The sequence below is a fragment of the Akebia trifoliata genome, chromosome 2 (genome assembly GCF_017979445.1).
Source record: "Akebia trifoliata isolate Shusen 1 chromosome 2, ASM1797944v1, whole genome shotgun sequence".
Classification (NCBI taxonomy): domain Eukaryota; kingdom Viridiplantae; phylum Streptophyta; class Magnoliopsida; order Ranunculales; family Lardizabalaceae; genus Akebia; species Akebia trifoliata.
In genome coordinates, this window is record NC_141376.1 from 14,165,201 (window position 1) to 14,309,379 (window position 144,179).

General features: G+C 34.5%; 6 protein-coding genes and 1 pseudogene across 7 annotated transcripts; 3 read left to right on the forward strand and 4 right to left on the reverse strand.

Annotated features, from left to right (window-relative positions):
- Window positions 1-9,548: 9,548 nt before the first annotated feature.
- LOC147409704 (polyadenylate-binding protein 2-like) lies at window positions 9,549-14,164 on the reverse strand. Its single transcript, XM_086431685.1, has 6 exons — window positions 13,716-14,164; window positions 12,040-12,803; window positions 11,873-11,950; window positions 11,703-11,792; window positions 10,655-11,014; window positions 9,549-10,558 (listed from the first exon to the last, which is right to left on the reverse strand). The coding sequence occupies exons 1-6, from the start codon at window positions 13,969-13,971 to the stop codon at window positions 10,400-10,402; spliced, it is 1,707 nt and encodes a 568-aa protein (XP_086287811.1). The 5' UTR covers window positions 13,972-14,164; the 3' UTR covers window positions 9,549-10,399.
- Window positions 14,165-15,730: 1,566 nt separating this feature from the next.
- Window positions 15,731-18,906, forward strand: LOC147409705 (protein FAR1-RELATED SEQUENCE 9-like; annotated as a pseudogene).
- Window positions 18,907-31,000: 12,094 nt separating this feature from the next.
- LOC147409706 (Leucine-rich receptor-like protein kinase family protein) lies at window positions 31,001-36,053 on the reverse strand. The gene is made up of 2 exons (XM_086431693.1): window positions 32,595-36,053; window positions 31,001-31,584 (listed from the first exon to the last, which is right to left on the reverse strand). Exons 1-2 carry the CDS (start codon window positions 35,437-35,439, stop codon window positions 31,202-31,204), a joined length of 3,228 nt encoding a protein of 1,075 aa, XP_086287819.1. The 5' UTR covers window positions 35,440-36,053; the 3' UTR covers window positions 31,001-31,201.
- A 15,723-nt stretch (window positions 36,054-51,776) lies between these two features.
- LOC147409707 (uncharacterized) lies at window positions 51,777-57,501 on the forward strand. Its single transcript, XM_086431704.1, has 4 exons — window positions 51,777-52,694; window positions 53,596-53,733; window positions 56,900-57,139; window positions 57,236-57,501. Exons 1-4 carry the CDS (start codon window positions 51,819-51,821, stop codon window positions 57,323-57,325), a joined length of 1,344 nt encoding a protein of 447 aa, XP_086287830.1. The 5' UTR covers window positions 51,777-51,818; the 3' UTR covers window positions 57,326-57,501.
- A 2,702-nt stretch (window positions 57,502-60,203) lies between these two features.
- NF-YC13 (nuclear factor Y, subunit C13) lies at window positions 60,204-60,867 on the forward strand. The gene has a single exon (XM_086459622.1). It carries the CDS (start codon window positions 60,234-60,236, stop codon window positions 60,642-60,644), a length of 411 nt encoding a protein of 136 aa, XP_086315748.1. The 5' UTR covers window positions 60,204-60,233; the 3' UTR covers window positions 60,645-60,867.
- Window positions 60,868-64,507: 3,640 nt separating this feature from the next.
- On the reverse strand, window positions 64,508-78,523 carry LOC147409709 (tRNA(His) guanylyltransferase 1-like). Of its 2 annotated transcripts, XM_086431719.1 has the most exons (8): window positions 78,457-78,523; window positions 70,471-70,608; window positions 68,876-69,006; window positions 68,702-68,746; window positions 67,591-67,760; window positions 67,358-67,443; window positions 66,567-66,674; window positions 65,028-65,827 (listed from the first exon to the last, which is right to left on the reverse strand). In XM_086431719.1, exons 3-8 carry the CDS (start codon window positions 68,950-68,952, stop codon window positions 65,777-65,779), a joined length of 537 nt encoding a protein of 178 aa, XP_086287845.1. In that variant the 5' UTR covers window positions 68,953-69,006; window positions 70,471-70,608; window positions 78,457-78,523; the 3' UTR covers window positions 65,028-65,776. The 2 variants fall into 2 exon arrangements, with proteins under 2 accessions (XP_086287841.1, XP_086287845.1); XM_086431715.1 differs by lacking the exons at window positions 65,028-65,827; window positions 78,457-78,523 and adding an exon at window positions 64,508-64,965 and having other exon boundaries at window positions 70,471-71,494.
- Window positions 78,524-78,985: 462 nt separating this feature from the next.
- On the reverse strand, window positions 78,986-119,959 carry SOL1 (carboxypeptidase D). Its single transcript, XM_086431712.1, is given in 16 exon segments — window positions 78,986-79,408; window positions 95,803-95,866; window positions 96,717-96,800; window positions 97,860-97,922; window positions 99,362-99,464; window positions 99,709-99,834; window positions 108,723-108,769; window positions 111,261-111,292; window positions 111,295-111,364; window positions 111,544-111,666; window positions 112,455-112,550; window positions 118,040-118,096; window positions 118,200-118,230; window positions 118,353-118,448; window positions 118,547-118,616; window positions 119,625-119,959. Coding segments are annotated over 16 exon segments (1,500 nt in total). The 5' UTR covers window positions 119,734-119,959; the 3' UTR covers window positions 78,986-79,079.
- Between the last annotated feature and the right edge of the window lie 24,220 nt (window positions 119,960-144,179).

A 144,179-nucleotide genomic window follows, 5' to 3' on the forward strand; every position in this document is an offset into this window, starting at 1 on the left:
AAAAAGAATCCAAAAATTTGATTGAAAAAGAACCCAAAAATTACGAAGTATTTAGTTCTGTTGGCAGATGCCGTCGATCCCACCGACACCTGCCGATGAGCATTCTATCGGTTCCAACGATAGAATCAACCTTCTGCCACCGACAAAATTCTTCTGTCGGCAGTAACCATTGGGTCCACCTACAGAACAACCTTCTATCGCCGACAATATTTTTTTTTAGTCAAAAATCAGACTCTGACTTTTGCATTGGCCTCCTCATTGCCTATACTGGATTTTTCCACCCTTCATTTCATTAAAAACATTTTTCAAAAGTTAATACCTTTCACATCACTTTGAATTAGATTACAAAAACTATATAGTGTCGAATCTCGTGATCGAGACTTTCATTTCCAAAAACTCATTTCTAATTTTGAGAACTTTGAAAATTTGAGTTTCCTACACTTAGCCAAATTTTCACTAGCTTTTCTTGTTTTTAACAACTTTGGTCTGGTGCATTGCCAGGACCTCATTTTGAATAAACCTTGATGGTTTTCAATGGAAATATCAAAAATAACTTTGAAATATTGAAATGAATGGTTTGATTTGAAAAGACGAAAAGTGAGAATGTCGAGAGAATGGAAAATGGGATGAATGGTAAAATGTCAGAATCATACCCGAGGGGTGATGTCTGCAGTTTACATTGTATGTTGTGTGTAGGTTGGTGAAGGGATATCCAGGTTATTAATGAAAGGGTTGCATGTTTATTTAAGATTATATTAGCACGTGCGTTGAGTACTATTATTTATTTTAGGCCGGAGGGCCACAATTGCATAGTAGGAACTGGATATCCATTATCAATCCTGTTCTGTTAATTTCTTTTTGTTTTAAATGAAAAACAATATATATATATATATATATATGTAGTTATTTTGTGAGCTGTTAAAGGGTCTGTGAATGCCTGAAGGGATAGTGCGTCACATCCGGAGGTGTGCACTATCCTGGGATGTACGGTAGGGACCACCAAGCTCATACGTGGTATGGGACGCGTATGAGAGTGGAGTCACAACTGGAATCTGGGTCAATTCCTCTCTTATCTTTACTAGTAAACGTGTATTGTAAAGGTGGTCGTATACGAGTGGAATATTATTTTGGGAATCACATGCACGCCTGATAGGCATAGACGAAAATGATTAGTCAGTGATCACTAACAATCTAGTAGTAGTCGAACTTTTTTACACATCGAAAAGAGACCCATTGCTTACTGTCAAGTCAAATGGCCCGCCTAAGTCGGATAAATGGTCACTAGTGTGGTAAACGTGGTGATCAGCCACAAAATCAGGAACTAAAAGCCAGATGTATGTTGTAACATCATGTCCCGACTGAGAGCGATCCAGTCGTGAATCCCAACGCTCAAATTCCATTACTCCACCACTTGTACTATGTATCTGTTGTTATATTTAGAATTATAAACTGCAAAGCATGTCTATTATTTCAATGTTGTCAACTGTATTTGCATAAAATGAAAAATGTATAATGAATATGGACGATTGATGCTATGTATAACTTTTAAACTATTTAGTTGCTCATCCTGACTATATGTACCAGTTAATCGTAGTTTCAATTGTAAAACTTGCATGTTTTGAAATGATGCAGTATGATTATTCGATCACGCTAGGTGAGGTTATTAGTAGGAATTGTTTATGGACCTATTGGGTAACCATTGTTACTCACCCTTTCCTTCCATTTTTTTTAGTTGTAGAGCCTGTGCTTGGGGAGGCGAGTGTTGAGCCATCAGTCGAGGAACATCTGGTTGGTCAGATCGACGACCAGTGTCCATTACCCGGTGAGCATTGGGATTATTTCCCTTAGGAGTTTGGTCATCCTAGAAGTGTATATAGTGTTTTGGACCGAGTGATAGAGCTATGTTAGAGTGAGGATAAACTATTGTAATCCTATATATCTTTATCCCTTTTTACGCAACTCTGACATCGTTTTATGTTGTTCGTAAATTTTTCGTCTTCCGCTTCTTATTTATTGTTGGTATGTTGCTTTATACAAGATTGTGTGGATTTGATTTATTAGGTTTTGAGTTCCGTGAAACGCTAACATAAATAGAGGAGACCATGCCGAAATTTCGAGACGCCACCTAGTGCCTCGAGGTGGCCTTGGGATTTGTATTAGCGTTTGACAGGGCGCCACAATCATCATCATCATCTATGTGAGTTAAAAATCACTAGTTTTGGGAAGAAAAAATAAGGAAATTTGTTTTGCATTTAGATTTTTTTTTTTTTTTCATATACAATTATATAGGGGTTGACCATAGTCAAGGGATATGTCATTAATTTTAAAACATAGGATTAGAAATAAACACATTTCTTTCAACCTCAAAATTCGTTGAAAGGGTAAGTACGGTATTTTCTCTCTAGAAATCCTTTTTAGACTAATATTTGATCAAATGAGTACTAAAGAGTCCATTTTTTTTTTCAGAAGGGGCTTTTTGGTACATATTTAAAAATATATATGTCTTTGGGGAAATTGTCCCTTAAAAAAACTTCCCCACAAAATATATATATATCTCAAAAAGTCCACAAATATCTCATTTTATTGGCAGTAAAATTTTGTTCTCTATGAAAATCTATTTCATAAACAATGGAAGCACTTAAGGGGGAGATTTGGGGCAAATACTCTTATCAATGTTTGTAAGTATTTCCACCATGCTTGTTTTATTTATTTAGTTTTTAAAAATTAGATTTTTATTAGCACACCAAATGTTATTTATAATAAATGAGACTACATATTACTTACCAAATATGGTTAAAAAGACACTAAGGCCAATCTTCTAGGATACTTTGAAATTTTAAGAAAAGAAATGAGAGAGAAAGAAAGAAAGATGGGACCGAGCCAATATTTTGTGGTCAGGGGGGACCTATAGGTTATGGTAAGGTTGAAGAGATGGTTAGTTTTGTGGTGAAAATTTAAGGGTCTTTTTTCCAGGAAATTGAGAAAAAAAAGGCTTTTACATCATTTTCCATTTGTCAATGAGAGAAGATCCAAATCAAGGGGCAATGTCATCAGTTTTTGAAAAATAGGTATTCCAATATTAATCAATTTGATAGGGGGGTGTCTAAATCACCCAAAACAAAAAAGGTCAAAGTAGGTATGTCAGTATAGTGAAAACAAGTCGGGTACTTTACAAAAACATATGGGGAGAGGGCAAAAAGGTTAAAGTGGGTGGTTTGAAAACAAAAAGAGTACTCCAAGTATTCACAAAAACATAGTTAAGGGGGCATAATGACTTGAAAATTTTAATGCACATCTCGAAGAAATAATTGTAGATTTTGACGCTGATTTAGAAGTATGGATTCTTAATTTCAAATATTTGAGGTAAACTATATTTACCAATTGATTTAAAAGGATCGAAAAACATACTTTAGTCTATAAGTATGTTTTAATTCGAAGTTGAATAAAAAAGTTGTTGAATACTCGAGTTTCGTGTCAATTTTTACGCAATAGGTAAAAGTTTAATTTTGAGACATAATTGGAGGAATTCAATCATACCTTTAGGTTCGTGTCGAAAAATCACCCAAAATAGAATATAAGAATGTCTGAATCGACAGTTGACAAGAAAATTTTCGAAATGACGCTTACGTCCTCACTTAAGTATAAATATCAGAAACCTAAAGAAAAATCTGATTTTTCTTATTCTTCTCTCCAAACGAAACTTAGCCCTACTTTTTTTTTACATTTGCAACTCAGATCTCTGTCAAACTAAAATAATTCGAGCTTTGCCGCAAGAAGGAAAATCGTACACGTCGTCGAGGACTACGTTTGGACATAAAGATTTTCGATTTTCATCGGAGGAAAAATTCTGAGTTTGGTCGGAGGCGATCTTAAACTCCGTTCAACCATCGAAAATAGTCCGAGGTAGGATGCATTCCCTTCTACCCTCTAGTTATATGAAATGTTCCATAAAAAATAATCTAAATCTTTGATATTATTTTCATTTTACCATTTATCAATAAATCGACGAAACTCATATATGTTTGATTTGATTTAAGCGTAGTTCTAAACTCTCTATCGAGTAGATTTCATTCCATTGCAATTATCGTGAAGTTTTAAGTGGTTAGAGCTTTAATTATTCCTTAGTTTTCAATGATTTACCAAATAAATAAGAAATTTTAACTCCCACGGTGAATACAGCAAAATCACGAATAAATTTGCAATTTCCACCTTGTTGTTGGTCCCATCGGCCCAAGGTAATGTTCCCACCAGGTCGTACCGGCCCCACTGATCTTGGCAAAAAGTTGTCAGAGATGAATTTTTATATTTTTCTCCTATTTTGTGAAGGTGGTTACATAGAAAAATCATATTTATTTCATTAAAAACATTTAAGTAAATGTCCATTTACTTTAAGTTCTTTAATGAAATTAAGATTTTACCCTCATTTGAAAATTTTAGGAATGGATTTAAGATCCAAAACTCATCATATCAAAATGTGATTTTTTGTTTAAAAAACAAAGCGTAAATTTCAACGTTTTTACCCGATTTTCAAAATTCGATATCTTTATCGTTACTTTGAATTAAGCTATAAAAATTACATGGTGTTTCTCATGTTATCAAAGGCTTCCATTTAAAAAAAGTCATTTTTAATTTCGACAATTATGAAAAATCAAATTTTCCAACACTTTGCCAAATTTTCACATTTTTTCAACTTTTACGTCTTATGGTTAAATCGTGTTTTTCAAGTCTTTTTACTCAACTAAAACCATCGAATGGAATTGGTTGACATTCTATGAATCTTGAATAACTTTAAAAGTAAAATTACTTTGATAAATATGTATGAAGTTAAACGATAAATTGATCGATTTATTGATTGATGGATAGAGAAAATGTATGCTCTCGACTGATTGATGAGACAGTGCTTCTAGTTTTATGCAGTGGCCATGCCACATAAGACTTGATAGATAGATAGATGGATGGATGGATGGAGGAATGAAATTATAGATGGATTTCATTGGAGAACACTACCAAATCTTGCTTGTATTTTCAAGAAAAAGAAATTAGTATATAGTATACAAAATAAACTATTTTGTTTACCAGTAAAGGTTAATAGAAAACTCATAAAAAGTGACGTATTGCTGTGTATCCAGAAGTGGCGAATCAATCTAGGATAGTCCTAAATGTCATATGCTCTTCAGTAGTATGGAATATCTTAGACTATATTACAACTTATAAGATCTGAAAATTTCTCCTACTTATTTCCTGGGGAATCTTGTATGTAAAGACAGTCTTTATAGTTTAGAGGTATACGGGATTCACATGAATTGCCTCTTGATAGGCTTCGACGTGAGGGGTCTCTTGGACTAATTAGTGATCATTATTAATTTGTAGTCATCAAACGGTCGACCTCACTGTTAGTTGAACTCAGTATTAGGTTCTTGGTTAACAGCTGGTTCGAGCTAGATAAATGGTCATCCAACCGTGGTATCTTAGACCGACTACAATATCAAATTATAACGATGGGATTCCACGTCGGATTGTCAGTCTGGAATATCGTATTGTCATAGTCGAGACGGTTATATCGACTTGTCATTTACTCTCTTATCGACTATACCACCATGTTTGTATTATGTATCTTTTCTTTATTGTATAATACTGTAATATTGATAGATGTTTTCCATTTAAAAGTTATATGTATTATTAAATGCTATAAATAATAGACTGATGTTTATTATAACTATTTATTGATTATACTTAGACATTTATTGTATGTTTCATTATAAAAATCTACATTATTTAACTATTTAGATGCTTACTCGTACATGTATAACTCGTTGTTAGAACAGCGTTCACCCTGCTGAGTAACATTTCCCTGTTACTTACCCTATCCTTCACCCTTTCAGATTATTCAGCTTTTGAGAAGTCTTTCCTTGAAGACTCATTTGAGGAAGTCCCTGAGGAAATCAACAACGATTGATTAGACTGTTCTACCTAATAATAAAAAACTATTATACCTAATAAGGAAATCAACACAATTGAAGGGCCACATCACATAGAGATCAAAAATATCATAGGAACACATATCAAAGATACCAAGGATAAAGATGAAATAAAAAAAAAATAGAAATATTTGAAATAATGGCAAACCTTGTGGGATCTGCTGATTTGTAGAATATGATCTTTCTATCTTTGTAGGAGATGGTTCATAACCTCTCCAAGATTTCAGCCCTCTACATATATTAGAAGATGGACAATTCTATTTTTAGCCTATGTGTCTACTTCTTTAGTCTTTACTAACTACAACTGAATAGTTACACGTTATTAATGTTAGTAATTATGTTAAAAATTAAAGATCTGTTTTCGGAAAAAAAAAAAAAAAAAAAAAAGGAACAAGAAGGAAAATGCCATACCAACCTACGGGATCAGTGTTTTTGGATGGGTTTCAAGAGTACTCTTTCTTGGACTTCGTTAATAGCCACACTTTTATAACTTTCATTCCAAAAAAAAGGGGAAGAAGAAATAGGTCTCCTATCTGCTTGGTGGATAGCTTCTACGCAAATCAAGCTATAGTCTTTTCTTTGAGGCTTAAATAAGTATTGGGTTTTGTGGTCCCCGTTGCTTTTGTGAGGAGCAGGGGGGGGGGGGGGGATTGTGTGCTGTTAGAAAAATCGATTTGAAAATTTAATTTCAACGGAAGCATCGATAAATCCGAATCGTTTTAATACCGTCATTTAACGTTAATTAACACTAAATTTAATTTTAGGTAAAAAAAAAAATACATCTTGGAGTATCCGATGATGATGAAGAAAAGATCCAAGTTGAATAATCTCCAGAACTCAGTGAATCCGCTCCTCGTCAGAGATTTATCCTTTCCCGATTTCCTCTGGATTTGAACTTGTATCCCTCAAGCTCTCTAAACCATCTCTTATATGTAAAACCCAAAGAATATATATATTTGTGTTGTGTGTTTTTTGTTAGAGTCATCCTCCCCTATTTAAAGATTTTTAATAAAATTTGAATTTTGAAAAAAAATCTAAGGACTAGGCACAATCCATGAGGATTTCTCCTAAGATATCTTAAATCCTTATTATTTAAAACCAATTTTTGAATTAAAATTTTTTTTTGTTAAATTAGGAGAGGATGAATTTAACAAATCCTTTAAAATTCTTTATTTGGTCAAAGAGAATTCACGTATGAATCTCTTACAATAAATCATTCTTTTAAGGATTTAATTTTATCCAAATAAAATACTTTAAAAAATGTCCAAAATGCCCTTAACCTTTAAGGGTCTTTAAAAAGACATTAAATAATGGACTTTGGGCCTTAGTTAAGGAGCATACACACGAGAAAAAAGGAATAACTAATTTGATTTGACCACAGACTCACATTGCTTTGGGATATCATATTCCAAGTTAAAATTATACCAATCGAGCATACACATATGAGAAAAAAAGAATAAATAATTTGATTTGAAGACAGACTCAGATTGCTTTGGGATATCATATTCCAAGTTAAAATTATACCAATCGATTGACCTTAAATCAAATAGGTACAAAAAAATCTTAAGTGACACAAGATACGTATATTACAATTGAACCCTTAGAATTTAATATTTAACCAATAGGTCCCTTCCCATAAATCTCTAAATTAGATAAATCCCTCTATAATAAACAATATTCCATCCAAAGACCTTTGAGAATAACTTTCTACTATCTAACCCTTAGTTTCTATGCACGGCATTGGGACTTTAAGATGATCAATGGATAATTTAGAAAAAAAATACTTTTCAAAAATATATTACAAATAATATGTATTTTATCGAATATATATATATATATATATATTCGATTAAAAATAATGATTAAAATTCCACCTAATCAGGATTTTCTATTAATGATCATCATTTTCCTAATCTTGGATATTCTCCAAATTAATGATTGTAGATTCCTTGTTGGATTCTTATCATCCTCTAAATAGTTCACCAATTACCCAATTAATGTCATTTTGTAATTCATCAATGTGAATTACAATTAACAAAATTAAAGTAAATAGATTCTCATTCAATGATGAATAAGGTTCTCAGGTCTAAGGAATTTCTAGGCTTGATTTATATTATAAATTAATTATATTCCGATAGTAGGTTTTAAAAAGAATTAATTTATGTGCAATCAGTCAATATACTAATAAATACTCATTTGTTAAGTGCGTGATCAACATCATTATACCTTGAGAATATGATATTATGCATCAAATGTGTACACTCTAACAATATATATGCTAGCCATATAAATGAAGTATCCAATTTCATCCATAGTTGTGACAATTTTAGATATAAGGAACTATGTAATTAATTCTCCCGTATCAACTCTAAGTTGATCATTTAGTTATATTACAATTTATTTGAGGATCTTATGGTATCTCATACCTCATCAATCATCTTATGATTGACGAAAATTGATCATATATCCTTGTTTGATGATAATAAATTGAAGGATAAATAATCATAAAAATTATTAACAAATTAATAAAAATGATTTTTCTGGGGTATATTTCCAACATGTGCAAGGTTGGTGTGGAGAAAGTGTATGAGCATGTTAACAAGGAGATCTTTTGGTGTATTTTGCAAATGATGTATTATTGGTGTATTTTTCAATGGAACGAAACTGGAGATACTAAACCCAAAACTAGTACCTCCCAGAAGTAGATTTTATCCCCCACTCAACTCTAAAAGTAACTATATTATGAAATTGCTAATCCTTTTACACACTCCCACAACCATGCACTGATTTAATTGCCCCACTCACTTAGATCTCATCAAGGACAAATATGGCGTGAGTCATTACATAACCACTTTCCTCAACTGTCAATTTGCGATTTTCTTATCATTCTATAAAATGTTCCTCATCAATTTCTCTAATCTTTATCAACATTTGAAAAAATGAGAAAGGAAATAAATTGGGATGATACTCATTACATAAAAAGTCACAGATTAATTTTTATAATCTTTGTTCGACATTTCTTGGTCTGAAAAGTAAGCCTAGTCTTTTCCCTGTTATTTCAACAGTCCAAATCGAACACTTTAATATATTACTTCCAACAAAAGTCCCAGATAAGAAGTCGGAAAGGATTGTACTTGGCACCCCAACCACCCCACTTTAAATCAATATTGGACTCCGCATATTAATAGTCATCCTACAAGTAGTTTTCTTAAGAATGTATCGTAGGTCAATAGATTTAGTAATTGGTAGATTACCATATGCCATACCATAATATAGATTGGAACCCGGACACGTGAGAGCCCAGATGCATACCATAATATAGATTGGACCCCCAGCCAGGGAGGAATGAATGGTTCCCTAGTGCTTCATAGGACGGACGTTCATAGCCCCCCTCCCTTTGAATCATATTGATGTAGTTAGGGTCTCTTTGTCATAACATTTGGTCTTAGAGCCAACCCCACGTCTAAAGGTTTAAGTCGAGGGGGGGGGGGGGACATAGCCACTGTGATTAGTCTGGGACAGGGCGACTTATGGAAAAAGTGAAAGAGGTGTCTGCACTTGGAAAGAATGCCACGGGGCTGGGGGGCTCGTCGTAAAGTGGGCCAACGAGGGCATCAGCATTAACTTAACCTTTTTCAAATGAATGTTTTCTTCGTGGCTTTTGCTTGGCTGGGGGATGATAATAAGGTGAAGAAAATCGATGATTTATCTTGAACTTCTTGCATACGCCACTTTCTTGCCCTTGAAATTAGGGCCGTTATTGGGGAAGCTGGCAGGTGACTAACATGTATCCAACTCCCTAATTCAGATCCCACTCCCACTTTCATCTTTGGTCATAGGGAATGTTAACTTGTTCAATGGACTCAATGACTGATATGTGATGAGATCTTCAATAAGCTATTGAACATGAAACAATGCCATCCAAGCGTTTGGGAACAAGTTAAACAATTTATTCAATATGATGTTAATTGCATGTGGTTGATGAAAAATGACCAATTAGTTTGAGCCAGCCAAATGGGTTCTCATTTGAGGCCTTCTGTAAGAAAAACACAAAAGAGGGAGAGATGACAGAAGATAAACAAGTTTTTTACGGTTTGTCCTGCTCACTTGCACTAATGTTTCATAAAATCAATATATTCCCCCCACCCCCCATTAAACAAAAACTAATTTTCGACAAAATAAATAAATAAACCCCACAAATAATTTAATCATTCAGTGACACAAATGAACCAAGTTGATCTGCAGAATCAGACCATCACTTTTCTTCTCCCAGCATCTGTCGTCATTTTGGCACACCATACCATGAAACTTTGGAGATTACAATCTTAGAACTCTCTCTATTAACCATCAATGTTTATGTTGTGAGCCCAAAAGCATTATAACCAACATACCAGATGTTGACGATCAGAGCTTGCAGAAGCTTAGAGCAGAGGGGCAAGTGATTGGGCATCATCAATTGAAGTTACGGGCATCATCCCAGGAACAACATTAACAGACAATGGCATCATTGAATCCACCATAAACCTCTGAGGTAACATAGAAAGTTCCACCACCCCATTCCGTGCGTTTGGTATCATCAACTGAAATAAAACCAAACATCCAATTATCAGAGGTCGGTCATGACAAGAGGACTAACTTTACAGCGTGTTATAAGAGTGAGAAGACGAATGCAGGACCTGCTGCTGTTGTTGCATTGGTTGTGGGGTGGTGGTGGTTCCACCTACTATTCTTCTCACACCCATCCTCTTCTGTCCACGATGTCCTTGCCTCTGAAGGTGTTGGTATGGGCTTGGCATTATAACGTTTGGGGCAACATCCGGCCAAAACCCAGGCAAAAGCTTCTGCTGCTGGTTGTGTGAGCCATAACCAGCAGGTTGAGGTTGAGGTTGAGGTGGAATAATAAAGCCATGAGGAGGAGCACCTTGACTGAAATAAAGCTGTTGCTGAGGAGCCACCCCAACCCCAGGGTAGTATAATACAGGAGGCATACCTCCTCCTGCTGAGGGCACAGGTGCTTGAATTTTAGCAATTTGTGCCTGTAAAATAAAATAACAATATATTATCAATGTCAACTGGCATCAGAGTTATATTATAGCAGGACATAAAAAGTACGCTCCCAATGAAACAACTTCTAAGATCATTGGTAAACAACAAAAGAAGATACAATGGAGACTATTATTGGTATCCCATAGGTTGCCTTACAAAAGGCTACAACTTCAGTGATCAACCAATTATTAAACGCGATGTTAGGATTTTACATGTTAATCGGTTCAGAGGGGAAAATCTCTTACCCTGTGTTTGGACTGAGAGAAATGGAGGGAAGAGAAGAGAAAATAAATGAGTTTCTCTCCATTTCTCTTGTTTGGATTGTTAAGTGGGGAGAGAAGAGAAAAGAATTGGAGAGGAGAGAAAAAAAGGTGAGTTCCCCTAAAGTGGAGAGAAGAGGAGAGAAACTATAAAAATATTTTTATAATTCCAACTCTTCCCCTGGATCTCTTTTAAGATATTTTAAAATTCCAAAGTTGTCCCAAGTTCTCTCCAATCAATCCACACATGGTGGAGAGAAATTGAGTTTCTCTTCTTTTCTCTTAATGAGTTTCTCTTCTCTCCACTTCTCTCAATTCATACATAGCCTTGGTGTACTACTATACTATATACAAACCCATGTCACCAAAGATCAGTAATAGATATGCAAGTAAATATTTTCTCACTAAGGAAGATCACCTGCAGCATTGCCTTTCTTTCTTCTTTTCGCTGGGCCACGGCCACATACAGAGGTTTCTGTCCAATCATCTTCCCATTCATTCCATTTACCTAAACAAAATGTGAAGATGAACATTTCACTCATAGGGAAAAATAAAAAATTATGGAATAGAAATATACTAGCAACTTACGGCTCTACTAGCTTCATCCGGGGTAGAAAATGCAACAAAACCTGAACCCTTGCTCTGCCCTTGTGAATCAACCATAATCTGAAAGAAAAAAACCAACACATTTATATACTTCTCAATATTTCAGAAGGATCAACCCAAAAAAACGCTGCAAGAGTAACACATAATACCTTGCAAGATGTTATAATGCCAAATTCGGAAAATAACTCCTTCAATTTTTCTTCATCAATACTATCATCAATATTTTTTAGATATAAATTTTCCAATCTACCATTTCTTTCCTTTTCAAATTTGGCTTTCAACTCAGCTTCTCTTTCAGATTTCTTCTGAGCCTTCCCAACATACCAAACCTTATCAATGTTAAAATAAGTTCCATTCAATTTCTCAACTGCAGATGCAGCATCATCTGGGTTCTGAAAATTGACAAAACCAAAACCTCGAGAATTTCCATTAGCATCTCTCATAATAACTGCATTTTTGATGGGACCATAATTGCCAAAAACTTTCTTTAGGTCCTCATCAGTAGTTGTCTCAGAAAAATTCTTTACATATAAATTAGTGAACTTTTGTGAACCATTTTCTCGATCTCTTTCTTGTTTCGGAAGAAAAAAGCCAACATGGACTTGTTTATCATTTATTAACATTCCATTTAGACTTTTAATGGCATTTTGTGCGGCTTTCTCCTGTTCAAAATGTACAAACCCATATCCTTTTGATTGACCGATGTCATTGGTGGCCACCTTGCAAGAAAGAATGGTACCAAAGGTGGCAAAAATATCATGCAAGGCATTGTTATCTATGGATGTATCCAAATTCTTTATAAAAACATTCGAACGTCCACTTCTTCGCATACTAGGATCTCGACATGATAACATAATCCTAATAGGTTTCCCATTTAAGGGTGTAAAGTTCAAAATCTTCATCGCTCTATTAGCTGCAATTTATAAGTCAAAATAATCACAATAAGTAAGATAAGAAAAATAATCAATTAAAAGTAATATATGTCAAACAGGATTTCTAAACAGGTCTCGTTACTGAGGCAGTTAAATATACAGATAATCAAACCGTCTTAGTCTTGAAAATAGGACCCACATGGAGATCATGTTAGACAATCGAACAACACAACGAGTTGGCCATTACCATAAATCAATCCGTTCTAACATGGCTTGAAATTGAAAAATTCGGGCCATCCAATTAAAATTTTACTTCAGTTGAATTTTAATTTGCTACAAATGTCTGAATGGATTAATTTTTTGGTGAGAATAACCCACATTCTAGGGCCAACTCGCTTGTGTGGTTGGGTATTCCTGAATCATCTCCACACATCCTCATGGGAATAAGCATAGTGACAAAATCGGGATTCAGGAATAATTTAGCAAGATAAAGCTTTAGAAAAAGTCGATAAAACGTTGATTAATCGTGCTTTTTAGAAAAGAATCGTGCTGGAGTGACCTCAGCGGGGGACACCTTGACGTGGTGGCGCGCATATCCGTAGATGCATTTTACGCGTATCTCAGAGAAAGTGCGCATGCGTGCTCCACCACGTTAAGATGTCCCCCACTTAGGTCACTCCAGTATAAATCTTTTGGAAAAATCAGAGATTTTTTCAAAAACTTGGCAATTTTTTGAAAAATTGTGATTCAACAGACAACTATTAAAATCATAATTCAATCACCATTTTTTAAAGAATGGCAGATTTTTGTCATTATGGGAGTAAGAAACAGGTATAGATTTAACCAAAATCAATAGAAATAATTCACCATAAACCCTAATAAATCTAACAATAACAAATGGATAGAATGACTAATCTATCTCTAGTAACAATAATGTATCCAGTGATTCTAACCGTCTTGAGCGTTGTTGAAATTTATATAAGCGTAACCAAGTGAGGCCCTACTGATCTTGTCTCTGCAAACCCTAACCGATACGATTGGGACAACATGGCTGAAGAGATCGTAGAGTTGGCCATCGGTGACAGACTTATCGAGATCTCCAACGTACAGAGAAGCGTTGATTAACGCTCTTAGAGCCTGCATTTGCGTCTGATTCTGTGTTTGTTGTTGTTGGATTGCTTGAGATGGTGGTGATGAAGTATTCGCCATTAAAGTTACAGAGATTGAATTGAAATATCAAATATCAAACAGATATCAAAATCGGTACAAACACACACAAACACAATCACAAAAAGATAGCGATGAAGATTGGGTTAGGGTTTGTAAGTTTTCTTTCTCCTATATATATAATATATAATATATATAGAGAAAGAGAGAGAGAGCTTCGAACAGAAGCAATGCTTCATACTTCATAGTTCGTCTTTCGACGAAGAGTCGTGATCATATGACTCGCCAGGTGGAACGGTAGATCTGTACGCCTTCCCCAATAAATGTGTATCCCGAGGCGTACAGATCTACGGTTTTTAAACTTATCCACATCAGGGGGTCGAGTGAGTATGCCACCTGTGAAGTCATATTAGCACGACTCTTCAATGAAACGACACGTGTAATTGAGGACGTGGCAATATTTTAAGACATTCCCAAGTTGACGCGCCTTTCTGGGATTTGCTGACGAGGCAATGCACCTCGTGTTTCAAACTGATGAATACTATTGACGATTTTTTATGAGACTAATGTAACGTAAAATGACCTAAATGCCCCTTACTTCTATCTCTTGATTTTTTCTCATCTTCCATCTTTAATGAAAAAATGTTTTTTTAATCTATTTATCATGGTCTTGAATCCAATTATTATTATTTTTTTTTTTTTTCAAAATCGCAGAGAGAACCCATATTTTTTTCGTTCAAAATTGTATTCTTTTGTTTTTTCTCAAAAACCCTATCTCATTCTTGAGGATGAAGAAGAGGGTAATTTAAGTAATTTAATTAGCCACTCAAAGATGCTAGGTCAAGGGTCTGGTTATCTTTAACCAAAACTTTCAGGGTCATGGTGTTAAATTATTTTTTCTATAATTACTAAAACACCATGGTGAGGATTTTTAATCATTTGTATAATCTCTCAAACAGTACCCAGGTCAACGGTTACGGGGGGGCATCTCAATATTGACCAAAACATTGCGGAGCATGTTTAAATCACCCTTTTGTATAATTACTAAAATACCCTTACTATTGTTAAACATGTAAAAAGAATATGCTTTTAGCATCTAATGTGTTTATTTTCTTTTTTGAATTAGTAAGACTGTTTTTAATGAGTTCAATAACTTGATACTGACATGATATGAACCCACGTCTCTGGTATCATTACCCAAAAACTTTACCAACTAAACTAGTTGGTACCTGCATTTTTTTTAGCATCCATTGTTGTTTTGACAATATGTAGGACACCAAAATTCTAAATTCCAAAATTTTCTCAATAATACATTTAGAATTACTAATAATTATGGTCATTTTTGTCCAAAAAAATAAATTTGTGTAACCAAGTTAGTTAGTGCTATAAATTGCAAACTATCTTTTTATATTATGCTACCAACTAAATCACTTTAATTAATATTTAAGTTACAAAATTGTCTTTTTTACAATATAAAATTCCAATCCTAAGATAACATACAATGTGTTAGTTAATTTTCTAAAATTACAACAAATTCTTTTATTACACTTGTTGATCAATACAAGGGATAACTTGATTCTTCCCCTCTTTGAAAGGGGAAAAAAGTTTCAAGATATGTCCAATGTTCTCTCCAAATGGGAAAGAAGTCCATGGGAATTGATTTATGTTCTTTCAAAACTGAACAAGCCATTTAAATGATTTTGTTACTATAAATAATGTAAATATTCCTAAACACGAATCGTGTATTACATAGTGTTTCACCCAATGATTTTTTGCTCACACCCCAATGTGTGTTTTACATATGGCAAATGTAACATCATCAAATAAAGAGAGGATATTTCTCACTCTTGCCGGCGGGTAAATTAATACCCCACGATTTTGGAAAAAAAAACCCTTCTCTCCCTCCCCTCATTCTCTTCCCATGTGATTCTTCCCTCTTTCTCTCTCCTCTTTCCCTCTATGAACTGCAACAAAGAAACCCTTGAAATTTCGCCAAAAACCCTAATCTGATTTTTTGAGATGCTAATTTATTTCGTTTGCTAAAATTTGCAATTATCATGAGGGTATTAATTTTTATTTAAAATCATCTTAAAAATTGGAGACAAAGAAAGATTAAAATGGAAGAACCAAAGAAATCCTAAAATCCATTTCAAAAAATTTCTATAATTCTTTTCTCAAAGAAGAAATCATCTATAGAAGAGGATCAAAGAGGAAAGCTGAAACCATCCATAAAGGTGATTTTTTTCTCTCTCTCTCTCTTTCCAATTTTCTTAGTTAGATTAATCTATTTTGAATTTTGGTAGGTTGTTTGGGATTAGGGAGGAACAAAAAAGATTTAGTATTTTTCCTTAGACTTCAGTCGGCTCTGCCCCTAGTCGAATTTTCATAATTAAAATCATATGGTAAAATTAAGTAAGCTATTTGACATAATGGATGGACTATTGAAATGTAATCTGACATGCTTTGTTCTTTTATGCTTTTATAATAAATCAATAGTTGCAACAAAGCTTTAAAATAGAGAGCTGTTGTTAGCACCCTAACTTTTACTTATTACACCCCAAATAAAGATTAAAATACATTGTTCAAACATTATCAAGGATAGGTTCAAATTATAATCTCAACATTATAACACCTGTTCAAACAATTTGAGTAGTTGTTTACAATTATGATTAGGTTCATATAATTAACATCCTAAATCCTAAATTAAAAATAAAAATAATCTAACAAAAAAAAAAAAAATAGAGATTCTATTGGCACCCCAACCTTTACTTATTTTCAATCATTCTCTTATGTTCTTTATTTTTAATTGGGTTATAATTAACAAGTAGTAGTTGGGGTGCCAATAGTAGTTATCTTAAAATAAACTTTGTATTATTTTAAATAGAATTTTATAGGATATTTTACCTAAAAATGATACAAACATATATGATATTTTAAATTATTTCTCATGGGAAGAATGGGATAATATTTTAAAATATAAGAAAAAACTTTTTTTTTTAAGTAATATAATGATTTTTTTTTTTTAAATAGAGATATTGGAATATAATAACTCTGTAAAATTTATAAAAAAAAAATGTTAAAATATTTAATTATTAAAATTAATATATAAAAAATTTATTCTTTCATAAATTTTCACATATTGAGATTTTTCTTTTAATTAAAGACTTCGACCTCCATTTAGATACTAACAACTTCTATTTTTAGATGAGGATTGAAGATGGTGAAAGTGTGAAAAAAATTAAATGATGAGTTAAGGATAGAGGAAAAATCGAAAAAGATTGAACATATTCCTCGAGTTGGGATGTTATTCAATGCAAATGATGAAGCATATCATTTTTATAATGCTTATGTAATGAAGGTCGGTTTCAACATTCGAAAAAAAATCAAGTACAGGACGAAAGGGATAGAACAAAGAAGAAATTTACGTTGTTCTTTAGAAGGAACATACTTAAAGAAATTGACCCCAACAAAAAAGAGGATGAACGCAGATCTGGTTGCATGACATCACCAACATTAAAGTTTCAAACATAATCAAATAAGTATATGGTGACTGACTTTTTAGAAGAACACAATCACGTGCTTGAGAAATCAAAAAATACACATTTAAAATTCCTAAGATCTCATCGACATATAGAGGTGGCTTAGGCTGATCTCATACAAAATATGAGATCATCAAGAATCAAGATAACGGATATATATTCTTATTTAAGCACAGAAGTGGGTGGGACCGAGAATCTAAATTTTACACAATTTGATTGTTATAATCTCATCTCTAAGAAACGTAATAAGTTTTTAAGTAAAGGAGATTCACAGTGTCTTATATAATATTTAACAAACAAGTTTTTTTTTAACAAGCTTCGAACTGATGAGGAAAATCAAATTTGTAGTTGTTTTATTGTTGATCCTAAGTAAATGTGTGATTACAAAAATTTTAGAGATGTTGTATGTTTCGACACTACATACAAAACAAACAACTATAATATAATTTATGCTCCAATTACCATGGGCAAATAATTTTATTTAGTTGTGGTTTACTTGACTATGAGACGACAAAGTCATTTGTGTGGTTGTTCCAAACTTTTTTAAGGGTTATGGGTGGAAAATAACCTAAGATGATTTTTACTAATCAAGCTGCAATGATTGTCAATGCCATCAACCAAATGTTTCCTGAAACTCACCATCAATTATGTTTGTGACATATATATCAAAATGCAACAAAACATCTACCAAGTGTGTTCAATCAATTTAAGATGTTCGCAAGAGATCTAATAATATGTATATATGATCCGAGGACCATCGAAGAGTTTGAAAAGAGTTGGGAATTGTTACTTTCAACTTATGAGTTACATAATAATGAATGGCTTCAAAATTTATATTTATTGAAGGAAAAATTGACAGAAGTCTATGATCGAGTTCATTTCTGTATAAGCATGACAACCACCTAAAGAAGTGACAACATTAACAAATTTTTGAAAAAAAAAATTCATGAGAATTCACATTCTAAGAAAGTTTGTATCTCAATTTGAAAAGGCATTAGCTGATCATCGTCTCAAGGAAGAAATCATGGTTATGAATACGAGACCATAAGCCCTGTTTTGTTAACTAAATAGGGGGTTGAACGTGAAGCGTCAATCAAATACACTAGGAAGATATTTCAAAGTTTTCAAGGTGAATTAAAGAAACTTCTTGTTTTAAAGTTGATATCGTGTAGTGATGATGGAACAACACGTTGTTATACTATAAGAAAATTTTTGAAAACCAAATGTTAGAATTCGCTCACTTACATATGTACCTTCAAAACAATTAATAAGTTGTAGTTGCAAGGAAATTGAATTTCAAGGGATATTATGCGCACATATTTTAAAGTTATTTAATGAACTTGAGATATCAAGTATTCCTTCACAATATTACTTATCAAGATGGACCATGTATTTTACGACCCAACTCGTATATGATTCTCGTGGAGAAGTAATCTAGTCTGGCTTGGATCCATTATTCACTAAGAGGTATAGTGAATTATCCCACTTTACTCAAACTTAGATGGCAAAAGCATCTGCTTCAAAAAAAAAAAAGTATACTTTAGTTAAATATGAAATATTGAATATGATAACGAAAGTGGATTCTTTTGAAGATACTAAGAAACATGGTACAACATTTATCAATGTTCGAGTTGAATATAATGATTCATGTCAGTCAGATTTAGATGAGACATTACAGAATCTCATAAGTAAAAAACATGTTGGTCAACCTAGGTCGAATAAAGAATGCGTTGAAAAAAAAGAGGAAGAAAAAGAAAGATCGTGTTTCAACAAAAGTAGAATCTATATTCGGTAAGTGTATATTACTTGTAGATACATGTTTCAAAACCTTTGGGGTTTTCAATTCATCTACATGGATTTAGGAGTCGTCATTATTCAATTAAGGCATGAATAAGCATCATAAAAAGAATGTTTTAAAATTTATGTTTTTATTTAGCTTGTAGTGACTATCATATCCAAAGTATAGGGAAAAGTCTTCCTAAAGATTCTTTAGTAAGGAAGTTCGGTTGAGAGACAAGGAAGGTGTTAGACATCTTGTCTCTCCCATCCTAAGATGGTTACCATTAATTGACTAAAGGTGGGATTAGAAACTCATTTTTTTTTTTAATTTTAAAAATAGAGGAAGTTTTAAAAAAATTGACTATAGTTTATTTCTCAAAAACAATTAAATTAAAGTAATGAGCAAACCCCTATTAAAAGTAGGTGCTTGCTAGATTTTTTTGTAGGAATTAAGACTACATACATGAGATTTTGTTTATTTTTGAACTATTTTTGTTAGCTTTAAAGATTGGATATAAACTTATGAAAACCTACATCCTAACTTGTAACCACTTTATAGGTGAGTGTATGCATGGGGTAGACTTAACAAGAGAATATTACCTCCTAAGAAGGATTACTCTCTAACTCTATTGCCACCAAGGAAAAAAAGAAAATACACATGTAGTCTAAGAAATTAAATTTGTAACAAAATTAGATGGAATGTAAAACAACTATGCTATAAAATTTAAATTGCATGAAAGTAAATAAAAGTAAAGCATCTTGATCTAATATTCTCAAAGAGCTTATTGATGACTTAATAAGGGAGATCACCAATAGGAGAGATTACTCTCCACCCCCAAACCTCTTACTAAGAATTTAAAGAACTACACTGAGTAAATAAAGTAAAATTGCTTGAAACTAAAGAAAGGGGATAATATAAAATGGGGGATTAGAGTGGGGGTTTTGAACTAGAACTTCTCTCACTTTGGTTTTCTTCTTGGATTTTTCTTCTATGAATTTTGAGAGAGGTTTAAGAGAATAAGAAGGTTAAAAAGGTTTGGGAGAGATTTCGGCAGAATTTTAAATCACAAAATGAGTTCTTCATTTTTTTTCCTTGGAAAGGTCTCCTATTTTTAGGATTTTAGGATACTCTTAGGAATAAATTAATCATAAATCTTCAAGTTCCTAATAATTTCACAAAAACTTTCATGAAAAATCACAATTACTCCTCAGCTCCTTCGTCTTAATGGTCTTTCACTCACGTATAAGTTTTACCAATCATGATGATTAAGGGATAGGTTAGTAAAAGTCAATAGTTTCTAGGGAATTCTTCAGGAGGGGTAGAGTGGTTCTAAGACTTTGGCTTTGAGTCAATTATAAGGGAACCAAGTAAAATGACATGTAATTAGATGATAAATTTTTTGCCTATTTAGTCACTTTCCTTGATATAATCTCCAATAAACTATAAATTAAAAAGTCATTAAGTGCAAATTCTAGAGAATTCTCTAAGGAGGACAAAGTAGTCATGGTTTTAAAATATAGTTAATTTACATTGAATGCCATGGAAACTCTTTGAACTTTGAAGAAGGGTAGAAGAGGGATTTGCTTTTAATGAGTCCCAACAAATCAAAGTTAAAAAAGGTAATTGACCTTAAGTGAAGACCAAGCAAGACTTTGAGTTAAGATTAGGAGAATAAGTGATTAACTAAAAAACCCTAGATGGAAGAAATTATGAGGGTTTTCGCATGGGTAGAAGTAAAATTAGAAAAAGATTAAAAAATAATTTTTCTAGTGAAAATTCGAGCATACTTGGGATTTGGATGTACACTAGGTACAGCCAAGGCAAATTAAACCTGAACATCACCAAAGTAAATGTTAGAACAAAAAATGGCTTGGCCATATGTACCAAACCGCCATGCTATCTCTATGCTTGGTGGTTTGGTAGGTACTACCAAGTAAAAACCAATTTTTTTTATTAAATCTAATTTTCTTGATTGATTTGAGTTGGATCCACATGATTGATCGAAATTCTCTTGATTTGACCCACAATACTATATTCGAATGAGCTCTTGGGTTTGTTCGATCAAATTGAGGTGTCTATATTACTAAGGATGAATTATTTTTTAATCATTTAACATTGATTAAGAATAAGCATAATTAAATTTTTTACTAATCATTAAGTATGTCAGGGGAACAACGCAACGAGCAAGATCATTTGGTTGAACCGGTCATAAATACACAATCCAATCATGTAAACATTCAACTATTTTATATGATTTGATATTTTTTCTTCTAGACGTACTAATATTTTTTGGAGCTTGGTGTTATGACGCTAAATACAGGCCTATGTAGAGTTACCACAACATAAAATAAACTTTGGGCCAGTTTTAAATCAGATGAACCAACCAGTTGTGAGTAAAATATTATCTTCAATTATATATATATAGATATATGGGAAATGTTCAGCACCCAACATTTTGCCCAACATGTTTTGTTTTACATGGGTTAGAAGTTTTGGGATGGGATGATTTTTGGCGAATCAGCCCATTCCAAAACTTCTAATCACATGTTTACAAGTTGAAAATCGTGGACCGTCCATTTTTTGTAAACCATTTGTGATAGGGTTAGAAGTTTTGGAATGGGCTGATTTTTGGTGAGGATGATCTCCTCACCATAAAGATCATCTTCACCAAAAATCACCCTATTCCAAAACTTCTAACCCATGTAGGACAAAACATGTTGGGCAAAATGTTGGGTGTCGAACGGGATATATATATATTACTTAAGGTTTAGTTTTTGTTAGTTTGAAGTTAACACAATTCACTTTATTTTCTAGCGTTTTAGAGCCTTATTACAAAGCACTCACTTTAATTCCAATATATTTGGGTATCCAAACAATCCTTTCATTCAAGGTGATCCATATCATCAGCATAGACCCATCAACCAACCATTGGTGTCATGTGAAGGCCCATTTTTATATTCACAAGTTTGTTAAATATGCATTTTCGATTAATTCAATGAAAATATACAGTGGATTGAATATCTTTATCTATTTTTTTTACAAACAAGTGATAGACCATGAAATAAATCGATGCCATCAACCAAAATATTGGACTTTGGAGAGTCTTCCCGAAATCCAATTGTATATAGTTATTTTTGTACTAACTTATTATTATTAATAGATTAAATTTGGTTTAATAAATATTATCAGATTTATCACTTTCCTTTGTTCTATTTTTACAGGCTTATACAAATGAGTAGCAATTGGACATCGAACACTTGTGTGGTAGTCCAAATTACAAGATTACTAGTTCTTCAATTATTATTATTATTATTATTTTGTTGATATTGATGAGTTTATGAAAATTTCAAGGTTAAATTATGGAAACATCTAATTCCTTCTAATCACAAATTAAGTTTAAATTGTCCCAAACTTTTAAATATGAACTGCTGGGATCATGGTTTATGATGTAGGTTTATATGAGATTCTTGGTTTATGTTTCATAATTTGTTTATTTTTTTTCTTTAAATATTTTTTTCTTCTTGTTTTTCATTATTAAATGTATTTAACTTAAATGTGTTTTTATAAGCAATTCTCTTGACAAGTCTATGATAAGTTTATTTTTTTTTAAATTCAAATATATTTTATTTATGACACATTATTTTTGAGTTGCACACAATATTTTCTTTTCCATATAATTTTCATGATAGTTTCATTTATAATTCATTTCATTTTTCTTTTTATTATATATTTTATTTCTGAGTTCATATTCAATTAATTTATTAAGAATAAATTTTTTTTTGGTAAATATGAGATATTAGAAGAAACTAAAATTCTTCCCTATATTCATAGTTCCTAACCCAAAGATTAGGGAAGGTAGCTTCCAAGGATTCATTTTGAGATAATAATAAAAAAATTTATAAAAACTTGGTTTCTATTGGCAACCCATCCATTACTTATTCTCAACTATTTTCTTAATTCTAATTGGGATGTGTTCTATCATCTTTGGACAAAACAAACAATTCAAAGTGATCTAGCTAAGAGGTTGAAGCAAATGGCAAAAGTATTCGGCCTATTAAAAAAGAAAGAAAAATGAGGCTTAACATAACGTTTTACCATCAATTAAGGGTTCTACTGAATCTGAATCATAAATACTAACCAAAAAATATTAAATAGATTACACATAAAAATTATTCAAACTTCTCTAATCCTAATGAAATTAGAAATTAAGAATAGCAACCATGCAAAGGCTGAAAGCATGCTACTATCCAATTCTTCCCAGGAGAAAAAATTTTAAATATCATATATATTTGTATTAGTTTTAGATAAAATATCTTATAAAATTATATTTAAATAATGCCAAGTTTATTTTAAGAGAGCTACTATTGGCTTCCCAACTATTATTTATTAATTATATCCCAATTAAAAATAAAGAAAATAAGGGAATGATTGAAAATAAGTAAAAATTGGGATTCCAATAGAATCTCTATTGTTTTTTTTATTTTCCTGAGAAATAATTTAAAATATCATATATGTTTGTATTATTTTTAGGTAAAATATCCTATAAAATTCTATTTAGAATACTACAGGTTATTGTAATTAAGAGAATTATTATTGGCCCCACAACTATTACTTATTAATTATACTTCAATTAAAATTAAAGAAAATAAGGGGAATGATTGAAAATAAGTAAAAGTTGGAGTGCCAATAGAATGTTTATTGTGTATTTTTTGCTATATTTTTTTTTTCTTCTTTTTTTCTTTTTAATATATTTAGGATGTTATACGAACCTAATCATGCATAATTGTAAATTATTCAAATTGTTTGAACGGCTGTCATGGAAAAGGAAGATTTCGTATAGAAAGTAAACTAGAGAGAGAAGATTTCTTTCAAAAATCGTGGGGGTATCAATTTATCCGTGGGCAAGAGAGAGAAATATCCTCTCTTTATTTGATGGCCTCATATGTAAAACACACGTTGAGCTGTGAGTAAAAATTCAGATCTTATATCTAAATTTTTAGGTGTTTAATTAAAGAGTCGCACTCCAAAACGGTGTCTTGCTCCTATAACAATAAAAGATGTCTACATGTCCAAAAGGCCGATCAATTTGAAAGGAGGAGAACTATGAATATATGAGGGTCATGGGGTTTAATTGGAGTATGGATGAAAATACACACTCAACATTTTGGTTAGAGATTAAATACATTGGACTTCGCAACGTAAAAAATGACTTGTTTAGGGGGTCAGATGTGTTTTAAACTTCAATCAAAACATGTCATGTACAACCTGATCATGATTCTTAACCAAAAAGATGAGTATTTTGCAAAAATTACAGTGCCAGTCATATATAATTTTATGTTGATGAAAATATTCATGTTCATATATAATAGGTTTTATAATTATTTACTTCTACCAAAATGGTATATAATGCATACTATCATATTACCTATTTACATATTTACTGTGATCCTACATTCAAGTATTCAACCATACATCCAATAACAATTTTTGTAAAAATGAAATTACAAAATCGGGTATAAGACTGTTTTCATAAATATTAAACAACATGGCTGATTCAATAATTTTGACAAAATACATAACTGTTTTAGTAATTTCCTCAAAAAGTACCCCAATCCTCCCTTCCTGTCACAACATCAATGTTTACTTAGTAACCAAACCAACAACATTTTTGCACAAATCCATGACAGAGAGCTTGCATTCTCTCATGACTGCAAGGAGAGAGAAACACTAGAAATGCCCGAAGAAGTAATAATTTGTCCGGCTGAGTCGTAAACGATTACACCAGAATAGTCCGGAAGCTGGCATTTCTTGCCCATAAGTATGTTCTTCTGCCAAACAGAACCTTTTCCTCCAACTTGTTCTCCTTCAATGACGCCTTCTTTGTTGTCACCCCATTGAATCTGATAAACCTTTGTGGTTCTTAGTAGGTTTGCTTCTGTATCGAGTTGAATGACTGGTTCAGATGAGAATGAGGAGCCATAACAGCCACACCAATGACGCCATCCCCTTGAACGTGAACGGAACGCACGCATAATTAGTGCAACGAGGCGAAGAGAAGGGTTGCGATACCTAATATAGGTTGGCCTGAGCTGTGCTTGTGATGGGGTGCACCTAGAGAAGCTGGTGTGCTTGTGTCTATGGGTGCAATTGGGCTTATGTAGATGTAGTTAGTGCTTGCTGCATGGAGTGGTTAGGGTTAGTGGATTAAGATTGACTTTGGTTCCTACTTCCAAGTTGAAAGATAAGGTGGTTTTGGTAGTTCCAAACTAAACCCTCTTCACTAAAGATTGGATATATATTAGGACTCTCAATGGATCGGATTGTTATCGTTAGGAAATTTATTAGACCCAGATCGGCTTGATATAATTATGTGTTGTTCGGGATCTAATTCGATCTTATCTAAAAAATCAATATTTCCTGGTTAGACTTAATCCGATTCAATTTGACAAAGTATATACCCAATATAATGTTTATCAGAAGAGTTGACATGCACAATTTCATAGAATTTTTAGATAGAAACACTTCTCTCCATAGTTTCAAAACTCGGTTTTACGTCTGGTCTCGTCCATGGGCGAGACTGAGTTGTCTCGGACGAGACAATCCATTTAAGTCAGTTTATAATGATTGATTTACATATATTTAAATTTAAATAATTATAACTTTTTAATAAAATAAGCTAAATTAGAAAATGTTTAATCATAAAATCATGTTTTAATCACATCATAATTATTTAAATTCTAAAAAGAAATTAATTATTTTAATAAAAATCCCAGTTGACTCATCAGAGTTTTACTGACTCGACCGAGATTTTCAAAATATTAAGAAAGCAACTTGATCCAGTTTGAACTGAGAACCGAATCAAACCGATAGCTTTGGGGTGGTTTGTCTTGGTTTGGTTTAGAACAAGTTGCGGTTCGATTCTGGATTATGAAAATGGAGAACCGATCAATTTGGTTCGGTTCTTGGATCGAGTTTTTATAGAACCAAACCCTTATACAATAAATAAATAAATATATATATATATATATATATATATATATATATATATATATATATAATAATTATTATGAATTATTTTAGGAGTTGGGACATAAATTAATGATTTTTTAGATTAGTGATTTATTGTATGAAATTTTTTGTTTATTATATGTTTGTATTTTCATTAAAAACTGTTACTTACAATTTATATAATATTAGCAACTCATATGACCAAACCAAACCAAACCGACTTTAGTTCGGTTTGGGTTGGTTCCAATGGAATTTGGTTCGGTTTGGTTCTGGTTCTTATTTGGTGGAACTGGCCTATGTCAGTTCAATTCCAATTTGACCTCTCAAATTGAACTAAGTTGCACTCTTAAAAAATATCGTCCAATGCAAGACATCTTGTTTATCTCAGGAGATGATGTGAACGTTGAGACACAGTGTATATATCTGTATTATTGCTAAATGAGATCGAGATGACTCGGCGATCTCGGACGAGATGTAAAACCATGCTTCTCTCTCTTAATCCATAAACTAATAAAGTGTAAACTCTTCCTCTAAAATCAGTACAGAATTTTTCTTTCTTTGTAAGTTTACTTGGATGGAATTTTAATTCTTTCTATGTAGTGACCATTTTACACTATAATACCCGTCTCAAGCATTGGGTGAAAAGCCCTCATGTGATAATAGCAAACATTGGCCTAACAAGTAGAATCGTAGAACAATTTTTTTGTACATAGAAAAATCAATTTCAGATTTTATAGAATTCTAAATTAACCAATCGCAGGATGTCGTATGTATTCAGATTGACTTTTCTACGAGCAAAAGAACAAACCACCATGTTACTATCTTTCAACACTTAAATCCAACCAGAATAATATTCTCCCATCCCTTCTTGATGCACAAACACCTGTCTTATGAAGGCTGGCTGACAAGTCATAATTTTGGATTGAGTGGAATCGATGAACAAGATTCATTTAGCCAACCCCAATTCTTTGGGATAAAGCTTTGTTGTTGTACTTAAATGTAACTTTCCAATGTATAACCCACTTTCTAGAGTAAACACTTGGGAACTATCCAATTCAACATTGGCTCAAATTAAGAGCTGCAGGGGCATAGCTTAGAGAAGCGTCCACATTGGCTGGATCAATGGGTTAAAACAAGAAAGACCCATATTGTGAGTGGAATTCAGTTGGGCTAAACCTGTTTTTCATGTGAGCCCAATGCATGTCTTAATGGGCCTAATGCATGTCTTAGGACTTGGAATAATTATATTGAAAGCAAAAAAAAAAACTTAGAATAATTCATAATTTTTTCTTAATTCATAATTTTTTCTTTTTTTTATATCTCTAATGTATGGTTGTTGTATCATGTATATGAATATTGATTAGGGCCATTAGCCTATGCGATCTCCAAGTGAGGACCATAGGACGGTGGTCCAACCTCGACTGGACATAGAAAGGATTGACAAAACTGGGAGAAGAAGTTAAGATCAGCAAGCATTAATGTAGTTTTGTTCACTTTCATCATTTTCTCTGTTAGTCAAAATAGTGGTCTGAAACCAATATCTTGGGTCCCCTGAGAATATTTCCAAAAAATGGGTCTAAATTCATGGTATCTGTTTTAATTTCCCTTCTTTTTTTTTTTTCCTGATGCCAAGACATTCTCAAGGCCCCTCAAGAGATGTAGTTCGAAAAGGATGGATAAACAGGCCACGTTCACTTCACAATCCTGTCCCCTTCCCCATTCTCCCCTATCAACCACATTCTCCTTCTCAATTCTCTCTTCATATATTCTTCAGTTTCCCATGTTGTAATGAAGCAGCCACGAGTGCTCATGTAAATATTTCTTCGAGACTAAATGAAGTTCTCAATGTGTGGCCATAGTCACTAAGTTGGGGTTCGGGCAAAAAAATAAAAAGGGTAAATTTGAGATGTTCAAGAAAAAATTGGATTATGACCAGCATTGTGTAATTGTTCCTACTAAGTTGCATTCTTGTAATTGGACTATGACAATGGTTGGTCCCACTCCAGCTATAGTTATGGGGTATAAATGTCTCACTGTAGCTGCAGTCAAATAAAGTCTACACTACCCTACTTTATTACCTTTCATCTTCACCCCCTTTGACTTTATTATCTTTCTTCTCCTCCCCTCCTCCCCCCTTGTCAATAATATCCTTTCAATTTTACTATCTTTCCTCTTTTATCCCATTTTTCAATAATATCATTCTAATTTTACTATCTTTCCTCTTCTACCCTAGAGAGATTGCCCGTGTCATAAGCTAAGGCAAACTCTAGTATAATAACAAATCACTAAATCCCATAAGAGTACCTATCAAGAATTTCTTTCTCTTCTTCATCTAATTTTTAGATAATTGTTATTCTTATTCCTATTTTGAATGAAGAATTAAAATTAAAAACTTGTTAGGATTTTTTTTCTTCCAAAGTTTTAAAAAGTTAAGAATAAAGGCAAATATTAGGATGTTTTCATCTTCTTTGAGAGAGAAGTTCACTAGGATTTTTCTATTTTATTCATCCTTCCAATGAACTTACATTCAACTCGAGGGCATAAAGGTAAATTCATCAAATTATTTGCAATCAAATACGTATTTCTTAAATAAATTAACGAGAGATTTACATAACCATCCTATCTACTGCATTTTTATTAAAAAAACACCCTTATTTTACCGAAGTTTTCTTCTTCTTTTTTTCTTTCTTTTTTTTGGCTTTTTAAAGAGGTAGAGGATTATTTATGTATTAAACACGAAAAAAAATTAAAAATAGATTTTTTTATTATTTTGATTTGAGATACTTTTATTTCTTTGATCTCAACCCCTATAAGTTTTTTAATGAGAGTGTGCAGTACTTAATAGTGGAAACAATTTCTTATATTAGAGTTTGCCCATGCCTATAACACAATCATCATCGGGTTAAGGAGTAAAATCAGAAAAATAATAAAATTAAAAGGGTATTATTAAAAAAAGAGTAGAAGGGTAAGGTGTTTTTATTGTGAAAGTATTGTTGGAAAAGGGGGAAAAGAGGAAAGAAAATAAAGTTGGAGTGATATTATTAAAAGGGAGTTGACAAGAAAATATAATAAAATTGAAGGGCTATTCTTAAGAGAGAAGAGAAAAGACAACACCATTGAAATTGTTCCTTAAGTGCGCACAAAATTGAATCTGAACCATTCTTTCTGAGGGGATAAACAAGGGGCATTCCCTGACTTGGTGACTACCACTTAACCAAAAGGAGAAAGACAAAAAAAAATGTGTTATTGGATTGTCATGGTATCTACTTAGTTTGAGAATTGAGAATCCATTTTTTTGTTTTTTTGGGTGCGTCTAGATCCTTATTTGATGTGCATCTAATTTCATTAATTATTCTAGTAATTATAAGTTGTACCCTAACTTTTAAGAGACATTGGTCATTATTTGGTTGTTTAGACTGCAAAGTAAATTGGAGACTTCAAAATTGGTCTCTTATTCTCTCTATAGAGGTAGCAAATGAAATAGATGGAAAAAATTGAATTTGTATCTTCTTGTGGCAGGCACTTGTTGTGGGTGAAAAAGGAGAGTTATGGGCCATAGTGAAGAATGGTTTTGAGAGAAAGAGACAAGTCATAGTCTAACCATGCTTTGCATGCATGTGGAGGGGAGGGGAGTTGAAGCATGGTCTGTTCTTCTATGTCTCCCTTTAGCCTGTTTTGTAGGGCCTACAAATCAGATATATGTGGTGAGTTGATTTCTCTCTTTCTAGGCTCCCAAAACAAAACATGAGATTACATACCTGTGGTAACTGTATAGTCCTATCAAGGGCCTACAAGTAAAAGAGTCATTTTTTTCTGGGTAATTTTGAGGGTACCCTCTAGGTTATGGTGAAAAATTAGAGATAACCCAGGTTGTAAAACTTAAGAAATAGTGCCCCCTGACTTTGGTCTTCCATAATAAACTTAAAAACAGTTATACCAAAATGCCCTCATTTTGGAAAACCTATCATATTCAACCTCTAGAGTCCAATCCTCAAAGTTGAAGAACAAAATAGCATTTTGAAGAATGTTGAAGATAATGGCTTTTTGATAAGAAAAATCAAGGGTTATTGGCAAGAGGTTGAAATGATTATTTTATAATTTTTCTTATTGGAGAACAGATTCTTAGAAGAAGAAAAAAAAATCAAGGATTTTGACAACAAATTAAAGACAAGGATATATACATAATTTACTATTAATCTCTCATGAAAGATCACAATCGATGGGGATAAATCGTGGGGTTTAAAACAAGGGACCGGATCCTCTATTTTACTATTTTACTATAGTTCCCTGTAGTATTGGAGAGGTCATGCCAAAAAAATAAAAATAAGACCTAACGCATCAATCATGTACAGATCAAGACTTAGATCAGATTTGGAAAAAAAAAATCTTTTTAAGCTTTGATCAAATGGATTGTAAAAGAGCGGTCACTAAACTCCATGGTGCTCTCTCAACTGTCCAACTGATCGATGAGGAACAACAGGAAAATAGTACCACAGAGGATAGGCTTCCTTAAAACAATGGGTGGCATTTCAACTTTTCACCCCAACTTGGCGGGGCACCAGGCACATGAAAGTACCCTTGTGTTCATAACAAGACATGGCACTACATGTGTTCCCAACCAATATGAAAGGACGGACCTCCCTTAGAACTCAAATGCCCAGTGTCAAGTCCCTCTCAAAGAACACCAACCACATAATCAACAAGAAGGAAATTAATAAGAGAAATTAAAAAAAAAAACTAAAAATATGAAAATAAAGTAAATCAAATCACCTAATTGTTTTGAACTGTACAACAAACCAACACCACCATCAATACCAAACAACACAACCCAAAGCCCCCATCACCCATTTCCCTTTATAACAGCTCTCTCTTTTTCTCTTGGGAAAGAAAGAAAATCCTTCATTGAGACATAATTCCTAGAAATTAAAACTAAGAAAAGAATCATTCAGCTTTGGTTTGATGACTGCTTTATGAGAGGTTGAGAAGTCTTCCCCCATTCTTCAGGTGGGCTCTTCACCTCCACTAACAATGCCACCACTTCCTTCATAGTGGGTCGCTCCGATGGGGCCGAGTTCACACAAAACATAGCAATTCCTAGTGTTTGGAGCATTTCTTGCACCATCTGATCGGGTAGACCACGTAGCTTTGAATCTAATACGGTTATAGCAGGCTCAAAGCTCCCCATTTTCTTCTTCACCCATTCAACTATGTGGAGCCCATCACCAATTTGGGGCTCAACAGCACTTCGACCACTGAGAATCTCCAACAAGACCACCCCATAGCTATAGACATCGCTCTTCTCTGTTATGTTCATAGTATACCCATACTCTGTAAAGACAATAGAATTGAAATTACACCAAATATTTAAGAAATTCAATCAATTATGAATTACTACATTGCCAAAAGAGAAAATTAAACAGGTCAAGTAATGGGTAATTGGGAATATATATATATATATATATTAATTATATATATATAAGGTGTACTCTCTAAAAGAGCATAGTTGTTATTGTTAACCAATCAACTACCCCAAAAGACCGATCTGTTGGAGATGGGGAGCACTATGAATATAAGAGAGTCACGGGGCTTAACTGGGGTATATATATATATATATATTAATTATATATATATAAGGTGTACTCTCTAAAAGAGCATAGTTGTTATTGTTAACCAATCAACTACCCCAAAAGACCGATCTGTTGGAGATGGGGAGCACTCTGAATATAAGAGAGTCACGGGGCTTAACTGGGGTATGAGACACCCGAGAGTGGAGGAAAATATACACTCAAATACTCCCCCTCACCCATAAGGGTGGAAAGAATCAAACCCATGACCTATACGAACCTAATGCTCTGATACCATATTAACCAACCAACTACTCCAAAAGATCGATCTATTGGAGAGGGGGAGAACTACGAATATAAGAGGGTCACGGAGCTTAACTGGGGTATGATACACCCGAGAGTGGAGGAAAATACACTCGATAGTTTTAAGTTATAGCTTATAAGCATTGGTGAGACCACCATTTTCTGTTATGAAGTCATTGGACACATTGGGTAATATAGTTTTCTGACCAAGAAAATCAAAACTGCAGACAGCCGCAAATCTATGCAGCAAAATAAGAAAAGAGACACCAATGTTGAGATTAGAACAATCGAGAAGATAATGTGCACCAAATCTATCCTATAAATTTTCAAAGTCTAGCACTAAAGTAACACAAAAAGAATTGAAAGAGTTCATATTTTTAAGAAAAACGAAAGTTTTGCCAACAATGTGCATAAGCATTTAAAATAGAAATCAATGTAAAGAAATGGAAGATCGGGTAAGCTTGAGCTTACCTGGTGCAATATACCCATAAGACCCAGCAACTCTGGACATGACAAGGTGATAATTCGGAGAGTTCATAAGCTTTGCCAGTCCGAAATCCGCCAAATAAGCCTCGAACTTGGAATCCAAAAGTATATTGTTGCACTTAACATCCCTATGAAGAATCGCTGGCACACAATCATGATGAAGATAAGAGAGGCCCTGCGCGGACCCAACAGCAATCTTGTACCTGGTTTCCCAATCCAGGTTTCGATTCCCCTCCAACAGTTGTTGTAGGTTTCCATTCGAGATATAGTTATAGAGAAGAAGCTTAATGCACTTATTCGAACAGTAACCCAAGAGTTTCACAATGTTCCGATGACGAATGTGTCCAAGAATTTGAATTTCTGAGGCAAAAGCATCCACGGGTTCTTCTTCCCTCTTTGTTTTCCAAAGTTTCTTAACTGCAATCAATTCCCCGTTAGGCATCTCGGCCTTATAGACAATCCCCGAACACCCTTTCCCAATCACATTCTCGTCTTTCAAGCAATCCAATATGTTCTCAATTGTGAAATTGAGCTTCTGAAATGGGGTGAATGTCCATGGATACGAGAAATCTTCGGCCCCTGACAAGGAAATCAATGAACCCGAGGAATTCTCCGCCATGTACCTTCTGTTCCGAGCAATAAGAATCCAAGATGCAAGAACCGCCATTGTTAAGGACGTAACAGTCACGGAGATTAAAGCTACCGTTTTGGCGGATTTTAGTCCGCTTTTTTGAATTATACCCGAAGAACAAGTAAACCCATCAAGGGATTCGCAGAGTTTTGGATTCTGGAGGTAAGAATTTGAACTTAGACTCCTGAAAAACCGAGTTATCGGGATAGGACCCGAGAAGTTGTTGTAGGAGATATTCAGGGAAGTTAGACTTGTTAATAGACCCAAAACTTCAATGCCTCCATAAAGCATATTACGAGAAAGATCAAGCGATTGTAACTGTGCCAAACCCGACATTGCTTCGGGAATTTCACCTGTGAAAGAATTGGAGCTTAAGTCCAAACTAATCGTCAAGCTCGTAAGATATCCGATTTCAGGAGGGATTTCACCGGAGAAACCGTTGAAACTCAAATCAAGTAGAGTTAACTTCTGCAAATTCCGAATCGATACTGGAATGGACCCCGTAAGTAAATTATTGTTAAGAATGAGCTTGTTCAAGTAACTGAAATTCTCGAAACTCCGAGGAATTTCACCCGTGAAGCCATTTCTGCTAAGATCGAGCTGCTCTAAATTAACAAGCTCCCCTAACTGAGATGGGATTTCTCCAGTTATGTGGTTGTTGTGCACGTCCAAAAGCTCGAGAACTGTAATGTTAGCTATCTCGGCGGGGAGATTATCACTGAAGTGATTTGTGTACAAGTCAAGGAACACGAGGTTCTGCAATTCGCCTATCTCCTTTGGAATCTGTCCAGATAACTGATTCTCTCCAAGCCTTAATCGGACTAGAGATTGACATTTTGAAATGTTCCTAGGCAACTCACCTGATAACGAATTCCCGAGAAGAAGAAGCTTACTTAGCTTATTCAAATTGAAAATTTCTTCGGGGATTGAACCTGTAAGTTTGTTTCTTGAAAGATCGAGAGCGTAAAGTTCGGATATGTTACCAAATGAAGACGGTATGGTTCCCGATACCAAATTACCCCACAAGAAGAAACTTTGCAAGAATTTCAAATCACCAAGCTGTGATGGAATCGGACCCGATAACTGATTCTTATCTAGCTGAAGAGCAGTTAGACTCGTACAATTGCTCAATTCCCATGGAATCGAACCCGTGAGAGAATTATCGGACAGATGAAGCTGTTCTAGACCCAATAGTTTCCCCAAGTCACCAGGGATTTCACCCGAAATGTCGTTAGCCGAGGCATCGAGAACAACCAACGACGAACAATTTGAAATATTGGCGGGTATAGGTCCCGTAATCAAATTTCCCCATAAAAGCAAGCTTGTAAGCTTCTCCAACTTACCTAATTCAGGCGGGATTGAACCCGTAATCTTGTTCATGTGCAAATACAAATTTCTGAGCTCTGAACATAAACCCAACTCAGGCGGAATCAAACCCGATACTTCAGTATCGTAAAGTGCCAATGTTTGAAGATTAATTAGATTTCCAAATGTAGGTGGAATCACACCAGAGAGGGAAGTAGCCGCCGCGCCGAATGTGGTGAGATTGGTAAGTAATCCTAATTGGGATGGAATCTCACCAATCACATATGGGTTCCCCCCAATTCTGAACTCTTGTAAAGAAACCAAAGAGCCCAATTGAGACGGAATCGACCCATTCAGGAGATTATCTTGAAGACAGAGGACTTGAAGCACTGAGAGGTTAGCGAGTTGTTGCGGAATTCGACCCGATAGACGATTTGAATTCAAGAAGAGAAATTGAAGTGATGTGAGTGTGCCAAACTGCGGTGGAATAGGACCTGAGAGAGAATTAGACGATAAGTCGAGAAGGTGAAGATGGGTTAATAGGCCAAAAGATGAAGGTATGGGACCTGAGATATTGGTGGTGGAGAGATTGAGAAGTTGTAGAGATGAGAGTGAAGAGAGCTGTGGAGGGATTGAAGAGAGGTTAAGAAATGCGTTTGGGAGAGAGAGTGAGATAACTCTGTCTTGGGGAGAACATGTTACGCCTTGCCATGAACATGGGGTTGAGTGTGATGGGTTCCATGAAGAGAGAATAGATGAAGATGAAGTTGAAGATGGATCAGTAGATGTTAGAAGAGAGAGAAGGGCTTGTCCATCTGGAGAGAGTGAGGAGACTAAAGAGGTGACGAAGTTCAAGAAAAAGAAGAAAAGCAAGAAATGGGTTGTGTTCTCCATTTGAGAGCTTGTTGTGGATGTGTTAGTGAAGAGTAGTTAACAAATGTGGTCGATGTGGTGGTGATGGTGGTTAAGATGTCAAAAGTCTTCTCTAAGGGACAACACCCATGTGAGAGAAATATGAATATATGGGTATTTGGTAGTGGTGGCGGTGCTTAAAGTTCACACAAGTGTTGAAACATACATGTGAGCATAAAGTGTTTGTGAAGATATATGGGTTTGAAGAAGATAGTAGTGAAAATGGTCACCTTTATTACCTCAAGAGTTTTTGCTAGTGTGATAGCAGTGGTGATGATGGTGGTTGTGGTGAAGCCTTAGACCCAAGTTGTTCTTATTAGTGGTGAAGATAGGTTCAAATTTTCACCAAAAAATTTGGTTTAGGATTTGCATTCTAAGAGGATGAAGTGGTGGTGCTGGTGCTGGTGGAGCTTTACACCCAAGTTCTTAAGATGGTTTACTCCACAAATAGTGGTGAAGATGGGTTCAAATGTTCACCAAAAAATTAGGGTTAGGGTTTCCATTCTAAGAGGAGGAGAAGGTGATGGTGTGGGTTTTGAGCTCTTTGGTTCAAACTTTCAAGCTTACTCTGTTCTTTCATGAAGATCATTTGTAAGTTTGTAACACTTAAATACCAGAGTATGAACAGTTCAGTGACAATCAGTATGGTAGGACTGATGTTAAAGAACATGCATTTATTTTGTCTGTCATACACGTGTCAAAGATCTAAAGGAATGGGTACCCACAACACCTCCATCTTACTAAGTAGATTTAAATAATAAAGAATTATTTGTAATGTAAAATATTTTGCATGAACTACTCAAATATTCTCTTTCAATAATTCCAAATGATCAAGATTTGTCAAGAGAATTACCACTAACACCAATTTTCACTTTAAAAACACCAGACTATATGAAAAAAGAGCTGATATTGACACACCAACTTTTGCTAATGCCACACCAATTCCTAGGTAAATCAGCTCTCATATGAAAATAACCATAAAAATCAGGGTGCCAATAGAATCTCTCATTTTCAATCAAGTTTAATTAAAGGAATTTTATAGGTATAAATTTTTCACTAGAATCTCTTATATCTCAATTGTTTCCTTGATGTGGGGTTGAGCTTAGTTTTTCCATGGAAAACTCATTAAACCCTCGATTGAGATGATGAGAATTTCTAAGCAAAATGAATCCCTAGAAATTACAAAAAAGTTAGGAAATCGATATTTTTGTTCACATCTAAACCGTGTTTGAAGGTGAGCCTCAACCCTAAGTTGGGGCTGGAAAGGATTTTTTTTTTTTTTTTTAATTAATTATAAAATTTCTAGTTTAAAGATCAACCAAATAATTATAATTTTTGGGGTATTTTAGAATCATACCCTCCTAAAATTGGTGGTATTAGGTTTACCCCCTTGCAAAATCCAAGACTAGGCTTACCCCCTTGACCGGAAGTCAACATTGTGTTTTCTTATCGATTTGACACTGAATTTAGATTTTTTTTTAATTTTTTAAATGCTTTATAAATACTTAAATTATTAAATTAAATTTTGAAAAAATATCAAAATTTTATTGTTAAATCATCAAGAAAAAATAATGTTGACTTACTATCAATTTCGAGCAAATGTGATAAACTGATTCATAATCAAACTTTCTAAAGTTGGTGGACTTTTTCAAAATTTCCATAAGTAGGACTGATTGGCTAATAAGTTGAAATCAATTCACTTGGAGATCACCGAGTCCAAGATGACCGCTTGAGTCAACTCAACTCGTCCGATTTTTAAAACCATGCTCATGTGTAGGATCCACAAAATATACTTAGGTAAAAGATATGATAGCTTCCCACCATTCTCAGATCTTATCTTCTCAAATGAGGTTTTAGTTCATCTAGAGTATAAAAAGACTAAATTCTCCCTCATCCACCTCTTATTTGATGCAATCTTAACCTCTACCAGAAGTCCAGAAGGGCAATTTAGTAACTGAACTCATGTAGGTCAGACTTTCAGGCATGACCAATGTCAAGTGGGTCAGATTCCGGGAAGTGGGTCATATAATATCCAAATTAAAGATTCTGAAGGGTGGAGAGATGGCAGAGAGGTGCATAGGGAATTGGAGATTTTGATGATATGGGAGTGAGGCAACTTAGGAGAATGTGAAAGTAAAAGGGTTGGAGTAGGCAACCACTTCAATGTCTTTTCTTTGTATTATACACATTAATACATAAACTAATATATGTTATAACGTGATCTCACAATTAATAAAAGGATTAGGGCTTGGAAGGGTAAAATGGGAAAATTAAAAAAGATTAGTTTTTTTTTTTTTTTACTATGTGAGGTGATTTGGGTTACCGAGGAAGAAATAGTGGGTGTGTTTTGGGAGTAGGGAAGGAAATATAAATAGAGTGGAAATATTGTTAAGGGCACAGTTTACAATTAGGGTTTTGATGAGAGGGTTTCATTTAGGGTTTTAGGTTTTGACTGTATTCTACTCATACACACACATAGACTTGTTTGTTAATATATACCTTGGAATTTGAAAATCAACTAGATAGGATCAAACCCTTTATTAATGGTTTTTAAAATTCTCTCTATATGGGTTTTTATTGGGCCCATACATTCAAAATATACCTAAAATATGGCCCAATAAAATTCTTATTGGTTTATTTGAATGTGTTTTTCTTCTTTGGATTCCACATTAGGGTTTCTTATAGTACAATTTGTTGCGGTTCGAAATCCCAATTATTGGTGGTTTAACGATTTGTGTGAGTGTGAATAAGGTTAAATGCATTGGAGTTTGGATTGGTCAAGTTGATTTAGGACCAATCCAATGAGGATCAGAACCATCCTCGAACTCGAACCAATACGATCGATTCAGATCATGTTCTTGTTCATGTCAGATTGGTTTTGCATAAAACTTGAATATTTGGATCTAAACCCAATATGATAGCAATAGGATGAGGTTTGAATTGTATCAAATCTGGTTTGATATTATATATACAAAATATAAATAAAATCATATATTTAACAAATATATCAAATTTTACATATTTTTATTGGATTGAGTTCTATCAAATCATCCAAAAACAATTCTATACATAATAAAATGGATCCTCATCGGAACCAAAATCCTCTATTTAGATCGGATATAGAGTCTGATCCAATCCATTGGCAACACTAATAGCATGTATGGACTATGGATACACTTAAATTGAGTTACATGATGTGACTTTGATTTCTATCTAAAATGCATAGACTTAATTGAGTTAATAAAGTGATTTCGACTTCTATCTAAACCAAGTCAACAGCCATTTAGTCATAAATAAATAAAAAAGGTCAATAACTATTTTAATTAACATTACATTGACAATGGACAACATGATCAACTAGTGACCGGTCAATTGGTCGATCATATTTATTTGATCATCAAGATTAAATGCATATCCTGGTCCTCATTAGGTTTAGAGGTGGTCGGTATTATTAAGAAGAACCGTACTAGCCTTACTAACTTAGTAAGCTTTTAATCCTTACTAAGGATTGTTGAGCTCACCTTTTGACATCGATGGATACATCATTCGATGACCCAAGGCTGTGAGGACAAAATCCTATGGGGAAAAAAATCAAAAGAAAGTGAACTTTCATCGTTGAAATTTAATTCTAAATTTGGGAGTTTCGAGAAAGTTTGGTAACTATTTATTTTCAAAACCTTGGATCAAGTTCAAATATATATATGACAACTTTCTAGACAACGTTTTGTCTTATATGGTTAAAAAGTTTCGGAATGGGCTGATTTTTTTAGAGGATGATCTCTAGGTGAGGAAATCATTCTCACAAAAAATCAGTTGATTCTAAAATTGCTAACCCTATGAAAAATGGTTACAAAGTAATGGTAAAAATGAACAGTCCACGATTCTTTGTAAATTGGGACTAGCAATTGGGCTGATTTTTTGTAAGGATGGTCCCCTCATTATAAAGATTGCCTCACAAAAAATTAGCCCATTGTGAAACTTTTTGCCCATATAAGACAAAACATGTTGTCTAGAATGTTCTCTACGGAACCTGACCCATATATATATTATGAGTTTTTCCATGAAATCTAGAGGATTGTGATGTTGGATTGTCAATGTGGTAATCCATTTGAGCTCAACGACCCTTAGTAAGATTTGAAATCTTACTAAATAAAGAAAGTGTTTTTCTATTAAGAACAATGCACCTCAGTTTGTCTTCACGTTTCTCCATCACATAATGAGAATTGAAGTAAATTCTAAGTTGAGTAATTTCTATAGGCAAAGGATTTTTATTTCAACTAATATGAGAATAAAACGAAGAAAAAAAAAGGGGAAGGGGGGGGGGGGGGGTTTTGCAAAAAAGCAACATATGAGTTGTTTTGACTATGATTTGAATTAATCATAGACTTTAATGAGTTTCATATGTCTCAGGTAGATTAGTTAATATTGGACCACAAAAACTTTAATGAGTGACATATGTCCATTGATACATGTGATAATATGTTATATCATATATATGAAAAAGGTTATCTGAATTGAAGGAACCTATATTGCCTATACATGGACTAAGATCATCATTCACAGGGGTGGAGTAAGGAATTTTTTGTTGTGAGGGCAAACTATAGTTAATGGTACACTTGAAGAGCTTGAAGATGAAATTGTTTTGGAGAGAAATTTGAAAGTTTTTTTTTATTAGAAGTTGAAGAAAATGATATTAAGATTATTTCCAATTAGTTTATGAGAGAAGGTTCAATCAAGAGGCAATTTCATCTTCAAAAAATTGAAGGGGGGATTGGAGGGAGGTGAGTAGGTGGGGGCAAAAAAGGAGGGAGATGGGGGAGTGAGGGAAAATAAGGTGCCTAATTAGTTGAAAATAAGGGGTATCTCAAAGTTTTGTGGCGGCAAGTGCCCTACAACCTCCTTACTAGCTCCGCCCCTGATCATTTAGACCACATGGAGTGCAACGTTGACCCAAAGAGACCTCATACTTCTAGGGTACGTACTTTAGATTAGATGTTAAAATATATATATATATATATATATATATATATATATATATAACGTCCACTTAATTCCAGATCATGTAGAGTGCAACGTTGGTCTAATAAGTCCTCATATCTTTAGGGTATATGGTTTAGATTAGATGTTTTAAAAAAATTCTTTTGCCTAGTTAAAAGACTTTGAAAATTAACGTTTAGTTAATTCCCAAATTTTAATATGTGTGTGAGTGTGTGTTATGGGGAGTGGGAGGTAATTTCTTTGAGAGCCTTCTACCTTGTCCTAAGTAGTTTCTTGAGGATGTCGGTTGATTTCCTATAAATACATTCTAAAACTCAAAAGACTTTTAAAACTAACGTCCACTTAATTCCAGATCATGTAGAGTGCAATGTAGGTCAAATAAGTCCTCATATCTTTAGGGTATATGGTTTAGATTAGATGTTTTAAAAAAAATTCTTTTGCCTAGTTAAAGGACTTTGAAAATTAACGTTTACTTAATTCCCAAATTTAAATATGTGTGTGAGTGTGTGTTATGAGGGGTGGGAGGTAATTTCTTTGAGAGCCTTCTACTTTGCCCTAAGTAGTTTCTTAAGGATGTCGGTTGATTTCCTATAAATACATTCTAAAACTCAAATCAGTAAGAAATTTGATAGAGTAGCAATGAAACTTTGCAAAAAAAATGTATACCTTGTGTAGACATGGGATTTTTGTTTTCGAATATCACTACTATTTGAATTTGGAGTCAACACCATTTTGTTTTAAAATAAAGTATAAATAGGCACCCGAAAGATAGTTTTGAAAAATCATTTTTATTTGTAGAGACTCTCGTACGGATAAGAGACATTGATCTACCTAAGATCTAGATGATGGGGTTCATATTAACCATATTCCTTTCACCATAGGTGATAACCTTTAAAAATAACCATTTTTCATTTTTATAAATTTTAAGAAAAAAATGGATAGAAAAAAAAAATTTGTACCCTCAAACTTAGAGAGATTTTGTTTTGAGCCTAAATCATGAGGGTCACCTCATTATGAGAGGGACCTTATTACCGTCTTGGCCTCAAACACTTACATTTTTATGGAGGTAAATTTTAAAAAAATTAAAAATTAAAAATTAAAAAATAAATAAGTGAAAGGGGGAGATTAGGAGAGGGTTGGAGAGGGGGAAGAGGGGGAAATTATTTCCTACACTCACCTTGAAGTTTGGACTTATCTTTCTTTTTCTTCTTTTCTTTTTCTTAAGTTCTTGATAAAAATATTTATGTCAATTCCTTTTTTTTTTTTTTTTTAAGAAGAAAGTGAGAGAAATTAAGTATGAAGATAAGTAGAGACATGAGTAGAGCTTTAAATTTTTTAGGGGTTGAAACTTGAAAGAAGAGGTTCAAGCATTGGTGGATTTGTGAGCGGCATGGGTTTTTATAGATCTTTTAAAGATTTTTTTAGGGGTAGAATGGGGGTGAAAATAGTAAATGATGGTAAATGACTTGGGATTTGTGAATGAGATGTAGGAAATTTGTGGTAATGAAAGGTAAACTTGGTAAAAGGATTTGAAATGGATTACTTGACCCATATGGGTTGGATCTCTCAACCCACATGAGTTGAGTGTTACGTGAGGTTAAAGAGTGTGCATATTTGTTAGAAGAATGATTATATAAGGAGGGTATGTATTTTGATTTTGGGAGGATGAATAATATGGTGACACATGGCAAAAGGGTATGGAGGTGTATGGGTTAAGTGAGTTGATTAAAGAGAAGGGGTAGTATGAAAATGATTTGTAGAGTGTTTTGAAGAGAATGTGATGAGATTAGGTGGTTGCATGTAGTATGATGTGAGAATAGTGATGGGGTAATGAAAGAAATTTATTTTGGGAAGTTGGTTGTGAGGGTAACATGTGTCTCTCTTAATGATCATTGATTTTTTGTGATAATTAATTAAGATTGTGGATATAAGTATGATTTTGAGTCTTAGTAGAGGTTTGATTTAGGGTGAGCCTTTTTTATATGTCGGACTTAGGATTTGTGAGATTTTAAATAGACCTTGAACTTAGAGGTTTTAGGTTTTTAGGGAATTTTAGGAGAGAGTTAGAATGATGATAGGTTGAGAAGATAATGGGGTTTAAGAATTAAGTAAGCTTTATTGTATGTCTATAGGATTATTGAGTCTTATGAATTTTGATTTGAACAAAAATGATAAATTTTGAAGATTTTGGGCCCTTAAGCCCGTAGACGATTTTTTTTTATATATAAAAATACATCCTTTTTAGCTCTTTTCGAGTGGGGCTCATTCAAATTGGGATGTCTACACCTTGATTTATGGAGTTGTTCTTATTTATAGGTATTTGTGAGCTAGGAACGGCTACTCCTAAAGTAGTTGGGATGGGTTCGACAAGAAGGAGAGCTAATCCATCGACTCAATTAGTTGGTTATTCGATATACTTCAATAGTCAAAGCATTGAAATGCATCCCTTTAGGACATTTTATCCATTAAAAAATATCAGATTCTTCACTGAAATCGAATAGGTTTGGGTTGCCGATCATGTCTCTATGTGTTAGATGAGAGACACTAAGTTTTATAGGACCTACAAGAGGCAACATATGGAGTGCGCCTAGTTGATCTACGAGCATTGTTGTGTAGTAGTGCAGTTGTTTCTTACTAGGGGTGTAGAAGCAAATGTTGTGTGCTTTTTTTTTTGTTGAAAAAGATGAGGGACCAGAAAGTGAACATCCTATAATTGACCTCATTTGTTATGGACTATTCATTTAAACTATTGGTCGGCATGCAATGACTCATGAGAAAACACATGATCCCAAGCGGGTAACACAATGTGAAAAAAGCCAAAATTTGACAGGCCTGGGTTGTCAAATTTCATAAAATTCGACGGACAAAGGGGTCGAATTGGTGTCGAATTTTTCATTGTCAAAAAAAAAAAAAATTTTGACGGGCTGAAATTATCAAATTAATGAAGGATGGGAGAAATTCGACAGCCCTAAGCTATCAAATTTACGAATATCTTGAATTTCGATGGTCCTAGACCATCAAAATTCAGTTTCTAAAATTCATAGGCCTTGGCCCATCAATTTTTTCTATCGAATTTTCCAGTTTTCACGTAGTGTAAGCTCAAAAGAGATTTATATTTTATGTGTCTTGATAACATACATCTCAAGAGTGTTTATCTAGAGGATAAATCTCAAATGTTGGCTTTTGTATTTAGATGGTTGGGATCACATCTTTTTTCCATTAAATCATTCTTCATGAGTCATCCGAATTTGACCTTAATCTATAAACTACGTGTTTGCTATTGTAATAAGATGGTGGAGCAAAGTGGTTTGACACCAAGATTTGGAAGAAATAAAATGTCTGCACGTTTGCTTTTAACTATATTATTATCAGAGTTAACTTGTCAAAACAAATAAAATCCAATCCCACAATTCTTAGAATCACGATAGTTTTTAACTTTTCAAAATTACAAAAATATCATTTTTATTATGTTGTCTACAAAATCACCTCAAGTAGTATTTTGAATTACAAATAGACTATTATAATATAAAATTAGAATATCTAATTAAATTTTTTAAAATAAACTATACAAAATTTAAATATGCATAAATACTAATTTTTATAATACATGCATGCTTCTTTAAACTTGCCACTTACTGGACAGTAATAATAAAATGAATTATTTTTAGTTTTGTGAGAAAGTTCATTTTGTTGAAAATGACTTATGTATAGTTGGATTGTTTAAAAGTATATTTGTGTGAACCTTACAATTGAGGGCATAAGAAGGAATTAAGAGTCCACTTGGATACAGATGAAAAAGTAACTGTTTTTTTACTTAGAAAGTTAAAAAATTAAAATAAAAAAAAACTCATTTTAGAAAATTAATTTTAAAAATTAAAAATCTTAACCTTCTAAAAAGCGAAAGAAAATTACTTTCTATTTTCTAAAAATTACTTTTTTCTAATTATTTTCTACTTTCTATCCAAACAAGCTCTTAAGTATCAACTAACCTTGTATGATAGAGAGTATATCAAATCCAATTTGAATTTAGATGTCGAAACCCTATAATGATTTCTTCAAATAAATTATAGGATTGGATCCAAAATCAAATCTGACCATTGTGAGTTCAATAATCTTAGATCTACCAAGATCCAATCCAAATCAAATTCATTGACTTTCTAATTTGTAACAAATATATATAGAGTCATTGTCAACTATTTATTTACAAATGACAAATAAGATCAATGGGTTTGCATTTCTTAAGGTAAAAGGATCATTAACTCATGCATTAATATCCAACATCCTACTTGGCTAAGTAAAACTTAAGATACATATGGTCCTCACAGCATCATCTCATGTGATTATATAACGTAACATTGTAACATAACGTAGTATGTCCGCTAATAGACTAATATTACAGCCCATATTCCATTATTTTAGTCTTATATAGCAACGAAATAAGTATTATATCATGAAATAATGATGGTAGTCATCCCTAATGCCTCACTTATATTAAAAAACAATGCAGACATACAAGTTATTTTATATTAAAAAGGTTGAAAATTGACCCTTTGAAGTGTGGTCGGGGGTCCTCAGTCCCCTGGTGACGATGTTTAAAAAATAACAAAAAGGAAAAAAATAGTTAAAGAATATCTCAAGGCGCCCTTAAATTAAATATAACTGGAATCTCAATTTAAAAGGTTTAATCCTATATTACCTTAATTTGGGTTCTTGGTTTGCCACTCAAGAGCAAACCTAGTTGACAATGGCAGGCAAGAATAATTCATTTTTAGGTTCACTTAGATTTACTAATTCGATTCATTTGTACACATATATTTAATTAAGCATGCAAGTTACAAACACAACTGTATATTTAGAAAGAAAGGAAGATGAATAGGCATAATCAAATTTCTCAAAAAATGATTGTATCTCCATTATCTGAGTTAATATTGAACCCATTGACGAAATTTCGAGCTCTAACGTCACTATCCATGCAAAAGTACTAAAGAGTTACAATGAAGAGTAACGAGAACCAATAAAACCGCCAAATAGTCATAGCTAAGTGAGCACAATGACATAAAATAGTACTTCATAATCATTGAATAGAAAAATCTATATACATATCAAGATATGTGAAGAGGTAATCACAAGACATGACGTCACATCACGTGTGCAGATGACAAGTATGATATAACTAAGAAAGCAAGTAGTTATATAAGGATCCACAATAAATTTATAATAGAGATCTCATGAGTACAAAATATCTCTTTTTAACTTGATCATCAAAGTAAATTCAAGGGAGGTTATCGAAGAATCGCAAAATAGAAAAGTGATTCAATCCAAACCATTCTTTGTTCTAGATTTTGACCATACACTCTTTGGTGCAATATTTCTTTGATCCTTAATTTGTTCATCAGATTTTTTTATTTTTTATGCTTTCATAATAAATAAATAAAACCTTCTAAAATCCAATCCGTTTCGATACACATACACATTTGTCTATCTATAATTAGTTTTTATTACAAAAAGAGTGAGGAAGAATATATTGATATGTAACCCGAGGTCGATAAGTACGATTAGTGGTCATTTATTAGTAGGTGGAGATGGATTTTGAAATCACGTCGTGTGTACACACACTCACAAGCTTTAACCAAATTAATAACTACCATATAGTGTGGTATTCTTTTAAGCCCACTAACTCATACTTATTTGTCACAATTTTTGATAGAGTTATAAATCAAAAATCGACATCATCGCTGATTCTTAGCGATTCAATTTGAAATTTTTATGGTGGAATCGTGGAAGTTTCATCAAACCTTGACAATGATTAGAAATGTTCAAATTCAATGGGTAGTCTACATATAGGTTTGCTAAGTAGGGGGGATTGTGTATCAATCATCATGTCTTTTAGTGCCTCCTTTCTTATTATTATTATTATTATATTCTTTTTTTAAAATATAGTCTTTTGTTTTATTTCATTAATTCATGGAGCCCCACACCCCAAATTAAACATTTTCTTCTGTCACCACGTTTACTTGGATTCTCTGAACCTATCTCATTAAATTAACTCCAATGTACATAAGAAAGCGAAAAGACAGAGATATAGATCAGTCCCTTGAGCTTGAGCCGTATCCCTATTAAATATCATATTTTAACTTGTATGGTCTCCTTGATCGCTCTCATGGAGCCTAATCGGGTCTTAGATCACAAAGCTAATCAAACCATTAAATCGAACCGTTGATAGGTTGGGTTAATGGGCTGGTGTTAATGATGGACCAGGATCAGCTCAAAATCTAGATTAGGGTGTGGTGAGGTCATGGAGTTACGATGTTAATAGATTGGATTTGGGCACGTTTGAGCTCAACACAAGTTGAAAAGTGCGTGTCATCTTTGTTAAGTTGGTTTAAAATCTGTGAATGTTGATATCATGACCTCGGTTCAAATCCTCCCTTCACGTACTACTTAGTGAACAAGTCTTGTGTCGGACACGTGTCAACAAGCCTTAGAATTCAAGTTTAAGCATAACCCAATGATTAATATAATCAGATGGGCTTAAAAAGATTTTTATAATTAAGCCTTTATTTTACATGCCACTCCCAACTTATTTAGATTGCCTAAAAAAGATTGAGTATACAATTGGGCCTACGAATATAAATCAAGCCCAATTCATAGCCCAAGAAATTTACAATCCTCTTAATGGATACTACCCAGGCCCATCAAGCGTAGAACTGCCCTAAACACGTCGGGTTGTTCTATTTGGGCCCTTGAATGAGTTTCTCCCCATAATAATTTAAAAAAAAAAAACTGAATAATTTAGTTACTCGGTCCAGTATGACCTATTGACAGCGTAATAAGAAACAGATTAATGATTTATAGGTATTGGATTCAACTTTTTTTAATTTTTTTATAATCAACCTAAATCAATTCAAAGAGCTTAAATTCGTCGTTGCAACAAACTGTCTTCATCTTCGGCCAAGAGTTACTCTGAAGCTTACAAGAAATCAAATTTAGGTTCTTTTTTATTTGTTTATCATCTCTACTTTGTAATGTGTTTGTAAGGGGAATACGGTTGAAAAATCAGGGCAAATAATAGGAATTGGTTTAGATTATGGTTAAAAGTGTAATGTACTACATTTCAATGTTTAAAAATGTTGATAAATAATTATAGAGAGTATTGATAACAAGAACTCGTTGATAATGAGTTAAATCTACAAAAAGAAAAAAAAAACACTTTTTTTTTTTTTTATATTTGCTTATGTCGACCTTAAAATCTAAATCACACTTGCAAGGTCAAGTTCATCACTTTTATTGTCGAGTTCAGTATATTTATTGTTGAGATTGACAGCATTAATGTTGAGTTCAACATTTTGTTATGGTAACTAACAAAAATGGAAACAGTTCCTGAGATGACTACATAATCATGCATCTTCTCAAAGGGAGAGAAATTATACAAGGTAGAAGTCGAGTTAAATCCTTTTCATTACACGTGGCTCAATCTGGTGAGATTTTAGTGATTGAGCATGACAGGTTTCTAATCAGCTAAACCTATGGTACCTTTGGGTAGAAGCAATTTTAATCGGTTGTGGGGCTGGGGCAAAGCTTAGATATAACTCTGCTCAACCTTACAACTTTCCTTTTGAAGATTCATATAATTGACTCCTAATATTGAGGGGGGAGAATATTCCAATGTCCCTGAAATTAAAGAAAATGATTGCGCAACTGAAAAACGGTTAAGGAAAGGAATTCTTTTATAAATGATGGCAAAGACCATAAGGGAAAGGACTTTTTGGAAGGTGGGGGAGAAAATTCATTGTATACTGTAAAACTATACATCGGTACTAACTTGGGTTTGGAGGATCTTTGATAGGTACCACACTGGTGCATCAACTTTGCACGAGAAGAGGAATTCACACATTGAAGCTATAGTTCAAGGTTATAGGAGTCTACTTGGGGAAAGACATCTACAATAGGTATTTTGATCATTTACCACACAAGAATATGCAACTAAGTTGAAACGTAAGATTCAAGAGAGTTCAACTTTAAAGAGAAAATGTAAATTATCAGTTTGGGGTTTGACTTAGATATTTGAGATGGTTCCCTTTGTTTTCACTATTCTGTTAGGCCTTGGTAACTTGATTGGTCTAATTTAATATGTTAATAAAAGGTGACTTAAACCCTCATCTTAAACCTCTACCAAAAAATCATTGATTTTGTCTCCCAAAACCCAAAATCATCAAGATCTTCAACCTAAATGCTAAATTATTATTAACCTATTTAAATTTGTCTTTAATGGATTATTTTTCAGTCTTTCATAAGTATCCCTTAATTTTTCTATAGGAAATCCATTGTCATCTATTTTTCCAAAATCCCTAACCAGATCGCGGGGTTTGGAGGTTGGAGGATCATATTTTAAGGTTGAAGGTATGGTTAAAATTGCTACCTCAGAGGGTGAAATGATGTTGGAGAGACAATAAAGGTTTTTAACTAGATGTTGAATATAAGGTTATTTAAGTCTTTTTCGATTAATCTTTTAGAGAAGATCGATATCTAGGAGTTTCTCAATTATTAACTAAGACTTGGTGAGAGATGTTTAAATCACCCAAGAAAAATAATGTCTAGTCATCATGGCTTTTCAATTCATCAAACTTTTCAACAACAAAATCAACATGAGTTTATATGTGTGTGTGTGTGAGAGAGAAAGAGAGAGATTCATCAAATGTGGGTCATTAAATCTTGCGTGCACCACATGTATGATATATCTTACGCATCAACCCAGTCAACCCAACAAGGGTTGCCAATGAATCAAGTTCAGATCGGATCCTTACCGACCCAATATTTTATTTATAGTAATGCAATTTTTGAGTCCAAAATTTGACACTATATGGATTTGGAGTCACCATCATTCTTTTTTTAGAAAATGGTGTAAATTAGCACCCAAAAAATTATTTTTAAAAAATTATTTTATATTATAGTTACTCTCGTATATATAGGATACTAGTATACTTAAGATCTAGGTAAGGGAGTCCATTTTAAAAAATATGGAAGGTATTAGGCACTCTATTTTCTCCAACTTAAGTGGTAGTCTTAGATTCGGACGTTTTCCTTTTTAAAAAGATTTAGAGGGAGAGAAATGGTGAAAATGAAAAATATACCCTCAAACTTGGAGGGATTTTATTTTCGATCTAAATCATGAGGGTATTTCATTACGATAGGGATTTAATTACGGTTAAGCCTCAAGTACTTATATTTTTATGGAGGTAATACTCCAAAAAATCGAAAATGAAGAAGTGAAAAGGGGAGATTAGGAGAGGAGAGAGAGGGAGAAATTATTTTTTACACCCATATTGAAGCTTGGACTTGTCTTTCTTCTTTTTATTTTTTTTCTTGAGTCTTTGATGAAAATGTTTATGCTAAATTATTATTATTATTATTATTATTTTAGAAGAAAATGCGAAAGAGAGAGTATGGAGATTAGTAGAGAAATGAGTGATTTGAGAATTGAGAAAGATGAGAGTAGTGAGGTATGAGAGAATGGATTCAAGCATGGGAGCTTTGTGAGAGAGGAGTTGGTATTTATAGGTTCTTGAGAGACTATTTAATGATAGGATGGGGAAAAAGTATAAGATAATGGAGAATGACTTAGGATTTAAGATGATTTTGATTAAAATTTAGAGTTAATGGATAATAGAAGTGATAAATGGTATGAGTGGATCTATTTGACCCATGTCAAGTAGTTTGGCCCATGTGGGATGGATATTTCAATCCATTTCTATGTTGATTGTGAATCAAATTAAAGTGAAATGGTGACTGTTTAGGAGAATGGTTAGGGTGAGGGAGTTAGGTAATTAGTTTAGGGAGGGTGGATGATATGTTGACATATGGAAAAAGGGTATGAGAGTGTGAGTTAGGTGAGTTAATTAAGGAGGTGGGGTATGAGAAATATGGGGATTGCTTATGGAGTGTTTTAAAGAGAATGTGGTGGAGGTTAGGTGGTAGCATGTGGCATGATGTAAGAATAATAATAGAGATGATGAAAATGATTTCTTTTGAGAGACTGATTGTAGGGGTGATATGTGTCTTTTTTAATGATCATGAATTTTTGGTATTGATTGGTTAAGATTATGAGATATGAGTATGATTTGGGTTTGAGTGAAGATTTAATTTAGGATGGGTTTTTTGGTATGTTGGACTTAAGATTGGGTTGTGATTTAAGTTAAGTTGCATTAGAATTGACTTAGGGTTAGATTAGGTTCATGCATTTTGAAGAATTAACTAGGCTAAGTCGAGGTTTTGGCTAGAGTTACGTTGAGACCTTTTGAGGAATTGGATAGGGTTTTTGGGTTTAGGGGTCTGAGTGATGGGCTTGGGGGTTTATGTTAATTGGGGCCCTAAGGACCCTTTATTTGGGAAGAAAGGTGATTTTAATGGTTTGGGTCCTAATCCCTTTTTGACTTAAAAATATAATTTTTGGGATTTTTTGTGCATGTAGTTCGTTCAAATTAAGGTGTCTACATTATCTAATCTGAATACTAGCATTGGAACTCAATTCAATAAAATTCAATCGGGTCTTGATCAATCCAAACCCAATTTAATACACAAAATCTAAATAAATGACCTATATTTAAACAAAATATATCATATAATTATGCATTTTATCGGATTAGGTCCCTATCAGATTGAGACATTATTGATATATAACTGATCCAATAAGATATTGAAACTTATAGGTTCAGATCCTCATCGAAATACTTAAAATAAAGAGATATGTTACAAAAAACTGATCAACTTTTGACGAATTTACAATTCCGGTTCACTGTTCATTTTAATTACCAAAACGTGAACAATAACAAATTCCAAGGTATTTCAAGTGACTATTTCACAGGTTTAAAGTGATTCACTTTAAACTTACGAAATATTCACTTCATTTTGAATTTTTTTTTAACGAAAATATAATTGTTCACATTTTGATAATTAAAATGAATAATGAACTAGAATTGTAAATAACTCATTTTCAGCTCACGAGATTGTAATTCACCCTAAAATATAACCTTATTTGAAGTACAAAATCTAAATATATGGCATAAATCTAAACAATATATATATATATAATATAATTGTTTAATTTCTCATAGTTTATTGCATCGGGCCTCTGTCAGATTGGGACATGGTTGATCCATAACGGATCCGATAAGTTATCGGATTGAAATCTTATCGGCTTGGCCTTGGATCCTTAGAAGAATCAAATCCCCGATCCAACTCAAAGTTGCCGGATTGGAATGGATCGGATTCAGGGTCTGATCCGACACATCGACAGTCCCAAGTTAAACTCTCAAAAACTATGATCCGTATGCATTTCTCCTGCGTACGACTATAACTCACCAACCATGTATGGTAGTCGTCGTACCTTACTGGTACTCTCAGCTCTTACTGTCCTCCTTCTCTTCTCACTCTTCCCTCCAACAACACAGCAAAGCGAACCAGAATCAGAAGCAGAAGCCGACCCCATAATACGCTTTCAACGCTATCTTCGAATCAGAACCGCTCATCCAACTCCTGATTACATCTCAGCCGTCTCTTACCTCAAATCACAAGCCCAATCAATCGGTCTCAAAACCCTAACCCTAGAATTCTCTCCCGGAAAACCTCTCCTCCTCGTAACCTGGCCAGGATCAAATCCATCTCTACCGTCCATTCTCCTCAATTCCCACATCGATAGCGTCCCTGCCGAACCGTCAAAGTGGGTCCACCCTCCATTCTCAGCCGTTCGATCATCTGATGGAAGAATCTACGCCAGAGGATCTCAAGATGACAAGTGCATTGGGATGCAATATCTGGAAGCGATTCGAAACCTTCGATTCTCACACAATTTCAATCCGATTCGCACAATTCATATATCTTACGTCCCTGATGAGGAGATTGGTGGTTTTGATGGTGCTGCTAAGTTTGTAGGATCTAAGGAATTTGAGAATTTGAATTTAGGGTTTACGTTGGATGAAGGTCAGGCTTCTACTACAGATGATTTTAGGGTTTTTTATGCTGATCGATCACCATGGCACTTGATAATTAAGGCTGTGGGAATTCCTGGACATGGGTCGAAGATGTTTGACAATTCTGCAATGGAGAATTTGATGAAGAGTGTGGAGGTTATGACCCGATATAGGGAGAATCAGTTTGATTTGGTGAAGTCTGGTGTCGTGGCTAATTCGGAAGTTATATCGGTTAATCCAGTTTATATGAAGGCCGGCACTCCTTCCCCTACAGTGAGATCGATTGCTCTCATTGTAGTAACCAAATTGGAACATTTATTGAAAAAGTCACAATTAAATTGTTTTTTTCCCTTCACCGATCAAATCATGATTTAATTGCGATTTTCTCAATAAGTCACGACTTTCATGATTGAAATTGAGGAAAACCAAAAAAAAGAACTGGTCTTATTTTAGTAATCTTGTGTATGTTATCTTAGATAAAATTTCAGCCTTGATGAAAATGATCGTGAATATTTTACTGATGAAGCATTGGAGAATGATGATGAAATTGAATTTGATGATTTTTGATTGGTTGATGAATCCTAATTTGAATCCATGATTGTAATCTTTTTTCTTTATTTTGAAATTTGAATAATAGAAAGTTGTGGACTTATGTTTATTTTTTTGTGGATGTATGAATGATATTTATGAGATTACATGACTTATTATTGTAGTTTAATATAGGATATGATGATATAATATGAGAACCTCACTTACTAGGAACAACTATACAGTCCTAATCATGGTTTTAAAACTCGTTTTGACGTCTCGTCTCGTCCATGAATGAGACTGAGTCATCTCGGACAAGTTTTCCGATACTTTTTTAGTCGTCAAGTTCAACAAATGAGAAAAATGAACTGTTGTTTTAAAGCTCGTTCGATACGTTTGACTTGTCTATCCGTCTCGTTGGTGGACGATATTGAGACGTATTGGACAAGTTTTAAAACCATGGTCCTAATCCCTTCTTCTTTTTTGTTTTTTTTTTTTTTATAATTTCCAAAGTTTCCCCCTTTTTTATTTATATCTGAACCCTGACTTGGTGACTATGTTTGCTTGTTATCATTCTTAAATTGGTTTGAATTTTCATTGTTGGTGTGGCATTATATGTTAACTGACTAGAACAGATTATATATAGGGATTTGTAATGAACATGCAACCATCGGAAGCAGAAGCAGGATTTGATGTTCGTCTTCCACCTACAGAGGATCCAGAGCTATTGAAAAGGAGAATTGCTGATGAATGGGCACCTGCTAACAGGAATATGACATACCAGGTGAGAATTATTTATTAAATTCAATATGATTGGGCTAAGATTATTTGAATTATAAAAGAATCAAAAGAAAAAAAAAATGAAAAATCTTGAAAATTAAATAGTATAGAAACATAAAAGATAACAAATTAGTTATACCTGATTGAAGCTTAACACTTTAATGTCTGATTTTCCCTATGTGTGATCATGTTTTTTAATGGAAGAAAGATTACTTTAAAATGGTACAATGTGTGTGGATGTCTAAATTAGTTTTACCTAGTTGTATGATTTGTGCTAAATTATTTATATAGCTTTGTTAGAGTGCAGGTTTTACATTAGGTTAGTGCAGACTCTGCTTAGGTTGGAGGACAGTGTAGAATGACTTATAGTGATATATTTGTGGAAACCACCCAACGCCCTTTGCATGATTGATATATGTTGGTAGAAAGCTGAATATATTTTATCATACACAGCATGATCCACATCTTATGGGGACTTGATTGGATCATAGTCACCAAGTCAGGGTTCGGGAATTAGTAGGCAAGGGAAAAAGTCGAAAAAAAAAAAAAAACGAAAAAATTGGGAAAAAATCGAAATAGTGTTAGACAATATATAAATTTTTTACTAAGTGATGTTATCATTTATATCATCAAATCCTATTTTAAACTTAAGAATAAATGGTCTTTGAAAAAACCCTTTTAAAATAGCTTGTTCAGCACACACACACACACACACAAAAAAATCACATTTTTTGTTGCGATTTAAACACGATTTTTTGAAAAAGTTGGCTACTTTGGTGACTATGGATTGGCTTGCTTAGGGGTGCGTATGATCACAAGTTGGGCATAGCCTTGATATTAGGATCTTATTATCGTGTGTTTACATCCAAAGAAAATAGGCATTTTAGTCAGAATGGGAGTTCCCCCAAGCTAGCTTGGTAGGAAAAGACAACATTGGGTTTCAAGAGAAAATAAGTTTACCATGGAAAAAGTATTCAGAATTCAATTTCCAAATACGTTTAATTTCTTCGTTCGTCCAGAGGGGAGTTTCTTTAATGTTGTCAATAGATCAGCAAGTTCATCCTACTCCCAATCATTAGAGTTCCTTTTAAATTGGGGATCTTCATTACCTTTTATGATGGTCTAGCTTTGGTTTGCCACGCTGTAATGACTCCTAAAGAAACTACAAAAGATGATGCAAACAAACCATGGAAATAGTAATAAACAGTGGAAAACAGATTTATTTATTTATATCTTATAAAATTGCTCAATTTCCTCTCTTTTTTTGGGTCAACATTTATCTTCAATTCCCTTGTTGATTTAGGTCCTATATAAGCCATCATTTTATGCTTGGTTTGTAATTTTAAAATCCAAATGGTAGAAGCTCTCAGTTGCTTCACCTGGGATGTAACCCTTAGAGATGAACCATGTAAATATGTGTCTACTTCATGTGCAATTGTTTCTCTAATTTTTCATCATTTTTTTAGGGGTTTTCTTGGTTTCCGAAACATAAATTTGCCAACTTTTTGTGATTAATTTGGTATATAATCAAAGGGGATGGCTTCGTTGATCTGACGCATGAGAGAAGTATCTACTGCCTGGTTTCTTACGCATGGCATTAAATTGGCAATCTTGATTGGATCCCACATGTTTCACCATCTCACCTTCTCCCCCATAAGTCAAAGAGATGAACCATGTAAATATGTGTACTTCATGTGCAATTGTTTCTCTAATTTTTCATCATTTTTAGGGGTTTTCTTGGCCGAAACATAAATTTGCCTACTTTTTGTGATTAATTTGGTATATGATCAAAAGGGATGGCTATGTTGATCTGATGCATGAGAGAAGTATCAACTGCCTGGTTTCTTACGCATGGCATTAAATTGGCAATCTTGATTGGATCCCACATGTTTCACAATCTACGTAAATATGTGTCTACTTCATGTGCAATTGTTTCTCTAATTTTTCATCATTTTTAGGGGTTTTCTTTGTGATTAATTTGGTATATAATCAAAAGGGATGGCTTCGTTGATCTGACGCATGAGAGAAGTATCTACTGCCTGGTTTCTTACACATGGCATTAAATTGGCAGTCTTGATTGGATCCCACATGTTTCACCATCTCTCACCTTCTCCCCGTAAGTCAAGTTGCATCTGAATAGCCTCCTTTTATTGGCATAAGGAAGCATGTTTGTTGCACCTGGTTAAGGGACAATTTCCTTGTTCTCTTTTTTAAACAGGAAAAGAAACTTAAGTTTTGCCATTTAATTTTATACTCTGACCCTATGTTACCCAATTCGTTGATACTAGTCCAAACCATGAACCCACCGAATTTTGATTGGGTTCGGCAAGCCAAACAATTTCTTAATTGATTCAGTGAACCAAATCAATATATTATATATATATTTTTCATTGTTTATATTTAGAATTTGGTTTATTATTATATTAATTTGTTTCTATTTAACTTAGAATTTATTATCATTATAATTGTACTTATAACTTGTATACTTGGATTATATACATGCCCAAGTGAACCACGCTATCGAACCGATCTAGGGAACCAAAGCGAACCAAGAAACGAATTATCTCTACCTACCCCTACGAACTGGGTTCATTCTAGAGTGGTGAACCATGAACCCAAATTTGAACCAAGCGAATTGACAAATCAGGTAACATAGCTCTGACCTGCATGTCAGAGCAAATGACGAATAAAAATGGTAATTAACTCAAACGGTGTAAATTGTCATACAGGTTCTTTACAATTATATAGAGTGGAATACCAGAGGAAAGCATGATATTGGGATGAGGCTTGTGTGCTTCATCACTCTTACTTAACATTCTTACACTCTTAGTTGAATTTTATCGACAAAGAATCTTTCTTAGTGTCATCAGATCCAATTGTGGTTCCTAATCAGCATATTAGTTATTGCTCAAGTAAAAGATTGAGTCATACTAACCAAAAAAGGAAAAAAGGATAAAGAAATTGAGTAATACTGGATTTTCATATGGGATACTATCTTTGGTCATCTCGTATTTTATTTTTATTTTGTGCACAATTGCACCCACACCGACACCCGCCCAACCCACTTACGCACACAGGAGATGAGATTCAATATCTTCAATTGTCCAACTGCTTTCATTTTATTTGCATGAGTTAAAAGCTAATCATTCTGTTTTGTTACCATATGGAAGATAAGTGAGAAAGGACCCATACGAGACTTCAAGGGACACCCTCTAATGACACCAACCAATGATTCCAACCCATGGTGGGCTGTTTTCAAGAATGCTATAATTGCTGCTGGAGGAAAACTTGCTAAACCTGAAATTTTGGCTTCTACAACTGATGCACGATACATGAGACAGATGGGAATTCCCACTCTTGGATTCTCCCCAATGTCTAATACTCCAATCTTACTTCACGAACATAATGAGGTTTGATGACTTGCTTATTTCTCTATCTCTCAGTAGTTCACATCTGTCTGTTTTTTATTTATTTTGCTGATGTTTGTTACCTGATCTTTCTTGCAGTTCCTGAAGGACACGGTGTACTTGAGAGGAATCAAGGTATATGAATCTATAATTAGCTCTTTGAGTTCCTTTGAGGGAGATTCACCCTAATAATTTGTGTGCTTCACTTCAATGATGCACACTTGTTTTGCAATGAACATATACTGAAATTCAGCATTGTTGTTATGATATTCAGTTGCTTAGCCATGTATAACTTTATCATATTTGCATCTGTATCTCATATTGAATATTTGATTATGAAATGTAATTATTCTGTGTTCTTAGCATGTAATAGTTTTCCGTTCAATAGAGATTGGTTCCTTAACATTCACAAACAAGCAAAAAACCTGATATAGGAAATTAAGTCAAGGGAGACACAATTATCAGAAAAATTTCCACTTCAAGCTAAAAATCTGATGATTTCTATAGTGAGGTGGTTATACTCAAAATAACACAACATTATTTCAAGAGTTGAAGAAGACTGATTTGGACAAATATATATATATATATATATATATATATATATATATATATATATTTCAAGGGTTTTGACTATTGATGGGGACATCAAAGCTTGAAGACTAGGTTTTTTTTATGTTTATTTAATTTTCTATTTTGGGATTTTATTTTTATATATATATATATTTTCCTGTTTTATTAGCCCATGGTCTTAGTACAATGTTTAGGGGTAGTTTGGTATCTTTAGGATGTATTTTTTTTTTTTTTAAAGTTTATACGAGTCGGAAATTTAAGAGAGATTTAATTACGTAAATTATAGTTTTATTAGTTTCTTTATTTGGTATTTTAGTTTTGGTAGGATTCTTAAGAGGTTTTTATTTATTTATAGATTGTATTAGTGTTTATTGGTGCATTCAACATGGTGATGCCATGAAAATCATTAGGGTGATTCTAACGTAAATCTACCATATTTTCTTTTTAATATTCTTTTGACCTTTTATCTTCTTTTTTCAATCCATCTTTTCAATATATATATATATTTGTTTATTTGTGAGAGAGAAGTGAATCATCAAGAACCTCTAATCCTTTGAAGAAACCAACTCATAAACTTTGTTTTCCTGATTTTTCTAAAAAAAATATTGAATTCTTGATTATTGATATCTTGAATTCTTGATTCTTGAATCTTAAACCCTGACTTCTTGAGACCCCTTTCCTACAAACCTTAATTCTTATCCCCCAAATCTTAATCATTTACTCTACTTATTGAAAATATCGTAATTGTACAATTTTTCATTTGCTAGCCCAAATCCTTATCTAAATTCCGTAACCTCCATATTTTCCTCTTCTTCTCTCACCATTCTGCATCAACTAGATGTTGAAAAAACACAAAATTCCATAGTTCTCCATTTTTAAGTTGAAATGAAAACAGTCTTGAGGTGGAAGATGACTGATTTTGAAGATCAGAATTTGTTAAATGAACAATCAAGAGTCAATGATGATTGGTTCTAAGAAAAAAATAATGAAAAATTTGCATTGAATTGAAGATGAAAAATCAGAGCTTGAAAATGAGTGGTTTTCAGAAGAAAAAAAAAAAAAAAGCAGCAGTTCCGACTCAAAAGGGGATGCTTAGAGAGTTCATAGCTTAGTGAGTTCATCATCTTCATAGTTCTTGCTCTAGAGGGTAAAATAAAACCTCCCATCCAATGTAACTGATCTATAATTGAAATGGAAGATATTCAATAACATTGCAGAACATTTCATTTGGATCTGTTGTTTTGGTCGTTATCTCGAAATCCAAATGGAACTGGTTCTCTCATACATGTTATAGAGAGTTGTTTTGTCTTCGAATTAGATGGACGATCATTCATGGGTCATGTTTCTCTCGAGTTCTTATCCATTGGCCTCCAATTCGAAAATGAATCTGTCATCTTTCATTTTCAAGGAAGATAAATAGCAAAACGAAATTGTTAAACAAAGTTGTCCTAAGAGAGATGGTTGGATGTGCTCATTAATACAATGGTTGAATTAATCCATCAAACTTTCCAAAAATCCTATCTTGATCATGAGAAAGAAAGTTTGAATGATACAGAAGACTGGTTTTAGAGAGAAAAAAAACCAACACACAATTTTTGAATTTTTTTTTTTAACTCATGTGTTCTAAAACAATTAGTAATTATGTTATTGATGATTTTTAAATGATATATTTGTGTTCTTGAAATTTTTTTTTTTTTTTTTTGGCAATAATTTGTGAACGACATTTTTTTCATACAGAAAGAACTCGCAGATATAGAAAATAAAATGTTACGATCACTCAAGATTATTTTATCTAAACCATTTATTAAGAACCGGAATCAATGCCATCCATGGTTTTTGGTGGTTCCAATTCCAGCTCCACTAATTTTAGAACCGGAATCGGAACCGGAACCAAAATTGAAACTGACCAGAATTGAAATTGAAAAAAATATTATGGTTCCAATTTTAGAAATCTTAGGAAAAGAATCAGAATTGATTCATTGACACCACTACCTCTGATTGATTTCAATAAAAAGACCTCTGATTGATTTCAATAAAAAGGGATTCAAAATCATCTTATTACTTCTAATTTCGGTTCGATTCCAAATAAATGGTTAGAGAAATTTTATTGATATGCTAAGAAATTCTAAGGCCTTTAAATTTCTAAGGGCACTTCTAAAAATCGAAAAATTGTTGCGGTCACTCCATTTACCTGATATAGTTATGGTGCTACGCTATTTGCACCCACTAACTCACTGCACCAACTTAAAAGCACATTTCAGACGGTATGTACAGAAGATAATGGGTGTAATGAGCATGAAGGTAGGTGCAAAAAGAACAGACCTAGTAATATATGCATATGCACGTATATTTCTGTTACTTTTAGGCGGGAGATTTTGGTTCCTTGAGCGGGAAATTCATTTTCACATGACGAAAGTACCCCTAGCCTTCTTCGAATATTTCTAATTTAAAACCCAATCAGTCTCTGGCATCTCCATTAAGCCCAAAAAAAAAAAAAAAAAAAAAAAAACAGCTCGCGTGATCATCAATGGCGGAAGAAGAGAACTCTGAATCAGAAACCACTCTTCAACCCTCGTTTCCACTCGGACGAGTTAAGAAAATCATGAAACTCGATCAAGATATCAATAAGGTAACCTCAGAAGCCCTATTCATCGTCTCTATTTCCACCGATCTCTTTCTCCAATTCCTCGCAGAGAAATCCGCAGAAATCTCCGTAAACAAGAAGCGAAAGACCGTCAAACTCGAGGATATTAGAATTGCAGCTCAGAGTCACCAACCCACCAGCGATTTCCTCCTCGACTCGCTCCCGATTCCTTCCAAGAAGTCAAATCGTCCGTCAACCAACCCAACTCAATCTGGTCCCACTGTTGAGAAATCGCTTCCTGTGGGTACTCGACGTATCGATGCTTTCTTTCAGAAATCTGCAAACGAGGAGTAATTTCTAGTATATTTGTAAATTTTTTTAATGTATCAGAAAGAGTTTCCATTGGAGGCCGGTGTTTGTTGGTCATGGTTCGACTCGACTCTGGATACCAAGTTGAGTTGACTTGCGTGGCTCATCTCGTTTTATCCTAGAAAAAACGATTTAATTTGGTTTAAAATTATTTTAATATGCATTTTTGTTAGAGTAGTTCTTTTTTTATTTATTATTATTATAAATAAAATATGGTAGATTAAAAGATTCTAAAACACATAAGATTAAATCACTATTAGATCTACTTAGTAGAGTTGTTGACAGTTGACACCGAAGAAGCTAAGCATACCCTGCCCTGCCAACTAACCCCAAGGGGTTGGCCAATTGGCAAGTCGAGCCTTGATAAACTCCTCAGCAAGAGTAAGCCAAGTTTTCGAACCCCACGAAGCAATGAATTCCTTGGGGCCACCCTTCAGGGTCTCGTTGACCCTCAACATAACTAGTTGCACCTAGGGCTTTTCGAGAGGGCAGTGCTTTGGTGCTTTTGACTGTGGGACATGGTTTTTAAATTCGATATCGCGTCTCGTCTCGTTCAACTCTGATATCGAGTTGTCTCGGACGAGTTTTCCGATACATTTGAGACGTCTCGTGAGATAACTTGAAAAATTGTGCGTGAGACGTAAAATTCGATCAAAAAAATGACTTTGTTAGTTGGTATCGTTCAGTTCTGATATCGAGTTAACTCGGATGATACGTCTCGATCTCGGACGAGCTTAAAAACCATGTTGTGGGATTAATCTCACCCGAAGGGTGGGGATACCCATGATAAGTCCCCTAAAAAAAAAAAAAAAAACCTTTCTCAAGACGTCAATGGGTACATAATTATGTCTACCATTATGGATCTTATTATTTTTAGGTCTGCTTCTGGGTAGTATTAAGAACCCGATATGACCATAATTTTCCGAGAGTTTTTTTTCTCAAAACCTTGATTTGGTTGAATAATTCACCGTTGATCTTAACTTTTAATTTTGATGAATTAAAAAATTAAATAGTTGGGCTTATGAATAATTGTATATTTTATCGGATTTCTCATTCAAAAACAATAAAAATTATCTATCTTAATGGGTATGGAGTATTTGTAGGGCCGGGTCTGATTCCAGATTCCAAGGATCTGATACTGGAACCCAAATCGATAAGAATAGGAATCGAGAATTTATTTAGGTTCAGATTTTTGGGTATACGTGAGTAGTTCGTTCTAGAGTTGGTAAACCATGTAACATAGCATCTGTCCAATTTCAAAAAGTTTAGATCTTCAATTGGATACCTATTCGTTTGGCGTGGTTGATCTTGATTCATTTGAGTGCAGCTTTTAAGTTCGAATTGGACGTCTAAGGATTCGTTAAAAAATACTGTAAATATATAAGATAAAATAAGACATTAAATAAGAATAAGTCAAGTACAATATGGCTTAATTTCCATAAAATTGGATCAAAAGTTAGTGAATATATATGAACTGTATAAATAAGCTACGGAAATGGGGAGCCAAATTTGAATTTAAACCCTTCTTTTGGCATGGGAAGACAACTAAGTCCATAGGATATAATATAATAAGAGTCGTGGCGATTGAGAATTTGGTGTCTCATTTCTATAGCAACATACAGTATCTATGTGTCATATTAGTGGAGATTAAAACACATTGGACTGTGTGCCATAAACAGTGTCTATAGCAACATACACTGATAAACACAGATAAGTGGATATCAAATCTCATTTTTGAGGCAATGACTATGCTCAAGGGGCCAACATAGAATCATTCTTTTTAAAAAATATAATAAAATTCATCCAAAATTGGGGTTTCCAACTCCCTCCCCCCCTTTTTTTAAAGTTAGAAATCAAATGTTAGTAATTAGTAGGTGAAAACGGCTTTTGAACCCAAGGTATCAATCCTCAACAGACTTTGAAATGCCAGCTAAGGTGGCGTTTGCTAACGCTTGGAATTGTGCTTTTAGCTAATTTTCTTGTTTAAATTCTAAAAGAATCAATTTTATACTCTAAACAATGTAACAATGGATTAGGGAATCCAAGCAAAACTCTCTCTATTGTGGATGTAATATTGGTGTAGCCAATTTGTTTACCTTACTATCTTTTAGAATTTGGTTTTGAAGTAAGATTTAATATGTGGGATGTATGGATGTGGATGATATTTGTATTTTAGATAAAACGGGTAGAAATTTTCATGATCTCTATAGCTAGAGGAGATGTAGTCGAAATTTTGATTGCATTTACTTATAATGTATTAATACTTAGATTATTTTTTAATATTTTATTTATTTAATTTTAATTCAATATTATTTATTTGCTTGATATTGTAAAAATAAACAGTTGGTTATTTAATTACATATTATCAAACAAATAGACAACACTTTCACAAATAACACAACAATTTTCAACTACACTTTATTAAATACAATTTTGACCCCACCGTATTTCTCAACAGTTAACAGCTACAACTGTCAATGGCCACATATTGGCCCGATCCGATCCCACCATGGACCGGGTTTGGGTGTTGTAATTTAGCCCATTTAGTTGTTGGACCCAGCTAAGTCCACTTCATTATAAGGCCGGGTTTGTGCATTGATGTAGGCCAATTGGGTGGCCCGACCTGTTATACTATATTAAAATGTAATTATATAATCATTTTTTTTTTATGAATTAATAATAAGACCCATAAAATTTTATTGAATAGAATGCAATTAATTTTTTCAAATTTACTAATAAAATACTATTTTAATCAGTTTATTGTTATTTGGTAGGCTTTTGATACAATAAAAAGGAATTTAAAATGGATTTGGCCAGATATTTAAAATGGATAGGGTAGGGTTTGGGTCCAGTGGTGCTGATACCATGGAGCTAGATTCAATTCCTATCATCACTGAGTTAGTGATCTCTTTAAAAACAAGTTTACCAACAGATTTTAAAATAAAATATAAAAAAACAAATCCGACTTTTAACCAACTTAAGAACCTGACACATTCAGCTTTAAGTTGTCATTGTTTAGTGGAGTAAAAGGTAGAAAGAACTTACTGTTCAAGTGAAAAGATAAAAATGCTCATAGGAAATTATGAACCAAAATACTATTTTCCTTAATCCCATGGAGAATGAAAACTTGCTCAGACAATGGAGGTACTTGACCAAGGAGGCCCTATTTTCAATGTTAACAATAGAGGGGTAAGGGGGAGGAAGAAATTTCAGTGCCAAAAATATGGATTTTGAAGAACTCATATTTTAGTATGTTGGAATATATGTTCTTTCCAATTTTATAAGGGAAAATAAAATACCAATAATGAAGAAAATTGCATTTGAAAAGGAAAAATTTGCTCTGGAAAAATGATGACAATCCCAACTTCGGTTTCAAGTTGTAGATGGGGCACCCAAATTTTCAGTTTTACAGCCTTAGTTCCATTTTCTGGAGAGAAAAATGACTTTCGAATCCTTTGTTTACCATTTTTGTAATTTATTTTAAATATTTTAGCCTTTTTTTTTTTTTTTTTTGTTATCAAACACAGAACATGTATATGTTAAAAAAAATAATAAAAAAAATCATATAGCATATGCATGTAAACAGGCAACTCACTACTAAAGAAGATTCAAACATGATAAAATGTTGACTTCTGTGAAATGTAAAACTACTTTTCTGAATGTTTGTGACATGTTTTGAAATTTTTTTAACCTTAATCTAACCATGAACTTAAGTGAGTTGAATTGTCATTTGCGCCAACATGGCCAATATAGGATCAATGTTACACAGATGGCCAATACAGAGAGTAACACTTCATATAAATTATTCTTTAAATAGGGACAAAATGCCACACTTGCACACTGAGATGTTATGACACAACAAATCATTTCCAAATTAAAGAGTTTTATAAATAACCATCACAATCCTCTCTGTCTTGTCCCAATCATTGGAGTTGAATCCTATTTTGGGTTTGGATTCATGTTAATAAAGGTTCAAACAGAATATTTGGCTTTGGATGAAGTAGAATGGGAGGAACATGAATCTTTTAGCCAACCCCAAATCTTTGGGATAAGGCTTTAATGTTGTTGTATCCATGTTAAGGTTTGACATTATTTTAAGTAGGGTGTTCTTTCTAAAACTTGCAAAGTTACTAAAGTTTTACCTATTCCACATTTGTCCTTAGCAGAGATGAGGCTAATCATCGAGGAGAATTGGGTGATCTCTCCAAAATCTTTCCCCGATGATATCACAGTGATCTATGATCACCTTTGTCCGCAATCTTTTAACAGGATCTCCACCCTCGGTGTGTTTCACCACCTCTTCCACCTGAAAATTAAAATGAAGATATAGTAAAGTCAAAGAAGATACATTCATGACACATGATAATTGAATAATGCTGGAGTGACCTCAATTCACACTTTGCTGACATGGAGATGTGTACAGAGCCATAGATACTTTTCATCGAGATACGAGTGAAAAGCATCTATGGTTCTATGCACACCTCCACATCAGCAAAGTGTTAATTGAGGTCAGTCTGGAAGTCACTCCAGAACAAGTCATAATAATATTTTTAAAGGATGAAACAAATGACAAGATATTTAATTACCGGTATTTTCATTATTATCCTTATTAATTAAATTAATTTAATGGGGCCCTATACTATTTGAAGTATATCGAGTCCACAAATCCTCATTTTTTTGGGTCCGTCGAATCCCACAAAAGGTGCCCATCTCAGACTCTACAACCCATACCTGAATTAATCCAACATAATATTGAACCAAGATATAAATTCCATGGGATTATCATAACTCACACCTAATCACAACTTTTTGGACAAGTGAAAAATATGGCAAACATGTCCTGACTGAAAAAAAGTAGATCTTGGGTGGATTGATCATGTTTTTTTCTAAAGTTTGTACCGTCTTGGACTGTCTCAGCCAAAGTCGAAGTAAAACCTTGATTCCAAAACATTAAATGTTTCAATATTGTCATGGTTTTAATCCTGGCTTTGAGACGAGAATTCAAACATTGGTTATAATCATCCAACTGAATAGACTTTTAGCTAACTTGATATCTGAAGTGGAACTGACGAAACTGTCAGTTCTACACTACTCTCCCTATACCACTTCCACTACTTTTACTTCAATTCAATGAGAGCTTCAGGATTCCTCATTGTTGAAACAGGAAACTGGACAGGTGAACTAAGATCAGAATAAAAGTGAGATATTACCGGAAATTCTGCTAATAAAATAGTTCATGTCAAGCATAAACCCGCAGCAAAAGGTATGACCCAAAAAAGGCTTCTAAATAGTGGGTCAGTGCAAGCTTTGGCAAGCGATAGTGGGACCTATTGCATGTAATAGACGAAGACGAAAAATAATTGGTTTACTGGCCATTTACAGATCTAAATAACAGTAATCATCCAAGGAAATGTGTATTGTAGACCATGAATATGATTTAATGGAATGACTTTGATCTTACACATTTGATTTAATCACAGATTAATATTAAAGTATTTAGTTTAGAAGAGACCTTCTCTGCTGGTCCTAATCATGGTTTAAAGTTTTGTATTATCTTGGAATATCTCGACGGAGACTAGAACAGAACATTCAATGTTTTGGGATTGTTTCAGAATGTCTTGGTTGGATACTCTCAGTTTTTGTCCTGACAAATATGTTGTCTTGAGAAAATATGTAAACATTATATATGCCTGTCTTACATGTTAGTCCATACGACAGAGTCCGACATGTTTTTTTTGTTTGTTTTTTTTTGTTGTTGTTTGGCATTGTGGTGAGCCAAACATTCACGAAATAAGTGGACTCACATAATGCCACAGATCACTATGTGGGATAAAATAAAATAAAAAGCAAGATACAATTGACCAATGTCAAAGATTTCTTCTTTCATTTAATAAGATAGAAAATAACCTTGTCCCTGAAAACACAGGATCCTTTACGGAACATGGCCGGTAGCGTGTTGTAGTTGATACCGAACTGTTGGAAAAGCAATTCATTTTTCTCCTGCGATTGAGTACCCTGCAAAATTATAACATTATGTGTGAATATTTGTACTATTAACTATTAAGCTATTGAACAGGATGAACAATGTTGAAGAAAATAAAGTAGGCAGTAACGAGCAAAACAACAGTGAATATTTTAGCCTATCCCCAAGTATCTAAAGTAAAGATGAGAAAATTTAAGAGAGCTACTATTGCCACACCAACTTTTACTAATGCCACACCAATTTCTATGTAAATCACCAAAAATTAGAACACAATTGGTGTGGCAATAGCAACTCTCAAATTTAAATCCTCTGAAATTTGGAACTTCAACAAAACAATAGATTTTGATCTGCACTTGAGCCAAGCATTTGAAAAAAAAAAAAAAAATTTGCCATGAACTTAGAAAATGTTCGAGTATAGTGCACAGCAAGGGAGCCTGGCGACAATTTCAACTGACACATTTACAAAATCTTCACATCAACAATCAATCAATCAAAAAGGATAGGCCTGCTAACCTACTAATGATGCTGATAGTTTACCAATAAATTAATAATAATAAAAGAATATGTAGAGGAAAAAAAAAAAAGATAAAGCACTTATAAAGAACAGCAGACCAAAAAATAACAAGTAATGCAATGAAGCAGGATTTCAGCACAGAAAACAGACACATCACATGAAAGAGAACATTTTCTTCACTCGTAAACAACATTTTACGACCTTCAAAGTATCTTGAGCCTCACTTTTGGTCTTTCCAGACTTAACCAGCATCCAGAAACAAGTGTTGTATTGATTGTTGATGTGACCTGTAGAATAGAAAAGAGGAATGAAGAATGGAAAGTTAGCCTATTGAAATTGCAAACATGTGTCTTGGATGAAGTTCAATTTTATATGCTATATAGAATGAAGTCGAAAAGATAGGTTCAGCGTCGCTAAGTGAACCCGCTACTCACAATCTACTTGCCTCCATGCAAGATAATCTCGAAGAATCTTAGTTGAAGGATAGCATATGGCCCGTCCATCAAAAGAAGGTATAGACCTCAAGTCTTTTTGCGGAAAGAATTCTTTCCATTTCATGACATAGACAGATGAGAAGAATGATACAGTGATTGACACTATTTTGCTGCAAAGGAAATTTGGGAACAAGTTGGCGATGTACCGAGTAGATCAGATTGACAAACTGCAAGAGAATATTAATGAAATGCATCATATGATTGGAGGACTAGAAAAAATCTGTATCACTAGCTTCTACCATGATACACACATACACAGCAATTAGGAACCACCATTTGAAAAATTCCCATCCTGGAGATCTTCTAGGTCAAAATGCCTGGTTCATCGGCTCACTTGGTTCGAATTCAGGTTCATGGTTTGCCACTTTAGAATGAACCCAGTTCGTAGGGGTAGGTAGATGGTTCGTTTTTTGGTTCACTTGTGCATATATATAATTCAAGTATACAAGTAATAAGTACAATTATAATGTTAAAATTTTCTAAATTAAATAGAAATAAATTAATATAATAATCCAAATTTTAAATATAACAATAAAAAATATAATAAACTGGTTTGGTTCATTAAACCAATTAAAAAATTATTTCGTTCACCAAACCAAAAGTTTTGGTTCGCCGAACCCAATCAAAATTCGGTGGGTTTGTGGTTTGCTTGATTTTACGAACCACTACAAACCATAACACGAACGGGTTCGCTTTGTAGCTGTTCATAGTTCGGACTAGTAGCAACGAATTGGGTAACATAGGACCAAACAACTGGCCCTGTTAGATCATCACATACACGTATACTGTTGGCCATTTAAAAAAATACTTTCTCTAGATAACTGTAATAGATCACATTGTCAGGATCATGTTTGGCCCAATAATACTCCTATTTGGGCACCAATGTAATGGTGGCACCTAACCTCCATATACGTGCACCTTGTGTACAGAGCAGGCAGAGAGGATGGCTCTGTCCTTTTCTTCCATCCTCGCTTGAGTATTCCTCAAAAAATCAACAAAATGGAAAGATGGAAATTATAGGAAATAAAAAGGTAAAAGATTGGGAGAAAACCTGGCACGCCTTTGATAAAACTTAGATGTCTTGTTGAAAACGAAGCTGGAATTATTATGTAGAACAATATAAGAAACTTCAAATGTCGGAAAAAAAAATTAATTATTTGTGATTGCGGAAATAAAATCATGTGAGTAGAGCTATATGCCCATGAATTATGAAAAACTTCAGTACCTGTACTCATCACTGACCCCGTATGAGAAGAATATATCTGGAAACTCTTCTAACATGGCTTTTGCACAGGAGTTCATGAGATTCGAAGCTTGCTCATCATTGGCTTTTCAAATTCATGCTCATCAGAAAATCTACCAAAAGCCATATAAACGAGATCTTGAGTATTGGGTGCCACATCTTTGCATGATAACTAAATAAAAATTCCCAACATCTCCCAGATTTAATATTTTATATGACTGGGGAAAGTTAATAGTAGATTTGTATAGAATTAGAATATTATTTTCTATATCTTCATTCATTACTTCATCCGTACACTTTTAGGAAATCAGCTGGTTCAATGAATATTATAAGGAAACTAGAGGCATGCAACCATAGGGATTAGTCCATATCCCAAAAGGGATGTGGGATACCCTATGTTATCCAATGCAAACATACATGCATACATATTATGAAGAATTTTCAGAATTCCTCATTAAAGAAGTATATCTCCACTTGAAATTCAGTCATAGTAATGGATCATTTTTGGTCAGGAGAAAAACTGAGAAAATTCGAAAAATTCAAACTTTCAAGGTCAATGTTTTATTACGGTCTCGGTAGAAACTGGAATTTTCTGCCTAAACATTCCAAAATGGAATGAAGTTTTGAAATACGATACCGACTGCACATGAACATTAAGATGAAGATGTCTGCACTTATCAACCTAAAAGTTTTGTGCAACACCTAGTAAAATCCCAAAGATCATAAGAGATCCCATGGGATGATTCCAAAAATTTATCAATTAAAAAGAAAGCTGCTATTAGCACCCCAACTTTGACTTATTACACCACAATTTCTTAAATTATTTATCATACCCCAATTAAAGATTAAAACACAATCTTCAAACATTACAAAGGTTTGGCTCAAATTATAATCTCAACATTATAATACTTGTCCAGACAATTTCAGTAGTTGTTGAGAGTTATGATTAGGCTCATATAGAATCCTAAACCCAAAAAATAGAAATCTAGCCGCCGGGGGGGGTGGGGGGGGGGGGGGGGGTTACTATTCGAGCTTGTATTGGCACCCCAACTTTTACTTATTCTCAACCATTCACTTATTTTATTTATTTTTAAATGGGGTCCAATAAGTAAAAGCAATAGCAGTTCTCATTAAAAAAAAAAGGATGATACTAACTATTTGAACTATAAGCGAATGAAACTATGTTACGTTTATGATATGTCCCTAACCAAGGTAATTATGACGGTCCTCAATCACTATATCTGGACAAGAAGCTGGCAATCCAATGATCAGATGATATCAACCATTCAAATTTATTATATTGATGAAAACAACTCTGATAGAAGTCAGAAATGAAAAAGTCAATAAATTTAACGTTTAAAAGGACCAATCAGAATGATTTTTAAAGAAGTAAATCCCTTGTAAGGCCCATTCACTTGTGGAACCAAATTCACCCATTTTTGATAGTCAATCAAAATACACTTAGATGAGATATTGTATTTGTGTTGTAGTACTCAGATTCAAGAAACTGCTGATCATGTAAATACAATTTAATTTAGTAATTATAGAATCAAATGAGTAGAAGAAACAAAGTTTACTCGTGAAAATGGCGACCATCAATTCTAACAACGATCCATGTTGATGGCATCAACTTGTGTTCAACTTCAAAGGACTTTACGTACTCATACTTGCTGTTTGCCATTGAGAATCCAACTGACCCAGATTTCCTACAAAATCTGTGTCACTCTGAAATCCACAAAAAATCTGTTATATTGCAAAAATAAATAAATAAATAAATAAGCGTTATAGATAGAAGTTGTTCAACAAATAAGAGATTCACACAGAAAATTTGACAAACATTAGGTGAGCAATCTCTCAAAAGAAGAAGTAATGTGTTTCATAAAAAGCTTAATAAACTCGGTTTCTTGTCTCTCAACAAGACAACCTTCTACTGATGTTTCTACCACTAATGCTTTCAAAAGTACTAGATTCATTCAAAACCCTAGTTTCCTAGAATCTAGATAAGTAATTTTGAAGAACAATCTTGAAACCCATCTCCGTAGATTTGTGAGTTTAGCTGTCTTACAGTTGTTTTGCCATTACTGATTCAAAAGCAGTGCCTTTCAGGAAATCAGTAGCAAACCCTTTAAAGAAGATTTGAACACACAGAACACACACACACACACACAGCTAAAATTGATTGAAAAGCACCAACCATTGTCAGGGATGCGAAGATGTTTGGGAAATCTTATGAGGTTAATGCATTAACCTCATAAAACAGAGTCCTTTATTTTAGTATTCATATATGCAGATTTGAGACGAAGAAAAAAAAATTTAGAGTATTTATTTCACTATTTTTGTCAGAGTCGTGATTATTTGACTTAAGGCGTGGCATCCTTAATTGAATTACGTCACGTGACAGTTTTGGAATTTGTAGATCGGCTCTCTTCGAAATACAAACGGCATCCTTTCTGGGAATCGCTGTTTTGTATCTTAGAAGAGCATATTTACGATTTTCGAACCTATCACGTCAAGTAAATCATTAAATTTGCCACGTGCCAAAATCATAATTATCAGTAGTATTTACATAAATGTCATATTTGACTATCATTGTTTTTTATAAAATATATTTTAAATATAATTTTTATCTCCACTTATTTTCAATAATTATTATCTAATATTTTTAAAAAAATTATTAAATATTTATAAAATCTTAAATTCAATCGATAGAAATCTAAATAAATAAAAATTATTTTTTTAATGTCCAATACTTTATAAGGCTGTTTGTATTGTCCAACATTTTTTTTTCTAATAATATATCTCGTTTTATTGTGTAAAAGATTAATATGTCCTTATCTTTTTCATTAAAAGACAAAACGATGAGGGGTATTATTGGAAAAAAAGTGTTGGACAATACTAACATCCCTATGAGGTCTTAGACATTTTTCTTTTTGTCAATTAAACAGGGGTTAGGAAATCCCACACCAATTCCTTCATTATACATCACCAAATTGCACACAAGAAGGTAACTATCAGAGCCATCGTTTAATGGCTGTCTGTTAGCAAGGATCAATGGATGGAGAACGATCACCTAGAGGAGTTCATTTCTCTAGGGTAGCTTGGGCAAGTGATGTCGCTGATCTAGAACTAGTCAAAGGAGAAACTATAGAAGTTAGTGAGGATGGGGTTTCCTGGACTGATTTTGTTGGAGTCAAGGCTACATTGAAAGGACCAAGACATGGCCCTACCACTAACTCAGTGTCCAATGAAGCTGGATCTAGGAAAGCTAAGGAATGCAACAAAGATACTCAACCGTTGGAGCACATAGGCTTTCGGACAAATCTAGGTTGGGAAGCTCTAAACTCAACGACAAAAGGGGAGGTAACCAAGGGTATTAATAACTTCAATATAAGCAGAGGGTCGGTCACAATAGAGAGAACCAATGGGACATGGACTAACAAAGGTGGAGAGACTCTCAAACCTTGGGCAAAATTGTTTGGCTCAACAGCTTCGACAAAGAACTTAACTAAGATACCTTTCTTCGAGTCCACCAGAGATGGCAAAGATGTGTTAATCAATTGCCCTGCAGATGTTTTGGATTTCTAAATGGGACAACTGCTTGGTACGACATTTTTTCAATGCTAAATTGCCTTTCTTATTAGTGAAAAATAAAGTGACCTCCTTGTGGAAAGTAAAAGGCTCCCTAGAGATTTTCTTAGATGATAACAAACTCTTCTTTTTTAGATTTGGAGAAGAAGATGACATCCATGATGTTTTTTAGAGAGGCCCCTGGTTTGTTGGAGGGAAACATATGGTACTCAAGCGTTGGGATCCTCTAGTGGAATCAGAAAAGAGAGAAGCAACCTCCATCCCCATGTGGATCAAGCTCTTCAACCTTCCTAAACACTTGTGGACCCCTAGAGGTCTTGGCTATGTTGTTAATAGTGCTGGGAGGCCATTGTACATGGACAATGCCACTGAGGATGGCAGTAGGCTCTCATTTGCCAGAATTTGTGTGGAGATCAGGCCTGACTCAGACCTCCCCAGAATCCTCAAAGTAAGAATCAACAAGGATATTCGTGTTGATGTGAGGGTAGAGTATGACTAGTATCCCCCAAGGTGCAGCTCTTACATTATCTTTGCCCACTCAAACTCCAACTGCCCCAGTGCTAGGAATTCGAAGCCTGTTGAGTAAAAGAAGAAACCCCCAAGAGAGTGCACAACCGAGAAGAACAAACAAGAGGAGGCCACCATTGTTAAACCAAGTGCAAGTGATTGGCAGCAAGTCAATTATCAGAAAAGAAGACCCAATGCAACTGTTGGAATCATGATCAAAGAAACCCCATAACCCATTGAGAATAACAACACATCAGTAGAACCCATAGAAGCTAATGAAGACTCTGAGAAAGGGGCTATGGAATGGAACAACTATGTGGAAAAGGGGGAGTTCTTCGTGCCCCCAACACCTAAAACCAATGTTGAGGTTTCTAAAATTATCCCAACACCCCATACTCAATGTCCCTCAGGGAGTTTTACAAGAGGAAGAGGGAGCTCTAGACCCCCTAAGAAGAGGAAGAAAAAGAACAAGAATACCTTTCCTACTAACAGGTTCCAAGGCCTTTAGTGAAGCCAACCCAGGTATGAAAACAGAGAGCATTCAGCCAATCTTAAAGACTAAAGGCAGCAACGGGAAAGCCTACCCAAAGATTAACAAGGAGAAGGTGTATGATAGAAGAGAGGGAAACATTGACAGAAGGACTTATTCAGAGCCAAGTGCAGACACTGCTATAAAAGGGAGGGGGAAAACCCACCCGGTTCCCAATGCATTTTGCCTCCTAGAATGTTAGGGGTCTAAACAAACCCTGTAAAACACAATGAGGTGAGGAACCTTGTTATAAAGAAGAAGTTAGCAATCATTGGCCTAATTGAAACCAATGTAAGTAGCCAAAATGCTGATAGAATCATGAAAAAAGTTTGCTCCTCGTGGTGAAGGATTGATAACTACAATAAGGCCATCCATGGCAGGATTTGGGTTTGTTGGGACCCAAACATCGTGAACATTCTACTCATTAGTAAAACTGAACAAAGAATCCATGTCCTTGTCAACTCTAAGGGAGGCAAGGATTGTTTCCTCTCTGTGATCTATGGGGACAACAAAAGAGTAGATAAGAGAAGGCTTTGGGAGGAAATGGTTGATACCTCTCTTGTGATGAGAATGCCTTGGATTCTCATGGGGAACTTCAACTCTGTCAAGAATCAATTTGAGAAAGTGGGTGGAAGGAACAGTAATCGTGCTGCCTCTAGGGAGTTTACAGAGTGTCTTTATAATTGCTGCTTCATTGATATCAAAGCCCTTGGGGCTAGGTTCACTTGAATTAATAAGCAGGAATCTAGGAGGATTTGATCCAAGTTGGATAGAATTTTGGTTAATGTTGAGTGGGTGGATGAAATTAATTAAGTTGAAGGGTTGTTTATGCCTACTGGCTTATCGGATCACAGCCCATGTTTAGTGAATACCTCTAGAACTATGTCAGGCGAAAGAAGCCATTCAGATTTTTCAACTATTGGGCTGATGAAAAGGATTTTCTTACTGTTGTCAAGGAAGCTTGGGACATGAGAGAACATGAGAATCCTCTTTATTGATTTACCATCAAACTCAAAGCTATCAAGGCTAAGTTGAAAGCCTAGAATAAAGCCAAGATTGAAGATAGATTTAAATCCCGTAGAGAAGCTCGTAGTAGGCTAACTGCTGTCCAATTCACTTCGCAAGCGAATCTTCAACTTGCATTCCCTACACTGGTAAAGAGAAGGCTTTCTAATGCCTATGCTAATATCCTTATAATCCAGAAATCTGAGATTCAGCAGAAGTCAAGATTCAATTGGCTAAAACTTGGAGACAACAACAATGTATTCTTTTACCACTCTCTGAAGGCTATGAGGTCCAGAAACAAGATCACTAGCATTGTTGGGAGAGAAGGTTATCTTATCATTGATGTTGCAAATCTAGAATTGGAAGTAGTTGAGCACTTTAAATTCGTTATGGGCTCTAACAACACGAACAACATTCTGGGCAACTAGAAGATTGCATCCTTCTCTAAACATTTTTCTAGTCTAGATCAAGATCTTCTTGTCGCGGATGTTCAGGATAGTGAGATTCGTAGTGCTCTGTTCAATATGGATGGATTCAAAGCTCCTAGCCCTGATGGATTCAATGTTTGCTTCTACCAAAAAGTTTGGAACATCATCAAATTAATATCTTTAAGGCTATCAAGTGCTTTTTTTGGAGTGGCAACATGCTCAAAGAAACCAATGTAACAGTTATATCATTAATTCCTGAAATTGATTTGCCAAAGGAACTTCCTAATTTCAGACCTATTTTTTGTCGTAACATGCTTTATAACATTATCTCTATAATTCTTACCAACAGGATCAGTCAGGTGGTGCACAATCTTGTAGGGTTGAACCAATCAACTTTCATCAAAGGAAGAAGCATCTCAGACAATATTTTTTTGTAGCCTTCAAATTCCCTCAAATCTTTATTTATTGGGTGATGGAGTGCATCTCGAGTGTGTCCTACACAATCTCCTTCAATGGCTCATTTGTTGGGTGGTTCAAAGGAAAAAGAGGTCTAAGACAATGCGATCCTCTGTCCCCGTACCTAGTTGTCCTCATTATGAAAATTATCAACTCTTTATTCCAGGAAAATGTCAAGTGTAAGCAGTTTGACTTCCACCCCAGATGAGTGAAATAGGAGATTACTCATCTTTGCTTTACGGACAATCTTTTCATCTTCTTCAAGGGTAATAGGAAGAGTGTTGAGGCAATTCATTCGGTTCTGATTGAGTTTAGCAACTTAACTGGTTTGGAGGTCAATCCGGATAAAAGCTTGATCTTTCTTGCTGGAGATAATAGATTCTTAGATGATGATATTGCAAATATTCTAAGAGTCAGGAAAGGGAATCTCCCTGTCAGATATTTGAGGCTCCCCCTTTTTCTTCTAGGCTTTCTGTTAGACATTGCCAACCTCTTATTGAGAAATTTTCCTTGAGAATAAACTCTTGGAAGGGCAGATTCCTATCTTATGCTGGAAGATTGGAGGTAGTCAAATTGATTTTTCTTAGCATCAAAGTTTATTGGTGCAATTGTTTTATTCTTTCGGCGAAAGTTGTTTGGGAGATGGAAATAATTTGTGCTCGATTTTTATGGGCTGGGCCTGATAACCAAAAAGACTATAGCTCGGTGTGTTAGAAGGACGTGTGAAAACCTATTGTTGAGGGATGGCTAGGCTTAATGAGCATTACTGAATGGAACAAGGCTTCAATCACACGATATGCTTGGATGATTTCTTTGAACCAAGACTCCCTTTGGCTGAGATAGGTCAAATCTCATCTATTGAAAGAAAAAAAAAATCTGGACTCTTACGATCCCTAAGAAAGCCTCTTGGAGCTGGGAAAAAATCCTCAAAACTAGAGACAATGCCTTCAACAACATTACTCATCTCATTGGCAATGGATACTCCACCAAGATTTGGGATGATCCATGGCATCCCATCGGCATCCTGAGTCCTATGTTCAACGAAGATCTTACCTATGACTCAAGAGTTGGTCCAAGGGCTAAAGTCTTGACCCTGATCAAGGATGGTAAGTGGAGAGTTTCAGAGGGAAGAGATGGCACTTTGCTTGAGATCTCATATCAGCTTGGTCAAGTTCCAATCCACTATGGAGTTGTAGATAGAGTGGTATGGAAAATGACTGCCAATGGCAATTTTTCAGTAGCTTCTGCCATTCAATCGACCCACTCCACTACTCCTAGACCAATCTAGGCCTCCTTGGTGTAAAACAAATCTCAATTTTCGAGGCATAGCTTCATTGCATAGCTAGCCATGAAAGGTAGGCTTAAAACATTGAAGAAAATTAATGAGTGGGGGCTTAGAGTGAATGTTACTAGCAAATTTTGTAGAGGTCACGTTGAAGACGATACTCATCTCTTCAGCCAATGTCCCTTTGCGAGATGTATATGGGTTGATATCCTTAAGAGATGCCTTCTGAATAGAGTGTAGAGGACTTGGGAAGAGGAAGTGGATTGGGCTACGGCTAACTTCAAAGAGAACTCTATTATCCATAGGAGGATTAAATAAGTTGCTTTTTTGCGCTTTAATTTATCACCTTTGGTGGGAGAGATGCAATCGTATTTATCAAAACAAATTCAAGAGTCCATCCTTGGTGCTCCATAACATCTTGGAGGATATTTAGATTAACTTTAAAGATGGAATCGACAATGTTGAGGATTCGGATCACAACAGGGCCTTCATGCATACTTGGGACTTCCAAGCATCCTTTTCTCACAAAAGAGGAACATTTTGCTCTTGGAAAAAACCTCAGACTAGGTGGTGGGCTCTAAATGCTGATGGTGCTCTTTCCCCCTTGAGAGGTGACTATGGAACTATTATTAGGGATGATGAAGGTACTATGATAGGTGCTCTTGCCAGAATGGATTCTCCTAAATCAATCTTACATCATGAGTTGCTAGGAATCCTCAAAGGGATCCGTTTAGCTACAGCCCATCAATGTTCTCGTATTGAAGTTCAGTTTGATTCACTTGTTGTTGTTTGCATCCTTAACAATGTTTGGAATCCCCCTTGGCATGTTCACCATCCATGTTTGGTTATCTCAAGGTTAATCTCTTCCTTCCACGAAGTAGTTTTCTCCCACATATTTAAAGAAACTAACAGGGCTGCTGACCTCCTTGCATCTATGCAATTTGTTGTGGGCTGCCATGTGATGGATTGTAGCTCTATTCATATTGATCTCTTGTCGAGCCTTGATCAGGATCGTAGTGATTCACGATTCCTAAGGTTGTAGCTGGTTTGGGTCTGCCTTAACCCAGATAATTTCCCAAAAAAAATAAAAAATCATATTGCACATAATGACATGAAAGTGTGTAAGAACCATAAATGTGTTTAATCCAGATACGATTCAAAAGACATTCATAGTTCCCACACACTTTCACGTCCGGTTGCAAGGTACAATCTTAACGTCACTTCAGCATTATTCTTTTATAATGCGTTGAAGGCATCCTAAAGTGGGTACTTTTGTGAATTTGGGATGCCGTAAATACACATGGACCAACAGGAATGTGATTTTCCAAAATTCGCACTCATCTTTCTTCATCACACACACAACAAAGATTTAAACCTTGCCAGAAAGACGTTAGGAATTTAAGGAAAAGTATTGGCTACTGATCCAAACCTTGGATGATCTTATTTAAAGCTCTTTTAAGCAATCTGAATCAGAACAAAAAATAAAACATAGTAGCAGCCTTGGTCTAAGAACCAGTTTTCGGGATTGAATTGGTGATCACCAGGTTCCATCTGAATCAGGGGTTCTACCCCAAAAGAGCCAAATCTTCCTAGTCAACTCAAACCAATTTGGACATCACCTAAAATATATACGTATATGTAGAGGCATTATTTCGCTTTCTATCTCAAGATCTTGATTTGGATCGAGATCCGACAAATTAATCACAAAAAGAACGAAAGAGAGAAAGAACACAGATTTTTTACATAATTCGACAAACATGCCTACCTCCATAGGTTCATGAAGTCATACCACTACATTTTGAATCTCCCTTTTACATGATCTCATCCCCCCCATTTTCTCCTCATTCCCCTCCCTCCCCTTTTACAATGGTTTTACCCACTTTTTATAGAAAAGAAATCCCAATCTTCCAAAAGAATCCTAATCTTTTTAAATTCTAACAACCATATTTGCTCTTATCCGTATAAGGTAATTCCGTAAGTAGGGAATCCTTTCCTATAGGGATTATTTCCCAATTAGAGAGAATCCAAGTCGAGCAATGCCACGTGGCATGATAAATACCTACAGATACATGTCAATTGAATGGTCTAGATGAGACACCTATTTTATCCTCCCACAATATATATATATATTCAAGAATAGTTGTCTTCTTGTTATAATCTGGATTAAAAGACACTGCAATCACAAAAACTCATTTTATGTTAACCACAAGCATTTAAAATCTTTTTACACAAAAGAACACCTAACGATTCAAACCGATCTTTTTTTGAAAAAAAAAAACAAAAACAAAACACAATTTACAACAAATCAGTCGAATCGACTGTTTCTTGACTAGCCAACATGAAAAATAATGTACACAATCAGTTTCCTTATTAAGTAGCATTGGAGCTTTAGACTACAACAGGTTTTTTCTGCCCTGCAAAGTGTTTTTGTTTTGGGAGCTTGAACAACAATGTCCTTCTCAACAAAATGTAAAGAAACACCAATATTATAATAGCCACACCAAGAAAGATCTCTATGTGAGTCCACCCCGCAAACTCTATGAAGTCAAGATTGCTCTTCTTGTCACAGCTGCATGTGCAACCACCTTGGAGCTGCTTTCGCTTATGGTTTTGATCTTCTACCTCTACCGGGTCCATAACAAAATCGACGCTCATGGGTTCATCTTCTAACAAGATACGTGTGTTCTTTGGTTGATATCCTGGAACCATTGCAACAACTGCAAGCATAGTTGAGAAGATCTAATTAGAATTTTATTGGGTACTAGAAATTTATCTTAAATATAGAAGATATCAAAAGAATTGAGAGCTTGTATTGCAACACCAACTTTTCCTACAACCACCAAAACATGAAATGAAATATGGTTGGCATTTGGGTGCAGGAGACCTCTATTCTTTTAATGATTGTACTCCCTTTCCAATCCTTCTACAAAGTAATTCGATTTGGGCTTCTACTTAGGCGAGAAAGCTTTTGAAGCTATAAAGGTAATGTTATGATGAGCGTGTGATTGATTGAGGAAGAAATCGTAGGTCAGTTGTTGTGGCCGGTGAAGTTGCTTGTTTCTTCCTCTTTTTCTGCTTTTGTTTTGTAACTCTTATGTTTCTGGTCTCTGCACTTATTTGTGATATATACCTTCATTCAATGGTGAATTATAAAAACATGACCGTGGGGCAATGTAACCTATCAAATAATATGATAAAATGCAAATTATCACATTAAAATGAGAAAAAAAAACTGAAGCTCTTGAGTTGTGTGCCTTACAGGATGGTTAAAGCTAACATCCTGAGAAATCAAATTTATGAATCTTTCCTTTTCAGGACAACTTTCTTTTATGACCTGATTAACATTGGTAAACATGAATTTTGAGGACAGACATACCCGGTCTCTTCTGCCAATTTCCATGTTACAAGTTAATTTTCAGATGTAAGAAACTAGTGCAGAGGTTGGTTTGCCTCTGGTGCAGATGAGATCGTAAGGTTTGTTTTCCGCTAGTGCTGAGGGTTTTTCAATCCTCAAGTTTCTGGGGAACACAAAACTTGTACCAGATGTAAGAAACCAGATGTCGAGAATTCCTTTGGGACATATGCAGAGTCCATACAATATAGGCCATACGGTCTCATAACAAAATATCAGATGCACATGCGATTTCAATTTGGCATGACCAACATGCAGAGAAAGTATTAATGACCAACATCAAAGGTCTTCTCTAAATTAAAAATACAGCCAAAATCACAAAGAAAATAATATAAAAACAGGGCAAAAATTGAAAGTGAAAAAGATAAGGTTTAATTTTTTTTTTACATGTAATGCTATATGTTACACATGGCCCCCTATGAATAAGTCAATTGATCTGTGTTCTATCAGTGTTTGTGTGTGTGCGTGGGTAAGCCTAATATGATAGAGTCGATGGATCTTAGTGCCCTATCAATGGACCACTTTTTGGAATATTGGTAGCCTGAAAGTACTACACATCGGACAATACTCTGATTTCCATTTATGCAATGTTCTGGCTGTTTTCAGACAATTGAAACTGCTAATGCCCATGTTTAGTAATCTATTTTTTGTGTTTTTAACAATAAGAATTTGTGTTCTTTAGAGCTTAGTCTGCGTTCGTGTGTGGGTGGCATTATTCAACACGCATCATCTCTTCCCACAACCTTCTTGTAAAGCAGGCCCACTATAGCACAATATTGTCCGTTTTGGGCCAAAGCTTGCACGGCTTTAAAACGCATTGTACTATGTAGAGTCTGGTTTGTCCTTGTAGCCCAAGTTCTGAAAGTTCTCATGTCCGATGTGGGACTAATCACACTCCTCCCTGTCATTTCACTTTGCAAAGTGACGGCTCCACTTCAAACCCTCAATTTCCGTAGCCCTTTTCACACAGAGCCAGTGGCGCACTGGCGAGGCTGAGACAACCTCTCCACCAAACAGGAAGAACTGCCCTCGACTCTAATACCATTTGTAGTACCTTTGGCCCACACTCGTAGGATATTGTCCGCTTTGGGCCGAAGCTCGCACAACTTTAAAACACATCCTGTATGGTAGGATTAAGTTTGCCCTTATAACCCATGCTTCGAACATCTACCCCACCGATGTGGGACTAAATTCATGGCTCACCCTGCCATTCCATCCAATGTACAGGATGACTTCACTTTGACCCTTGGTCTCATCAACCTTTTTCCCTATATAGTACAATGCGTTTTAAAGCCGTGTGTGGGCTTTAGCTCCAAAGCGGACAATATTGTACTATAGTGGGCCTAGGGTGTTACATTTCTCATCTCTTCTATCTTTCCCTTGTTATTTGTCTCTCCCTTCAACTCTTTATTTTGAGGGGTATCACTCTCTGACTCTCTTACTTAATTCTTTGTTCTATGTTCTGATTTTTTTTTCCTTTATAGTAATATTATTTTCAGTTTTCCTATTTTTGGGGATGAGTTCTTTGTTCTTACTGCAAACAGTAAATATCATAAATCCACCTCAACTATGGTAAGGTGGATTAGATTTGGTTCAATTCTTCCCAATTAAATCTAATCTTAGTAAAAACTGGATTCAACACCCTATTTACATAAATTACATGATAAAAACTTAGATACTTGTTTAGATCAGAAAGAAAGAGGAAGATCAGGCAATAAGAATGCAAAATAAAATTCTTCTTTTGATGATCCCCAAAAGCTTTTACAACTCCCAAAGATATATGGACTCTTAGAAATGAAATTTTCCGACCCCTTCTAAACTATAGGAATCCCCTATTTATAGATGCATAGGGCAGTTTACAAGAACTAAAACAAAAATACAAAACCTCTCCTTAGATTGCTATAGCGATTTCCACCTCAAATCGTTACGGTGATATCCAAATCAGAAAATTATAGCGATACCCCAAAGCGCTATAGTGATACATGCCTCAGATTGCTATAGACCCCCCCCCCCCCCCCCCCCCCAAAAAAAAAAAAAAAAAAAAAAACAATGAAAATTACATTAAACTCCTCAAAATACACAACAAATCCCTGAGCCTCATTTACCCTATAACAATTACTTAATTTGGTAACAAAGCCATCCAACCCTAATCTCTATTCCCTATTTTTTTCTAAACCCTAACCTAATTTCCCATCCTAATCTCGAATCTCTATTTCTTTCTTAAACCTAACCCTAATTCTCCTTTGTTGTAAGTGACCAAGAACCATCGTCAAGCACATTGTTCCCATGGGAAACAAGTTGAATATGTTCTAAATAATGGATACAATGTGAAAGTATTATCATAGAAATGCACAAGGGGGACTTAGAGGGCATTTTGGGCGGAACAAGACTAGGATATGATAGAGCAAAAACATTTCTGGCCAAGAATGAGGAGGGATATGTTCAAGGTGGTTGAAAGATGACATACTTGTCAAGAATTCCAGCGACAAGTTCAAAACACAGGTTTTATACCCCGCCAAATGTTTCAACACCACATTGGGAAAACGTTAGTATGAATTTTATTTTGGGACTGCCGCGGCCACAAAATGATAGGATTCAATTTTCGTGGTAGTTGATAGATATTTTTCTCAGATGACACATTTCGTTAGTTGCAAGAAGGCAATGGATGCTCCACATGTTGCTAACATCTATTTTAGTGAAATTGTTCGTCTTCATGGGGTTCCAAAAACCATTACATTTGATCGGGAATCTTAAGTTTATATCACAATTTTGGAGGACTTTGTAGAAAATACTTGGGATACAGATCTATAGTACAATAACTCACATCATCCACAAACTGATGGACAAAACGAAATTATAAATTGAAATTTGGGAAATCTACTATGATGTTTGGTCAGTACACAAGCCGGATTTGCTTAAAACTGCTCAAAGAACAAAACTACAAAAAGTAGTCCTTCTGAGATAGTAAGTATAGGAAAATTACTATAATTACTTGCAAAAGAAAGCTTTCCAGCCCAACAGGAATATCTCCAAAAGGGATGTAATAGGCTTAATGGGAAAGGTTTAGGTTTATTTGGGTAAGGCTTAAGTTATTTAGGGTATGCTTGGTTAAGGTAAAAATATATTTTGAGTGATGGTTTATAAAAATAGGGGTTTGAGTTGGGCTCAAGTAGGGTTGGGGCCTGCTATTGGGGTTTTGGGGTAATGGTAGAGCAGGGGGATGGCCTAAAATAAAGGCTATAAGGGCTGCGGTTGCGAATATTTCTTCAACATATGGCCAATTAGGATTTTTGAAACCCTTCAACATAGCCAATAATAAATCTTTCTAACCCAATTACCCAAAATACCTCAAACTTAAAACTACTAAACCAACCAATATGAGAGGGTTGTACTAACTATTATGGGGCCCACATTTCACTTAAGTGGCTGGTCCACTAAATAACAGAAAATAAAACTTGGACCCACCACTTAAAACAATAAAAAGGCTCACTAGTCACTAGTAAAATAAAATCAAATAAAAATTGTTAGATTAGCACATTGTTATTAGGATTCTTAGTATGTAGGTCCTTTTTAGTCTTTTCCTTATTTCAATCTTTGTAATGCTTTAAAGCCTAATTAGGGCTAATAATTAAAATTAATTCTTCTCTACCTTTCAATTTGGTATCAGAGCCAAACTCTCTACCTCCATCGAAATCCACTGCTACAACCTCCGTCGACTGATTCTTCCTTGAATCATCACCCAACTTCCTTGAATCAATCCATATCACCCCTACGGGGGTCCTCTGTCACTACAGACCCTAATCGCATCATGCGATAGGGATTTAATCACTATCCAAAGCCTGCGATCAGGCTGTTCTCACAGCTTTGATGCTGTTTGGTGCCTGCGACATCCAAGATAGCAGTTTTAGTCTTGTGTGATCATCATAGGTCACTGTATGAGACCTACGATCACAGCAGGTAACCTGTTTGAGTATTTTTAACCATCGCAAGTGGCTGCTCAGTCTTGTGCGACTATCGTGAGTGAGTTCTGAGCCCTGCGATCCCAGCAGTAGGCTGTTTTGAAGCCCACGATCACAGCAGATCTATGTTATGACCTATGCGGCACCTTCAAACACCTCCACAGGGCCCTACGACCACAGCAGATTGCTGTTTTGAGATCTGCAACACTCTACGATCATCATAGAAGGCTCACGACCACAGCAGATTGTTGTTTTGAGGTCTGCGATGCCTGTGGTCACTGCAGAAATGCAGTCTTGAAGCCTGCGATCCTTTTTTGAGTTTGGTTGGAGACTTACGGTCACTGCAGAGGTGCAGTCGAAGGTCTACAACCACTTCAGATCTTGTTTTTTGGAGTTTTTTCGACCACTGCAGAGGTGCAGTGTGGCTGTGATCAGAGAATATCCTTGTTTGGAGGTTGTGATCCGAGTAGTTTTGGTATTTGCAGGGTGTTATTGTCAGTAAGATACAGCATATATATTTAGCTAGAATTACTCTCTCTAGTTATAGCATGATTTTGTATTATGGCTGTAGACATCTGTCAATCAGATACAGCATATATATTTAGCCATAATTAGTCTCTCTAGTTATAGTATGATTTTGTATTATAGCTGTAGGTATCTTGTAATTAGTAGGAAGATTATAGTTTCCTTATTTAGTCACTCCTTGATTTTTGTAATTGCTGACATTCAGCCTTGTAATCAGCCCAACAATTTCTATATAATATGAGGAACTCTCACAATGAGAGGCATTCAGTACAATTGACATGGTATCAGAGCATAAATCATCTAAATTAGGATTGTTCTAGGTTTCAATTTTTTAGGGTAGAGAGTTTCTTTTTTGCTGGAAACTACTCTTTTTGTGGTGATTAGTGACTATCGGCAGATTCTTTAGAGATTGTGGAAATTTTGTGGTGGCTGTCGACAAGTTCTGTGCAGTCTGTGGCGGTTGTTTGGTGCTGTTTGGGTTGCTGACTGGTGATTTTGGGCTCTAAAGGTTGCTGTTTGGTGGACTTGGGCTTGCTGTCCAACAAATCTGGTGGGTTTTATGCTGGAGTACTGTTATTTGGTGCTGTTTGGGTTACTGATTGGTGATTTTGGGCTCTAAAGGTTGCTGTTTGGTGGACTTGGGCTTGCTGTCCAACAAATCTGGTGGGTTTGGGGCTGTTACTTCTTTATCAGGTTTTACAATTTCTGATCCTAGTGGCTTCGGGTGTTTATTTTGATTTCAAGTTGGTGTTGTTGTTATATTGGTTTCATCATGTCTTCTAGTGAATCTTTCGGGGTCCGTTTTACTGGAAAAAATTATTCTACTTGGGAATTCCAGTTTCAATTGTTTGTTACGGGGAAAGAGTTGTGGGGCCATATCGACGGTAGTGATCCAGCCCCTACGGAGCCTAGGGAGCTGGCTAAGTGGACCGTCAAGGATGCACGTGTGATGTCTTGGATCTTGGGGTCTGTCGATCCTCTTATTGTGCTCAATCTGAAGCCTTATAAGACTGCGAAGACCATGTAGGAGTATTTGCTAAAGGTTTATCATCAAGATAATACCGCACGCCGTTTTCAATTGGAATATGAGATTGCTGGTTACACTCAAGGCAATCTCTCTATTCAGGAGTATTTTTCTGGTTTTCAAAATTTGTGGGGGGAATTTTCTGATATGGTTTATGCGAAGGTACCTGCTGCATCTCTCTTTGCGGTTCAGGTTGTTCATGAGCAGAGCAAGAGAGATCAATTCCTGATGAAATTGCGCCCTGAATTTAAGGTTACTCGCTCAAATTTAATGAACCGTGATCCTCCACCATCCTTGGATGTTTGTTTTAGAGAATTACTTCGTGAGGAGCAGCGTCTTCTCACTCAAGTTACGTTCCAACATGATTCCAGAATCTCCAATCCAAATCCAGTAGCCTATGCAGCCTATGGGAAAGGGAAGGACATGCGCAAAGTCCAGTGTTTCAGCTGCAAGGAGTATGGTCATATTGCTGCCAACTGTGCAAAGAAGTCTTGCAACTACTGTAAGAAACATGGCCACTTTATCAAAGAATGTCCCACTCGACCTCAGAATCGTCAATCTAACGCTTATCAAGCTGTAGTGAATACCTCATCTGCTCCAGAGATGTCCTTAGCCTCTTCTTCTGTAGCTGGACCATCTATTCTTACTCCTGAAATGGTCCAGCAGATGATTGTGTCAGCCTTTTCTGCCTTAGGGCTCCAAGGTAATAGTAATACTTCGTCTAAATCTTGGCTTTTAGATTCTGCTGCATCCAATCATATGACCGGATCGTCTGATACACTTTGCAATGTTCGTCCATATCATGGTTCATCCCATATTCAGATAGCTAATGGGAGTCATTTAGCTATTAATAAAGTAGGAGATATTAATCCTTCTTTCAAAGATGTTTATGTGTCTCCTGGACTTTCTACTAGTCTTATTTCAGTTGGCCAATTAGTTGATAACAACTGTGATGTCCATTTCTCTCGTGATGGTTGTCTTGTGCAGGATCAGGTGTCGGGGAAGATACTCGCGAAGGGACCTAAAGTTGGCAGACTATTCCCATTGCACTTTTTAACTCCTAGTTATTTATCTTTAGCTTGTATGACAGTTAACACTCAAGTATGGCACAAACGTTTGGGTCATCCAAACTCTGTTGTTCTGTCTCATATGTTAAATTCTGGTTTATTAGGCAATAAAGAACAAGTTTCTAAAAATCTGTCATTTGACTGTGCTGTATGCAAACTTGGTAAGAGTAAGACTCTTTCGTTCCCTCCTCATGGTAGTCGTGCTGCAAAATGCTTTGATATTGTGCATAGTGATGTATGGGGCATTTCTCCTGTAATTTCTCATGCTCGATATAAATATTTTGTAACATTCATAGATGATTTTAGTCGATATACTTGGGTCTATTTTCTTCGGTCCAAATCTGAGGTCTTGTCTATTTTTCGGACCTTTGTAGCATATATTGAGACCCAATTTTCTACAAGTATTAAGATTTTGAGGTCTGATTCTGGTGGAGAATACATGTCCCACGAGTTTCATGATTTCCTAAACCACAAAGGAATTGTTTCTCAGCGCTCTTGTCCGTATACCCCTCAGCAAAATGGTGTGGCAGAACGAAAGAACGGACATCTCTTGGACGTTGTTCGCACCTTATTGCTCGAGTCCTCTGTTCCTTCTAAATTTGGGTTGAGGCATTATCTACTGCAGTTTACTTAATTAATAGACTGCCCTCTCAAGTCTTGAATTATGATTATCCATATTATCGTTTGTATCATCAGCACCCTAGCTATTTTAATCTGCATACTTTTGGATGTGTTTGCTTTGTTCATTTACCTCCTCATGAACGTCACAAACTTTCTGCTCAGTCTGTTAAATGTGCCTTTATGGGTTATAGTATTTCCCACAAAGGTTATGTTTGCTATGATCCTTGTTCTAACAAATTTCGTATATCTCGTAATGTTGTTTTTTTTGAGAATCAATGTTTCTTTTCTACACATGTTGAGTCATTGCCTGAGATTAGTATTCTACCTTGTTTTGATGAATTGACTCCTTCCCCTGAACGTTTCAAACCTGGAATAGTGTATACTCGACGTCTACCAACTTTACCCCTTCCCGAGACTGACCCTTCATCTGAGACGGCTTCGACGACTTTTCCTGAGATTGACCCGCCATCTGAGACAGTTTTGATAAGTTCTCCCGAGCCTGACATGCCTCCCGATCCTGCTCCTCGACGATCTGCCCGAGTATCACGTTCCCCTGATTGGTATGGTTTTAATGCTACTTTGACTTCTATTCCCATCCCTACATGCTTTTCTGAGGCTGTTAAACATGAATGTTGGCGGAAAGCGATGGATGAGGAACTTCGGGCTCTCCAAGACAATCATACATGGGACATGGTTCCTTGCCCCTCTAATGTTAAAACTATCGGTTGTAAATGGGTTTACTCGATTAAGCTCCGCTCTGATGGGACTTTGGACCGATATAAGGCACGATTAGTTGCCCTTGGGAATAAGCAAGAATATGGTGTAGACTATGATGAGACATTTGCTCCGGTGGCAAAGATGACTACAGTGCGTACAGTTATTTCTATTGCCGCTTCCCAAAGTTGGCCACTTCACCAGATGGACGTCAAAAATGCTTTTCTTCATGGTGATCTCAAAGAAGATATTTACATGACTCCTCCTCCAGGCTTGTTTTCTTCTTCGTCTTCCACTGTGTGTAAGTTGAAGCGGTCTCTCTATGGCTTAAAACAAGCTCCCCGGGCATGGTTTGACAAGTTCAGGTCTACTCTGCTTCAGTTCTCCTTTGTCCAAAGCCAATATGACTCCTCTTTGTTTCTTTACAAGACACCGACTGGTCTCGTTCTTTTACTTGTGTATGTGGATGATATTGTCATTACTGGCAGTGACTCTACCTTGATTACCCACCTCCAACAGCATCTTCAGGCTTCTTTTCATATGAAGGATCTTGGTCCTCTTACGTATTTTTTGGGGTTGGAAGTGCACACTGATTCTTCGGGTATATTCTTGAATCAACACAAATATACCCAAGATTTGATTAGCCTGGCTGGTCTTCAGGATTCTTCTTCGGTGGATACTCCTATGGAAGTCAATGTGAAATATCGTAGTGAGGAGGGCAATCTTCTTTCTGATCCTACTATGTTTCGACAAATGGTAGGCAGCTTGAACTATCTGACTATTACTCGGCCTGATATTTCCTTCGCTGTACAGCAAGTTAGCCAGTTTATGCAAACTCCACGTCATCTACATTTAGCTGTTGTGCGTCGTATCATTCGATATCTTCGAGGGTCACCTGGTCGTGGATTGTTCTTTCCAACTGGCTCTTCTCTTCGCCTTGTTGCTTATAGTGATGCAGATTGGGCCGGATGTCCTGATACTCGGCGGTCTGTCACGGGTTGGTGCATGTTCCTTGGTGATTCTTTAATCTCTTGGAAAAGTAAGAAATAAGCTCGCGTTTCTAAATCTTCTACTGAATCTGAATACCGTGCAATGTCTGCTGCTTGTTCTGAGATTGTCTGGCTTCGTGGGCTTCTGGCTGAGCTTGGTTTTTCTCAATCTGATCCTACTCCTCTTCATGCTGATAACACGAGTGCTATTCAGATAGCTGCTAATCCCGTTTACCATGAGCGTACGAAGCATATTGAGGTGGATTGTCATTCTATTCGAGAAGCCTTGGACACTCGTGTTATTTCTCTTCCTCATGTTTCCACTAATCTCCAGATAGCTGATGTGTTTACAAAGGCCATGACACGACAACGCCATCAGTTCCTTGTGAGCAAATTGATGCTTCTTGATTGCCCAACATCAATTTGAGGGAGGATGTCAGTAAGATACAGCATATATATTTAGCTAGAATTACTCTCTCTAGTTATAGCATGATTTTGTATTATGGCTGTAGACATCTGTCAATCAGATTCAGCATATATATTTAGCCATAATTAGTCTCTCTAGTTATAGTATGATTTTGTATTATAGCTGTAGATATCTTGTAATTAGTAGGAAGATTATAGTTTCCTTATTTAGTCACTCCTTGATTTTTGTAATTGCTGACATTCAGCCTTGTAATCAGCCCAACAGTTTCTATATAATATGAGGAACTCTCACAATGAGAGGCATTCAGTACAATTGACAGTTATGGCCTCCGAAATGTCTTGTTCCTCGATCACTGGTAATAATGCTGGATCAGGAGGTCTTCCCTCTCATTCAACTGATTTTCCCGGCATACAAATTACCACCGTAAAATTAGATGGTCCTAATTACCTTCTCTGGGCTCGTTCGGTTGAAATGTTTATTGGTGGAAAAGGGAAGATTGGTTACCTCACAGGGGCGGACAAACAGCCGGCATCGACGGACACTACTTATCTCCAATGGTTTGCTAATGACTCTATGGTTCGTTCTTGGCTCGTTACATCTATGCAACCACACATTGCCGCTGGTTTCATGTTCTCCAAGACTGCAAAGCAGATATGGGATTCCACAAAAAATATCTACTCGCAACGTCAAAACAATGTTCGGATTTTTAACTTGGAGCGTGAGATTTCCCGTCTTTCTCAAGGAGACTCTTCTGTCACTTCCTATATCTCACAGTTACGGGCTAGATGGGAAGAGTTGACCTTCTACTCCTCCTCCTATGCTTGGAAAGACCCTGGTGATGAGGCCTTGTATGCGTCGATACTGGATAAGAATCGAGTTTTTCAGTTCCTAGCTGGGCTCCGGGATGAATTTGAGTATGCGAGAGTTCATTTTTTGGGTATGAATCCTTTTCCGTCCTTACAGACTGCATATTCTTATGTTTTGGCTGATGAGAGTCGTCGCGCAACTATTCTACCTCAGTCTTCAGGAGAACATTCAGTTATGCTTGCTCACCTACCCTCTCCACAGCCCCCTAATGGATCTATGCCTACCCGTCAGCGACATAAGTGTGATCATTGTGGAAAGTTGGGTCACGTCAAGGCTCGTTGCTATGCACTTCATGGTCGTCCAAATCAGCAACGTCAACAGTCTCAGCGATCTTCAGCTCATGTAGTTTCTCAGTCGACTATTGATTTACCACCTTTGGTAGCTACTACCGCCTCCTCGGATTTGGTATCTCTATCCCAGGCCGAGCTTGACAAGTTTAGGAAATTCTTTAATCAGATGGAGACTTCATCTCAGCCGGTCTCTACATTCGCTCACTCAGGTACCTTTGCATCTGCACACAGTGTTTCCACTACTTCCTCACCATGGATCATTGATTCTGGTGCCTCAGATAACATGACCGGTACGTCCTCCCTTTTTAAAACATATAGTACTTGTTCTGGTCATCGCAAGGTTCGCCTAGCTGATGGTTCGTTGTCTTCTATAGCTGGTCAAGGTCATTTACTTCTTACGTCTTCTTTACCCTTAACTAACACATTGCATGTTCCTCAACTCACTACTAATCTTATATCTGTTAGTAGCATTACCAAAAATTTGAATTGCAGTGTAATTTTTTATCCTTCTCATTGTATCTTTTAGGATCTGGAGTCGAAGAGGACGATTGGCACTGGACGTGAAGTGAATGGACTGTATCTCTTGGACGTACCCGGTTCCCCTAGCATCCATTCTGTCTCCCAGTCTAGTAGTAGTAGTTGTTTTAATAAGGCTCTTGTAATGCGCTGGCATTTACGCCTAGGCCATATTTCTTTTGGATATTTGAAACACATGTTCCCTACTTTATTTAATAATAACAATTTGATTGATCTTTCTTGTGAAACTTGCCAATTAGCTAAACATGTGCGTTCCTCTTATCCTATTAGTTTGAATACTACTGCATCTGCTATGTTTGACCTAATTCATTCTGATGTGTGGGGTCCCTCCCCTGTCACATCAACCCTTGGTTTTCGCTATTTTGTTCTATTCATTGATGACCATAGTCGTACCACTTGGGTTTATCTTATGAAACACAAGAGTGAAGTTTATGGGATCTTCAAGCAATTTCTTGCTATGGTTCATACCCAGTTTGGTCGTACCATTAAGACCTTCCGTTCTGATCATGGTACTGAGTATACCTATAGTGAGGTCTTGAAACTTTGTTTAGAATCTGGCATTGAGCATCAAATGTCCAATGTTAGGACCCCTCAGCAGAATGGTCGATCCGAACGTAAAAATCGTCATATTCTAGAGTTAGCTCGTGCCATCTCTATTGGCATGAACATGCCCCAATCCTATTGGGCTGATGCAGTACTTACTGCCGTCTATCTTATTAATCGGACCCCTTCCCGGGTTCTTCAGTTTGCCACGCCCCTTTCTAAGCTCTGTCCGGATCGTCCCCTTTTTCCACTTCCTCCGCGTGTTTTTGGGTGCGTCTGTTTTGTTTAAATTCTTGATCAAACTCGTACTAAGCTTGACCCTAAGGCTGTGAAATGTATTTTTTTGGGTTATTCTTCTAATCAGAAAGGATACAGGTGTTACCATTCTCCTTCTCGACGACGTTTCATTTCAAGGGATGTTTCCTTTTTTGAGCATACTCCGTACTACAATAGGTCTGTTGTCATTCAGTCTGAGTTGTTTCCCTTAGAGTCATCTACTGACCCTTTCCCTCCTTTATTTCCTCTTCCTTTACCTGTTCCTCCTTCTCCACCCCATGTCAGTTCGTTACCTCCCCTTTTGCAGGTTTACTCTCGACGTTCTCGCGATACTACCATCACTCCTCTGCCAGACCAGGTCGCCTCCTCGCCTCCGGCTCCGCCTCCTGTTTCCTGTGATGATCGTCCTGTTGCTATTCGTAAGGGTAAGCGTACTTGTACTTATCCAATTTCTAATTATATATCTGATTCGGCCCTCTCACCCTCCTATCGGAGTTTTCTTGCTTCGGTTTCCGCTGTTTCTCTTCCAACTACTGTTGCAGATGCTATTAACCACCCTGAGTGGCGCGCAGCTATGATTGATGAGTTGAATGCCCTTGAAAAGACTCAGACTTGGGAAATTGTACCTCTTCCACCTGGTAGGAAGGCTGTGGGATGTCGCTGGGTTTTCAATCTTAAGCATAATCCGGATGGCTCTGTTGCTCGTTATAAGGCCCGTCTAGTGGCCAAGGGTTATGCTCAGACCTATGGTATTGATTATCAGGAGACGTTTGCTCCGGTTGCCAAGATGACCACCATTCGCGTTCTTCTGTCTGTTGCTGCTATCAAAGGTTGGTCTCTCTTTCAGTTGGATGTCAAAAATGCGTTTCTCAATGGTGATCTTCAGGAAGAAGTCTATATGGTCCAACCTCCTGGGTTTCTTCCATCTGCTTCTCCGACACATGTCTGCCGCCTTCGTCGTTCTCTTTATGGTTTGAAACAATCGCCTCGTGCATGGTCTGAGCGCTTTACTAAAGCCATGCATAAGTGTGGTTTTCATCAGAGTTCTGCTGATCACACTCTTTTCTTGCGTCACTCCCACGGAAAACTTGTAGCTCTGATTGTTTATATGGATGATATTGTTCTTACGGGAGATGATGATGTTGGCATTGCTGAGGTTAAAACTTACTTAGGGCGTCAATTTGAGATAACAGACCTTGGACATCTTCGTTATTTTTTGGGTATTGAGGTTGCACGGTCTCACTCCGGTATATTTATTTCTCAGCGCAAGTATGTTCTGGATTTACTCAGTGACTCTGGTCAACTTGGTTCTCGTCCCGCTGATACTCCTATTAAGCAGAATCACAGGTTGGCTGATTCTGAGGGGGAGTGTTTGGAGGATATTGGTCAGTATCAGCGTCTGGTGGGAAAATTGATCTACTTGTCTATGACTCGCCCTGACATTGCCTATGCTGTTAGTGTTGTAAGTCAGTTTATGCACTCGCCTCGAACATCTCACCTTACTGCTGTCTATCGTATTCTTAGATATCTTAAGGGATGTCCTGGTCGAGGTATCTTGTTTAGTAACCATGGTCATCTTCGCATTGAGGCATGGACTGATGCAGATTATGCTGGTTCAGTGACTGATAGACGGTCTACTTCTGGGTATTTAACTAAGGTTGGTGGTAACTTGGTAACTTGGCGCAGTAAGAAACAGGATGTGGTTTCTCGGTCCAGTGCTGAGTCAGAATACCGAGCTATGGCACTTGGAGTGTGTGAGTTATTGTGGCTGAAGATTTTACTAACAGACTTGTGTCTACCTGTGCCAGTCCCATTCTTACTTTATTGAGATAATAAATCAGCTATTAGCATAGTGGCAAATCCGATTCAGCATGACAGAACGAAACATATCGAAGTTGATCGTCATTTTATTAGAGAAAAGATTGTTTCTGGACAGATTTGTACTCCATTTGTACCTACATCTCAACAACTTGCTGATATTCTGACTAAAGGTGTTGGAAAAATAGCCTTTGAAGGTGTCTTGTCCAAGTTGGGTGTGATTGATATCCACGCACCAACTTGAGGGGGAGTGTTAGATTAGCACATTGTTATTAGGATTCTTAGTATGTAGGTCCTTTTTAGTCTTTTCCTTATTTCAATCTTTGTAATGCTTTAAAGCCTAATTAGGGCTAATAATTAAAATTAATTCTTCTCTACCTTTCAATTAAAATATATATATTAAGACCCTACAAAAATTGGCCCATGGGCCTATGATGTCCCCCACCATCTATATACAAAAAAGGACAAGGAGATTGCACTAAAATAACCAACAAGTAGCATAATATTTGGAAGTGCTAGAAAAATCCCAATTTGCTACAAAAATTTGCCTCATCTGTAAAAAATCATAGATTTTCCAACTAACACTCGGGGTACTAGTTGATCACAAGAAAACCATAATTCAAAGCAGAAAATCATGTTGTAGATTATTGATCACAAGGAATAACAAAGGTAAAAAATAAAAATAAAAAAGGGTCAGAGTTAAGTGTGATTAACATTTAGTGTTGATACAAATGATAAGTTTGTTTTCATAGTTATGCATTTTGATCATTAGTGTAAGTTCACCAAGTTGCCGATCATCATCATTGTCTCCATCTTATCCCAAATACTGGGGTTAGGAACATGAATCCTAGTTTTTCAATGAGTCATGCTAGAGTGACCTCAAGATTCTACCTCATATCTCAGTTTCCTGACGTGGAAGTGTGTAGGAACCATAGATGCTTTTTCACTCGTATCTCAATTAAAAGCCTCTATGGTCCCTACACACTTCCACATCGGGAAAGTGAGATATGAGGTACAATCTTGAGCTCACTTCAGCATTATTCTTTTTCAATTTAGCTCTACCTTGAACTTAAATTTTAGTCAAGGCATATTGATTCATATATTTTCTACTACCTCTATCAATGTCATTTTGGGTAGGGCTTAAAACGGGTCAAGTTCGGGTCAAATATGAGTATATACATATCCGGATTTTTTATTTGGATCCTACTAGCTAAAACCATATCCGAACCATTTTTCTTTCACTAAATCCGGATCCAATCCAACCAAATTAATTGATTAGGGTCGGTTAATTTCAAACCATATAAGAATATTTCAATAAACAACAAAAAACTTTAAAGATAAGGTGACTTGAACTCAAGCCCTCACCTTTTTGGAGGGAGGCCTTGACCATTGTGCCTAACACTTGTTGGTTGAAGAAATGTATCTTAACAAATATAAAAATATAACTTATAGAATAATATATCATTCGGATCTAAGCAGATATAGGGATGGATCCGTATCCAACTCGGATCCGATTCGGTTCAATGGACATCAACCCATATCCAAACCATTTTTAAATTCGGATATACTTTAAGGAACCAAATCCCCTAAAAATTAGTTTCAAATCACTCAAATTTCAGATAAAATCCAGCCCATTTTAAGCCCTGATTTTGGGTTATACTCTTCCCCTTTCAAAGCCTCCAACTAGAACCAAAGTGCTCTCGCTAGGATTGTTATTGTCCTTCTTTGTTCATACCTAAAACATGTCAAAGGACTTCCTTTATTTTATTTAGTATTAGACCTTTTCCTAGATTTTCTCAAATATAAACTCGTGATTGATTGTCTTCCTAATCTTATCACTCAGCCATCTCAACACCCAAATCTCTACTAAATCGTTCTACGAACATTTTGCAATACAACATCCTCCACAAAGTTGTCGATAGCAATACACAAAGTTGGTATCCATGTGGTGATATTTATGGTATTACTGAATGAGGGAGATGAAAGAAGATAATTGTGGGATAAAGAGATTGGGATTTGGGGGTAAGAATGAAATTATTTACCTTCATAACTCTCACCAGGGGCAAGGATTCGATGGTAATCTCCAAATGCTTCACCGGATTTCACCTGAAATTCACAAATGAAGAAGGTATATAACTAGATGCTAAGAGAAAGCAATAAATGCATCAAAAGGAGGTCAATCAGAAAATTATGCGACATTTGAAATTTCAACAGATTTATGGCAATTGTCAAAAATGAATTATCGTTTGAACTTTAGCACCGGGCATTTCATCTGGATTAGCTTTACATAATGCACAAATGTAGTGCGGAGCCAACCATTTCATGCTGCACATGTAGGGCATAGATCACCATTAGTGGGTTCCACCTTGGGCATAAAATGGGCTGGACCCAGATCAGATCTAAGTATATGCATATTTAGATCCAGATTTGTTATATTGATTCAGATCCAACTTGGATCCTACTACTTAACACCATATCCGGATCCAACTCGGGTTGGGTCGGGTCGGGTAATTTGCAATGCTTGGCTTTTTTTACCTATTTTACTTCATTGCAAACTTATAATAGTATCATTTTTTACCATTATGCCCTTTCATTTCATAAGAATCCATGTCATGAAAAAGTGGTAGAAAAGGGTTTTTTTTTTTTAAATCTTAAAAATATAGTTTTCAAAGCAATATATATTTAGATCCGGGTAGATCTAGGATGGATCCATATCCGACCTGGATCTGAGTTGGGTCAAGGGGCATAAAACCATTTTCAACCCACCCAATTTTTTATTTAGATCAACTCCAGGGATCCAAACCCTCTAAATCCTGTTTTAGGATCACTTGGATTTCAGATCAAGTCCAACCCATTTTATCCCCTGGTTCCACCTGTGGGAGATTGTTAATAATTGATCTAGTAATATTATGTAGTATCAATCCATTGCAATTATTCAGACTGCTGGAGAACATACCGTGTAATTGATTCCCTTGATTGCAATAGAGGCAGGCAAAGGCTGTCCACCCTCTGATGATAAAATCCTTCCATGTACTCCTGTCTATAAATTTGATGTCACATGACTGAATGTTTTCACAATCAAATTATGTGTGTGAACATAAAAAATGACCCTTGATGTTTTTTAGATAGATAAACCTTTTTTATTGAGAAACTTGGTAATGGCAGGTACTAAACTAGCTGGCACCTTCAACCCTTGATTTGTATCCCCTAAATATGATAAACTTTGTGATTTTTCTTGTTCAAGTTAGTTTAAGGGTCCTACAGCTAGCAAGTTCCTTGTTGAACATTTTTTTTTTTTAATAAATCCATCTGATAAGGCTGAACTTTCCAAAAGTACAATAAATCCACACATTTACCTTAAATGAAAATTTTAACACATGTTCTTCAATAAATCACACGATGTTTTGAATAACATGGTAATGTTATTTTAGAGGGGGATGGGGAGTAAAACCCCATGATCTCTTCCTTACCCCTTTTGTATCCTCCTCTCTCCCAAGGTATTAATTTTCAATGTGAGGTATATTTGGACCTCCTGGGAAGGGAAATTTTCGACCCAGTAGTGGAATAGTGGATTTTTCAGGGAAATGATGAGAATATTGAGAATCTCATCAAAACTTCAGGAAACAATAAAGCATGCATGGAAACACTCTTGACCCATCAAATTACAATAAGCACCATATAGAGAGAGGGCATTAATGTCCATGGTGTTTTGTTACTCACCAACTCAGGGACCTAAGGACCCTAGAGCCAAAAATTGCTAAATTTATATATGAAAATGATATTAATCATGTCATTTTAAATACACAAAGGCAAATAAAGATGTCCTATAACTACTTAGACCAACATTTCCCTATAACTCCATATGTGATCAACTACCACTGACCTCATAAAACTAACGTTTTTTTAGACCTGTCATGTTGTTTCTCATCCTATATAACTTTCTTTAGATAGTAAAGTTATAAAGACAAAAATTCCCCCAACAACAAAAACTTACATGCAGAAACGTAATGATAGGAAAAAGTAAGCTTTAACCATATACAAAGGTCAACCTTAGAGCTTCTATACTATGTATATGACTAACATGATACAGTACATTTACCTTCACAAGGCTTGCAACAAGATTCAACATACTCATTCGGTTGAATTCCCAAAGAGTTGGAATCTGCACATTTGAGAATATGAAAAAAAAAAAAACAAGTTGAACAGTGTGTTGAAATATTGTGAAATAATAAACGAGTGAAAACAGAAAGTCAAAATTTTAAAAAGTGTAGCTCGTGAATATGCAGGTTAACTAATCAGTGTGATATTACAAGACAAAACACTACAAGACTATCAGATCCACATTTCCTGCATGGTCATTGTGCATGATCATTAGACTAACGAGGGTTTTGGAGAGATCATTTGGCACCTTACTTTTCTAGTCACTTGCAGCGTTGATCTTTGCTTCTTATATCACTTTTCTTTTAGTAAAGAAACACTTCGTGGGATTTTGTTCTGCTCGGAAAGAATAGAAACATCCTGATCTTGATTGCTTCTGTGCTACTATATTTGGTTGTCAAAATCCTTGAGTTTTTTTAAAGCATTGTAAATGTATTTAATGATATCCTAAAGAAACTATGTCAACGGCAACCATGTCAACTTTTTTTTACATATATAATTATAAATTTTATTCAAAAAAGGAGGTCCAGAAGACCTACCTGATAATTAAAAAGACAGGTTTAGCATACAATGACTATAAAAGCTCCCATCTAAAAACAAAATCTTCAAAAAAAAACACCTTTAAACTCCTTAACTTACACCACAAAAATAGCAACCCCAAGATATCCAATGTCAGTTCATGTACTATAAGCCCCTTACCTTGCAATATTTTCCTATTTCTTTCCTGTAAAATGGATTGTCCATGTAGAATAGGTAGCACAGGTCAAATTATCCTGGAGAAGAGAATGTGATCTCATTTCACAAGTGGTAGCTGTTCCTTTATGGTAGTTCATGAATAAAAGTATAAGACATCAGAAAGAAATGGCTCCTGATTAAGGTGTAGAGTACATTTGAGGCTCTTGGTAAGACATCTGGTGGTCTGTGGGCAATGAACGAGAAAACTTCAGACTTTAAAGACCTAGTTGTTCCCTAACTGAGGATGGAAGCAAGAGATCTCTACAAAATACGTCGTTCTATCCTTGCTCTTGATCGTTCAGTTTATGATATCATTGAACTAGGGGAAGACGATGAATCTAAGAAGAACAACTTACATGGTAAAAGACAATGACTTCAATGAAGGATGAAAACATTTAACAAGTAGAAAGTCTTGCTCAACAGTGTGGTCAGTTGCTACTTATTATAGGTTCACTGAATAATAGGCATGCCACTAATGAACAGCTGATTCTTTATTATTGTTTTTGATGAACGAAATACATTATATTTTGAAAAACTTGTGGCAATATCAAGAGCATAAGAGTAGTTACAAAAGCACTTTTATTTCTCTAAAATAATTGAACTAAAACTCGTCTAAGTAAAGTTCATTATCACCTTTACAGTGTATTAAACAAGTTTTAAACCAACATAAAATAGCATGAAGCAAAGGAAACCCAAATTAGATCAAACCTCTTTCGCATTAGGCCATTTGACATCACTAATCTCCAAAGTCAATTCAAAGCAGCCTCCATGTATATAGTTCCAATCTTGCATACCACCATAAATGGGGTACCTACAATTAGTTTTTTTGCACGAATGAACTTCATAGCATTTATACGGGAAGAAAAAGGGAAATTGACAATTTTACAATTTTAAAATGATAATGACAAATGAGTGTGACAAGAAAACGTTGAGCAAAATCACAGGATATTTCTTGTTGAGTTGTTGATGAACTCCATAGTGAATTATAGTTATCAGATTTAGAAGGAAAAAAAGAAAAGAAACTCTACGTGAATTAAGCTCAAAATTGTTCTTACCAAGCAGCCCCATTTGTAACCCCTTCTTGAAATTCTTTGCCCAGAGACATGTTATGGTGAGAACGACTATACACACTTGCCATGTACCGGAATGTTTTGTCATCAGGGCAGGCATAGTAATGTTTCCTAAAATTTATCCAAAGTGCAATGAGCATGACAAGAACTAAAAACGAAAAACAAGAAGAAAAACATCATGAGAATAGTGACCAATGATTCAAAATAAAAAGCATGTGCTCTGGCTTATCTAAAAATATGTATCAAAATCATGTTATAATCCTTTTCATTTTTCTGTTTCCTTTTTCATGATGTGGGGAAACTATTCTTGTCACTGAATATCAGCACCATGATGTAAAATTTATAATCACAATATAGAGCAAACCATGGTTCAATGAGAATTCCTTCTTAGAATGTCGGTCAAAACATCTTGATCTCAGAGGTGGTACCAAAATAAGAAATTAAGGGTTTGCATTGTGTTTGTCCAGGTATATTTTTCCATTGTCTTGGTTGGTACTTGGTATTATACTGTCTCAATCGAGACATTTTGGTTCTTCGACTAAGTGAGGGGTACCTCAAGAACAAGACTTTAAACCATAGAGCAATCCAATGTTGAATTGCCTCTATTTAATAAGCTTGGCGATGCATGTAGTTGACTTAGGAGGGTTGGATCCTCCCCCCAAGATTTGTCCCTCTTGATACAAGATTGGGGCATGGTTTTTAGGAGAAAAGGGATCCAATGGTCAAGGCCTCAATTATATTGTTCTCCCATGTGGTCAAGCCTTTTGAATCATTTTTCATGTTAGATTGATAGTTGCTTTGTTGGTTATAGCTCTACAGTGACCTATGGGCATTTTTCTAATTTAGATTTTATTTCTTGTTTTGGTCACTTACATCTCATGTAAGGGCATACTTGTAATTGTGTTTTATAGATATATATACACACTCATACAATGAGGGTATACGAATCATCTGTCAAAAGCCTAATTTTTTTCATCCTCTTTTATTCTAAAATCTACAACCAAAACTTTAACTTGGAATCAGAGCTTAAAGAAAAAGGGGTAGTGATGCTCAGGGGCGGAGCCAGGATTTTCTAGTAGTGGGGGCAAACTATGATCAGTTGTATAGTTGAAGAACTTGGATGGAGGGAGGTGAGGGTGTGGGGGCAAAAATTGGAGGGAGATGAGGGTGTGGGGGCAAATGGGGAGAGAGATGAGGGAGTGGGGACAAATGGGGCATGTAATTAGTTGAAAATATAGAGGTGTCTCAAAGTTCTGTGGGGGCAATTGCCCCCACCAGCTCCTTACTAGCTCCGCCCCTGGTGATGCTTTCTTTTACCCACGGTTGTTGATCAAATCAATCATCATTGATGATGTAAGTATCACAAAATACAAAGTGGTGTTTTTGATCTGTGAAAGATAGTGTTGGAAAGGTATTGATTTATTATGATTTTTCCAGGATGGTTTTAGACAACATTTAGTGATTTTTGGAAAAACACCACAACTGGAGTTTTCTCTCAGTTTCTCTATTAGTTGGGTCTTTCAGCGATAAATCACATAAAAATGAATCATTTTTTCAATAGCTTTCTATTGAATGGGTGAAACCATAATTTGGATGTGATTTGTGAGAGTTGTCAATTTTAATTTCGTTTTTTGCGATGTGTGACCCAGAACATGTGTTACAGTTAGATATCCATGGTATCTGGGTATTTTGATGCTTATAATTGCTTAATATTCATGTCAGTTGTGCATTTTGGAGGTGTTGTGCTCCTAATGTGACAGTTCGATAGTGCAATAGATTGTCTAGCAATTATGATGATGAATGACAGAAAAATGATTTTCAACAGTAGAGGTACTGCCCATGATGGAACAAACTACTTGAATGGTTCCAATCTGCCAAGTTTTTCTTGACCAGCACGAAGGAATGGGGCTGTATGAATGGAACTATTAGATACCCTGATACAGGTGATTTGACACATGTTGATTGGAAATCCGAGAATATGACAGTATTTTCATGGCTCCTCCACTCTATGCAGCCCAACATTAGTAAGAGATTCATGTAACGACGTAGCAAAGAAAGTATGGATGCAGTGGCTGAATCTTGCTCCCATGAGCATGATTTTTCGCCACGATAGTCAGTTGACAGTTGGTACCAAATGAAAGTTGTGTTTCACTCCAAACGTCTGTTCACACAACCGAAAGTTGTGTTTCACTCCAAACGTCTATTCACACAACCAAAAGTTGAGTTTCACCCCGAGACGAAACACAACTTTCATTTTTGTGGCTGAATCTTACACCCATGAGCATAATTTTACCAAGATATTTGAATTGATTTATCGAATCCTTTGGTCCGAGGGTCCAATCCTTTAGTGGTTATTATTCCAATGGCTTGAGTCACTATCATTCTGCATATGGCAGTGAGCAGCACCTTTAGATTGAGCAGAGATTTTTTTTTTTTAAATTTATCTATTGAGTGTTGGAATCCTGAGTATGAGTCAGCTCATGCCAATGAGCTTCGACTTTTCCTTTGGTTGGTACTGTTTTGTTCCTTTCCAATATGTCCAATAATATGCCTGAGAAGACTGCTCTTGTTTCTAATCTCTGATCGTCTACATTGTGGTTCATCTTTCGGTAGCAGTGATACTCCCTCCCAATATGATACAAGCAAGCTGAAATGTACAAATTGTGGTAGATTTTAGCACACCAAGGAGAAGTGTTGGGACCTTTCTTATTGTCTTAAGCCAAACAACACCTGCAGGGTTATGATTGATTCTACAAATTAACCGTAAAAAAGTAGGGTGTCATTATATGATTAAAGGACCATGGAAGTGTGCAATTGTAATGCTCCAGACCCTCAATAATACAATATTGTCTGCTTTGCGCCGAAGCCCACATGGCTTTAAAATGCGCGTATAGGGTCTGGTTTGTCCTTTCCTTATAGCCCAGGCTCTGAATGTTCTCTTACTCAATATGGAACTATCACACTTCTCCCTGCTATTCCACCCTGCAACGTGATGAATCTACTTCGCCCTACGGTCTTTGTAGCCCTTTCCATGTCCAACAAGTGGTGCACCGATAGGACCGTGACAACCTCCCCTCCAAACAGGAAATGCCATCCTCGGCTATGATACCATATGTAACACCCCAGGCTTACAACAGTACAATATTGTCTACTTTGAGCCGAAACTCACATGGATCTAGAACACGTTGTATCATATAAGGTTTGGTTTGTCCTTACAGCCTAGACCCTGAACGTTCTCCTACCCAATGTGGGACTAATCACACTCTTCCCTGCTATTCCACCAAGCAACATGACCCCTTAATCTCCGTAACCCTTTCCACGTCCAGCTAGTGGCGCATCATCATCGACGTAACAACAACCAACCAGAAACAAGGAGGCATTGTGTGTTCTCCCACTTGTAGAATTGTTGGAGAGTTGGAGAACTCCATTAAATCTATATTATTTTTTTTACTTTATCTCAATTCTTGACCTCTTTATCTCCTACTTTTCACTTAAAATTCATTGAAGCATTCTCAAGCTCCATCAACATTCGAAGGCTCAATGTATATGATGAATGATTAATCACTATATAAAAAAGGGGGTCATGTTTCCCTTGGGTAAGTCCCTAAATTAGTGAGTAGGGTATAAGCCCTTGAATGAAAGACCCAAAATCCCTCGAGGAAGATTCGAATATTGGGTTGGTGGAAAATATTAAATATGTATTTGGAACTTGTGATTTTTTTTTTAAATGTTGTGTTGAATTATTCACCATGATATTTACATTCATGATTTATTCTTAACTTTAATCATATTTAGTAGATGTGACCTTCGAGATATCTTACTCACCGATAATGTCCGACACATTTTTCAAGACCATAGAAGATTTCGGATGAGATTGATGCATGAAGTTTTCTCAATTAGTGTTATTATTATTAGATTTTTAGTTGGTGTATTCTAATTTCAGATCGATGAACAATGTGAAGGACGATATTCCTTAGTTTTGTATTTTCCTTATTTCATATTACGATTGTTTGTTGGTATTAGTTATTTTAGAGGCCTTAGTAAATTTGGTAATGTTTTTTTTATTTGAAGTCTTTGTTGAAAAACATTGAGAACCTTGTTGATATGGGAACTTTATTTATGTCATGTCAAATTTTCTTTATCTATTTACAGGTTTATGTTTTAAATTGAGTTATTTATTTATTAAATTGAAGCGTATGGATCTTGGACCCAATAAATCAAAAAAAAATCGCTAGCTATTTTATATAATTAATTTGTTTCAGTTCTGTTGCATGACTGCACTACAGTAATTGAAATATTTTGGGTTCAAACCTAAAATATCTTCACATAAAATATAGTATTTATTAATTTCTAAAAATCATAGTAGAAGTAAACTTTCTAACTAAAAAGATCTTATGTCAAATCATTTTTTATTTATTACTTATAATTTTTCCAATTAAATGAATATTTTATGAAAAATAGAAAATGATGCTCAATCTTGGGACCGATTTTTCAAGATTTTAGCACTGAAATTAATCCTTTTGGAAAACTTGAAAGGCTTGGTGTTTTTCCTCAAGTTTTCAAATCAATCAACCGTTTGCAAAAACTCTAAAAATTGAATTCTATAGAACTTATTTTGTATTTAAGTGTCAAGTGTTGTCCAATGTTTTCAACAACCTTTTATGGCTTTTTGGCAACCTTTTCGAAAAGTTTCTTCAAAAGTAAGGTTATTATAGGAATGCTTAGGCTTTATAAATTAACTTTCCATCAAGTTAAGATTCATCAAAATTGGAATTAAATTGTGTGGCTAGAAATTATAGAATGACCAATGGCCAAACAATTCTCATGTTATCACTTTCAGTTGGTTAGAGTTAAAAAAAGCGGAAATTGCTCTATTATTGGATAGAACATTTTAAAAAGTATTTTTTTCTATATTTTTTTTAATTCACCCCTTGGGATCCGGGATTTGGACTTGAGTCATGGACCTAGGTCCAAGTTACAGATCTCGAGGACTTAGGTTTGACGGGTTCTTTGGTATTGTGGCAGGTACAAAGACCATTTTCACCACTAGTTTTCCTTTGGAATCCACATTGAATGTCCCAAATATGCCTAATAATCTTCTTACTGTTCGTAACATTACCAAATGACTCAATTGTCACTTGATGTAGATTTCAGGATTTGACGATGGGGATGACATTTGGTCCTGGTTATGAGGAAATAAGGCCCTACATACTTGAGAATGAGAGGATCTCTGTTTAGGTCCCCATTTTGTTATGTTTTTTTATTCCTAGTACTATGCATTTGTAGCATTCCTGTCTTGGTCACATGCCTTTGTCGAGGCTATGTTTGTTATTTCATAATCAACTTAAGTATGTTGCTAGTTCTATTTTGCATTGTGATGTGTGTCAATACTCTACAAACATTGTCAAAACTCTTAACCTTCTAAGCAAGGTATTAAATTTTGATTTTGAAGTCTATTTCGATCATCCTGGAAATGAAAATCTTTTGTCAAAATATTTCGAGCAGTGTGAAAATCAATACAATTTTCAACGAAATGATAGAAATATTATGAAATAATGAAAAAATTGCAGAAGTGTTCAATGAAAGTGCAGGAAATGATAAAATAGACATGAAAACACACTCATAAGTCATCAAACTATAATAAACAACTTATAATTTCACTCCACAATTGCATAAGTACCTAAGAGTTCAACGCCTAAAACAACAATATGCTCCATAGAAAAGAAAATATAATGTCACATTAACTGTGAATAATTTAATATGTAAACCACTATCTTAAACAAACAAACTATTACATAGTACATTTTCATATTATTGTAATCTAAAAAATATATATTCTCACATTATTATACATATTATTTTATCTTTTAAATTGTATGAATAAGTTACTAATATATCTAACTAATTAGAACATGGACGATTGTATATGAATGTATGAATATCTCGATCGAAGTTTATTATTTATTGAAATATTTCCACCAAACTCTTGCATTTTTATATCTAAAATTTGACAAATTTTGATTTTTTTTTTGGTCGAAATTCAGTATTCACCGAAATATTTCCTGAATGTATAGTGATTTCCACTGAAATATATACATAAAGAAACTATCGGTTAAATTTCATGTCAAATCTTGTTAAAATGGAAATATTTCGGTATATTTCATGGAACTATGTTGAAATTTCTTACTATGCTTCTATGCAATAGTAAATATGATGTTTCTTTTAGTATTGTTCACTCTAATGGGTGAGGTCCTTTCGCTATTACATCTCTGCTTGGCTTTCGATGTTTTGTTTCATTTTTGGACAATTATACACACATAACCAGTGTATTTATGAAATCTAAATATGAAGTGGCTGCGAGATCAATTTTTAAGAGACATTTGCACCAATTGCCAAGATGAATTTTATCTGCGTAATCCATTTTCTTGTAGCTAATAAAAGGTAGCCTCTTCATTACTTGGATGTTAAAAATATATTCCTACATGGGGATTTTCAAGAAAAAATGTATATGGCTCTTCCTAATGGTTTTTGACTTGAGGGGTCGAAAGATAGAATTTGTAAGCTAAAAGTGGCTATATATAGACTAAAACAATCTCTAGGTGCTTCATTCGAAGAGTTCAGTGAAGTAGTTATGCAAGTTGTATACAAAAAAAAAAAAAAAATTATGATCACACCCTATTACTTAAATAGGGAAAACACCTAACAACATTGATAGTATATGATGAGGGTATTGTTACCATGGGTAACAATGACGATGAGCTCATGCCGTTGAAACAAACCTAAGCAAGGTGTTTGACACAAAGAACTTAGCACTACTTAAGTATTTTCTTGGGATTGAAGTGGTTAGGCCTAAGAGGGGAATTTTCATCACAAAGAGAAAGAACAATACAGATCTTTTGAAGCAAACAAGAATGATGGGGGCAACGCTTGCGAACTCAACCATGATACTCAATCAGAAAAATGAAAGCCAAGGATAGTGAAACACTTGAAGATGGATACTATCAGTGATTTATTGGAAAGCTTATATATGACTGTCACTTGTCCTGACATCCATATGACGTACGGTTAACTAGTATATGCACTCAATATGTGGCTGACATGTTGATGGACTGTACAAGATTCTCAGGTACCTAGAATCTAGCCAAAGGGAAGGGTTTTTATACAGACATCATGGACACTTTAACATGGAGATATAATGATGGGAACTTTAACGGGCAGGATCTCTCAGTGATAGAAGGTCCACCACTAAATACTGCACGTTTGTCAGCGAAAATTTGGTTCTTGGAAGAGAAAGTAGAATGTTGTTTCTCAATCGAGTGCAGAAGTCAAATATAGGGCCATGGCCGATGGCATTTGAGAAGGGCTATGGGTTTATTGGATTACATTCATTCTTGCCAACTTAGCAGTCCATGTGAAGACACCTATCAAGTTAAACAGAGACGATTTGGCCACTAAACAAATTGCCTCCTATTCAGTTTATCACAAGAAAACCAAGGACATTGAGGATGATTATCATTTGTAAGAGAAAATGTGGCATCTAAAGTATTTTGTGGTTCTTTTGTTAGTTGACAAGAAAAAATTACTAATGTGCTCATTGACACTGCAAAAGACGAGATTGCATGAGTTGATATCTTAGTAGGGCATGAATTACATCTACGTACCAGCTCAAGGGGAAGTGTTGATGACAGCCATATAGTGACATATGAGAAGTACCGTCAATTGGCTTTTATGTCTGGTGTTATTATTTATATCTGGTGTAAAGCCATACTTCTCATTTAGTTTTATATATACTAATATAACGAGTGTATTTTCATTACCATAATTTCTCTACATCCTTTTTGCTTCTTTTCTTCTAACATCTACAACCAAAACTTCAAATTTTTAAGGAGAAAACGAGGACAAAATTTTGTAGGAAAATATCAAATTGCCTTACTTGGTACATAGCACATCATTTGCATTTGCAAATTATTCCCATGGCAAATGTTTCTCAGTGAAAATTTTATTGTGTCTTGGCCACTAGAAAATCTCTTGATAAATCATTTATAGTGCTTGCTTGATTTTTTTTAATGCAAAAAAATTTACAGACATGTTAAAATAAAATGTGAGAAAATATTTAAGTAAATTCAACTTTGTCTAAGTGGTTAACAGATTGAAGATGAGGGCATTTAGGTCATTTTCTGTTAGTTTCCAAAACTATAATTATGATCATCAACGCACATATGTAGTCATTTAAATAAGCTCGATAAAAAATAAAATAAAAAGCTTGATCATTTAGAACTGTTAAGAGAGGAACAAGAGAATGGGTGGGAATGGAGTCAAATAACATTTGCAAATGGTTTGCAGTACTTTTTGTGCTACAAACCATTTGTTGGAATTTCTTAAGAATTTAAGAAGTCCATGCAAAGTTTATACAATGCAAATCATTTGCATTGTGTCTCCCAAGTACCCATAAAATGTATTTTAGGAAATTTTTTGCATTTGCAAATGATTTGCAGTGTACCAATAGGGTCATAATATCATAGCTGAATAAAACAAAAAACATTCCAGAGCTGAAATAACCATATAGTTTTTTTTTATATATAGTGCTGAAATTAGTATAGCAAAGTCCTTTGAGCTTTGTTTAAAACTGAGATAATAATTGTGACACTACAACAAAATTTGGAGTAAATCATACAGAAAATAGACTCGATGAAAGGATGCTAAAAAGAGACGGGAGATGCATTATTATGGGATACTTCTTTTATGAACGTATATTCTAATTTAAAATTGGCCAAGACTCCTCAATCAATAATAAAAATAAATAAATAAAATCTATGTAGTATTCATATATAAGTTTGATCAGGCTAGTAGAACCAAGCAACGCTTTCTTGGTTGAATAAGGGGAAAGAGCATCTTAATAACTGTAAGCCTATGTAAGGAAACATTAAATAGAGGTGTGATTTTGAGGTCCTGATTAGGCCATTAGGGTATGAGTTAGAAGATGGATCCAGAAGAATTACCTTTTATCTTGAGAGCCATCCCATGGATAATTTGCAACAAGTGCTCCCTGAGAACAACAACAAATTTATTGAAGGGACTCATTTCCACATTTATTCAATAACCAGAATAATGTTAAACCAAATAATTTCTACAACCTAATAGATATATAATCGCCTATTTCTCAACAGTTTAAATTCCTTTTGATATCTCCATAGCCCCAATTTCTATCAATATGTGGTTACTTTGATTCAAATTATTACTATTATTATTATTATATAAAACTTGGGTGCTCATAGAGATGAAGAGAGAATTTACTTTTTAACAGAAGTGGCTATCAAAATTTCAAGTTTTCGGCCAAATGCATTCCACTGGACCAAATCATTTCTAATATGGTTGACGCAAAAGTAGTTCAGGCTAAGATTTAAAGGTTCTCCCTTATAGTCCAAGATACACAAGTACCTCTAAGTTCACATGTGCAACTCAGGAATAACTTTCTAGGGATGGATAAAACTTTATCAAACTCAAATTTTGGACCCCTCCCCTGTTCCCTTATTCATGGTTCAAATTTTATTCCATTTTGGAATGTTTGGTGGAACATTCCAGTTTTGGCCAAAACCGGAACAAGATATCAACTCTGAAACATTCAATGTTTCAGGAATGTTTTGAAATGCAATTTTTTGGGGATTGCCTCAGAATGTTTTGGTTAAGATCTTTTAAGGTGATAGTTAGAATTTTCAATTAAATGATCTAAAAAGGTTGCAGTGTAAACTCCAAAGAGAGCTTCTTCACCCCTCCACCTCCCCCATCAAATTCTTTTTTTTTTTTTCCCATTCTCTATGCTTTCATATCTAGTCATCTTTCTACAAATCCATCTTTGTACTAGTGTTATGGAGGAATCTTTTCTCATATGTAGTTGTTTACATCATTCATCATTAGGGACCTAGGAATGTCATATGATAGGTTACAATGAATGGTTAGGGCAAGAAATATTGTGCTTTGATATAGCATAGTGTAGAGGATATATTACTTTGGGGGATTCAATCGAGAGAAGGTAAAATTGCCACAAAAATTTCCCTAAGACAGAAAAGTCAAAAACGATAGGTAGTAGGATTCTCAGCACTAGTGGGAAGTGACAAATAAAAAGCTGAGGTTGACGGAAATGAATTTCATGTTGGACTTAGTGAAATTTCCTCAGTGAGAAATTGTGAAACGTGAATTAGTATTTTAAAGCAAAAAAGAACTCTTTTTGGAACATGTAAAGGTATAATGAAAAGATTTAAAGGTAGCTGTTCATAGCAGTATTGACCTGATTGCTACTTCCACATGGAGCTCAAGGTATTAAATTTCCATAATTTTGCAAAAATGTCATTAAATTTTCCCCTTTTCCAAGTACTGACATCGAAAGGCACTTTTCATTTCCACAAAATTTTATTCAAAATCACCATTCATTTTAAATTTTCAAGAATAATTTATTTCTTTGATATACTAAAACATAGTTGATAGGGACATCAAATATTGAGGAGTAGATTTTAGTTTTTCTTTTCTTCTAATCTTTATTTTCTTTTTTATTTTTTTGTTCTTCTTGATTTTTTTTTAATTCATTGTTCTTGATTTTCTTGATTCTTGATTCTTGATCCTTGATTCTTGATCTTTGATTCTTGAAACCCCTTTCTTAATTTTTGATTCTTGATACTTGAAACTTACAAAACTTCAACCCTTAATCATTTCCTTACCTTACAAACCTTTAACCAAATTCCTTAAACCCTCATATTTTCTTTTCTCCCATCACCGTCCTGCATCAATAGTATACTCCTCAAACTTGTATATCAAAATTTTCAAAATCCAGGGAAACCCAACCTCATATTTCTTTAGAAATTGATTGTTACAAGCATTTAAGGTTAAAACAACTAATATAGTAGAACTAAAACTTGTAAATTTTATTATTTGAATTGGTAGAGAATATCAAAGTAAAATTCAGGGTTTTATCCCATTTAAAGGAATTGATAAAGTATTCCAATTAAATTGATATATCTGTAGTTGTTTGACATAAATGGGATTTGGCGGTGTAAGTGAATTAGATCTACCGATCTAGGATGCATTCATATCAGATTACTGTGCATAATAATAAAAAATTGAGGGTTCAACTTAATTCTTTGTGGTGGTCAAGACCTTTAGTAAGATCTAACAATGAGAGATTAACAACAAAAATTCAAAATATTACTTTCTCATAATCTAAATAAGCTTACTTGTCATATAATGACAACATGAGAAATGCATAGACCAATCTTTGTTCACAATTAACTTAGAAGTGCTCAATAACCATTTTTTATAAAGGATTCTTCATGGTTAGAACTTAGAAATTTTGGCATGAACATTCATTGCATATGAATGAAACAAATAAATGGAATGGTAGAGAAAATTTGAAGATTTATTGGGTAAGAATTTGCTTTAATAAGATCGATCACGCAAGAACATGAATGCAACACTTCGATATCAAATGGAGCACACACTTTATTTACTAAAGTAAATGGTACGAAAAAATAGAAAAGAAGCATTACCCCATGCAAACTGGCGGAGGCTGTGAAATGTCTCTTTTCAACCAACTCATAATGGCTTTTGTTTCAGGTTGACGTGATTCCATGTCATCGTTCACAGTAAAAAACTATGTGCATTTTAGTCAGCTAATATTAATCATTGATATTTACTCTAGAAAAAAAACCAACAAATAGTAAACCCAATGAAACTAACAACAGAAATTAGATCCCTTGAGTCTCACTTTCAGTAAACGGAAACCATATAATTGCTGATATAAGAACTGAAAGTGCATAAATTAACAGTCACCTGATCTGGAAAATCTCTATTTAGGTCAATGTTGTTTGCATTGCCACGTCTCCTAAGTGAAAATCCATCAGGATTCATTGTGGGAAGTATATGAAGGTGGACATTTTTTATGATCAATGTTGCCTATGGGGACAAAAATATGATATAAAATGTATTAGACCTTGCCGTGAAGAACTCAAAATCAGTTAATGTAAGCTTATGGAAAATGGGAATTATAAAGAAAAAGTTATCCTAATTCTACAAAAAAATACAAAGTGGCAAGAAATGATGTATGAATTGGGTAGGTTGTAAGTTCAATCATGACATGCCCACCAAAAAGAAAATAAATACCTCCCTTGTTAAGATAGTAGACATGCATCCCTGGACTAAAATACTAGTTTGCTCCCCTGATCTTCCGACTTTAAAAAATTCTGACCCCATGAATGATAAATCACTCTTTTTATTTGTTATTTTTATTTCAAAGCGATTTATCAAAATTTTAATAGGTAAATGGGCCAACTCTGTCACTTATGGTTAGAATTTGTCAAAGATAAATGGAGGCAATGCTAACTCCTTTGAATCCATGGATACAAGTCTAATATATCAGATTACTCTGGAAGGTAGGTAAGAATCCCAAAAAATAGGAGATTATAATAAATTCTAAGTACAAAGGATCTAACCAAGAGGGAAGCAACAATATACAATAGTTCACAAGCAAATGATACCAAAAACGATAAGTATGGCTTCTTGTTCATAGGAAATAAAACAAAAATGAGTTACTAGCGGATTTCAGATTCAGAATCAGAATAGTTTACAGAAGTTTCTCTACATTCAAAAAGACAAAAAAAAAAAAAAAAAAGGAAAGAAACGGCAGTAAAACATGTTCAATTTGACGGATGAAACATTAAAAGATGAGAAAGAAAGAAGAATACCAAGGGATCCTTCATGTAATTATCACAAAGCCAATTTGCTAGAAGCAACAGTAGTTCACGGCCAACAGGTTCATCTCCATGCATGTTTCCAATAAACTGCAATATCAAGCATATAAACTTCTGTAAACCTTCCTTTAGCAAGAATTTATCAGACTAGGGGAGCAGGGGAAGAGGTTGTGAACAAGAAAGAATGTCTAAAAATGTTCCCTTAAGGATATACTCAGAAACTAACAAGAGAAACTTCAGTGGAGGCACAAATAAACTCCAGTTACAAGTTTAAACTAGTTGTATCCTTTACTTATATACTTTATGCATGTGTTGCCAAAGGAGATTATTACATCAAACACACTACACCTGTAGGAAACCATAGAGAAGAAGGGTACATAATAAAACAGATGGTAAATTTCTAGCAGGCAAGAAAACATTGATTATGTAGGAATCAAGGTTTTAAATTTTGATTTTGGTATTTATTTTGATCAGCCTGGAAATGGATGCATTTCATAGAAACGTTTTGATCAGTGCGGAAGTATATAAAATTTTCAAGGAAATGATGGAAATACTGTCGAAAAGATAAGAATATTGAGAAATTTCCATTGAAACTATAGGAAATGATAACGTGGATGTGAAAACAGACTCATAGACATTAGTTATCAAACTATAATAATAATAATAATAATAATAATAATAACAACATATGGGGTAGAATCATTAGGAGTAGACACTTCAGAAAATGTCACTATAAATTTGAGGTGTCAAATGCTATGTCTAACCGCAAGACCTTTGACTTTAGGGTTTGAGAATCACATAAATGAATCAATGTTTGCATGCTTGACCAAACAACAATGTCCTATGACTATATCTAGGTCAGTTGGACATTGAGGAAATTTATTATTGTGGTTGGATAGAATTAAATAGAGGACTCCATCTTCAAATTCTTGGTATCTGGTTGTAAGCTATCATCTAGTTTTATTGGATTCTCTTGCAAATATTTTATAAATCTCACACAAGCAACATAATATAGAAAATTGTATTTGAGTATATTTAAATTTTTATTTCTCATGCTAAACAAATACTTATTTTCTAAACTTTTTGCCACGTGATGGACTTCTTATTTGCAAGAAATATCAAAATTACATGATGGATGCCTTCATTTACTGAGTTGATAGTAAGGATTTCAGTCTCAGAGATTTCAAGGAGGTTTTGATTAATGAAAGGGTGCTTGCATAAGTTTGACAAGAAATGGAGGACCAAAGAGCAATTTTGCCTTTAAAACTCCATACGACTTACTTGCAATTATTTTAAAATTTTGATTATGACAAAAACCATCCTGCTTTTCCACCAAAATAAGGATGGTTTATTCAATTTCGATGAGTAAGAAAACTCTTAGTCTATATATTCCCACAAGATCCTATCCCGAGGCCTAGATGATCATTGGTGTTAGCATCAGTGAGATCTGAGAATCTCTTCCTTCCTTTTAAAGACTGGAGAGTTGAGGTGATCTAGGGTGTGAATTGTGTAGAGATCGAAGGCTTCTAATGTTACAAAACGATCCAAAGATTTCTCACTCTTTTTTCTCGTGATTCAAATATCATATATATCAGGTATTTTTTGTTTGGATTAAAATATTTTTCTGATCTTGAAACAAATTTCTCTGGAGATTTCCTGGTGGATGTGAGGATGCCTTCCCAAAAATACGAGTTTTTGATGGTGCTACTACCCCACACAAAGTTTGAACTTCCACATCCCACTAAAATGACACTTTGTTAGACTATTACTCTTCCCTAAACCTCCGAAGCCACTTCCCTAGAATAGCAATGTTCATAACAAAAGCTTTTGGTCACTAAATGCATTTACTTTAGGACGTAGATTGAATTCGTATCCATTAAATGATAATTTAAAGAGTTTTTTTTATAGTTCCAAAAAAAAAAAAACTTATGGGCTTCTTCAATATCTTAACAACCCTTCTCTACATGGTGAATACAGACATATACTAAATTGGGAGGCTCGATAAAGTACTCTTGATAAGCATAGGCATCCCATCTTTCGGTAAATTGGAAGGCTTGATCAACTTGCCCTGATAAGCATATGTGACACTCTAAAAGTAATTTTCCCAATCAACATTGATAAAAAATTGTCCACCCGTAAAGGATCTGGCTTTTGTGGTTATTAGGCCATGAATAGATTCCTCAATCTAAAGGAAGGCCGATTAGAGCATTCTAGTTATGAAATTTCAAAACTCTCATGCTCCTAGGGATTCTAATATCCCTCGTTTTTTACAAGAGAATTTGATAAAGCTAAAGTCATGCCTTAGGAACCAGCATCACGGACAATTCCAAAGACATCCTATTCCTCCCAAAAATGATATATATCTCTATTTTCTATTGGCGCATACACACCCGTGACAACTACGGACTATGGCTTCCAACCAAACAACTTTGAATGGAAGTATAGAGAGGGCACTTACTAGTTCATTTGAACAATCCACTTTCTTTAGAAAGAACCACGAGGCAACAAGCTAGAAGAATGCCCCAATCAAAAGCTCATGAGTTCCAAATATCTTGCGTTAGCTAAAGCTCCCAACTCTCAAGCATTGTTTCCTGGATCATAACGATATTAACTCCCCATCTCTTGATCAAACTATTCAAACAACCATTCTAGTTCTACCACCACGCCCCCAAACCTTCCAAGTCAAAATCTTAATCTTCATGGATTACTCTTTGTATTCTCCCACATTCACGTCTACCCATTCTATTCCCTGTAAAGGACTGATAACTTTCTAATCTTTTGATCTCCCTTGATGACATACAACTAGAAGTGCCTTTTTACCCCTTTCAAGGATCCACATAGATGTTCCCATGTCATTCCCCTTGAGAACCCTTGCATTTGTGCCCCCCTAAAGATTCACCTTCACCATTATTTTTGCATCCTTCATCATGGAAATCATATTTCTCCTTGTATTTGTCTAGTGAGTTCCAAATCATTAGGTTTGCCACTGCTTAGCCCTTTTCACATATAACTTGAGAATTTCCAAAGTCTCATGCTACAACCCACACAAGATAAACCCAATATCAGACAAATAATTAAGGTGTCCATGGGGAGGAATTCATGATGATCCTAGGATTTTCAAAAATGGTAAATCATATTCCTGCTTCTCTTACCTGTATGTGTACACTAGCTTGAAATCACCACTTGTAGATTGTTACAAAAGTATGGCTTAGATCTACTGGTTGAAGGGGAAGGTAGCTCAATATGTTCAGTTCTTGAACCACAAGGAATCTATGAATCAACCTGACTCCACAATTACTTTGAAGTGAAGAAAATAAACTTTAGGCCATAACCCACAATCCCATCAACCTTATGGCCTTCCGGATCATAGCACTTCTTTGAAGATCTCAAATTATTCAGCAGCAAATCATCTAGGTCCTCAAACTATGCCTTCACTCAAATGTTCTTCTGAATGATAAAACTATTGGGAAAGAGTAATGGGCAACACAGAAAGACTAGGTATATTTTTAGTGATACTACAGCGTAAGTATACAAACAAAAGATGCAATTTTAAAGCTTAACTTTGATGCTGCACTGCAGCAGTACTTCGACAAAGGAAATCAACATTGACTTTATAAGGTTGCTACCGATAATAACAAACTTGCAATAAATAGGGTAAAAATGATGAATCCTTAATTATGTTGTTTTTTGTTTATTGCTTGACACATGATATCAATTCTAGGATAATTTTATGTAGATGCAGGAATGATGACTCCTTAATGATGATTTTGATTTTTATTTATAGCTTGACAAATGATATCAATCTAGGATCTCTTTGGACGCACTTCTTTGGAAAGTTTGGGATCTCTCTTTGCCTTCCTAGGTCTGTGTGTGACTTGTTCGAAACTTGGATCTTTTTGGGTTACGACTTCTCAGGCTCTAAAAGGGTGCTTTGGTCGTTGACTCCCTTTGTGATCTGTTTGGGAATATGGAAAGAAAGGAACGGCAGGGTGGTTGAAGGAAAGAGTCGTGACTTTCAAGCTATTATTCAATCGGTCTTTGCTTTTTTGTGTAAGGTGTTTGTTGAGTTGCAGGGTATTTTCTTTGAAGACTTTATTTCTAGGTGGGAAAGGGTGTGTTCTATACAAATGAGGTAGTCTGTCATTATATTTTCCATTGCATGGTTGGTCATCTAGCCCAACCTTGCTTCCTTTTTTGATAATAATATTTTTATTTATCAAAAAAAAAATATATATATGATATCAATTCTGGGGTAATCTTCACCAAGGTTTAAAATCTCGTCTCAAGGCAATGTTTTGGTCAAGAGAAACAACCAATGCTATCTCGACCAATACATTTCGATACATTCTCAAAACATTCAATGTTTGGTCAATGTATTGAATCGGTCTTAGCTGGCACCAATACAAAGTGGCTGATATGATACAGTATTTTGAACCATGATCTCCATTATTCATCTACTCATTTAGTTTTTTTTTTAAATCTCAGAAAACCTCTTTATCAATAGATAAGATGAGAAGCTTGAAACCCAGTAATGAAGGTCTCAAAAATATATACAGCGGGAAGTTATCATTAATTAGTCAAACGGGATTGAACAAGTCACCTTCTATCGATAAAAAAGATTGAAGAGCTTCACCATGAAAGCCATTAAAACCGACCTTGAAATTATAAGCATCCATCCCTCAAAACAACAACATGTCTCATACACTTAGGGGTGTCAATAGGCAGAGCCAGTTCAAACCAGGCCTTGAATGGGTCCACTTTTAATCAAGGGTAAAATCTAACCCAAGCCCAAGCCATTTAATAATTTGGTTGAACCTTGGATAAAAGTGTACTTCCAAGCCCGTCTGATTGAAGCTAGCCCTGACTGCATCTAGGCCAGTTCCTAGGCAGGTCAAAACCTAAATAATGCTTCTACATTCTACTTTCTAATTTTGACTTGGTGGTGAATGTGACGGTGGCTGGTAAGCAGTGGTAGGGTTTCTACTCTCTAGCTTTAGCTTGGTGTTTGGAAAAGAGTGAGTACTAAAAAGTTATCGAACTCATTAAAAACAGGCTTACCTATCAAAAAAACCATAAAAATGTTATGGGTTTGGTTAGGATACCTTAGGGTTATAAAGTACATGGATAGGTGGTATATACATTTTAAATTACTTATTTACCCTTTCATCTGTCCTTTGGGTACATTTCAATAGTTTTATATTTTAAATGGGTGCCGATTAGCAAACAAACGGACTGACAAGGTTGGCTTCAGGCTTGGCAGGGACATGCCTTTCTACACGTTGAGCTAGCTTGGCCTATCAACACCCCTACATAATTTGGTTGTTACGCTCATGGAGAATATAACATTAGGATTCAACTCCATAATTCCCAAAAAATCCTAGTCATATTAAGCTAGGTACCCCACTATTGCAATAGAAAATCCTAGTATACAAAAGGATTGCCCAAAGGCTAATATAAGCCCAGGAATGCAAATAAATACAATTGAACAAACATTCACAAAAAATTTGAGAAAGCGGATGTAATAAAGTTGTAAGAGCTATGGTAAAACAAAGCAACAAAGATAATAGTAAATCATTCACCTTAAATGCAGGTTCAGCTTCGTCTAGCCCAGGCTTGTCTGAAATTTCCATCACCCACTACAATAAGTAACCAAAAATATGATATCAGAAGCATTTAAGCACTTCAATTTAACTAATAATTAGAGCACCGAAACAGAACAGTTTGAATTAAACCATTTACCAATGGAACTCCATTCACACTCTGTCCAATACTGGTTATTGATTCCAACAATCCCTCAAAGAGAGAAACAAAGCACATGTCAAAACAGTTACCATATCGACTATATTTCCACTTAATCAACCTAGAAATAACCACACTCATGATAAAAGTCACCTGTAGATCTTGGAAATACTACTACATCTTCGACCAAATTGCTTCACAGCCACCTCAAGTTCAGAATTGGTCATGTATCCACGAGCTATGTCGACACTATGATACAATTGTTGAATCACAGCTATTAAGAAATTTTACCATAGTTCACATAATTAATATGAGAAAATAATAATAAAAAGGAAACATATAAGTACCTGGGTGAAGGCTGTTTCTCTGAAGACAAGGCTCGGGTGAAGAACCTTTGGTTATGATCCATGGAACTTACTGAACACAAAAGGATGAAAATTGCCAGCATTCGAACTCAGATTCAAATGCCATTAAATTTAATTACACATCAAAAGAGGTATATTTAATAGAAATAAGTTTTTAAATTAAAACTACAGTTGTTGACCGAAATCAGCTCCAGTGCAGAGGTCATCCAATTTGAAATTTCTCAGTGTATTTTTCTAAATACCACACAAATACTTGTGAAAAAACTATCTTTATTTATGAATTGATGAACACAAACATTTTTATTTAATTAAAATATTAATCAGATCTATAAAAAAGAAAAGAAAAAAAAAATCGAATCAAATGAAAGATTGTAATTTTGGGTGAAGAACAACGGGTTATAATCTATGGAATCAACAAACACAAAAGGATTAAAATTGCCAGCATTCGAACCCAGATTCAAACGCTATTAAATTTAATTATGATCCAAAAGAGGAACATTTAATAAGATAAGTTTTTTATTTTAAATTACAACTACAGTTCTTAGCCGAAATCAGCTCCGGTGCAGATGTCATCCAATTTGAAATTTCTCAGTATAAATCTACAAACAAACACACAAATATGTGCCAAAAAATCTATCATTTTCGATGAATCGACATGCACAAATGATCTTATTTATATGGAAATATTAATCAGAGCTACAAAAAACAAAAAAAACAAAAAAAAAAAAAGATTGAAATTTCGGGTGAAGAACTCATAAATTGCGAGCATTCAAACTCAGATTCAAACGACATTAAATTAATTACAATCCAAAACAGGTACATTTAATAAAATATTTTTTTCATTCTAAATAAAAGCTACAGTTATTCCAGTGCAGAGGTCAACCAGTTTGAAATTTCTCATTATAAATCAAGAAAGAAAACAAATTATGTGCCAAAAAAAAAAAAAAACGATCTTTGTGGATGAATCTACAAACATAAACAATTTTTTTTATATTGAAATATTAATCACAGCTATTTAAAAAGAAAAAAAAAACAAATAAAGGAGAAAATAGAAGAAGACCTGAGAGATTCAAGCTATGTTCTCCACCTCTGGAGATTACAGGATCCAATAAAGAGGAAAAACATAAGGTGAGAAGAAGAGAGACGGAAGAAGAGAAAAGAGACTCCATTAGAGACTGAATCCGATTTTCTGAGAGATCTTCTTCACAGCTTCACTGCGTTTGTTGTTTACCAAGTCCTCACATCATTATTATGGTTTCAAAACTCGGTTTGGCGTCTCGTTCACCAAAGAAACCGAGTTGTCTCGGACGAGTCATCTCGTATTGGACGGGTCATCTCTACTTCTATTCCGGCCAAAAAAACCATTTTTTTCTCGAAACCACTGATCTTCGTCGTTGGGTAGAGATTTTAACCCTCATCTCCAACCTTAAAACATCAAGCAAGAATGGTTTCAAAACTCATCGAAACCAAGACGTATCGTCCGAGTCGTCTCGATATCTGGCATGGACAAGACAGACGGACAAGTCAATGTCTGGGACAAGGTTTAATACCCCATGTTCAATTTGTTTTCATTCTTGAATGTCATACGTCACGAACGTATCAGTAAACTCGTTTGAGATAACTCAGTATCTAACATAGACGAGACGAGACGTGAAATTGAGTTTTAAAACTATTGGATTTTTTTGGGGGAAAATTATTAGAAAAATAATAAATTAATTATTAATTATTAAAAAATAATATTTTTTTTCAAAATTATCCAAAAGGTAATAATTTGGCGGTCCAAACGCCTATTTTCAAATGGACGGAATTACCCTCCCAAAATCTGGCAGTTGGAACGCTACTTTTCATTATCTTCCCGAAATGTGGTGGTTGGAACGCCACTTTTCATTGTAACGATCAAATTTATATATTATTTCCTATTTATGCTCCAATGGTCTTATTTTCTACTCATACCCACACTCATATTTTTCACTCCTCTCAATGGTCAGAAACAATCCCCAGCATAAATAACACATTCATTCATTTCTCATTTTGCACAAATCTTATAGTCAATTCTACTGATTAGTCCCTCTGCTTTCTTACTATATAATTTCTCTTATATATATTTGTAATAAAAATTTAAATTTCTAAGATAGCTACTTGAAAAATGATTGTATGCCGTTATGAAGGTTATTGTGAAGATCTGACATACATTAGTGGTAATACTCGAATTTTAATGATAACGTCAAATATTACGTTGTCCAAGGTACATACAATGATTGCTCAAATTGCAAGATAAGACCAACTTTTATATTGAGGTCGGTTGTTACACTAGATTCTCAATCAATTTTAATTGATATTTATAATCAATCTACTTGAGAGTATATATTAGAAGTGGATGAAAAGTGTCAAAGTATATTATTTATGTAGTCCATGGCGACAATTCATATGATTCAAGATATGTTAAAATGTGACAATCGATTTACAATCATGGTCACTTAAATTTACGAGGTGAGCCTAGTTCCTCAAATCAAATATGTGAAAATGCTTGTAATCCAACTATACATAATTCAATTAAAAATAATTATATGCCACAAGAAAATAATTTTGATTGTGAGAATGATGATCTAAAAGATGATGTATCAAGTTCATCATCAGACGATGATAGGAATATGTCCGACGTTTATGCAGGTAAGATTTACAAAAATTCCGAAAAAAAATCGATTTCATATTCTTGATCTAGTAATATAAATAAATTATGTAAATTATGCATTGAATAATAAAGAAAAAAATAATAATAAATTGTGATTTTGAAGATTTCACATGGCATGTATATGGTAGGAAGATCATCAATGGAGATCTTTTTTACTATATCCACCTTAAATGCGGTGCACATATGTAATGGTATGATGAACTCAAGTCCACATCCTCAAGCAACTAGTAATTTGATAAAGGATAAAATTATAAATAGATTAAAAAATAATCAATTTTATATACCTCATGTTATAATAAATAATATTTTGAATGAATATAATGTGAGAATTTCATATGTTAAAGTATGAAAAATTAAAGAAAAAGTTAATCGTGAAATACATAGTTGTGAAGTTGAAGGATATAGAAATCTTGATCACTATTGTCAAACCATTTTTGAAGGAAATTTTCAAAGGATTTTTATTTTTTTAAATCATGTATAGATGTATTTAAAAATTGTTGTTTACCTGTTGTAGGATTAGATGGCACATTTTTAAAAGATAAATATCAAGGTATTATGCTTACCACGATTGGATACGATCTCAATGGTGGTTTCTTTCCATTGGCATATGTAACGGTTGAACAAGATACCAAAGATACTTGGAAATGGCTTCTAAATTATTTTGAAAAATCACTTAAACCTTTGATTTTAATAAAATGTTTTTTATTTCAAATAAATAAAAAAGTTTGATAATTGTTGTAGAAAAATTATTTCCTACAAGTCATCATTTTTTCTGTGTTCAACATTTTCAAGATAATTTGAAAAGAAAATTTCATAACAAATTATTTTGTAAAATGCTAAAAACGAGTAGTTAAAAAATACAATGAACTTGATTGTAACGAACAACTAGAAATAATTAAAAATGAAAATAAAGAAATATATCAATGGATAATAAACAATGAGGATCCAACTCATACTTTAATTAATTGGGCGGTAACTTACTCTGTATTCCACGATTTTGGATAATAACTTCAAACTTATAAGAATATTTTAATGCATGGATTGCGAATTTATGATTAAAGCCAAGAATTGATTTATTAGAGAAACTTAAATATAAGATTATTGAGTTACATCATAGATGTAGGATTCAATGTTCAAAATGAAATACACGACTAATTCCAAAAATTGAAAAAAGAGTTGAAAGAGTAAGATGTTACAATGTCTTAACAATTAATTATATGAGATTCGAAATAATTGGTCATAAAAAATTAAAAACACATGTTGTTCAAATGGATCGTAGATATTGTACTTGAGAAAAATGACAACATATCCTTCTTCCTTGCCAACATGCAATATCTGCATGTACTGTTCTAAGATAGGATAATTATGATTTTGTTTATGGAGAATTTTCAATTAAAAAATATCAATTGACTTATGCAACTTCTATGGAGGGAATTTCAGTTCCTTGTAAAGTACAAAATCCTTGACAAAGAGAAATTCCAATATTGTCGTTATTAACTCAACATCGTCCTGGTCGACATAATATTAATAGAAGAAATACTGATGTTGAATATGTACAATCATTACATTATAGTCGTTGTGGGGCCATTGGACATAACCAATTAACATGTAAAAATCCTATTTAAAATTTATTTAATTAATAATATATTATAACTAAAACATTATATTACTTTATATTATAATTTATAATTAATATTATTTTTCTAATAATTTTCCCACTGTAAAATTTTAAAATAAAATGAGTTATTTATGTATTATTTGCATTACAATATGTTTGAATATAATCATTGTAGACACCTCATTTGCACAAGCTTACCTCGAAAATGGCTTACCAAATCCTATGTTCTTATCCTCTACCTTTTACCTTTTACCTTTTACCCTTTTAACCCTAAAAAACCTTCAAAACCTCTATAAAAATCTACATTCTCTCTACTAAAACATTAAAAAACATTTTTTAAAGTTTTGCATATTCTTCTCCCACCCCTCTTCATGCATACATCAAAGTCAAAGTATTAGAGGAGTTTCAACATGGAATGCCCCCAAAACACATAGGCTAACATTCCAATTAAGTTTATTTAAAGAGTGTAAACTCAAAGAGGGTGCTCTTATCAATAGGGTACCCTTCAAGTCTAACACCAACATTATTCTCAAAGGGTATTGTAGACACCCCAATTTGAATAGACCCCATTTGAAAAGGATCTCAAAAGATGCATTTTTGTTTTTTTTTAAATCATTCATGGGCTTAAGGGCCTAAATATTCAAAAAATCAATCTTTTTGTTCAAATCAAAAGCCTTAAGACTTCCAATAGTCCAATGGCACACAATATGATTAATTAATTTATAAACCCAATCATCTTCTCAACCCATCACCATTCTAACCCAATCTTAAAATCAAGTCCTAAGCCCATTACTAAGTTCGTCTAGAAATCATCACTCTTAAACCACTTCTAAGTCTTAAATCATTTTCAACCTTATCTTAAATCAATTTCTAACCAAAACCTTAAGCCCATCAAACCCAAATCCAAACTCAAATCATATCTTGATTCCACATTCATTTCAATTCAAGCCCTAACTTAGACCCCTCAAAAACCCAAATCCCCCAAGCTCGTTCTATAAAAAACTCCTTTTCAAATCCAAACTCATGTTCATATCCATATTCATATCCATAATCTCAACCAATCAAGATCCACACAACCTACGATCATCAAAGTGGACACTTGTCATCACCACAACCCACCTCTCAAAATCAATCTACCCACCTCATCATCACACCTAAAAGCTACATAACTCATTCTAGAACCCACACCACATGTCATCACCCAACATCATCAAATCATCATTACAAGTCATCCCCCACACCCCTTCTCCTTAATTACCTAACTCACTTGCCCTATATCATTGGAAACATGTCACCACCAAATTCACCCTCCAAAAACCTAATCCCCTACATAAGCTATTCTTTTAACCAAACATCCACATCCCTCAACCTAGGAATGGGTTAACTAACTAACCCAATTAAATTTTATCTATGGATTTTAGTCAAAAGCAATCTATTCACCTTCTCTGACCAAATTACTCATCTCTAATTTCAAATTGACAAATACCTCATACTTAAAACCCATGTCATTTCCTCTCAACGTTTACCTTTATCCCATCTTAACCCTAAAAGCCATCTCAAAAACCTATAAAAACCCATCCTCCCCTACAAAATTGTTTATGCCTGAACTCTCCCTCTCAAGCTTCATCTTTCATCTTTTTCAACCTCTAAAGAAATCTCTCAACTCACCACTCTAACTTGTTCAACTCTTAACCTAAAAAACCATTTTACCTCATCTTTTTTCTTTATTTTTATTTTTAAATCGACCCTAAGATGTAGTGGACACCGTCACATACACCGGATAGATTGAGCTTCGACTTAATCGAAAGAGTAGGGGTTAAAGATATTTTCAAAAGAAAATTTCTACAAAATTTCTACATATTTACACTTACCATAAAATAATTTCTAAGATAAGGCACTAGGCATTTTTCTTATGAAAATGACCCCTTGATCAATAAGTCCACAATTTTCAAAAAATGTGTTCAAAGGCATGGATCATAATAGGACTCCTTCCTTAATAAGAAAGTCCTCATTGGTCTAGGCTGAAATTGAAGTCCCTCGCATTCAAGGGCACAAAATAGGGTTTTATTGATTTTTCTTTTTTACTTTCGATAAATGATCAAATCTAAGATTACAACCTAAGGTGGAGGAAATAAGGTGCCGAATACCTTTTCTATTCTTTAAAATGGACCCCCTTACCTAGATCTTAGGTAAATCAATGTCATTTATCCGTTTGAGAGTCACAACAAATAAAAATAATTTTTTAAAGCTATCTTTCGAGTGCTCATTCATACCTTATTCTAAAAAAGAATGGCAACGACTCCAAATCCAAGTCGAGAATGAATTTTCAATGAAAAATCCACGTTTACAAGTATATTATAAATTTTTGCATTACAATATGTTTTATTATATATTTTTTTTAGTTTTTAATAAATTGTTATTTTTATTTCAGGGTTAATTATGAGAGTTGTTCTTGCACCCCTACTTTTAGTTATGAGAGTTTTTTAATATTATTTATAATAAAAAAATTAGATGCTATGATTTTTATAAAATAATATAATAAAAGCAATATGATTTTTGTTATTAGATAAAAAAAAATCTATTAGCAAACCATAATTATAAAAGTTAAATAACTTTTCAATTATTATTATTATGCAAATAATACATAAATAATTATAATATGTTTTAATATTATATATGTAATTTGGATAATAAAAGGCCATTTTCGTCAAAACACAAATTTCACACTGAAAATTGGTGATTAAAAAGTTAGTTTATTACATTTTTGATAATTAAAAACAACATTATTTTTTAATAATTATAAAAAAATATATTAATTTTTTAGTAATTTTCCCTTTTTTTATTAAAGAAGGGTAAATTACACTTTGACCCTTATAATTTTGACTAATTCCATTTTGACCCCCTAATGTTTTGATAATTACACTTACCTCCCTTATAGTTATCTAAGGGGTTCACTCTCCCCCTTCCGTCAAATTGCTGTCAACTTAACAGTTAAATTCTTTTTATAAAGACAATTTTATTGTTTTTAAAATGCATTCTCTTTTATAAACAAAAATATGCCCATGAAAAAATGAGTTCAATGAATGCCTAGATTGGAGCATTTTAATTATTGTTTTAAAATTTTATTTTTTCTAATAAAAAATAACATAAAATAAGAGGGTAAAATAGTAAAATAGCATCTAAATTTTAAAACCATCAGTGAAAGGCGAGGAAAGTGTAATTATCAAAATATTAGGGGGCCAAAATAGAATTATGCCAAACTATAGGGGGTCAAAGTGTCATTTGCCCATTAAAGAGTGCAACTTTGAGTAGAAAATTTTCAGGTTTTTTTTTAAAGTGATTTACAGTTAATAAAAAATGAACCAAAGATAATATTGAACATATATAAAATAAATATATTATGGATGTTGAAAAGCTTGAAGATATCTTGTCTTGAGAAAAAAAGAGTCTTGGGTATTTGTTAAGACCCAAACCGATGCTCCAAAAATACCAAGGCATTAATGGTATGAAAGTTTAAGTTTTAATTTAAGCCAATGGTGTTGGATTAATGTAGGATTTATCCTAATGTTTGAATAGAAGTAGAAGAGAAGTAAAAGCAAAAAGAAAAGCAAAAGTAAAAGTAAAGTAGTTTGTGTCTCAAAGTTGTGGTATAAAACTTTAGTCCCACATCGAATAGAAACAATTAAAGAGTGTAACTCTTATATAGAAGCTACACATAGTATAGTAAGTGTGAGAAAGATATGAGTCAAGCCCACGCGCACATAAGGGCCCATGGGTTTTAAAAGGGATTTGGACCCCTTGGTCCGAAAACCTTAATGTGCGTATGCGATGCGAGCGCAGGGGGTGCAAATCTTCGGATTTAAACCTCGTGTGAAGGCTCACTTTTGCTAAAACTTTTTCGGATCGACTCTTGTCAATAGTTTTGGTGATTGTCTGGAGAGGCACTTCTATTACTATAAATTCACATTACTTTCCTCATTCAATTTTCGAGTTTTTTCTTTGCATAGCTCCCTTCTTGCTTTCAAGAGATTTCTTTGTGTCCTTAAGAATACGAGCCACAGTACAAGTTTAATTGTACATGTATACTTGGAGTGCTACCTTGTACACGTGTAGAGCGTTGTATCCTAGGAGACAGACGTCCAGAGACTATTGGCATATCACAGGGGCGAAATCTGTCTTAAGGGTATTATGTCCAATACAAATGTCGTTCATTTCAATATTAAGATAGTATATTTTATAGTATTTAGAATATACTTTGTTATTTTATTTCACATTATTTTCTTTTTATTATCTGTAATCTAACGTCACAAATACTAACGAACTTAAAATAAACTTTAATATTTCTGTGTCGATTAGATTTTGAAAAGAAAATAAATTCTACAATACATACTCCACAAGAGAAAGCCTGAGAAGTTTGATGGCACAGACTTCAAAAGATGGCAATAAAAGATGTTGTTTTATTTAACAACATTGAATTTGACGAAATTCCTCCAAGAGGATCCTCCTATTCTTAAAGAGAATGAATCTGACACAACCACAGTTACTGCTACTGAAACATGAAAATATGCAGAATTTCCATGTAGAAATTATATCCTCAATGGATTGAATAACATATTATATAATGTGTATAGTTCAATTACTACAACAAATGAATTATGAGAATCCTTAGACAAAAAGTATAAAATAGAAGGTTTCGAACTTGAAAAATTTGTTGTTGACAAATTCTTAGACTTTAAAATGTTGGATTCAAAAATAGTGATAAGTCAAATCCAAGAACTTCATATTATCCTACATGAAATTCATGTAGAAGATATGTTAGTTAGTGAATCTTTGCAAGTGGCATCGATAATTGAAAAATTGCCGCCATCATAGAAAGATTTCAAAAACTATTTATAACACAAACGTTAAGAGATGAAGTTGAGATGACTTAATTGTAAGATTGAGGATAGAGGAGGATAATAGAATGAGTGAGAAAAGGCTAAGTACAACACTTTCAAGTCTAAGGCCAATGTAGTGGAAGATAAAAGGCTTAAGTCGAATTCTCACAACAAAAAAAGGAAGTTCTCCAACCAAGGCAGTCTGGGTCCTAAAGGCAGGATTTAAAAGATTCAAGGAGAATTGTTATGTGTACAACAAACATAGACATCAAGCAAAGGATTTTCGCAAACGCAAGCAACAAGATTCATCTAAAAGTAAACTTGTTCAAAACCCAATTGACTGAAGTAGAAAATTTTGCGGTAGTTATTTCCAACATCAACATTTTTACTGTTATTTCTAAAATCAACTTAGTTGAAAATACTAGGGAATGGTAGATAGACACAGGGGCCACTTACCATATATGTTCTAACAATAATTTCTTTTCAGAATATAAGAAAGTGAAAAATAGAGAAAATTTGTATATGGACAACTCTTCGACTTCAACAATTGAAGGTCAAGGAAAAGTTGTGCTGAAATTTACTTTAGGGAATAATCTAAATTTAAATGATGTGTTGCATATACCCGACAACCGAAAAAATCTTGTATCCAGATCGTTACTGAATAAGAAAGGTTTCCAGTTAGTTTTGAGTCTGACAAATTTGTATTCACTAACAATAGGATGTATGTAGGGAAATGGTATTTGTCCGATAGTCTATTTAAAATGAATGTAATAACTATTATACTCAACATTTCTAATATGAATAAAATTAATTCTTCTGCTTACATGCTTGAATTATCTGATGTTTGACACGGTAGATTAGGGCATATTAATTATGGTTGGTTGATAAGAATGACTAATTTAGGATTGTTCTCTAAATTTGTTTTTGATGCTAATCATAAATGTGAAATTTGTGTAGAATCTAAGTTTTCAAAATAAACTTTCAAATTTATTAAAAGAAATTTTGAACCTTTAGATTTAATACATAGTGATCTTTGTGATCTGCAATATATTCAAACTAGAGGAGCTAAAAAGTATTTCATTACTTTTATTGATGACTGCACAAGATACAGTTATGTGTACTTACTTAGAAGTAAGGATGAAGTTTTGGACATGATCATTATTTATAAAAGTGAGGTTAAGAATCAACTCAATAAAAATATTAAGGTCTTGAGAACAGATCAAGATAGTGAATATAATTCATTACCTTTTGATGAGCTATGTGCACAGCATGAAATTATTCATCAAACAACAACACTATACACGTCTCAGTAAAATGGAGTTGCTGAAAGAAAAAAATCGAACATTAAAAAATATGTTGAATGTGATGTTAATTAGTTTTAGTTTATCATAGAACTTGTGAGGGAAAATTTTACTTTTCGTAAATTATATTCTTAACAAGATATCCCACAAGAAAACTAATAAGACGCCTTATAAATTATGAAAATGCAAAATGCATTCGTATAAATTCTTGAAAGTGTGGGGGTGCCTAATGAAAGTAGTGATCCCAATTCCCAAAAGAACCAAGTTGGGACCTAAACTATTGACCGTGTATTTATTGGCTATGCCAATAATAATAGTGGATATCATTTTCTTATGTATAAATCATATATAATTGATTTGCATCAAAATATAATCATTGAATCACGAGATGCAGTATTTTTTGAAAATAAGTTTTCATACAAACTTATAGATGATATACATTCTAATAAAAGAACACATGATACTACATCAAATGATGATCATGATAATAAAATAAATCATGATAATAAACCAAGACGCAGTAAGAGAGCGAGGATTTTTATGTCATTTGGTCCAGATTTTTTAACTTCTTTGTTAGAAAATAAATTTGAAAGCTTTAAGGAGGTCATATCCACACCTAAAACACCATATTAAAAAGAGGCCGTGAATAATGAGATTGAATCCATTATGTAAAATCATTTATGTGAGTTGGTAAATCTTCTGCTGAGAAGCAAACCAATAAGTTGCAAATGAATTTTCAAAAGAAAAATAAAATCCGATGGTTCCATAGATAAATATAAGGCAAGACTTGTGCAGATACGTGGTTTCGTGATTACGATGGTCACATCTACTAAGGCTTGGAGTCGCCACCATTTATATTGTAAGTGAGCGTGAATGGTCACCCGATGTACATTTTTTGAAAAAAGTGACATTTTGGCATTTTAGTGACTCACGATGGATAAAGTACCAATCAACATCGAGATCGGGGTAAGCGGCTCGATTGGAGAAAATGAAAGGTTTTAGGCACCTTTTTCTCCCTACCATGTAGTCGTAACCTCAACTTAACTCGGTCATTTCGATTAAAAAAAATGTGAAAAACAAAGTGCCACGTGTTGATAATGTGTACCCCAGTAGGGATTTAATGTCGGCTTAGATTATAAGGAACATTTCATCGAAGGGGATGACCCATATAGAAGTTTAGCCTTCACATGACATATTTTTGAAAAGTGTTGGCTAATGGATAGGTGTCCATTCTCATGGAAAGAGAAGGATCTGAATTCCAATTGCCTTAAAACGATTTAGGGATTAGAACCGATTTTATTTTTTAAAAGGATTACAACTCTTATACTTTCAATTAGACCGAAGTCCAATCTATTGGAGATAAGGGAGGGTAGCATCACATCCTAGAGGCATTCTAAAATAAAAATAAATAGAGGATGGGGATAATAGAAGAGGGGAATATAGAAGATAGAGAAGAAGAAGGGGAGAAATGATTTGTTTGACCCACCTTGAAGCTTTCACTCTTCCTTTTCTTTTTCCTCTTCAATGTCTTCTAAGGTCCTTAGTAGAATGTGAGAGAATATATATTTTTAGAAGATTAGTGTGAGAGTAAAGAAGAGATGAGTAGAGATTAGATTTTTTTTGTGAGACGTGGGTAGATGAGAATTGGTAATACTTGGTAAGATTTTTTTAGTGAGAGTGGATAACCATTTTTGGGAAGAGGAGGGGGAATTTATAGATGTTGAGGGGTTACTTTAGGGATATAATGGGGTAAAGTCTAGGAGAGTAGAGAATGACACATGTTTTAAAGGTGAGGGGTATAAAATTAGGAGTTGGGAGAGGGGTAATTATGTAATGGAGGTAAATGGGTTGTGTGTTGATCCAAATGGTTTAGATCTTACCCAAACCATTTGGGTGGAGTGTTTTGTGAGGTGAGATGATGGGTGTTTAAGAGGGTAGTTGATTGATTGAGTGGTGCTTGGTTGAAGAGAATGGAGAGTGTAAGAAGGTGGTTGGAAGGGTGAGAAAGATGGTGACATGTGGCAAGATGTGTGGAGGTTAGGAGTTTATATTTAATTGATAGGAGATAATAAATGTTTAATTTGATAGGATGATTGTATGTTTAGGTTGTAAATATGAGTTTATAAAAAATGATGGTGGTAGATTAGGGGGAGGTATGAGTTGGAGATGTTTGATTTGAGAGAATAGGAATTAGGAAATTATGAGGGTAGGTTAGGGGAGGTGTGGGTTAGAGGTGTTTGATTTGAGAGAATGGAGGTTAGGGAATTATGAGGGTAGATTAGGGGAGGTATGAGTTGGAAGTATTTGATTTGAGATAACGGAGATTTATAGGAAGTAATGAGGGTAGGTTAGGGGAGGGTGTGAGTTGATGTGATTTTTTTAGAGAAAATGTGATATGGGGAGTTAATTTTTAAAGAAAGGTGCCGGGGTGGGTGATTTGATGAGGGAGGTGAGAGAGGGTGATGACATATATCACATTTTGATGATAAGAGAGTGATTGGTTGATGTGACTTGAGCTTTGTGGGTTAGATATGAATTAGATATGGGTTTGGACTTGGGTTTTAGGAAGGGTTAGGGGTTTTATGAATTGGTTTGGGGTTATTTTGGATTGGGTCTTTGAGGATGGGTAGGTTGTAGGGTTTTAGGTGACATGGGATTGAATTTTAGGTTAGGGGGGATGAGAAAGGTATTTTTGTGAATGTTGAGGGTTTGTGGGCCTTAAGTGGGTTTAGGGTATTTTTGGATTCGGAAGATGGAGCGGTGAGGGTAGAGGAAGTGATAGGTGTCCCAAGTCTTACATTTTTAGTTTGTTCATTTTTTTATTTATAATCATTTGGTTGATCAAAATGCCACGTGTTGGCAAATCGAACTTTTTAGGCCCATCGATGAATTTGATTGAGAATCGGGTATTTTTGGATACAAGAGCGAAGCGGTGAAGGTTGGGAAAATGTGGGGTAGGCCAAGTTCTTACGGTGGGTCCCCTAGATCATTGGAAGGTCTTAGGGGCCTTGGTTAGATCAAAATGTCACTTTTTTAGTGATTCGGACTTTCGAGGCCCGTTTGCCAACTTTATTGAGTGGAGCGGGGTAAATGGGAGCATGCCGAGTCTTTTTGGATGGGCCCGTTAGACCTTTAGGGAGTTTTAGGGACCTCAATTTTGACCAAAAATGCCACATTTTAATGATTTGTGCCTTTGAGGCCCGTTGACCAAGTTTATTGGAAAACCACTATTTTTGGGCCCTTTCAAGTATGGGCCCATTCAAATTGGGGTGTTTACAACTTGTTGCCAAAGGATTCAAACAAAAAGAAGGTTTAGACTATTTTGATATATATTCACATGTTACAAGAATAACATCTATTAGGATGTTAATAACAATTACTACTTTATATAAACTTGAAATACATCAAATGAATGAAAAAAATATTTTTAAATGAGAAAATTTATATGGAGCAAACAGAAAGGTTTATTGTCAAAGAATAAGAAAAGAAAATGTGTCGACTTATTAAATTGTTTTATAGACTAAAACATGCTCCAAAAACAATGGCACGAAAAATTTGATAGTGTAATGATAAAAAATGAATTCAAAATCAATGAGTGTGACAAATGTGTCTATTTTAAAACCATTAATAATACATGTATAATTCTTTGTCTTTATGTGGATGATATGCTTATTATGGAAACTAATAAGGATATCATTAGATCCACTAAAAGAATGTTAACCAATAACTTTGATATGAAGGATTTGGGTGTTGCTGATGTTATTATTGGAATTAAAATTACAAGAATTTCAGATGGATTAGTTTTGTCTCAATCACACTATATTGAGAATATGTTGAAGAAATTCAATAAATTTGACATTAGTCTTGCTAAAACACCTTTTAATTCTATTAATAACTTAAAGAAAAATATTGGTCCTACCAAATCCTAACTAAAATATTTTCGAATAATAAGCAGACTAATGTATATTATGAACTGCACAAGACCAGATATTGCTTATTCGGTTGGAAAACTAAGTAGATATACAAGTAACCTTGGAAGAGTTACTTATTGGGATTATTAGTTAGGATATTAAAATACTTGAGGTATACTATAGACTATGAATTACATTATACTAGATATTCAGTTGTATTTAAGGGATACAGTAATGCCAATTGGATATCAGACTCTGAAAAGTCAAAATCCACCAATGGTTATGTATTTACACTTGGTGGAGTAGTCGTTTCATGAAAATCCTCGAAACAAACATATATAACATGTTCCACAATGGAATCTAAATTTATTATTTTAGATAAAGCAATTGAAGAAGCGGAATGACTTCGTTATTTCTTAGAGGATATTCCATTATGGCAAAAATCTATGTCTGCAATTCGTGTACATTGTGATAATCAAGTAGCTATTACCTAGGTACATAATTTTATTTATAACGGAAAGTCACAACATATACGTTGTAGACACAACACTGTTAGATAATTGCTCTCAAATGGAGTTATTTCTATTGACTTCATAAAATCTAAAGAAAACCTTGCAGATCCACTTAGTAAAGGTTTGTTTAAAGAACAAATTTATCATACATCAAGGTAAATGAGATTCAAACCTATATCTATGAGTCACCTCAATGAAAACCTAATCTATAGATTGGAGATCCCATGGACTAGGTTCAATAGGAAAAATGTTTATGAGTAACTCAATCGATAGCACTTAGAAGATTTTTCTTCTACCCATTTTTATGATGCATTAAGTGTTACTTGCAACGAATGTTTAGGATAAGCTAAGTTTTTAATGATGCATATATCTTGTATTTACAAATGGGGTATAACTGGGTACTCTTAATATGATATCACATATGTGAGTGTAGAATTGGGTCAGTTTTATAAGAATCTTAAAAGGCTGAATTCTCTAGAGTACTTATGAAACTAGGATTGTTTACGACCAAAATGAACACAACCATAAGAACTTACTGTGATTGAAAAGGAAATGCGTGAAGTCTGTTGTCTTGATTTGCATGAAAGACTGAATAGTTCAAAACTTATGTTCACTACTTAGTCAACTAAATTCGATAGACTTTCATTAAAGAAAGTTCAAAGTCACAAGCTACTTTTCCTGATGCAGTACATTTTCTATTGTATTTTTTATGATTTTTAGAATGTTTTATCGTATTCCTTATCTAATTTCGACTCTCTCCATTCATGTGGGGGATTGTTGGATTAATGTGGGATTTATCCTAATGTTTGAATGGAAGTGGAAAAGAAGTAAAGCAAAAAAGAAAAACAAAAGTAAAAATAAAAATAAAAAGTAAGAGTTAAGTAGTTTGTGCTTCAAATTTGTGGTATAAAACTTTAGTCTCACATCGAATAGAAACAACTAAAAAGTATAACTCTTATATAGAAGCTCTCACATAGTGTAGTAAGTGTGAGAAAGATATGGGTCAAGCCCACGTGCACATGAGGGCCCATGGGTTCTAAAAGGGATTTGGACCCTTAGTCCAAAAAATCTTAATGTGTGTATGTGCATGTGATGCGCGCACATGGGGGTGCAAATCTTCGGATTTAAACTTCACGTGGGTGCATGTGAAGGCTCACTTTTGCAAAAACTTTGTTAGACCGAGTTGAACTCAATGAGTTACAACTTGTGACTGTTCTAAGAGACTCAAGTAGAGTCAACTCATGACTGTTCTTAGAGACACAATTGGTGTCTCAACTCTACAGACATATATGTCTGTTCGAACAGTCACAACTCAACTCTTCAGACATGTGTGTCTGTTCAAACAGTCACAACCCAAACTCAAACTCTACTAACAGGTGTGTCTATTCGAAAAGTCATAACTTTTGTCAACAGTTTTGGTGACTGTCTGGATAAGCACTTCTATTACTATAAATTCACATTACTTTCCTCATTCGAATTTATTCAATTTTTGAGTTTTTTATTTGCATAACGATCTTCTTATTTTCAAGAGATTTCTATGTGCATCCTTAAGAATTATAGTCACAGTATAAGTTCAATTGTACGTGTGCACTTGGAGTGCTGCCTTGTACACGTGTAAAGCATTGTATCTTGGGAGACAGATCTCTAGAGACTGTGAGCACATCACAGGGGCAAAATCTGTCTTAAGGCAATTGTGTCCAATACAAGCCTCGTTCATTTCAATATTAAGATAGTATATTTTACGGTATTTAGAATATACTTTGTTATTTTATTTCACATAATTTTCTGTTTATTATCTGTAATCTAACGTTACAAGTACTAACAAATGGTTCATGGCCAATGCCTTTGTTAGTGCACTTTATGATTAGCCCTCGAACCCTTTAACCTTTTTATCAAGTATTAGGTATTTTTTTTATTTTTATTTTATAAGTCGCCCATTTCTAAACTAATCATGATGGTCTACTATGGTAGACCCCTTCCATATCCCATACCATAACAGGGCCCTTTTTTTGTTAAGACTTCTTTCATATCCCATCATAGACATGGGGATGACTCTGATACCAAATATTAAGACCCAAACCAATGCTCTAGAACTACCTAGACATTAATGGAGTATAATGTTTTAATGAAAATATTTTAAGAAAATGTATTTTTTTTTTTTATTCAAGATTTTTTTTTTCAATGAAAAATGTTCCAAGAAAGTGTGCTTTTATGAAAAAAAAAAAAAATTAGAGAAAATATTTTCAATCAATTTTTTTCAAGAAATTTCTTTCTTTTTATGAACATTTTGACATAGTTTTTAAACTTTTTATTTTTATATTTTTTATAACCTTTTTTCACGATTTATTTATTCACTTTTTTTCTTTATGTTATTTTTCTTATCTTCTTATTCTCTATCCCTCCTCGAGAACACGTTTCCTTCTCCCACTTTAACTCTTCTTATTATTTTATTCCCCGCCTCCAATTCTACTTCTTCGATTTTTCTCCTCCTACAATATTCATCATATTCTCTGCTTCTTTATTTATTTCTCCATCCTTATTTTATTTTATCCTAACCACATAGGACCAAGCATGTACCATTCTCCTCTTTCCAACATCTTATAATTCTTTATTTTGATGTGTCAAACCCATATACAACATGCTATTATCTCCTTCTATTGATCCAAACCAATGGGAAGAGCTTAAAACAATTATGAGTCGTGATAATATGATGCCCCTCTACCATAGAACCATAGATAATTTGCCTCGGGATACACAAGAATTTTTTTTATGATTCTACGTATCCCGAAGCATATGATCTACGATTTTGTCATGGAACGCAGAGGGTGTATGTAAGAGGGGACGTTAGAAAATCATTATTCAACAAATATTGAGAGGCTTAATTTGATAGAGAGGTGCTATTTGGTGGTTGTTGCACATGAAAGGGTTTAAGAGAGAGGTTATATTATATGGCTCTTGTTGCCGTCCTTAGTTTTTCTCTTCTTTTTAAAAATAAAATCAAATAACTAACACCCCCTACACAACCTGCAACTATTCTTTTTTATTTTATATTTTTTTTTCAAAACCTTTTTACTACAACAGTCATAATCCCTCGTCATTTTCCTTTCATTGTTGCACACGACTTTATCATCTCCCTTTTTCCTTATTTCTTTTTTTGTTACGATTATCCTTAGCAACCTTCTCTTTTCTCTCTCAGTGTATGGAAGATTGATTCCTTTTTGTTGGAAATTCTTATTCTGATTTGTTGAAATAATGAATTATAAGTAATAGTATAATTTAAACAACTCGAAGAGATTGAAAGAACTTATCGATGACTGAGGTACGGAGAAGCTGCTGTCCTTAAAACCAATTCCGCCCCCTTAGGATTGAATCCTCAGTGTAGTCGGTTTCAGGCGTCTGGTTTCCAAGATTCAATAGTCATTATCTGCTAACTGTGCACTTGAAAATAACAGATCTACGACGAACTCAATTAGATTGAACTTTGTACTAGTAGCAAGATTTTGTATCAGAGAGAACATGAAAGAAGAAGAGAGATCAAAAAGTTTTGTATTTTCTGTGTTTTAATAAAAGGGAACAATCTTATTTAAAAAGTAGTAGGTCATCGGTTCACAATTGTAATGTAGACATGTCGTTTGGGCCTTGAGAAGTCCAAACAGTCAAAACATTAACTTGAAGATCAACGGTTGAGATAAAAACACAAATTAATAGTTGAGATTAAACAAAATTTTAGCAAAATCGGGTCTATCACACGCACCCACGTAAGGTTTAAAATTCGAGATTTGTACCCCCCTGCGTGTACATCGTATGCGCACACGCGCACAAAGGTTTTCCAAGGGGTTGGCCCCAAACACAATGGGTTGCAGTCCCACGGTGCCTTAGGCCCCCATGTGCACGCAAAGCCCAACTTCTTTCTCTCTCACACTCGAGTAATAAAGATAGAGGATTCATAAATAAGTTGAGAACTTTCTTGTATTTATCCGATGTGGGACTAAAGAATTGAAGAGTTGTCTTTACAACTTTCATAACTAATAAAGTAAAGAGAATCTTTGACGTCAACTAAAACAAAAAAAGAAAAAGGAAATAGCTCTTTTATGTTTCATCAAAAAAGGAAAATACTATTCTTTACAAGTAACACTCAAGAGTTCTTGAGTTCAAATCTTATCCTCAACATTATATGAAATAAAAACAATGAATTTTACAATAATCCCCTACATATTCATAGTAAGAAGAAAAAGAATTGCTGCTCGTACAAAGTGAAATACCATATACTTAATATCAATGTCTTTTGGACTTAATCGATACCTAGTATAGATAGATAAAACTCACAAGAACATAGTGTAACTAGGTTACTTAACCCTTTCCCTTTTAATGTAAGTTAACTACTATATCATACATATCTTTCTTTCTAGAACTGATCGAGTTCTTATGGTTTGACACTTTTCGGCCATGTGTCGAATCTTGATCTTTCATGAATGCTTTAGAATAATTGCCCATAATATTTATAGGAAGCGGCCCCACTTCCACATTCATATAGGTAATTCCATCAAGTATGTTCTATGACTATTAAACACCACCTAATAAGACTATGAACTTTAGTAAGAACTTTTGTTCATCCTTAACTCGTCATAGATAAGCACTACTTAACACCATAGGAAATAGACCAAGAGTTTGTCAACTCTTTTTCATTAGTGCTTCAACAATTAGTTCAGTGACTTGCTATTACCCATTGAATATACTTCTTGGGATCTCTAGTCATATTAATTGGGTTTTCATCATAGACTAATTCTTTATATAGGAATTAGACCCATTCTCCTCAATGATTTACTCACTAACCTTCTAGTTAATGGATCTGCTGAATTGCTTTTTGATCTTACAAAGTTAATAGCAATTCCTCCATCCGTTAATAATTGTCTAACTACATTATGTCTATGACGAATGTGTCTACTCTTACCATATATATATATATATATACATATATATACATGGGTAGCGTTCAATGGCAAACTTTTTGGCAAAACATTTTTCAAAACATGAGTTAGAGGTTTTGGAATGGGTTAATTTTTGGTGAGGATGATCTCTACGGTGAGGAGATCATCATCACCAAAAATCAGCCCATTCCAAAACTTCTAACCCCATCAAAAACAGTTTACAAAAAATGGACGGTCCACAATTTTTCAGCTTGTATATATATACATATATACATACATATAGTTTTTAGCCTTGGCTATAACAGCCTGACTATCATAGTGTATAAATACTGATGGCATTGGGTTTTCCCATAAAAGAATACATATCAATAGATTTCTTAGCCATTCAGCCTCAGTTCCTGCTAACTCTAATGCAATAAATTCTGATTCCATTGTAGATTTAGCCATACACGTCTACTTGGATAATTTCTAAGAGACAACCCCTCCACTTAGCATAAAAATATAATCACTTGTAGACTTTGATTCATCAGATTTTGAGATCTAATTCTCATCACTATACCTTTCTAACACATTTGGATTTCTACTAAATTGTAAGCCTATATCCATTGTTCCTTTCAAATATCTGAGAACTCTCACTAATGCTGTCCAATGGTCTCTATTAGGATTACTAGTGAACCTACTTAACACCCCCACAATAAAGATATATCTGGATGAGTACAGTTAATTAAATACATCAATTTTTCTATGATCTCTGCATATTCTATTTTAACTTCAAGTTCGGATCTACGGGAGTCAAAATAGGTACACTCTCAAAGTATTCAAATTTCTTTAAAACTTTTTCTACATAGTGATTTTGAGACAATACAAATCCTTCATCTTTTTTAACTATTTTAATCCCTAACATGATATCAACTTTTCCTAAATCCTTCATATCAAATTTGGATATTAAGAAATATTTAGTTTCCTCAACTATTTTAGTATTTGTTCCCAAAATCAACATATCATCTACGTTCAAGCAAATGATTACACCAGTCTTGTCACTAAATTTGCTATACACACATCTATCATAATCATTAAAAATAAATCCATTAGACTTTAACATATAATCTAATTTATCATGCCATTGTTAAGGTGCACCCATGTGAGGCTTAAAATTCGATATTTGCATCCCCTGCGTGTACATTGTATGCGTACATGCACTAAGGTTTTCTGATAGGTTGGCCTCAAACACAATGGGCTGTAGTCCCATGGTGCCTTGGACCCTATGTGTGTGCGAGGCCCAACCTTTTTCTTTCTCACACTCAAGCAATAAAGAGAGAGAGAGATCATAAATAAGTTGAGAACTTTCCTCTATTTATCCGATGTGAGATTAAAGAATTGAAGAATTGTCTTTACAACTTTCATAACCAATAAAATAAAGTGAATCTTCGACTTCAACTAAAAATAAAAAATAAAAAGGAAAGAGCTCTTTTTATGTTTCACCAAAAAAGAAAAATACTATTCTTTACAAGTAATGCTCAAGAGGTCTTGAATTCAAATCTTATCTTCAACATTATATGAAATAAAAACTATGAATTTTACAATACTTTTCTCTCCCTAGGTTTCTCTTTTTAAAATCTATATAGAATTTGGTGCCATCAAAGGAGATTATGAGAAATATGCTAAGAGAGTTACTGTGGAATCGTGTATTGCTCTCTTATTGATCTTCTTTTGTTCAGATTTTTTTTCTTTTTAAAAATCAAGGGAATGTCCCTCTCTTTTTTGTTTTTTTTTTTTTGTTTTTCTTCATTTCTAACTCTCATTAATGGTTGTCCAGAAATTGCAAGAATCGCAATGAAGACATCATTGGTTGATCAGTCCATAAAAAAAATTATTGTTTGGTTCAACAGGGGACTCAACTCAGTAGGTACATATATTTATTTTTATTTATTTTTTAATGAGAGATCACCTGCCCCTTTGTTCTTTTCCTCTTTTTTGAGTCTAGTGAGCACACCAAAATGATATGGAAATTATCTTTTGATTTTTTTATTGAATAAATTTCTGCTATAATTTTTCTTTGTGCATGAAATTTGAGTAACCACTAAACTAAATCCTCTCTTTTTCTTTTTTTAATAATTGTGGAAATTTTTTTTTTTTTTTTGTGTGTTTGTCGGCAGAAAGAACTTCATCCTTGTTGTTGGCACCCGACTTCATTCCTCTTAGAAGATTACATATGAGACATTGTAGCATAAGTAGTATATGAATCGGTGCTTGTCAAAATCCTTAGAGCAACAGTTCATCAATTATGTTAGGGGACGGACAACGTAACTTGTTGGAAGTAGACGGGATGACAGGCACATGGATACATATGGGTTGACCAATCTTTGGAGTAGGTTGTATATCAGTCATGCTCATGGGAGGATAACGCCAATTTATATGGGAACACTGCAAGACATGGGACATGCATATTTACATCCGTTGGCTAGTCCTTGGAGTAATTGTGCATTAGTCATGCTCGGGAGCGGATAATGCTACATAGTGTGGAAGTATTGTAGGATGTGAGACATGACTATTTAAGTTGGTTGGCTGGTCCTTGGAGCAATTGTGCATCGATCGTGCTTGGGGGCAGACAATGTCAACTACCTAAGAGTGCTGCAGGATGCAGATTTACATTGGTTGACTAGGTCTTAGAACAGCTGTGCATAAAATGTTGTGAAAGCTTTATCTTGTTGAGAATCTTAGTAAAAAAACGAGTGACTTATTTTTCATCTGTGTCAAGAAAACCTCAATCATGCAACTATTGACCAATTTTTATTTGTCGGCAAGCTCAATCAAGTAACTGTTGGCCCATTCACAATCTACCAGGAGGAGAACCTTAATTAGTCCAACTATTGTTCACCCATCATCCATCTTCTAGGAGAACAAAAGTCCAAACATTGTTGACATATGTAGACACCCCAAAATTGCACGACACTAGAATCCAAAATCCAAAGCCTAAATCCAAACCTTAAATACAAACTCAAACCTAAACCAAGTCAAAATTTAAATTTATATTTAAATTCAAATTCAAATCCAAAATCAACTCCTCCTAATCTTACTCAATCAATAATCATTACATATTCTCTCTTACTCAACTGGTCAATATCCACTCCCCCTCCTCTCAATTTTTTTATATTATAAAAGGGCTTGGATGCTAATAAGGAGAAAGGGCACATAATTTTTCAAGGAAAAAATCCGGAGAATAAACTCCTCTCTCTCTCTCTCTCTTCAAGGATCTAAAGAAAATAGTGGGTTACAAAATTTCAATTATTCTTTGTTGATCAAGAAAGGAGATTCAAATTTCAAAGCCTCTTATTTTATTTTATTTTTATTCTCTTAAGGAGAAACAATTTTCAGGAATGATAATTTGAATGGGTGACAGTTGATTTATATCTAAAATTCAGATTTTTTTTTAGAGAATGTGGATTTATTCATATTAGATTCCAAGAGATTTCTTTTTTAGTTCTAATCTTCTCTAAGATGTTATTTTTGTATTTTTTGTAATAAACAAGAAATTGTGCACATGGACATTTAAAATTTGGATAGTGGAGATACATGTTTGGGTAGCTAAACTAGGTAGACAGCCATTAGTTTGAGTATCCCAAGGTTAATAAGTTGACCCTTTGACCTATTTCCCATGAAATATTGAATGCGGTGTTAACATTGTTTTCATTCTGCAATTGAGCTAAAGATTCTCTTACATACATGTGGCTGATGAGTTAACTCAGATTTGAAGTTGTTGTTGGAATGACTTGGCGATCCCATGTTGGTAAGAAGGGGTATAAAAGTCAATTTTTTGTGTACAGCTACCCGATTTATTGAGACCATAAATGTTCAAAAATTAAGAGTTTTCTTATCTCACGTCATATAATTTTGTTAAAGATAGTTATTTAGTGTGATAATTATCATCTAATTTGATTGCAACTTTTATGAGGAAGTTATCCCTTGCATTGAACATGGCTTCGTGTGGTTGCTATCGTTTGAAGAAGAGGCTAGGTGTTTGTTTCAAATTTTTAGAATATGTTTTTTTATTATTATTAAAATTTCCTACACCTAATACCGAGTTGACTCATCATGTGCATTCGAATTCCAAATCAACTTCTTTGTATTAATGGGATCTAATTGCACATGTTTTTTTTAAAGTATAAGAATCTGAATATTTGGGGCCCTTTATAAAAAATCTGAATTTTAGGACTAGTTTTGAGAGTTAAAAATATGCTTTTTTATTTTTTTTATTTTATTGTTTTGGTGATACTAAATCTGAAGTGTTAAGAATCAGATTTATTTGAGGTGTTTGGTGGCACAAAATATAATTTGGAGAGTAAATTTGCAACACAAAGTTTAATTTTCTTTAGGATTGATTTGGTGTTTCAAATCCACTTTTGTGGGGTTATTTTGTAATCTAAAATTGTGTTTATTGGGATTAGTTTCATACTGCAAAAATTTTATTTTTTAGTGGTGCAAAAAATATAGATTTTTGTAACTATTTTGTTTGTGGAAAAATCAAAATAATATTTTAATGGCTCAAAAACCAAGTTTGTTTAATACTAAGAGAAAGGGATTTTTGAGACAGGTTTAGTATCATGAAATTGGATTATCTAAAGATTTTGTGTGTGTGTGTGTGTGTGTAAAAAATCAAACTTCTGAGATAAGATTTGAAAATTGAGTTTCTCTCAATCATTGAGTTGACTCGACAAAAGATGTTGTTATTGTGATTCTAAATTCTACAAATTGAAATTAATCCAATAATCACATTAAAAAAATCAGAATTTTGTTGTAATAATTATGAGTCAACATATTTTGAAAATTTTCAATAAATCTTCAAAATAACACTTTCACACACCATTACATTGAGTCGGATTTAGTTAAATTATGGCTCAATCTGTTGATTAGGAGAAAATGAAAAGTAGTGTCGGAGCATGAGTCATAAATCCTCGAACCATAAATGGGTGAAATACCTATGATTAATTTAAATATTGACTAGTTGCATTGTACATAAATTGTAAATCTTGAAAAAAATATATAAAATGTGAGTCAAAAAATTAAGTGATGTTAAGTAAGTAACCATTTAACGAGTGAGTTGGGGGTGTTTAAAACCTTTCCAGAGTCACAATTGAACCTCCAATCCCAAATCTTTGATTCATAGATCTTCCCCCAGAGTCAACTCGCCAGTCAAAATAAACAAGTTTAAAAATTAAATCAGGTGGCCCTTCCACAATGTGAAAAAAGCCCAAATTTGACGGACAAAGGGGTCGAATTTTTCATAGTCAAATTTTTTTTTTCAACGGGCCGAAATGTCGAATTAATGAAAGATGAGAGAAATTCGAGAGCTCTAAGCCGTCAAATTAGGGAATATCTAGAATTTCGAAGGTCCTAGAACATTAAAATTCAGTTTCTAAAATTTGTGGGCCTTGGCCCATCAATTTTTTCTATCGAATTTTCCAATTTTCACATGGTATTCACACCAAGATAACTCAATGAATTGTGGCAAGTCCTTATCATGTGGCAATCAATTCCATCTCGAGAATCCAATCACTACAACCTGGAGACTTTGCTAGGAAGATAAAGTGGGTTCAAGTCAAAGAAAACGTCACTCAATTTTTTGACTTACAAAAAAAAAATCATCTTTATATTTTTTCTAAGTTAGTTTGTAGATATGCATGTTTCTTTGGAAATTCTAATTTGATTGATCACTAAATATTTTGAGCATTAAACTTTTTCTCTTTCACTCTCTCTCTGAAAATGAATGTTTGATCAA

Coding starts and splice junctions, on each gene's coding strand:
- LOC147409706 (XM_086431693.1), bottom strand. CDS start 35,439: ATGGAGAACACAACCCATTTCTTGCTTTTCTTCTTTTTCTTGAACTTC. Junction 31,585..32,594: donor TTATGGGTATATTGCACCAG/GTAAGCTCAAGC, acceptor TTGTCTTTACAG/AGTATGGGTATACTATGAAC.
- LOC147409707 (XM_086431704.1), top strand. CDS start 51,819: ATGTATGGTAGTCGTCGTACCTTACTGGTACTCTCAGCTCTTACTGTC. Junction 53,734..56,899: donor ACAGGAATATGACATACCAG/GTGAGAATTATT, acceptor ACCATATGGAAG/ATAAGTGAGAAAGGACCCAT. Junction 57,140..57,235: donor TACTTCACGAACATAATGAG/GTTTGATGACTT, acceptor TCTTTCTTGCAG/TTCCTGAAGGACACGGTGTA.
- NF-YC13 (XM_086459622.1), top strand. CDS start 60,234: ATGGCGGAAGAAGAGAACTCTGAATCAGAAACCACTCTTCAACCCTCG.
- LOC147409704 (XM_086431685.1), bottom strand. CDS start 13,971: ATGGCGAATACTTCATCACCACCATCTCAAGCAATCCAACAACAACAA. Junction 11,951..12,039: donor GCATTATAACATCTTGCAAG/GTATTATGTGTT, acceptor TTTTTCTTTCAG/ATTATGGTTGATTCACAAGG. Junction 11,015..11,702: donor AAAGAAAGGCAATGCTGCAG/GTGATCTTCCTT, acceptor TTTATTTTACAG/GCACAAATTGCTAAAATTCA.
- LOC147409709 (XM_086431715.1), bottom strand. CDS start 68,952: ATGAACTCCTGTGCAAAAGCCATGTTAGAAGAGTTTCCAGATATATTC. Junction 67,761..68,701: donor TTTTATCAAAGGCGTGCCAG/GTTTTCTCCCAA, acceptor TTTCCTTTGCAG/CAAAATAGTGTCAATCACTG. Junction 67,444..67,590: donor TGCATGGAGGCAAGTAGATT/GTGAGTAGCGGG, acceptor TCTATTCTACAG/GTCACATCAACAATCAATAC.